The sequence below is a fragment of the Macaca fascicularis genome, chromosome 1 (assembly GCF_037993035.2).
Source record: "Macaca fascicularis isolate 582-1 chromosome 1, T2T-MFA8v1.1".
NCBI lineage: Eukaryota > Metazoa > Chordata > Mammalia > Primates > Cercopithecidae > Macaca > Macaca fascicularis.
The window spans coordinates 124,251,679-124,394,248 of record NC_088375.1 but is presented as its reverse complement, the minus strand read 5'-3'; the positions used below and the strand labels follow the sequence as shown (position 1 = coordinate 124,394,248).

Below are 142,570 nucleotides of genomic sequence, written 5' to 3'. Positions count from 1 at the left end.
TGCTGATGTCTAATGCCAGTGCTGTGCTCTGCCTACAGCCCCCTGACTCAGGATGAGGACAGACAGGTGGAACTGCCAGTGTAGAGGGAATTCTAAGGTAAGATTCTGATTTTGATCTCCACTCCTAAAACTTAGCTATACCCTTTTCCAGTCACCCTCACCTGTTGGTGACACCAATTCCCCTGAGACCCCCACACTGACTCCCTTGCCTCTCTCCAGTTCCCTTTCTATACATTGCCAGCCAGGTCCAGCCACCATCTCCTTTCCAGGTCCTCAGCTATCCCCCTGCCCCTCCATTCCATCCACCGCCGCTGAGGCCAGGGACTATTACCTCTGCACTGGGCTTCTAGTGTTGCTGCCATCTTTGACCTCAGAGCAGCTAAACCCCCCTTCTTCGTATGTGGCCTTTATAAGGTCTTTACCCACCTGAAGAATCTTCAGTAGCTCTGTGTGGCAGCCACTGCAAGCCCTATATTCTTGGCTTGGCTGCCAAGACCCTCCAACAGCAGCTGCTTGCCAGATCGCCCCCACACCACCAGTTGACCCTCCTCCCCAGCCGAGGACTGTTCTGCTTCCTTGCTTTTAGGATCATGTTGACATAGAACCTGAGTCTTGGAAGGGCTCTCAGGGGTCATTTGGCCCTGGGTCACACCCCAAAGGGACTGCCCCTCTCCATGTCCCCAACAGGCAGCCAGCCAGCTGACTGTCACACACTCCCAGTTCCAAGCCAGCTCCCTGCCTAGCCACAGCCCGTGCCATCTTCCAGTCAGACTGGGAGAAATGTCTTCCTCATGCGAGGCAAAACTGGCTTCCCTGCCCCCTCCATACTGCTCCTCCCTCCTGTTCTCATGAAAGCCCTCAGATATTTCAAGTCAGGTATCCATGTCCCCTTTGAGAATTCTCTAAGCTAAGAATGGCCAAGTCCCTCAAACGTTCCTTATATGATATGGTTTTCAGACCCCTCACCATCCTGGACACACTCGTTTGTCAATGCCCCTCTGAAAATGTGGCGCCCAGCCCCGGACACAGTACTCCAGATGTCTGACCAGCTCAGAGAGAGTACAGTGGGACTGTTACCTTCCTTGATATGGACAGTATTCTTCTATTTGTGCAGATTAAGATTGCATTAGTTTTTTTCTTAACAACTGCATCATACTGTTGTCATATGTTGAGCTTGTGGTCTATTAAAACCCCTAGTTCCGTTTCCCATAAACCTCTGTCAAGCCAGACCATCTCTACCCTGTACTTGGACAACTTAACTTTTTTAACCAAAGTGCAGTTTATATTCACCTTTGCTAAAGCCACCTTGTTGGTTTCTGCCAATCACCTGAACCTATTGAAGTTGTTTGAAATCCTAATTCTGTCGTCTCTGTAGCCCTCCCTTTTGTGGCTCCTGCACATTGATGAGTGCCTGTTGTTGTCCTTGCCCATGTTGTTGATGTAGCTGTGACCCTATTGTTCCTCACCTCTGCCCCCCCAACCCCAGCTGGCGCACGTCTTCCCCCTCCCACCCAAGCCCACAGCCAGCCCATCAGGAAGCCTTCCTGGCTTCTCTACAACCTTCTGACTGCTTCTTTCAGTCATGCCCCTCCTGCTCTTTTGTATTTGGCTAATAGTATATCAATTTGCACTTATTTGGATGTTGTTTTCATATTTTTTTAAATCTTATTTTATATGTATGTGTACATTCCACATCCCTAAGATTGTAAGCCCCTTGAGGGCAGGAACTGTCTTCCACTTTTTTTGTGTTTCTTTTTCCATCCTGGGTCCTACTACAGAGAGGGCCTCTCCACATTTGCCAAACATGAAATAAATATTGACTGACTGGCTTCAGGGCTGACTCACGGACTGACCCTGGCCAGCTGTCTCTAACTGACCAGCCTCTAGCTGACCAGTTAACCAGCTAACTGACTGACTCTGACTGACTGGCTGACCAGCTGGCTGGGTGAATGACTAACCAACCAACTATCTTGGTAACTGGCCAGCTGTTGCTTGGGGAGCCCATTGAGCAACTGACTAGCTGATTTCCTGACTAATTGGCTGGTTGGCTGACTAGCTGGGGTGGCCGAGTCAAGTTTCCAGTCACACTCTTTACCAAGTGCAAGCCAGCGCTGCAGGGCTCTCCCATGTGTGGAGTGACAGGTCTGGGCCCTTTCTAGAGAGATAAGGAATTTGGCAAATGCTCAAAACCAGGGGAACCTATTTAGACAAGAGCCAGCAGTAACAACATATCTAGAATCCTGGGGTCTACCTTGTCAGTGGGGTGGGCTAAGATGGGCGAGTGGGTCAGCTGGGGCACTGGCAAGACTGTGAAATGACCCAGGCCTCCTCAGAACTGGTGGTGGCTGGTGGCTCAGTGCCACGACACCCTTCCCACTGGTCGCCTGTCCCCCAAACCCCTTGCCATGGTCTTGGCCCTCTGTCCCATCCCTCTACGTGCCCACTCTCCTTTCCCCACTTGCTTATTCTCAGGCCCGTCCCAAGCTTTCATTTTCCTCCCTTCAAGATTTCACTTGGAGAGGGAACCTGGGGCAAGGGGCTACATCCAGATCCCACTTGGCCCAGCAGGTCCAGCCCTAAGGTGGTCTCCAGGCCAGGCACCAGTGGCCTTGGAGAGATTGAGTGCCAGCCCCTAGACTGACTGCTGCTCTGATGGAAGAAGTGAGAGAGGGAAACAGAGGCAGAGACTGAGATAGGGACTCAGAGCCACAGAAAATGCAGAGACCAGCACCTCAGCCCTAAGCAGCTAGGAGATGGGGCAGCAGGCTAGAACTTGCCCACTGGGTCCTTCTCCCCTCCTGGGCCTTAGCTGGGCCTGTGGCCTGGCTGTACCCATCATGGCTCATGTCCAGTTTATGGTTCCCCTTCTTTCCCTCTAGAGCATGGGAACGGGCAAGGAGCCAGAGGCTGTGGTTCCATCTTCCCTCCTTACCCAGTAGGGCCTATGGATGTTAGGGAGGGAGGCTCCACACAAGGTCCAAAGTCAAACTGTTGGATGGGGTCCAGGGGATTTCTGCTCTGGGAACAAAGCGTCCTGAGGATGCTGGGCAAGGGACAAGGATGGGGGTGGAGCAGGAGAGGGCAAGGCCCTGACTCCCATGGATGATGCAGGAGGCAAGGCCCTCGGCCCATCCAGGAGGGGCTGGGTTGCTTAGGGGTCAGCATGCCAAATGGCAGTGTGGGAATTTCCTTGTCCCGGCACTACCTCTAGACTTTTCCTCTCTGGCCCAAGTTCTTCCTCTTCAGCTAGCTCTGCCCGACTGTCTTGAACGTCATATGTGATGCCCCTCTGATGAATGCTGTGGAGGTGGAAATGAAAGATTCTTCTTTGCTAGTGTTAGCAGCAATCACCTTTTGTTCACTGGGCCAAGACCAATGAGATGACCTTGCCTGAGGAGGGGTCCAAAGACATTCAAGTGCCCACTTCGCTCCTCATCAGAGCCCTCTGCTTGAGGAGTAACCCCTCTTCCCAGCCTTGCCCAGACCTCTCCTGGGCCCTGTTATCTTCCACTGAGGCCCTGATTCCCCAGGAGGAGATAGGAGGTGAGGCCAGTTTGGCCAGAGGCCTGGGCTGGTGCCAGAGAAAGCCGCCTGCTCTCTCTGTGGTGTCTGGAAAGGCTAGGGAAGGGAGGAAAGGAAGTCCCGCCTGCAACACCGCCAACAGCCCACAGGAATGCCACACCTCCCAACCCATGTCCTCAGCGACCCTCCCCGCACTCCCACTCTGCTGACTAGCCTTTCCTTCTCTCCCACAGCTGGACGCACAGGACAGTCTCTCCGTGGGAGGAGACATTATGGGGCGTCCACCACCACCCCTCCCCGGCCATCCTCCTGGAATGTGGTCTGCCCTCCACCAGAGGACCGGACCAGAGCAGCCAGGCTAGGGCCCCTCTGTCTCAACCTGCAGACTGTTGACTGAGAGAGGCCAGAGGATGCTCCCCATGCTGCCACTATTTATTGTGAGCCCTGGAGGCTCCCATGTGCTTGAGGAAGGCCGGCGAGCCCGGCTCAGGACCCTCTTTCCTCAGGGGCTGCACCCTCCTCTCCCTCCCCTCCATGCCAGCACCCAGGCCAGGGACCCATCAGCCTGTGGTTTGTGGGAAAGTAGGGTGGACGTTGAGGAGTGAAAGAACCCTGCACCCAGAGGGCCCGCCTGGTGCCAAGGGATCCCAGCCTGGACAGGCATGGACCTGTCTCCAGAGAGAGGAGCCTGAAGTTCACAGGGCGGGACGGCGTCGGCTTGATTTCCCGTAAAGGTGTCAGCCTGAGAGACGGGAAGAGGAGGCCTCTGGACCTGCTGGTCTGCACTGACAGCCTGAAGGGTCTACACCCTCGGCTCACCCAAGTGCCCTGTGCTGGTTGCCAGGCACAGAGGGGAGGCCAGCCCTGCCCTCAGGACCGGCCCGACCTGCCAGTGATGCCAAGAGGGGGATCAAGCACTGGCCTCTGCCTCTCCTCCTTCCAGCACCTGCCAGAGTTTTTCCGGGAGGCCAAGCAGAGGCTCCCCTCATGAAGGAAGCCATTGCACTGTGAACACTGTACCAGCCTGCTGAACAGCCTGCCCCCGTCCATCCATGAGCCAGCATCCATCCGTCCTCCACTCTCCAGCCTCTCCCCAGCCTCCTGCACTGAGCTGGCCTCACCAGTCGACTGAGGGAGCCCCTCAGCCCTGACCTTCTCCTGACCTGGCCTTTGACTCCCCGGGGTGGAGCGGGGTGGGAGAACCTCCTGGGCTGCCAGCCAGAGCCGGTCTTTAGGCTGTGTTGTTCGCCCAGGTTTCTGCATCTTGCACTTTGACATTCCCAAGAGGGAAGGAACTAGTGGGAGAAAGCCAGGGAGGGGAGGGCACAGACAGAGAGGCTGCAGGGCGAGCTCTGACTGAAGATGGGCCTTTGAAATATAGGTATGCCCCTGAGGTTGGGGGAGGGTCTGCACTCCCAAACCCCAGCCCAGTGTCCTTTCCCTGCTGCTGACAGGAACCTGGAGCTGAGCAGGTTATCCCTGTCAGGAGCCATGGGCTGGGCTGCATCTCAGCCCCACCTGCATGGCACCCAGCTCCCATCCACTTCTCACCCTTCTTTCCTCCTGACCTTGGTTGGCAGTGATAACCTCCATCTCTCACCCACCCGTCTACCATCACCTCTAACCAGGCAAGCCAGGGTGGAAGAGCAATCAGGAGAGCCAGGCCTCAGCTTCCAATGCTTGGAGGGCCTCCACTTCGTGGCCAGTCCGTGGTGGTGGCTCTGAGGCCTAGGTAACAGGCGACAGGGTTGCCAGTTGCCCCTGGGTTCCTTTGTGCTGCTGTGTGCCTCCTCTCCTGCTGCCCTGGGTCCTCCACTGAGAGACCCTACCCTGCCTGGCCACTGGGCCCGTGACTTTCTCTTCCTGCCCAGGAAAGTGAGGGTCTGCTGGCCCCACCTCCCCTGTCCTGATGCTGACAGCTAAGGGAAGGGCAGTGAACTTGCATATGGGGCTTAGCCTTCTAGTCACAGCCTCTATATTTGATGCTAGAAAACACATATTTTAAAATGGAAGAAAAAAAAAAAAAAAAAAAAGGCATTCCCCCTTCATCCCCCTACCTTAAACATATAATATTTTAAAGGTCAAAAAAGCAATCCAACCCACTGCAGAAGCTCTTTGTGAGCACTTGGTGGCATCAGAGCAGGAGGAGCCCCAGAGCCGCCTCTGGTGTCCCCCCAGGCTACCTGCTCAGGAACCCCTTCTGTTCTCTGAGAAGTCGAGAGAGGACATTGGCTCACGCACTGTGAGATTTTGTTTTTATACTTGGAAGTGGTGAATTATTTTATATAAAGTCATTTAAATATCTATTTAAAAGATAGGAAGCTGCTTATATATTTAATAATAAAAGAAGTGCACAAGCTGCCATGTGAGTCGTGGGAAAGTTGCTTTTGGGGTGTGGGTGGCAAACATCAGGGTGGGTGGGCAGCAGTTGCTGGATGAACCCCAGCTCAGAGAACCTTTTTCCACAAAACACAGGGGAGGAAGGTTCTCTCCAAGTTTCAGTCTTGTTACCAAAACCTCCTGTATTTTTTTTTTTTTTTTTTTTTTTGAGACGGAGTCTCGCTCTGTCGCCCAGGCTGGAGTGCAGTGGCCAGATCTCAGCTCACTGCAACTTCCGCCTCCCAGGTTTATGCTATTCTCCTGCCTCAGCCTCCCGAGTAGCTGGGACTACAGGCGCCGGCCACCTCGCCGGGCTAGTTTTTTGTATTTTTTAGTAGAGACGGGGTTTCACCGTGTTAGCCAGGATGGTCTCGATCTCCTGACCTCGTGATCCGCCCGTCTTGGCCTCCCAAAGTGCTGGGATTACAGGCTTGAGCCAATGCGCCTGGCCGACCTCCTGTATTATTGCTGTCCCAAACACATTCATCTGCATATCTGGTCGTATTGGACAGAAAGTGGCCAAACCCCAGGCCTGGTCACCGGCCCCTGCTCCTGCCCAGCCTAGGAAAATGGCTGGTTGGGCTCTGTCCAAGGACCCCGGGGGCCTGTGAGGATAAGGCTCCTTGACCGTTGAGCCCTGCTGACCAGGGCAGAGGGAGCTGGCTAGGTCCTTGCAGGCTCTGAGATGAATGAGTCCTGTTTCCAGGCTGCGAAGTGAGTGTGTTTAGCGGGGGAGAGCCAGGAGTCTGTGTGAGGGCCCTCGTTCGGGCTTGACCTTCCTACTGGAGCTGGAGAGGAGACTGAGGGTGTGGCTTTCCATGGGGAGAGGGGTATTAGGCAGGGCCAGAGGAGTTGAAGGCCCAAACATACACCCTGGGCAAAGCTATGACAAGAGGGGCCTCTCAATCCCTGAGGGTGTGGTAGACAGCTTTGGATTAGTGGTTCCCAACGCTGGCTTCCAGGAGAATCACCTGGGTTGTTTAAAAAAAAAAAAAAAAAAATCTGATCCCCTGAGCCCCACCCTAGATCAATGAAATCGAATCTTAGGGGCGAGGCTCAGGCACTAGGTGTCAAAACTTTTTAAAAGACATCTCAGGTGATTCCACGGTGATCCAGGATAAGAAGTATCTAGAGCTGCACTGTCAGGTAAGATGGCTATTTAAGTTTAAATTAATTAGAATGAAATAAAAGTAAACATTCAGTTCCTTAGCTATACTATCCACATTTCAAGGGCTCTGTAACTACATGTGGCTACCATGTTGGACAGCACAGAAATACAACATTTGCATCATTCCAGGAATTCTACTGGACAGTGCTACCCCAGAGATTAGGTCCTTGGACTTAGGGACCAAGGATACAGGGCCAAGATTGGCATCAAGCAAATTTGACCAGGGGCTAAGTGTTCAGGCATCTCAGTCACCCCTTTCTGTGCCCTCACCCCTACCACCCTGTCCCTTATCATTTCCCTTAAGATGGCTCTTCCCTTTCTATCAAAAGAGCTACAGAAAAGATTTTTGAAGAAACTTAACATTTTATTGTTCAAGGCCCCTCTGAGAAGCCTTCCCAGCCTGACTCGAGCTCCTGAGGCCTACCCAGGTTCAATTCTTTCCCCACCTGTGCTTCTCCAGATTTGGAATTTGGAGCCTGTTTGTCTGTCTGTCCCACCAGGCCATGGTCAGTGGCAGACACTGCTACATCCCTCCTTTTATTAAAGGGGGACGTGCACCTAGTGCCTTAGTGCCTAAGAGTATCTGGCACTCGGTAGGTGCTCGGTAATTGTGTGCCAAAGGTTAATACTGAAAGCATGAACAGAGGCATCATAATGCAAATTCTGACCAGATGTAATGGGTGGCCTTTTCTAGAGGCCTTATTGGTATTAGCAAATGAGAGTAGTATCTAATAACTACTGTTCAATGGCCACGCAGAAGGATCTTCAGCAGAGGAGTCTTCCTGGCTTCTGACAGAGATGGGGCTAGATTAGAGCCCTTCCTGATCACTGGGCGGTGGTGGATGGAATGTACACTTCAAAGCCTCTAAGCAAGGATTGGTGATGAGGGGAGCAAAAGATCCCTTCCCCTTAGCTGCCTTTCTGGAACCCCCAGAAAGAGCTGAGAATCTCAGCAGGCCTTTCCTGGGCTTCATGTGCTGCAGGGGCTGCTTGGGAAGCATCATACCTATACAGCAATATTCACTTTGAATTGAGAACCAGAGAACTGGCTGAGGGTGGTGGCTTACACCTGTAACCCCAGCGCTTTAGGGGGACTGAGGTGAGAGGATCACTTGAGCCCAGGAGTTTGAAATCAGCCTGAACAACATAATGAGACCCCATTTCTACAAACAAAAAACTAGCCAGATGCGGTGGCACACACCAGTAGTCCCAGCTACATGGGAGACTGAGGTTGGAGGATAGCCTGAGCCGGAAGGTTGAGTCTGCAGTCAACCCTGATCGTATCACTGCACTCCAGCCTGGAAAATGAAGCAAGACTCTGTCTCAAAAACATCAAAACCCAAAAACCAACAGAACTTAGGTTCTTGACTTGAATCTCTCATTGGCTCTTACTGTTTGACCTTGAGTAAGTATTTAAACTCTCTGAGCCTCAGGTTTCTCCTCATCTGTAGAACTAGTTTAAGAGTACAAACCAGGTGGCTGGCTACGGTGGCTCACACCTGTAATCCCAGCACTTTGGGAGGCCAAGGCAGGCAGATCACCTGAGGTCAGGAGTTCAAGACCAACCTGACCAACATGGTAGAACCCCCGTCTCTACTAAAAATACAAAAATTTGCCGGGCGTGGTGGTGCACGCCTGTAATCCCAGCTACTCGGAAGGCTGAGGCAGGAGAATCAGTTGAACCCGGGAGGCAGAAGCTGCAGTGAGCCGAGATCGCGCCATTGCACTCCAGCCTGGGCAACAGAGCGAGGCTCCGTCTCAAAAACAAACAAACAAACAAAAAAAAACAACAAAAAAAGAGTACAAACCAGGTATACCTGGACTGCAGTTCAAACGAAATGACAAACCCAAAAGCACTTTGTGGGCTCCAAAGGGCTGCCCCTGAATAAAATGTGTACTGGTAATGTGCCTGCCAGCTGGTCCAACAGTGCCCAAGCCAAACAGAGCTCCCCTCTGGGCAAGCCCTGGGGGACCAGCATGCTACCAGGCCCTGGCTGTTCTCAGAGGAAGGTGGCAGAGCTGGGTGCTTCCCACAGGGATGAGCAGTTAGAGAGCTTGTACCTCAGGGATTTCTGGCTGACAAGAAGAGCCAGGTAGGAGACTGGAGGGGAAAGTGGCCTTGGGTTGCTACGGGTGCCGGTGAGCAGGCAGGGTCAGGAACTCTGGCTTGGACTATATAAGCAGAGACCACGGCCAAACCCCAAACCGCTATCCGGCCAGAGGCAGGAAAGTGAATCAGAGGAGACGAGGAAGAAGCCTGAGGTTAACCTCGTGCAGACTGTGGGCCGTGGCAAGAAGGGTTGGTGACAGGACTAGATGCAGGGCCTGGGTGGGTGTCCAAAGACCCCTTGAATAAGGCACTAAAGTCATTTGGTGAGGGCAGTGACCAGGCAGCCCTGAAGAGAAAAGGCCACATGTCCCAGTGAGCACATGTCCCCTGCCCCAGTGAAGGCCTCCTCTGCCACAGCAGCACTTTTGTTTGCTGGTTTCCCTCTTCAGGCTCTAGGAGGGGTAGGGGAGTCACCAGGCTCTGCTCCTGAATGCTGGGACTGCTGAGGGAGCAAGTGGACCACACTAGCTTGGAAAGCCCCATGGTGAAGTGGCTGGACCACAGGAAAGCCCACAGGTTGACCTCTATGGCACCATCTAGAGTCCATACTGACTCAGCTCCACTACTGGGTGGCTGAGTCAGAAGAGGTTATGCATTGGGGCAGTGGAGAAGGCTGGGTCAGGGAGTTTTCGAGTGAATTCCTTGAGGAGGGCTAGGGGAGAATCCCAAGTTAGACTTTAGCCTCTCTAGTCCACAGGCCCCACCCCTGCTCTGAGGTCTTAGACATCTTCCCCCAGTCACTCTGCTATTTTGTCCTCCTCATGTGTGTGCATCTAGTGAGGTCTGTGAAGGCAAGAGCCTCATCCTTATTTATTCATTCATTTCCCCATTGATTGCCACACACTAAGGAAAAAATGGTAAATAAAAGAGTCAGTGAAGGAGACAGGTATTAGTAAAACAATCACAAATAAATATCTAGTCATAAAGTATGAATAGAATTAGAAAGATGTCTAATAGGAACCTGACCAGCGATGCTGCACTCTGCAGGACTTCAGGAAGATTAAGACAAAGGAAGCCATATAAGGGTAACAGGAAGTCAGGCACGGTCTGTTCCTCTTCCTTGTCCAAGACTGTCAACAAGATCAAATGGAAGGCTATTTACTATTTACTGGTATGTATGAGGCAGTCTATAAAAATGCAATTGCATTCTATCCTATAGTAGCCCTGTAAGCGAGGTTCTAACATCCTCATCTATAGATGTAGAAACTAAGGCTTAGAGAAACTTAACTCAGCCAAGATCACAGCAGCTGGCAAGTAGCAATGCCTGGATTTGAAGCCAGATCTGCCTGTTTTCAAATACAGCATCGTAACATCACACTCTAGCAGACATTTAGCAAATGCTTTGTGCACAAACGGACAGCTCATGCCAGCTTGGTGGGCTTTGAGGGTCCCCAGGGCCTTAGAATTCTCCTTCTTTGTCCCCTCAAAAGGATTGTGTAGTCTGAAACTGGGCAAAAGGTGCCTATGACAGACTCTTGTTTTCTCAGTCTTGCTGCTATCCCTAAATCCACCAGGAAAGGAAAAAGGACCTCTCCTGGGTGGTGTGTCCACTGCCTGGGCCTCTGAAAAAGGCCTCTCTTGACTGGCAGTCCCTCCTGGCTTCTCTTGGCTTGAGTCCTTTGTGACCCATGTGTTTTCTTCCTGCCCACCCTTTGGACATATCCCAACCCGCTGGTTAATTATTGAGCCAGGTGACACCTGGCCATTGATCACTCCAGCTGGCAGCAGGCTTTGTCATCATTCTTATTTTGCCTGATTACAACTTTCCCAGAAAAAAGGGCTAGAAATTTGTTCTCCCACACCCAGCAAGATCTCCAGGGGAGGTTGTCCAGGCCTGGGCTGGGCTTTCATGGGCAAGGCTGGATCAGGACCACCAAGTGTGACGTCTGCAGGCTTAATATGCTCTAGTGACTCTGAGAAGACAGACCAAAGACTAGAGGCTGAAGAATCTCAGAGGTGGGAGCAGGGCCATCACCTGGCCTGTGATATTTAGGGGATCTTCCAAAAGGTGTCACTATCAGAGGGCACTATTGGTATGCTTTCCATGTTGGCTTTCCTGAAAAGAGCTCCATGCCCACATGCAGGAAACAGTCTCTGTCTACTCTCCTGAAGAAGAGTTTCAAGTTTGAAACTCTTTGGGTATTTGGGCCCAAGTCCTCTGCTATGTTCAGAGTATTTCTCTATATTAACAACAACAACAAATCCTGGGGGAGGGGGTAAAAATGTGACTTCCAGAGTTGACGCATTATATTATTTTAAATGTCTAGCTTCCAACAACAACAACAAATGCAAGGCATGTAAAGATATAGAGAGTATTCTCTATACACAGGGGGGAAAAGCGATCAATAGAAACTGCTTCTGAGGAAGCCCCAACATTAGATTTACTAGACAAAGATTTTAAATCAGGTATTCCAAAGTGTTCAAAGACTAAAGGAAAACATGTATGAAGAACTAAAAGAAGATAAGAGAATAATGTCTCATCAAATAGAAAATATCAATAAAGATGAGAACATATAGACAAGGAACGCCTATAATCCCAGCACTTTGGGAGGCTGAGGCAGGCGGATCACGAGGTCGACAGATCGAGACCATCCTGGCCAACATGGTGAAACCACGTCTCTACTAAAAATACAAAAATTAGCTGGGCATGGCGGCGCATGCCTGTAGTCCCAGTTACTCAGGAGGCTGAGGCAGAAGAATTGCTTGAACCCGGGAGACAGAGATTGCAGTGAGCCAAGATTGTGCCACTGTACTCCAGCTTGGGCAACAGAGCAAGATTCCATCTAAAAAAAAAGGGAGGGGGAACCAAATAGAAATTCTGGAATTGAAATGTACAATAACTGAAATGAGCATTTTACCAGAGGGGCTTAATAGTAGATTTGAACAGCCAAAAGAAAGAATCCATGAACTTGAAGTTAATCTCAATTGAGATTACCCAGTTTGAGGAAGAGAAATAACAAAGAAACAATGAAGAACAGAAAAAATAAACAGAGCCACAGAGGCCTGTGGGACATCTTCAAGCATATCAACATGTACATAATGGGAGTCCCAGAAAGAGAGGAGAGACAGAAAGGAATAAAAAGAATATTTCAGCCAGGTGTGGTGGCTCACACCTGTAATCTTAGCACTATGAGAGGCTGAGGTGGGTGGATCACCTGAGGTCAGGAGTTTGAGACCAGTCTGGCCAACGTGGTGAAACCCTGCCTCTGCTAAAAATACAAAAATTAGCCAGGCGTGGTGGCAGGCACCTATAATCCCAGCTACTCAGGAGGCTGAGGCAGGAGAATCGCTTGAACCCAGGAGGTGGAGGTTGCAGTGAGCTGAGATTGCACAACTGCACTCCAGCCTGGGCGAAAGAGCAAAGCTCCATCTTAAAACAAAACAAAACAAAACAACAACAACAAAAAAGAATATTTGAAGAAATAATGTTTGAAAATTTTCCAAATTTAATGAAAGACATTAATCTACACATCCAAGAAGCTCCATGTACTCTAAGTAGGATCAACTCAAAGAGGAACACAGACACATCACAATCAAATGTTCGAAAGACATAGAGGGACTATTCTTTTAATTTTAAGTTTTTGTGGGTACATAGTAGGTGTGTATATTTATGGGGTACATGAGATATTTTGATACAGGCACACAATGCATAATGATCACATCAGGGTAAATAGGATATCCACCACCTCAAGTGTTTATCATTTCTTTTTGTTACAAACATTCCAATTATACTCTTTTGTTATTTTTTAATGTACTATAAATTATTATTGACTATAGTCATCCTGTTGTGCTGTCAAATACTAGATCTTACTGATTCTATCTAACTACATTTTTGTACCCATTACGCATCCCTGTTTACCCCCACCCTGACTACTGTTCACAGCCTCTGGTGACCATTATTAGAGGGATTCTTGAAAACAACAAGATAAAAGTAACTCATCCATACAAAGAATGCTCAATAAGGCTCACAGCTGATTTTTCATCAGAAACCAGAGAGGCTAGAAAACAGTGAGATGGCATAGTCAAAGCGCTGAAGGGAAAACAGTGTCAACCAAGAATTCTATATCCAGCAAAACTATTCTTCAAAAATGTTGGAGGAATTAAGACATTTCTAGATAAACAAAAACGGAAAGAGTTTGCCATTAAGCAGATCCAACCGGAAAGAAATACTAAGGTGGTCCTTCAGGCTAAATTGAAAATACACTAGATAATAACTTGAATCCACACAAAGAAATAAAACCACCAGTAAAGGTGACTATGTAGGTAAACATAAAAGACAGTATAAATGTATTTTTTTCCTATTTAATGTTATTTTAAAAATTCCTAAAGCATTAATGATAAATCTATGTCAATGGGAAAAATGTATAATGATATAATTTGTGTTAATAGCAGCATAAAGGAGAGGGAGGTACAGAGCCAAATAGGAGCAAAGTTTTGTGTACTATCAGAATTAAATTGGTATGAATTTGAACTAGATTGTTATAGACTAAGTTGCTAATGGTAATCTTCAGGGCAACCACTAGGAAAACAACTCAAAAATATATAATAAAAGAAATGACAAGAAAATTAAAATGGTGCACCAAAGTATTTTTCTATGAAAACCTCACTCTTAAGCAGCCAGCAAAAAATGGGGAGTCTGAATTCCCTGAGAAGGGGAAATATGCATATCCCCTTTGTTTCCCAGCCCTACGCTTTACTCATACCTTAACATAAAATATCCAGCATTCCTTAGTTTTGCATGCCCTTTCCCAGAAAATATCATGTTTTCTCCTCACAACAACCTTGTGAGGCAGACTTTATAATATTGGTTTTAGAAGTGAGCGCTCTGAGGCTCAGAGAGGTTAGGTAAACAGCTCAAAGACACACAGCCAGTAATTGTGAGAGTTGGGATAAGAGTGAGGTCTATCTTACTCACGACTCTTTCTTCCACAGCTCAGCTTAGCACATGGCTGTCAGAAATGCTGCCTTGCTTTTCCTTTGTTTCTTTTCTAAGTTTTAATTATGGCAAATATAAAACATGTACCGACTGGGCACAGTGGCTCACACCTGTAATCCCAGCGTTTTGGGAGGCTTAGGCAGGTGGATTGCTTGAGTCCAGGAGTTCGACACCAGCCCTGGGTGACATGATGAAACCTCCCTCTACAAAATATACAAAAATTAGCCAGGTGTGGTGATGCATGCCTGTAGTCCCAGCTACTCAGGAGGCTGAGGCAGGAGGATCGTTTGAGCCCAGGAGGCTCTTGCAGTGAGCTGCAAGATCATGTGATCTTGCAGTGAGCTGAGATCATGCCACTGCACTTCAGCTTGGGCAACAGAGCAAGATCCTATCTCAAAAAAAAATTTAAAAAAGGACCAAACTAAACAGATAGTAAAATGAAATCCCACGTGCTCATCACTCAGCCTGAACTGAATTACAGCCAATATTCATCCATCTATATTACCACACACTATTCCCTGCACCACCTCATTATTTTGAAACAAATCCCACGTATACCCTATCAAACATAACAATCTCAGTACGAATCTTTAAAAGATAAAGATTTGTTTTTAAAAACATAACTGCAATACTCATCACTTCTAAAAATTAATAATCTCTTAATGTAATCCAATAATTTGTCTCAAATTTTTTAAAGTTTGTTTGAATATGGATCCAATATTCATACATTGCAATTAGTCAATATGTTTCTTAACACTTTTCATCTCTAGGTCTCCTTCTCCTCATCTCTTTCCCTCAGCAGGTTATCTGATGAAAAACTTGTTTATTTGTCCTATAGAGTTTCCCAATATCTGAATTTTTCTGGTTGCAGCCTCAATATGTCACTAACGTGTTCCTCTGTCACTTATATTTTCTACAAATTTGGAAATTCAATGTAGAGATTTAAGCAGGTTCTGGATCAGTTGGTTTTATAAGAATACAAATACTGTTGTATACTTTGATCAGAAGGGTACACAGAACCAGTTGTCTCCTTTTGCCCTCATGATACCTTTATCTTTAAACTTGGAAACACCTTAAATATCTGATACTAGGAGAATAGTTATATAATAATAGTTCATCATTTACAGTGGAATTTTATGCAATCATTACTGGTCATAGTTTTTAAAGAATACTGAGTGATATAGGAAATGCTAATCATATAATATTAAGGAATAAATGAGAATAGAAAATACCCATGGGGCTGGGCGCAGTGGCTCATGCCTGTAATTCCAGCACTTTGGGAGGCCAAGGTGGACAGATTACTTGAGACCACGAGTTCGAGACCAGCTTGGCAAACATGATGAAACTCTATCTCTACTGAAACTACAAAAATTAGCCAGGCATGGTGGTGCACATCTGTAATCCCAGCTACTCAGGAGGCTGAGGCACAAGAATCACTTGAACCTGGAGGTGAAGGTTGCAGTGAACCAAGATCACACCACTGCACTCCAGCCTTGGTGACAGAGCAAGACTCTGTTTCAATAAATAAATAAATAAATAAATAAATAAATAAATAAATAAGGTAAGCCATATACCTGTACATAGAAAAAAAGATGAAAAGGAGCCATTAATTGCAAGGAAAAATGACTATGTTAATGGAGGCTATTACTAAGGGTTAGAATTATGGGTGATTTAATTTCTTTCTTTATTCCTTCTACATTTTCCAATTTTTAATAATACATTTACATTACTTTTATAATCTGAAAAAATATTTTATAAAACTCGTATTTTTGTAATGAAGTTGTGATTTTTCTGAAGTCATCCACAGCAGGGCCAGGAACTGGTACCAGTCCATAGGCTGTTAGGAACCAGGCCACACAGCAGGACGTGAGTGGTGGGCCAGTGAGCAAAGCTTCATCTGTATTTACAGCTGTTCCCCATTGCTGGCATTATCACTTGAGCTCTGCCTCCTGTCAGATCAGCAACAGCATTAAATTCTCAGAGGAGCACGAACCCTATTGTGAACTGCACATGTGAGGGATCTAGGTTGCACACTCCTTATGAGAATCTAATGACTGATGATCAGTCATTGTCTCCCATACCCCCAGATGGAACTATCTAGTTTCAGGAAAAGAAGCTCAGGGCTCCCACTCCCTCTACATTACAGTGAGTTGTATAATTATTTTATTATATATTACAATTTAATCATAATAGAAATAAAATGCACAATAAATGTAATGCACTTGAACCATCCCGAAACCATCCCCCACTCCCTGGTTCATGGAAATATTGTCTTCCACAAAACCGGTCCCTGGTGCCAAAAAGGCTGGGGACTGCTGATCCACAGAATGGCAAAATGCTACCTTGAGGCAAGATCTAAACATACTAAACAGTGTGGTCATAGAACAAATTGCTAGTCCATTGCTGGTTGGTCACTGGTTGTTTGATGACTCTGAGTGGTTATTTTGGTCACAAAAATCAGTCTGCTGCTCACGGGAGCCTGGCAAGAGTGGAGAAGAGTTCATTAGGAAGGCCAAGGGAGAAGATCCTTTGGTTCAGCTGGTCTGGCCAGTAGGCTTGAGTCTTCAGAAAGCCCAGTCTCACTGCTCTGTGCTCTCTGTTAAATCGTTCACTATGAGACCAAATCACTCACACAGCCACAGAGGCGCGATCCCTCTAGCAGCAAAGATCTCCAGCAGGGCTAGACTAGCGTAGCAGCTATGGGAGGCATGCCCAAGGGTCCTTCCACCAGGACAGCAAAGGCCAGACTTGAAATTTGACCAGGACAGAGGAAGATGTGAGATTTCCATTTCTGATTTCAAACTTCTTCTCCTTCCTGGTAGATGTTAACCCTGAACAAAGGAGGCATCAGATACTGATCTGTAAGAAAAGAAGATTCGATTTTAGGATCTCTGAAGCCCCTTTCTAGCTCTGACACTCTAACCTTTTCTGGACTGGTTTCCTCCAAATTCCATAAACCATTTAAACTCTAAGAAGAGGCATTTTTTGTTTCTTCATTCATAAGTAATAATTTAAATCTGTATCCCCACATATAGACCATCTAATTGCAGCAGTGTGTCACATACACAAATCTACTCATTATGCAGCTCCACCCTTCAGACACCACAGATCACTAGGATGACCATTCAATCAACCAGTCTCTTCTATGGTGTTCATGTCTTCCTTTAAGTGGATGATTTATTTTAAAACATTTTCTCTTTTTATAAAGTTAGCACGAGCTGATAATAGGTAAATAGGAAAATGCAGAAAACTGTAACTAGGAATATAAAAATCACTCTTGGTTGGGCGCGGTAGCTCATGCCTGTAATCCCAGCACTTTGGGAGGCCAAGGTGGGTGGATCACCTGAGGTCAGGAGTTGGAGACCACCCTGGCCAACATGGTGAAATCCAGTCTCTACTAAAAATACAAAAATCAGCCGGATATGGTGGTACATGCCTATAATTCCAGCTACTTAGGAGGCTGAGGCACGAGAATCACTTGAACCTGGGAGGCAGAGGTTGCAATGAGCCAACATTGTGCCACTGAACTCCAGCCTGGGCGACAGAGTGAGACTCCGTCTCAAAAAAATCACTCTTAACCGCACCATTCAGGAATAACTACTGTCAACATTCTGTTGTATTTCCTTCCAGTATTTTAATAGTATGTTTATATTTTTACGTAGTTGATATCATAATGAATGTACAGTATTGAGTTTTTACATAATGTCATAATCATGAATATTTTTCCATGTCATTACAATTTTTGTAGATAGCTTTTTACTCTTTTACCTTCTATGTTTTGTGCATTCAAAGCTTTCAGACAAGGCCAGGGAGGAAAGAAAGTTCATGTGTCTCAGAAATGGGAGACAGATGATAGGCAGTTCTGTGGACCAAATTTTCTGAGCCGAAAATTGAGCCACAAGATCTGACCGAAGTGCTCTTGGGTAAATAATTTAATCTCTCTGTGACTCAGTTTTCTCATCTGTAAATTGAGGATGATAATAGCACAGTTAGTTCTTACTTCTAAACTGTCCTGGAAAATAGCACCATCCAAGTTGTAGTTTTTATCATTTGGGAGACACAGGTATTTCAGAAGCTCTTGCTTGGTTGTCAAAATATTTGCATTTCACTGTAATGTAGAGATTGTGGGGGTAAAATATTTGAAATCTTAACTGTCCTGGGAGATGTAGAATAAAAGATTACTCCTACCTAGAGGAAAGGGTATGGAGAAGGGAGAGAGGCCAAGGGACAGAAAAAGAGAGAGAGAGAGTCCTTCCAGCAAATTATCAGGGAAGAATACATAGAGGAGGAGAAATTTTAAGTGGTCTTTAGAATCTTCCTTAAAAGTCATAACTCTTTGAGTTAAAAGCTCAAATACTGAGGGAGACGAACGTCGTCTGACATTCCCTCATCATTGGATGGGAACTCCATTCACAGGGCCTGCCCACCACCCACCACAGACCGGCAGAGAGAAGGCGCTCATTTAACGTCCGTGGAACTGATAAGAGCAAAACGGAAAGAGAAGACGAATACAACTTTCAGACCAATTATTCCCCTTTTAATTTTTTATTTTTATTTTATTTATTTATGTATTTATTGAGATGGAGTCTTGCTCTGTCGCCCAGGCTGGAGTGCAGTGGTGCGATCTCGGCTCACTGCAAGCTCCGCCTCCCGGGTTCCCACCATTCTCCTGCCTCAGCCTCCCCAGTAGCTGGGACTACAGGCGCCCGCCACCGCGCCCAGCTAATTTTTTGTATTTTTTAGTAGAGACGGGGTTTCAGCGTGTTAACCAGGATGGTCCCAATCTCCTGACCTCGTGATGCACCTGCCTCGGCCTCCCATAGTTTATTTTTTAACCAAGAACCAAACCCTGAACCAGAATTTTTGTTCTAGTGCAACCATTCTCCACCAATTTTTCAGCACAATGTTATTTGATATGAGAATATCAGCAGAGGTCCAAGTAGAATGTATTTTAAACAGCATTTGGCTTTTTGGCTCACAGAGAATGCTCATCTCTCGCAGAAACTACTGTCTTCATCCTTTGCATGATTTAACAATGAGCAATTTTCTTTTCCTTTTTTTTTTTTTCGAGATGGAGTTTCGCTCTTGTTGCCCATGCTGGAGTGCAATGGCGCAGTCTCAGCTCACTGCAACCTTCACCTCCCTGGTTCAAGCGATTCTCCTGCCTCAGCCTCCCAAGTAGCTGGGATTACAGGCGCTTACCACCACACCCGGCTAATTTTTGTGTTTTTAGTAAAGACAGGGTTTCACCATGTTGGCCAGGCTGGTCTCAAACTCCTGAACTCAGGTGACCCATTTGCCTCGGCCTCCCAAAGTGCTGGGATTGCAGGCATGAGCCACTGCACCTGACCAACAATGAGTAATTTTCTAAAACAAAAACCAAAAACAAGACAAAAAAACGTTAACAGTATTTTTTAAAGGGAAAAAAAAAACACAAACAAATTTCAGCCCCTAACTCTGCCTTGTGTTGAAATAGAATTGATGGAGAAAGGAGCACTGATTGGAACCACGCAACCTGGGTTCTGCTCTGGGCACCTTAATGAGGAGCTGGGATGAGGTGGTGGAAGTAGGATTAAGAAGGGCTTATGGAAAAGTTAAGATTTAGCCCTATGAAGGTGCCAACTTCCCCACCACTGAAATTCCTCATCATCCAGAGGTTCAAGTCACCTACAAAGGATGCAGGTTATCCCTTCACAATCAGGGCCCAATCTATCATTTAGCCATTTAACCTCATCTTCAGCCACTCACATTCACATCTAGTAAATGTTCTTCCTCCTTGCCCTTCCTTGGGCTCTCGCTCCCCTTCCCCTTCTCACATCTACTTCCTGTCCAACCACAACCTGCTAAAATGTCCTTCCTCTAGAAAGCTGTCCTGATCCTGCTGGCTGAGTTAATCTCTTCTGTCATTCCATCTGAATCTCCAGTATGTCATTTATGTCTTTCTCATATGCCTCAAGCTACTTAAGTGAGTGTCTTGTTTTTTATGTCTTTCTCATATGCATCAAGCTACTTAAGTGAGTGTCTTGTTTTTTATGTCTTTCTCATATGCCTTCAAGCTACTTAAGTGAGTGTCTTGTTTTTCTTATACCTAATTACAATAACACCTCTTATTTCTATAATGCTTTACAGATTACAAAGCAAGTTGGCATATATTTTATCACTTGGTCCTCACATCTGGTGAAGCAGCTCTTTCTATGGTTTACACAGAAGGACCTAAACCCAAAGAGGTTAAATAACTGGTCCAAAGTCATGACAACCCAGAGCTTTTATGCCAAGACTCTCCTGCTGGACTGTAAGTTCCTTGAGGGCAAGAACCCCGCCTTAATTATTTTCATATCCCATCAAAACCAACACAGGAGCTGGTTCAGAGCGGGTGCTCAATAAATGGATATGTATGACCCTGGACAATCCCTTCACCTCTCCACACCTAACAGTGCTAGGTAAAGATGCTCTTAACATACTTCCCAACTTCCTTTATGGCAAGAGTCAATAGCACCACTTCTCTGTATTCCCTTCTGACACCTGGATGAGCTGCATGTCAACAGAGCAATTGTCAGGATGTCCATTCCATTCTGTGCCTCTTCTTTCACTAAACACTGATATATTAATTTCCTACTGCCGATATAACTAATTGCTGCAAACTTAGTCACTTAAAACAACACAAATTGGGCCGGGTGTGATGGCTCAAGCCTGTAGTCCCAGTCCTTTGGGAGGTCAAGGTGGGTGGATCTCTTGAGGTCAGCACTTCTAGGCCAGCCTGGCCAACATGGTAAAATCAGGTCTCTACTAAAAATACAAAAATTAGCCGGGCATGGCGACTCATACCTGTAATCCCAGCTGCTCAGGAGGCTGAGGCAGAAGAATTGCTTGAACCAGGGAGGCAGAGGTTGCCGTGAGCCAAGATGGCACCATTGCACTCCAGCCTAGGCAACAGAGTGAGACCCTGTCTCAGAAACAAACAAAAAAACCCCCACAAATTTATTCAATTTATTCTCTTAAAGATCTGGAGCTCAGAAGTCTGAAATTGGTCTCAGTGGGCCAGAGTCGAGGTGTGGGTTGGGCTGGTTCCTTCCAGACACTCCGAGGGGGAAATCTGTTTCCTTGACTTTTTCAGCTTCTAGAGGCCTCCTGCATTCCTTGGTGTGTGCCCCCTTCCTCCGTCTTCAACGCCCATCACACCAGTTGCAGCTTCCACCATCACATTGTCTTCTCTTCTGTGGGGAGATCTCCCTCTGCCTTCCTCTTATAAGGACTCTTCTGATCACATTTAGGGCCCACCTGAGTAAGATGGCATTCACAGGTTCCAGACACAAGGACCTGGATCTGTTTGGGAGACATTATTCAGCCTACCACAACTATTATTACACCCACAATTTACCTATTATTTGTATATGTATCTGTATCTCCAATACCCTGTGAGCAACTTGAGGACAAAGACTGTACGTTATCTACCTCTCTATTCTCATCTCCTAACATGGCTCCTCAGATACAGTAGGTGCTTAATAAATAATGATTGTGTGAATAAACAATCCATACTTACAGACTTCTATTGCTTCTGCCTTAGGGAGCATCACAGCACAACATTCCAAAGAAATCTAAAGCTGACTTTTCTTTTAAAGCCTTAAAATAAATGTCAGTCTTTAGCAAAATTATCTTGGGACATAGAGGAGAAGGTTATACAACACATTGCACAGCAACGCTTCCTAAAAATGCCCTGAAGACATTTCTTCCCTCCTCCAGACCCCTTCACTTGGTCCCTGCACTTGCCTGCCCATCCACTGCCTCAGCCAGCCAAATCTGTAACTTTTCCCAGGGAAAATGCACAAGCATCAGGATTTAATTTTGACACTACCCACTCTCAACCAATGGGCAGGCAATCAGCAGGAAGGAAAAAAAAAGCACTATCTACTTTCTAAATTCTTGGATGTGTTTCTGAATCTGTCTCCCACACAGTGGGGTCTTCAAGGCACCCGTGGTCTAGTGCCCAATGATCCCATGGCTCCATTTGGGACCAGTCCTGCCTCACTAGAAGCAATTCAAGAAGAACTCCTCTAGCCAGGGCCCCAAGGCTGACTGTGAGAGGGCCTCTGGTGAGGGGAGAAACCTGCCTCATAGCCCAACTGAGAACTGAAGGCTTAGGGCATCCAACCTCCCCATGCCAACCCAGCATCTCCAGTGTAAATAACTTGAAGGCTTTCTTTCTTCCTCCTCCCAGATACTCACTGGGTTGGGTAGCTCTTGGTTATAAATTCCTGATGCTTCTGTCTGATCCAACCTTTCTTATTCTCTGAGCAGTGCTCCCAGGCACTTTGCTGCATGGCAAGATAACCGTAGTACAAAATAATGACAGGAGCTTGCAGTTAATGAGAATCCTAATGTGGGAACTTTTCCTGTTTTGTTGCACCTAAACCTCACTGCACCCCTAAGAGGAAGGTGCTGTTGTTAAACTGAGCCACAGGCGTGTAAGTGACTTGCCCAAGGTCACACAGCTAATAAATGGTAGAGTCAGAATTCAAAGCCAGGGCTGGGTGTGGTGGCTCACACCTGTAATCCCAGCACTTTGGGAGGCCAAGGCTGGTGGATCACCTGAGGTCAGGAGTTCGAGACCAGTCTGGCCAACATAGTGAAACCCCTTCTCTACTAAAAATCCAAAAATTAGCCGGGCATGGTGGTGCACACCCGTAATCCCAGCTACTCAGGAGGCTGAAGCAGGAGAATTGCTGGAACCCAGGAGATGGAGGTTGCAGTGAGCCAAGATCAAGCCACTGTACTTGAGCCTGAGTCACAGAGTGAGACTACATCTCAAAAAAAAAAAAAAAGAATTCAAAGTCAGGCAGTCTGGCATGCCATGCAGGTAGGCAAAACATCTCATCTTCCTGTTTACCTGTATTATGAGTTGGACAAATAAATTGTAACTCCTCTCCGTCTTGCCATGTGTCCTGTTTAGAACTTTCATGCATCCTGTGGCATTTACAGAAGGCTCTGGGTTCACACAGGCAGAATTCCCTCACAATGGACCTTTACTCTGGAATTTTCCCATCCCAAGGCCTGCCATTCCTGCAGCCTTAGAAGGCACTTCCTCCCTGGTGCAATGCTCCCTGCAAAGTTCTCTAGTTTCCCCGAGTGTGGCTTACAGCTTCCTCCTTTGTGGGCACCCAGTTCCTAATGAAGCTGAATCTTTCAGTCCTGCCTGCCTGGGCACCCTCCTCTCTTCCTCTTACTGCAGGACAAGTGTGTCCTTGAGGCCGAGTTAATAGTGTCCATGAAGTGAAATGAAATCATTACTTCAAGCCTCAAGCCTCACCAGGGAGTTTCTTAGACTTTTCAGTCTGGCAGGTTGGCATAACCCTGTGTAAGAGGATTCTTCACCTAGGACAATAAGTTCTGGGCAGCGCACTGTTCTAAAGATTAGAATTCTGTTCTCAGGGGTGACCTCTCTTGGCTTTATTACAGAAAAATCATACTTCAGCATCTCAGGTGGTAGCACTGCTGTGTTAACATTCGCATTCTTTCATGTTAAAAAAAAAGTCCCCAGATTTTCATTCTTAATTGTCCATTGTGTTATTACAAGAAAGTCTGCTTAGAATTTCCTCTATTATTTGGCACTTGAGTCATTTCAAAGTTTCACTTTTTCACACAGGATGAAACAGATTGATTTTTTTTTTCTGTTTGCTTAATTTTGGGTTTATTTACTTCCTTGTAGATAAGCTTCCAAAAGCAGAGTCAATAGTCCAAAAGATATGAGCATTTTTGCTGCCTTTGATGCATGTCCTTTTATTGTTTAAGAGATTGCACAAGTTCATATTATCACCAGCAACATATAAGTACTTGTTTCCCCACAGTTCTGTTAACATGGGATTTATCACTTTTATTAGCTTTTTGCTAGTCTAATAGTTCTAGAATGATATGTTAAAGTTGTTTAAATGGTCTTCTCTTTATTGCTTTCAAGGCTGTATGTTTTTCTATGTGATAATTGTTCTTCCTTTTTGGGGGGAAGAAACTATTCCTCTTCTTTGACAATTTACAGAGTAGAATCCAGACACAGCCAAGAATTTTCTCCATCTGTTGTTTTCTATTTGGGGATAAGCTTTTAATAATTAATTTTTTCACATATCTTTTATTTCTATAGCGTAGTCTTGTATGTAGTAGCTACTGTAAAGTTCAGAGTAATCTTTATGTATTTGGCCAGGTATAGTGGCTCACACCTATAATCCCAGCAGTTTGGGAGGCTGAGGCGGGCAGATCATTTGAGGTCAGGAGTTCAAGACTAGGCTGACCAACATGGTGAAACCCCATCTCTACAAAAAAAATACAAAAGTTCGCTGGGCATGGTGGAGTGTGCCTTTAGTCCCAGCTACTTCTGTGGCTGAGACAGGAGGATCGCTTGAACCCAGGAGGTCAAGGCTGCAGTGAGCCAAGATTGTGCCACTACACTCCAGCCTGAGGGATAAAGTGAAACCCTGTCTAAAAAATAATAAAATAATATATGTTTATATTTCTCTACCTTGTCCATAATACATTTTTTTCATTTCTTCAATAGTCAGACATTTATGACCCCTTCAAACATGAGATAACCATGTTATTTTTCCCATTTAAAAAAATACTAAGCTGGGTGCGGTAGCTCACGTCTGTCATCCTAGCACTTTGGGAGGCCGAGGTGGGCAGATCGCTTGAGGTAGGGAGTTCGACACCAGCCTGGCCAACATGATAAAACCCCCTCTTTATTAAAAATACAAAAATTAGCAGGGCGTCGTTGCACACGTCTGTAATCCCAGCTACTCGGAAGGCTGAGGCAGGAGAATTTCTTGAACCCGGGAGGCAGAGGTTGCAGTGAGCCGAGATCACGTCACTGCACTCCAGCCTGGGTGACAGAGCGAGACTCCGTCCCCCCACCAAAAAAAAAAAAACAAAACAAACAAAACAAAAAACAAAAAAAACCAGTGTAGGTTTTACTCTAATCCATCTGAAATGTATTATTATTATTATTATTATTTTATTTTTTTGAGACAGGGTCTCACTCTGTCTCCCACGCTGAAGTGAAGTGGCATGATCTCAGCCTCACTGCAGCCTTGACCTCATGGGCTCAAGTGATCCCTCCACCTCAGTCTCCTGAGTAGCTGTGGTTACAGGTGTGTGCCACCATGCCTGGCTAATTCTTTTATTTTTTTGTAGAGATGGGGTTTTACTATGTTGCCCAGGCTGGTCTTGGACTCCTGAACTCAAGCAATCTGCCTGCCTAGGCCTCCCAAATAGCTGGGATTACAGGCCTGAGCCACTGTGCCTGGCTGTATTATTATACATAATGCCATGTATTACTCTAAGATATTAAATTCCCTTTTTATTATTTCATTGCTCAAACAATTAGCAAGCAGTGAAATCTTTCTGCATTGTTGTGTTGCTTCTGCTTTGTTGTAAATTAAGTTTATAAAATAGCATAGCAGTGCCACAGGAATTTCTGTTCTATCTCATTCATTCATTCATTTGACAAATATGTGTTAAGCACCTACTATGTGCCAGGTACCATTCTGGGTGCCAAGGATACAGCTGTTAACAAAACAAACATCCCTGCCCTCATGGAGTTATATCATTCTGGTGGTGATGGAGACAATTTAAAAATAGATAATAGATGGATAAATAAATAATAAATAAGATAGGAACGAGTGATAGGGAGCCTGGCATGGGAATGAAAAGTTGAACTTTTCTCTGGGAATCTTAAGGAAGATCTCATTGAGAAGAGGCTGTTTTAGCAAAGTCTGAAGGAGGGAGGGGAGGGAAGAAGTATGCAAATATGTGGGAGAAAAACGATTCCAGACAGAAGCACGAGTATAAAGGAACATCAAATTTTGTGAGCTGGAAAGTGCCTAATGCATTCAGGCCTAGCAAGAGGCCAAGGTGACTGCAGTGGAATAAGTGAGGGACAGAACAGGAGAGGTGACCTGACATGGAAGGGCGAGAGCAGATCTTGCAGGGCCAGGTCGTGCATTGTAAGGACTGTGGTGTTTACTCAGAGGCAGATGAGAAGTCTAGGATGGTTTTGCACAAAGGAAAGGCAGGGTCTGACTTAGCTTATCAGGGCCACCCTGGCTGTGGTGCTGAGAAAGTTTTGATCAATGTACTTTTTGTAATACATTTTAAATCCTGTGAAAGCCCTACTTTTTTTGTGTCTTTTCTTATTTTCTAAGATTGTTATCTATTATTCTGCTTCTGTAATTATTTTATAAGGCCTTAAACTAGTACTGCATGAAATCTATTAACTTTGAAACACTGTCACATTTATTAATATGTATTTTTCCAATAATAATCTGGTATATCTCGCCACTTGTTCATATCCTCCTTTACTTTTCCTGCTATCGTTTAGTAATTTTCTTGGAATAAATCTTGTGGCTTAAAGAACATCCTCAAGCAAATTTATTTTTGGTTTATGGTTATGAATGGAATCTTTCTTTTTATTTTATGTTTTTATTAATATGCAGCTATATTTCACTGACAGAAATGCAATTGTTCTATGTGGGTTTCTTTTGGCTCACATCTTTGCTAAATTCATTTATTATTTATAGTAATTTAGGGGATGCTATTCTTGGAACATTCAGATTAATAATCGCGTCAACTGGAGTAGTATTTTTTACCCTAATTGTTTTTTTTTTTTTTCCGAGAAGGAGTCTCACTCTGTCACCCAGGCTGGAGTGCAGTGGCTCACTGTAACCTCCGCCACCTGGGTTCAAGCCATTCTCTGCCTCAGCCTCCCGAATAGCTGGGATTACAGGCGCCCACCACCACACCTGGCTAATTTTTTGTATTTTTAGTAGAGACAGGGTTTCACCTTGGCCAAGCTGGTCTTGAACTCCTGACCTTGTGATACACCCACCTCAGCCTCCCAAAGTGCTGGGATTACAGGCGTGAGCCACTGCGCCTGGCCTACCCTAATTAGTTATGCCTTTCCCAAACAGCTATTGTCAGCATTTCTAGTACCATATTGAGAAAAATACACATGGGTGCACCTTCTGTTCTGTTTTCCAGAGAAACAAGCTTCATGCATCTCCAATAAGTATGACATTGGTTCTTCAGATTAAGTACATTTTGTTCTTACTTGAGAATAAAAATCTCTGCATCTAATTACAGAGATTTAATAAGGAATACATATTAAACTTTACTGACTGACTTTTCAACAAATATTAAAAATATTTTCCCTATTTTCTCTCTTTTGAAAATTAGCTAGTTAATAAAGTGCCAAGGAATCCAAATGCAATTATATTTTCATTTTTCTCTTTTTGCATGTCTTTATTATTGCGTTATTTAGATCCTAAAACTTGAGGATTACTAAACATTCATTGCTCAACATAGGTTATCATTCTTCATATTTGTTATCATAAAATCTCCTTTGCTGCCATTTTTTTATATAATCAGGCGAGAAGTTAGGATACTCCCATCATCTTAGTCTTTTTTTAAAAAAAGTCTTGTGGTTTTAGGCCAGGCGCGGTGGCTAATGCCTGTAATCCCAGCACTTTGGGAGGATGAGGTGGGCGGATCACCTAAAGTCAGGAGTTCGAGACCAGCCTGGCCAATGTGGTGGAACCCTGTCTCTACTAAAAATATAAAAATCAGCCAGGTGTGGTGGCAGGCGCCTGTAATCCCAGTTACTTCGGAGGCTGAGGCAAGAGAATCACTTGAACCTGGGAGGCAGAGGTTGCAGTGAGCCAAGATCACACCATTGTACTCCAGCCTGGGTGACAGAGTGAGACTCGTCTCAAAAAAAAAAAAAAAAAAAAAAAAAAAAAAAAAAAAGTCTTGTGATTTGTGATTTTTCTTTTCCTTTTTTTTCTTTCTTTTTTTTTGTTTTTGTTTGTTTGTTTGTTTGTTTCGTTTTTTGAGAAGGAGTCTTGCTTTTTCTCCCAGGCTGGAGTACAGGGGCGCAATCTTGGCTCACTGCAACCTCCTCCGCCTCTCGACTTGAAGCTATTCTCCTGCTCCTGCCTCAGCCTCCTGAGTAGCTGGGACTACAGGCGTGCGCCACCATGCCCAGCTAATTTTTTTTTTTATTTTTAGTAGAGACAGGGTTTCACTATGTTGGCCAGGCTGGTCTCAAACTCCTGACCTTGTGATCTGCCCGCCTCAGCCTCCAAAAGTGCTGGGATTACAGGCGTGAGCCACCCTGCCTGGCCTAATTATTTTTCTTATAGATAATTAATAGTTACATTTCTTTTTTAACTCAGTCTTTAAACTTATTTTCTCCTTATAGGGAGTTATCTTCTGGATGTATAAGTGATATACTTGTAAGATCTTTAGTTGGTCCTGGTATTTATCTTTATTTCATCATTCTTGACTTTCTTGATTTCTTCAACTCGTCTTGAAGAGGAACAGAAGTACCAATCCCAATCTTTGTGGTTATATTTTGACAGTCTGGAATCCTTTTTGAGGTTCCGGTTTTTCAGATGGGATTTGACAGATATTTGAATGTCAGGCCTATTTTCTGCCTACATTGTCCCATTTATATGGGGTAACAAACGTGGGAAGTAGCTATTATCTTCATTTTGTAGACTTCGAAGCTCAGGGATGTTGGTTACTTGTCCGTGTTTTATATCTCGTAAGTGGTAGAACCGTAATTTAAACTTTATTAAATGTCATATTACCAGTTGTTTTTACTTTGATTCATTAACCTTGCCTTTTGATAATGTCCTAGTAGATTATTTTTACCGAAAGTTTTTTCAGGTGACTTCTTTGTCTCTGGCTGTGCTCTTTGCCTCTATAGGAATCTGCTGATAAATAGAACGCAGTCCTCTTCTTTGATCTTCAAGAAAAAAGATAGAATCGGTCAATCTCATTAGATTATAGGAAAAGGAGAGGTTCAGATACAAGTGTGCCCTTCTCTGAGTTCCTGAAGTAGCTTCCATGGTGGTGTTTGTGTAGCTATGGCCTGGGGACCACCTACCTCAGATGCATCTGAGAAATTAACTGCTGTCTAACTAAACAGATCTATGGGCCCCACCTCAGACTCACTGAGTCAGAAATTCTGGAGATAGGTCCCAGGAATCTATCTACTAACAGGCCCCCAGGCAATTCTTAGGTATACACAAAACAGAACCACTGCCCAAGTTTGACACGTTATGCTGCCTATGTAGGACAGATTCTAGGATGACCCCCTAGTGAGTCATTGGGTGGAAACTGTGACCCTCCTCTGAGCAATAGAAAAATGACAAAGACAGTGAGATAGACTCTCATGTTACATTATACAAGAAAAATGGCATTATGCAAGAAAAATTTATACATTATACAAGAATGTATATAAGAATGTAAAAAATGTATACATTATACAAGAAAAATGGCAAAGACTGGGATAGACTCTCATGTTACAGTATACATTACACTTTACATTATGCGAGACTTACATTATGTCGCTACATTATATGAAATTCTGTCTTAGAGGACTAGAGAGAGGTTCTTGTGCTGGCCTTGAAGAAGTAAGAGGCCATGTTGTGACAGCCTGTGAAAAAGTCATATGCCAGGAAGTGTGGGTGACCTCTAGAAGTTGAGAGCAGGCCCAAGATGACAGTCAAAAGAAAACAGGGGCCCAGTCCTACAACCACAGGAACTGAATTCCGCTAACAGCCATGTGAGCTGGAAGAGGACCCGAGCTCCATAAAAGAATGCAGCCTGGCAGAAATCTTGATTGCCACCTTGTGAGACACTGAGCAGAACACTCAGCAGAGCCATGCCTGGACTCCTGACCCGCAGAGACTGTGAGATAATAAATGTATGCTGTGTTAAGCTACTAACTTTGGGGTCAGTTGCTACATAGCAATAGAAAAAAACTTAGACACCTTCCTTCTCAAAATTTCAACATTCAGCTTTTTCATAGCATTATTTAAGACTTGGAGGGAGAGGCTATAAGTAATGACCTATTTATTTATGTTTTATTTTAAATATTTCTTTTAAAATAGTGAATACACCACTACACACTCAATATAAAAATTAAAAAGACCCAACAACACCAAGTACTGGCAAGGATGAGTACAACTTGAATTCTTATGGTAGAAATGGAAAATGATAAAATCACTTTGAAAACCTGGCATTTCTTTAACAGTTAACATATACCTACCATACTATCTAGCTGTTCCACTCAGTATTTACCCAAAATAAATAAAAACATATTTCCACTCAAATGGAACATTATACACAAATGTTCATAACAATGGCTGGGCAGGGCGTGGTGGCTCATGCCTGTAATCCCAGCACTTTGGGAGGCAGAGGCAGGAGGATCACTTGAGGTCAGGAGTTTGAGACCAGCCTGACCAACATGGTGAAACCCCATCTCTACCAAAAATACAAAAATTAGCCAGGCATCTGTAATCCCAGCTACGCGGGAGGCTGAGGCAGAAGAATTGCTTGAACCCAGGAGGTGGAGGTTGCAGTGAGCTGAGATTGTGCCACTGCACTCCAGCCTGGGTGGCAAAGCAAGACTCTGTCTCAGGAACAAACAAACCAAAATGATCGTTAACAGGTTTATTCATGTAGTCCAAATCTGTAAACAATCCAAATGTTCATCAACAGTAGACTGGATAAACAAAATGGGGTATATCCATTCAATAGAATGCTATTCAGGAATGAACTATTGATACACATAACAACACTAATAAATCTCGAAATCATTATGCAGAATGCAGAAGTCAGATACAAAAGAGTATATACTGTGTGATTCCTTTGATATAAAATGCAAACTAATCTCTAATGACAGAAAGCAGATCAGTGGTTACCTGGGGCCAGGGAGGAGAGATGACGGATGGCAAAGGGCATGAGGCATCTTTTGGGGAAACGTTAATGTTCTGTGTCTTGATTGTGGAGCTGGTTTCACAAGTGTATAATTTTCTTTCTCTCTTTCTTTCTTTCTTTCTTTCTTTCTTTCTTTCTTTCTTTCTTTCTTTCTTTCTTTCTTTCTTTCTTTCTTTCTTTTCTTTCTTTCTTTCCTTTCTTTCTTTGATTCTTTCTTTTTTTTTGAGACGGAGTCTTGCTCTGGCACCAGGCTAGACTGCTGTGGTGCAATCTCGGCTCACTGCAACCTCCAGTTCCCTGGTTCAAGCGATTCTCCTGCCTCAGCCTCCTGAGTAGTTGGGATTACAGGCACGCACCACCGTGCCTAGCTAATTTTTGTTTTTTTAGTAGAGACAGAGTTTCACCATGTTGGCCAGGACGGTCTCAATTTCCTGACCTCGAGATCTGCCTGCCTCAGCCTCCTAAAGTGCTGGGATTACAGGTGTGAGCCACTGTGCCCAGCCTCACAAGTGTATAATTTTCAAAAGTCATTGCATTGTAAATTTTAAATGGATGTGGTTTAACTATACATAAATTATTGCTCTATAAAGCTGATTAGGAAAAAATAGATAATACACATGGTACAAAATTCCAAAGGTACAAAAGATTTTAAGTAAGTGCCCAACCTTAGAGGCAACCACTGTTACCAGTTTACTATGTATGTTTCTAGACATATTTTTACTTAATATAAATTGCAGGTCTTTACATATCGGTCCAATTTTTTTTTTTTTGAGACGGAGTCTCGCTCTGTCACCCAGGCTGGAGTGCAGTGGCACGATCTCGGCTCACTGCAAGCTCTGCCTCCTGGGTTCACGCCATTCTCCTGCCTCAGCCTCCGAGTAGCTGGAACTACAGGCGCCCGCCACCATGCTTGGCTAATTTTTTGTATTTTTGGTAGAGACAAGGTCATATCAGTCCATTTTTAAAAGCCCTCTTTCTTTTTAAAAAGTGTCCATTTATGGCTGTATCATAATTTGCAGACCCAGTCTCTAGTCGGTGGTTGCTAGATTATCTCCAATCTTTTTACAAACAAAAATGAGCATAAAATTGCTGGACTAAAAAGTATGTGTATTTTTTTCTATTTTTAAATTATCTTCCATAGAAGTTACAGCAATGTATATTTCCACCAGCAATGAGAGAGTCTATTTTTCCATCCCTTGCTGACACAGCACGTTACAAAATATTCCATTTGATAGCTAAAAAAGTAAATATCACTACAATTTTGTTTTGTATTTTATGTTATGAGTGAGATTGAACATCTCTTCACATTTTTTAAGAGTAATTTACATGATTATTTGCTTTTAGAGTTGCTTTTTGGTAAACTATTTAGACCTGCCTGCTTTTCTATTGGATTGTTGGTCTTTTTCACATTGTTTTATAATAGTTCTTTATATATGGTCTTGGCTCAGAATCCCCTATGAAACAGAGCCTGAAGCAAAGCTCACATGGTAATGCTTTACTGAGGGAGTGCAAGCCCAGAGCAGAATGCATGAAGGGAAAAACGGAAGGGAGGACAAAAAGGAGAGAAAGCAAACACAACATGATACATTATCAGGCTGACCATAGCTTCATGAGGATACAGACAGTTGCTCAGTTAAGTTGCTCAGTTGTCAGGAGTGAAGCATGGTGGGAATGGGAATGAGAGGATTTTATCTGTCCTCCTATCTGCAGCCTCTCATAGATCCTCTTTTGACACAGAGCGTTAACTATCCTGCACTTCTGGGTTGCCTTACCTAGCACAGATGATGGGAAAGCCAGGTCCTATGTCCCGCCTGAGACCAAAGGAGGAGAGCATCATATCTTCCAGATTTGGGTACCTGTGCAACTGTGGCCCTTGCCCAGCCTTCATCCTGAGGGGAGATGAGACAGGCAGTGTTGCTGGGGAGAAGGTAGAGAGGGAAGTGTTCAGGGCACCCTATGGAGCAAGCCACTGAGGCCCTGGAGAGGCAGGTAGATGTGAGCAATTCTGGAGGGAATAATAGTTATAGACATAGATACAAATATAATAAAATATACTTATAATAATATGTATAATTATTGTTTTGCTGTATTATAATTTTTAGATATCCTCACCCGCCCCCAAGTTTGTTATTTGACTTTAATCATTTATGTGATTTTTTTTGACCATGCAGAAATGTTTGATTTTTATCTGACTGAATTTATCAATTCTTTATATTATGGCTTCAGCCTTTTCCACCACTGAGATTATGAAAAAACTAACAAGCAAACAAAACCAAAAAAACTTCTATATTCTTGTGCTTCTGGAATTTCATTTGTCAAAATTTAAATATCTCTGATCCATCTGGACTTTATTTTGGTATAAAAGCCTATATTATAGATATAATTTTATCTTTTCCAAATGGCCACACATTGTCCCTGATGTAAAAGGCCACCTTTATCATATATTAAACATACTTATTTCTGAAGACTTCTTATTGAGCATGCTTTCACCTAATCTGAATCAGACCTAGTCTGAAGTTTACTAGGTCTAAGAAATGATTTATGGGGGGAAAGTCACAAAATTGTAGAGCTGCACTCTGTCCTGCACTATTGTCCACTCTATAGAGGACAATAGTGGTCAAATAACAGAGTTAAAACATAATTAATAATTCATTTTGTAATACTATGGCCAAAGTTTCATCTCCTTCATTTCACCAAGATGTTGATAGTTGTGGAGACATCGCCCAGTCATGACGTATTGTGGTTTGAATTAAAGCTTCTTTCACTGGAGAATGTTGTAAAATATAAATGTAGTTTTAGATGTGCTATTTTTACTTGGCATGGTCTGTGGGATATCCTCAAAGGTATTTAAAATAAAATTAAAAAAAAAAACAAAAAACAAAAAACAAAAAAAAAACCAGTAAGACAGGAATGAATAGGAAAAAGAAAAAACATGTTTAAAAGAAATTGGACCTTCGAAACAACCCTTGCCCTAGAGAATTAACCATTTATTTGTGCACCCAGCCCCCACTCCATTGACCTATTTAACTTGTACATCCTTCTGGCATAACCCCAAGACAATTTTAATGTCATTTAATTATTTACAGTCCATCCCTCCTGGCCAGACGGAAGGAAGCCATGCCTACATTTAATCCCAGGGCTTAGCCTAGAGCCTGAAACAGAACAGTTGCTTAAAACACATTTCTGAAATGAATGAAATAAAGAGCAGGACAATGAATCAACCCAAGTCCTTTGAAAGCTTCTTCTGATGCCATCATTTCTTCGTCCAACCCCACCTGGACTCTGGGGTCCCACTGTGCCCTTTCATCTAATCACTGGCTTTCTCACTTACCCATTTACGTGTCTGTCTTCCCCATCAAAGTGTGAACTCTGAAGATGACTGTCTTAATCATTTTTATATCCCTACCACCTGATATACACTGTAAACATTTGTGGGGTGAATAAATGAATTAATTACAGTTACAGAGGCAAACAATTAGAAAAGGTCTGAAAGTTGTTAAGGGGAAGCCAGAGTATCTGGTCTTTGCCTCCAGAAAAATGGACTTCTCTTTGCAAAGGAGAAAATGTGGCCAAGTAGAAAGAGCATGTGCTTTGGAGAGAGAAGGCCTGGGTTCTAATTCCAGCTCTGCCACTTACTTTGGGCAAGTCACTTACCTTCTCTGAGCTTCCGTTTCCTGCACTGTAAACTGGAAATAGGATTGGAGATAACGCTTGGAAGCGTCCACCACAGGCATGGGCATGTAGTAGGTTATAGCTGTGCTTGGCTAATATTAATATTTACACTTATTGTTATTAAGAGGTGTAGGAGGAATACAGACCAAAGAGAGCTGTTAAATTTAGAATTTAGGGCCGGGTGCGGTGGCTCATGCCTATAATCCCAGCACTTTGGGAGGCCGAGGCAGGTGGATCACTTGAGGTCAGGAGTTGGAGACCAGCCTGGCCAACATGGCGAGACTCCGTCTCTACTAAAAATACAAAAAAAAAAAAATTAGCAGGGAGTGGTAGTAGTCCCAGCTACTCAGGAGACTGAGGCAAGAGAATCGCTTGTACCTGGGAGGTGAAGGTTGCAGTGAACCGAGATGGTGCCATTGCACACCAGCCTAGGCAACAGGAGACTCTGTCTTAAAAAATAAAATAAAATAAAATAAAACAGAATTTGGGTAGCTTTGGAGGAGATAGTTTGGGTGTGGAATGGAGTGTGGGGGACCTCCAGTCATTGTTATGGTGATGCTAACCATCAAATACTGAGCCTACACTCCAAACACATCATTTCATTAATCCTCACAATAAATCCTAACATCAGTGGTATCACCCCAATTGTCAAAACAAGGAAACCAAACCTCAGAGAACATCTTTGAGTTTCAAGGTCACAGAGCTAGTAAGTGGTTGAGCTGGGTTCAAACCCAAATTCATTTGATTTCAAAGCACATGCTCCAATTTTAACTTTTATTATCTTATTCTGAATAATCTGGGAGCTGAGAATATTCTGGGAATCCAGGTTAGAGACCTGCCAAAAGCCTAGATAGTGAGTTAAGCTGGGCTAAGACACTGAGTAAACTCAGAAATACGTCTGTTTGTCATCTCCCTGTGCTTACTGCTCCTGTTGTTAAAGATGTCTTAGCATCTTGAACAACTGAGCTTGTGCTGAACCAATGGACTACATTGGGTGTGGGAGCTGGTCCTTGGGGGAAAAAACTCTCTCCCTGCACCCATATGTTTAGAAGCAGAAAGTTACCAGTGATTTTAAGAAAGCTGCCTTTTGGGAGACTGCCCTGGGCCTGGCTTATCACATGAATACAGACTATTGGTTTGCATTTCACCAGCCTACATCAGATGTTTGTCTTAGCATACCATACATTCTTAAAGCATGTGGGACAAGGAGATGCACCCCAGGAAGGGCCCTTTCAAAGTTTCTACTGGCCATAACCTCTTTTGACCTTTGCTCTAGTGCACAGGCTCATCCTGGTCAGACTTGTCTTCAGCATTACAAAATTTAGAACCCAACTCTGAATTCACATGCATTGTTTGCCAATGTTTTTCAAGTCTTCTCACTTCCAGCCAGATGGTCTTAAATGTGCTCTGACCCGCACAGTTTCAGACAAGTTGCAGAGCACTTTGTAGGTATTTGATAAATATGCCCTGAATTGAGAGGCTAATTAAACAAGAGGAATTTAGCAATATCACGTCTTGGCATCAGTATTATGTAGCATCAGTATTCAGGAGGGGTGGAGGGGTTGTAGAGCAGGGGTGACTTCTTTAAAACCTCTCAGTTGCATATATGCGTCCCCTACTGAGAGTCCTGCTGGTAATAAACATAATCTGCCCTGTGTGTTCCCACCACAGGAGGGACATATAGCATGAATAAGAGCTGGCTTCCCTTGGACAGCTTTTGCTATTTACTCAGCAAATATTTACTGAGCAAAATGGGACAAGAAGGGCATTCCGGGGAGAGAGATGAGTTTGAACAAAGCTAAAGCGGAGGGAAAACCAGGAGGATGTATGGGATACACTGAATAGTCAAATTCAGGTGATAAAATCTGAAAGGTAGGAGGGAACTGATAAGTAGAGCTTTGAATGCGTGGCATGGAGTTTGGACTTCCTGAAATAGGCAAGAGGGAGCCAAAGAAGATTTTGAGCAAGTGATAAACATAATAAAAAATGCTTATTAGGCAAATTAATTTGCCAGCAGTTCCTAAATTGGACTGGGTTGAAGAATAACTATATAAAGTAGCCAGCAATGATTGAGTAGCTACTATGCACCCAGCACCATGCCAAACTCTTTGCATACATTTTCTCATTTAATGAAAGTAATAGTTAATGCATTTAAGACTCGGTGTCTGGCCCATAATGTATTCCAACCCTCACAATCATCCTGTAAATTGAGTATTATTATTACCTCAGTTTTATAGATGATGTCTGTATTGGTCTGTTTGCTATTGCTTATAACAGAATACCTGAAACTGACTAACTTCTAAAGTTTATTTCTTACAGTGATGGAAGCTAAGAAATCCCAGGCTGAGGGGCTGCATCTGGCGAGTCTTCTTGCTGGTGGGGAGTCCCCAGGTAGTGCAGGGCACCCCATGGTGAGAGGCTGAGCATGCTAATTAATTAATTAACTATTTAATCCATTAATCCATGAATGAATTAATCCACAAATGAGGGCATTGCTCACATCAAATGTTTGATTTTTTTTTTTCCTGTGTCTAAAGGGTTTTTATTTAAGAGCCTGTAGTGCCAAGTTACACCAAGGATTTGGAAGGTCACTCTCAGCAGCAGCCACTTCTGCCAGGACCAGTGGTGAGCACCTGGCAGAGGAGCCTTGCTGTTTCCACATAAGGCAAAGGAATCCAGCTTTTCTGTACGATTTTTGCTGCAGCTGTTCAAAACCCTGTGTGAGCCAGCAGTTCCAGTTCAAAGGTTAAGAAGGTGCATAGTACCTAGGTGGCCAGGTTCCTGTGAGTCACCACTCAGGCCATAAGTACACCATGGAGGGGAGAGACAAAGCAGCCACAGCTGTTCTGTTTCCAGTCCCACCCCTCTGGCAAACAGATCAGGGGAAATGGAGAAGAAAAGTTCACAAAGTTGGTGAAATGGCCAGGCACAGTGGCTCACACCTGTAATCCCGGCACTTTGGGAGGCCAAGACGGGTGGATCACTGGAGGTCAGGAGTTCGAGACCAGCCTGGCCAACATGACAAAACCCCATCTCTACTAAAGATACAAAAATCAGCCGGGCATAGTGGCAGGCTCCTGTAATCCCAGCTACTTGGTAGGCTGAGGCAGGAGAATCGCTTGAACCCAGAAGGTGGAGGTTGCAGTGAGCCAAAATCGCACCACTGCACTCCAGCCTGGGCGACAGAGTAAGACTCTACCAAAAAAAAAAAAAAAAAAGTAGGTGAAATGAAGGGGGCAGAGGAGTTGTAGGCAACTATGTGCAGGCCCCATGCACCTGACAGTTCTGCCCTCAAGATCCAATCACCTCTTAAAGGCCCTACCTCTCAATACTGCCACAGTGGGGGTTAAATTTCAACATGAGTTTTGGAGGGGACCAATATTGAACCTATAGCACTGCCCAAGGTTCAAAGAGGTTAAGTATTTTATACCAAAGATCAAAGAACTACATGTGGCAGAGCTAGGATTTAATCTCAGGTTGATCTGACACCAAAGTTGACTCTTAAGGCAGGGAAGTATTAGGAAGCAGTTTCAAAAGTTCTGACAAGTGGTGATGGACTAGGGGAACGCGGGGGGAAAAAGACAAGAAAATGGATGTACAACTAAGTTACAAATGCATAGCACACATGACATGGCAATTGGTAAAACTTTAGATAGAGAGAATGGTCAAAAATGACCCAAGGTTTCAAGCATGAGTGACCAACAGAAAGGTGGCACCAGACTGAAAATCCAGAACATAAGAGGGAAAGTCAATTAAAGGGATTGTGAATACGTTGAGTTTGATATGTTGATGATAACCATGTGGAGATATCTTGCAAACATTTGGAAAAATTTTCTTATTCCTTATACTCCGTTCGTTATTCTTTTATTTAAAAACATTTTAAGAACAACTGAAAAATCAACAGCTCTTCTTAGATCCTTCAGAGAAGTGAGGTCACGGGACAAATCACTGCCTCTAAAATTAGAGACAGATACAGATAATTACAACTTAACCAAGGCAGAAACCCATGAGCAGAAACTTCTGCGGGAACCAGTATTAGGGTACAACAACTTAAACTGTAATTGATAAATTGCTAGAGGCTCCATGTGGACAAGTCTGAGAAATAAAAATTCCAGGGGGTCCCAGTCAGAGGGAGGCCCCACAAGTTTTTTGTGAGGTTTAGCTCCAGGAGCGCTACCAGGTTCTCACAGAGAGTACTACAGAAAAATCCCTTTATACTTCTGGGGAAAAGTAACCATTTTGAAATATGCCAGAGCGTTCTGTTCTTCTGAACAAGGTCTGCCTTCAAGGGAAACTATTTTACCAGAGCCTAACCGAATGGGGTTTTATCAGAGCCTAAAACCAACTGGGCGGAAGGGAAATACCCAACTCCAGCCCACTGCAGCCATCCTGTCCCACACTGGGGGTTGAGGTGGATATTGAGAAGCACTGTGAAGTTTACAGCCCAGGGGCACAGGCTTACTAAAAAACTGAGACCTCATTATATAAAATGCTCATCCTCCCACTACGTCTTAACTCCACACCACTAAGGACTGTTTATCAGAGTTTCTTTTACCCAGTACATTGTATCTGGGGTTCAACAAAAAAAGTGCAAGACATACAAATGGCAAAAAACATAGTTTAAAAAGACAGAGCAAGCATTATAAGCAAGCTCAGGTATAGCATGGATGTTGGAATTATCAGACCAGGATTTTAAAACAACTGTGATTAGTATATTAAGGCCTCTAATGGAAATAGTAGACGACATACAAGAACAAACGGGTAAACAGAGGGATGGAGATGCTAAGAAAGAATTTTAATAATGCTAAAGATAAAAAACACTGTAACAAAAATGAAGAATGCCTTTGATGGGCTCATTAGCAGACTAGACATAGCTGAGGAATCTCTCAGATTGAGGATATGGCAATAGAAAATTCCAAAGAGAAAAGAGACTGAAAAAAAAAAAAAAAGGAAGAGAATTTCAAGAACTGTGGGACAACTACAAAAGGTGTAACATAAGCATAATGGGAATATCGAAAGGAGGAGAAAAAGAGAAAGGAACAGAAGAAATACTTGAAGCAATAATGACTGAGAATTTCCCCAAATCAATATCAGTTAACCAAACCTCAGATCCAGGAAGCTCAGAGAACACCAAGCAGAATAAATGCCAAAAACAAAAACAAAGCCCCACACCTAGTCATATTATATTCAAACCGCAGAAAATCAAAGATAGAGAAGCCAGCTAGTGGAGGAAATCCCATTACCTGTAGAGGAGCAAAGGAAAAAATTACATTAGAATTTTCGGAAACCGGCCGGGCGCGGTGGCTCAAGCCTGTAATCCCAGCACTTTGGGAGGCCGAGACGGGCGGATCACGAGGTCAGGAGATCGAGACCATCCTGGCTAACACGGTGAAACCCCGTCTCTACTAAAAAATACAAAAAACTAGCCGGGCGAGGTGGCGGGCGCCTGTAGTCCCAGCTACTCGGGAGGCTGAGGCAGGAGAATGGCGTAAACCCGGGAGGCGGAGCTTGCAGTGAGCCGAGATCGCGCCACTGCACTCCAGCCTGGGTGACAGAGCCAGACTCCGTCTCAAAAAAAAAAAAAAAAAAAAAAAAAGAATTTTCGGAAACCATGCAAGCAAGAGAGAGGAGAGTGAAATATTTGAAACATTAAGAGAGAAAAAAAAAGCACCAACCTAGAATTCTGTGAAATTATCCTTCAAAAGCGAAAGAGAAATAATTACTCAGACAAACAAAAACTGAGGGAATTTGTTGCCTGCCTTGAAAGAAATGCTAAGACAGTTTTTTCAGAGACAAGGAAAATGATATAGGTCAGAAACTGTTCTATATAAAGAAGAGTATCAGACAAGAAATAAGTGAAGGTAAAACAAAACTTATTTTTCTTATACTTAATTGATCTAACAATAGTTTGCTCAAAGTAATTATATTATGGATACTTGTGTGTGTGTCTATATATGCTTATGTATGTTTATGTATTAAGTAAAACGAATGAATGATTAAAAGGATGGGAGGGAGGAATTAAGAATATTTTGTTATTGTAAGGTACTTTCCATATCCCTGAAGTGGTATAGTGTTATTTGAAAGTAGACTTGGATTAATTGTAAACACATATTGCAAATTCTAGGGCAACCATTAAAAAAACATTTTTTAAAAAGTATATATTAATTAATATGCTAAGAAAGGAGAGAAAATGGAATAATACAAAATGCTAAATTAAAGCCACAAAAGGCAGAAAAAGAATAGAAGACAAAAATAGGAACAAAGAATAAGGATAATGAATAGAAAACAGAATAACTATGGTAGATATTAATCCAAATGTATCAATAATAATTTTAAACATCAATGGTCTAATATGCCAATGAAAAGACAGATTGTCAGAGTAGATTTTTAAAAACCCAACTATATGTTGTATACAAGAAACCCACTTTTAATATAAACATACAGATTAAAAGTAAATTATGGAGAAAGGCACACTATGTTAGTTCTAATCAAAAGGGAGTGTGAGAAACTATATTAATTTTAGGTGCAGATTTCAGAGCAGGAAAGTTATCAAGGGTAAAGAGAGGCATTAGATAATGATAAAGGGGTTAATTCTCTAAGAAGACAGGACAATTTTTTTTTTTTTTGAGACGGAGTCTCGCTCTGTCGCCCAGGCTTGAGTGCAGTGGCCAGATCTCAGCTCACTGCAAGCTCCACCTCCCGGGTTCACGCCATTCTCCTGCTTCAGCCTCCCGAGTAGCTGGGACTACAGGCGCCCGCCACCGCGCCCAGCTAATTTTTTGTATTTTTTAGTAGAGACGGGGTTTCACCGTGTTAGCCAGGATGGTCTCAATCTCCTGACCTCGTGATCCGCCCGTCTTGGCCTCCCAAAGTGCTGGGATTACAGGCTTGAGCCACCGCGCCCGGCCTACAGGACAATTCTTAATGTGTGTGCACCTAAAAACAGAGCTTCGAAATATGTGAGCCAAAAATAGATAGAATAGCAAGGATAAATAGAAGAAACCACTATTATAGTTGGAGACTTCAACGCTCCTCCATCAGAAATGGACAAATCCAACAGGCAGAAAATCAGTAAGGACATAATTGAACTCAATAGCACCATTAATCAAGTGGATATAATTAACATCTATAGACGACTTCATCCAACAACAGCAGAAAACACATTCTTCTGAAGCTCACGCGGAACATCCACCAAGATGATCACATTCTGGGCCATAAAATACACCTTAACAAATTTAAATGAATAGAAATCACACCATGTCTGCCCTCAGATGACAATGGAACTAAACTAGAAATCTATCACAGAAAGATAGCTGAAAAGCCCCCAAATACTTGGGACATAAAACACTTCTACACAACACATGGATGGAAAACACAAATCTCAAGAGACTTTTTAAAATATTTTGAAGTAAATGAAAATGAAAATACAACTTATCACAATTTGTGGGATGCAGTGAAAGCAGCACTTAGAGGGAAAGTTGTAGCATTGAATGCATACATTAGAAAAGAACAAAGATTTAAAATTAATAATTGTTGTGTACTGAATGTTTGTGTCTCCCTGAAATTCATATGTTAAAGCTCTAACCTTGAATGTGATGGTATTAGGAGGTGGGACCTTTGGAAAATAATTAGATTTAGATAAGGTCATGAAGGTGGAGCCCCCATGATGAGATCTGTGCCCTTATAAAGAAGAGGAAGAAGCACCAGAACTTCCTTTCTCCACCATGTGAAGACACAGCAAGAAGGCAGCCCTCTGCAAGACATGAAAAGAACCCTCACCAGAACACAATTATGCTGACACCCTGATCTCAAACTTCCCAGCCTCCAAAACTGTGAGAAACAAATGTCTGTTGTTTAAGCCACGGTCTCTGGTATTTTGTTATAGCATCCCAAACGGACTAAAACAATAAATAATCGAAGCTTCTACCTAGGGAAACCAGAAAAAGAAGACCAAATTATATACAAAGTAAGCAAAAGAAAAGAAATAATAAAAATTAGAGACAAAATCAATAAAATTCAAAACAAGAAATCAATAGATAAAGTCAATGAAACAAAAAAAACTGGTTGTTTGAGGAGACCTATAAAATTGACAAGCCTCTAGCCAGGCTAACTTAGAAAAAAAAGAGAGAAGACACAAATTAGTAATATTAGAAATGAAAGAGGGGGCATCACTACAAATTTCATGGACACTAAAAGGATAATAAATACACTTTGGGAGGCCAAGACGGGCGGATCACAAGGTCAGGAGATCGAGAACACCCTGGCTAACACGGTGAAACCCCGTCTCTACTAAAAAATACAAAAAATTAGCCGGGCGCAGTGGTGGGCGCCTGTAGTCCCAGCTACACAGGAGGCTGAGGCAGGAGAATGGCATGAACCCGGGAGGCGGAGCTTGCAGTGAGTGGAGATCACACCACTGCACTCCAGCCTGGGCGACAGAGCAAGACTCCATCTCAAAAAAAAAAAAAAAAGAAAAAAAGGATAATAACTAAATATGTGAGTGACTGTATGCCCACAAATTTGATAACCTATATTAAATGAACCAATTACTTGAAAGACACAATCTGCCAAAACTCACACACACACAAATAGACAATCTAAATAGGCTTATATCTATGAAAGAAATTGAATCAATAATTAATGACCTTCCAGAGCAAAAAGTACCATGCTCAGATGGATTCACTGGTGAATTCTACCAAACATTTAAGGAAGAAATTATGCCATTTCTTTATAATCTCTCCCAAAAGATAGAAGCAGAGAGAATATTTTCTAACTCATTCTATGAAGCCAGAATTACTCTAATACCAAAATCAGACAAAGACATTATAGAAAAGAAAACTACAGACCAATATCTCTCATGAACATAGATGCAAAAATCCTCAACAGAATACTAGCAAATGAAATCCAATAATGTACAAAAAGAATTATACAGGCCAGGCATGGTAGCTCATGGGATTACATAGTAGTGTAATCCCAGTGCTTTGGGAGGCCAGTAGGAGAACTGCTTGAGCCCAGGAGTTTGAGACCAGCCTGGGCAACATGGTGAGATACTGTCCTTACAAAAAATAAAAAATTAGCTAGATGTGGTGACAAATGCCTGTAGTCCCAGCTACTTGGGAGGCTGAGGCAGAAGGATTGCTTGATCCCAGGAGTTCAAGGGTGTAGTGAGCTATGAGCAAGCCACTACACTTCAGCCTGGGTGACAGAGCAAGATCGTGTCTCTTAAAAAAAAACAAAAAGTATACACCATGACCAAATAGGTCATATCCCAGGTATGCAAGGCTGATTTAACATTCAAAAATCAATTAATGTGATACATCTCATCAACAGGCTAAAGAAAAAAATCATACAATCATATCAATAGATACAGAAAAAGCATTTGACAAAATCCAATACCTATTCACGATGAAAACTGTCAGCAAACTAGCAATAGAAGGGAAATCCTCAACTTGATAAAGAACATTTGCAAAAGCCCTACAGCTAACACCATACTTAAGGGTAAAAAACTGAAAGTCTTCCAATAAAATCAGAACAAGGCAAGAATGTCCCCGCTAACCATTCCTTTTGAACATTGTACTGGAAGTCCTAGCTAATGAAATAAGACTAGAAAAGGAAAGAAAATATATTTGGATTGGGAAGGAAGAAATAAAACTGTCTTTGTTTGCAGATGACGTAATTGTCTATGTAGAAAATCTGAAAGAATCAACAAAAATCTCCTGGAACAATAAGTAATTATAGCAAGGTTGCAGGATACAATGTTAATATATAAAAGTCAACCACTTTCCTATATACCAGCAATAAACAAACAGAATTTGAAATTAAAAACACAATACTATTTACATTTGCATCTCTAAAAATGAAATACTTAGATATAAATATAACAAAATATGTACAGGATAAATATGAGGCAAACTACAAAACTTCAACGAAAGAAATCAAAGAACTAAATAAGTGGAGAGATATTCCAAGTTCATAGATTGAAAGAGACAATATTGTCAAGATATGTTATTCCTAACTCAATCTGTAGATTCAACATAATCCCAATCAAAATTTCAACAAATTATTTTGTGAATATTGATAAACAGATTCTAAAGTTGATATAGAAAGGCAAAAGACCGAGTATAGCCAATACAATGTTGAAGGAGAAAAACAAAGTTGGAGGACCAACATTACCTGATATCAAGATTTACTACATAGCTAGTCAAGACAATGTGCTACTGGTGAAGGGATAAACAAATCAATTAATGGAACAGAATAGAGTGTCCAGAAATAGGCTTGCACAAATATAGTCAACTGATTTTTGACAAAGGAGCAAAGGCAATCAATAAAGACAGTCTTTTCAACAAATAGTGCCAGAACAACTGGATTTCCACATGTGAAAGTATGAATCTAGACACAGAGTTTATACCTCTTACAAAAATTAACTCAAAATGATGGCCAGGCACGGTGGCTCATGCCTGTAATCACAGCACTTTGGTAGACTGAGGTGGGCAGATCACAAGGTCAGGAGTTCGAGACCAGCCTGGCCAATATGGTGAAACCCAGTCTCTACTAAAAATACAAAAATTTGCCGGCCATGGTGGTGCACGCCTGTAGTCCCAGCTACTTGAGAGGCACAGGCAGGAAAATATCTGGAACCTGGAAGGTGGAGGTTGTGGTGAGCCGAGATTGTGCCACTGTACTCCAGCCTGGTGACAGGGCAAGACTCCATCTCAACAATAAAATAAAATAAAATAAAATAAAATAAAATAAAATAAAATGAAATAAAACTCAAAATGGATTACAGCCCTAAATGTAAAACTACACAAAACTACACAAACACAAAACTACAAAACTCCTAGATGATAACATAGGAGAAAATACAGACAACTTTGGGTATAGCAATGACTTTATAGATACAACATTGAAAGCACAACCTGAAAAAGAAATATTAATAAGCTACACTTCATTAAAATTAGAAACTTCTGCTCTGTGAAAAAACTCAAGAAAACGAGAAGACAGGAATGTAAAATGATACAGTCACTGTAGAAAACAGTATGGGAGTTCCTCAAAAAAATTGAAAATAGAATTACCACATGATCCAGTAATTACACTTCTGGATATATTCCCAAAACAATTAAAAGTAGGGTCTTGAAGAGGTATTTGTACACCCATGTTCATAGCAGCATTATTCACGACAGCTAAAACATGGAAGCAACTATTGTTTTTGCTTACGCTATTGCTTGCATATTTGGCCCTCCAAACCTCAGGCTGAAATTTAATCTCATGTTGGAGGTGGGGCCTAATGAGGAGTGTTAGTCATGGCAGTAGATCTCTCATGAACGACTTTGTTGTACTAGAGCAAAGATTGTTTAAAAGTCTGGCACCTTCCCCCACACCCATGCTTCTGTTCTCTCATCATGTGATCTCTGCACACGCAAGCTCCACTTCCCCTTCTGCCATGAATGGAAGCAGCTTGAGGCCCCCACCAGATGCAGATGCCAATGGCATACTTCTTGCACAGTCTGCAGAACCACGAGCCAAATGAACTGCTTTTCTTTATAAATTACCTAGCTCAGGTAGTCCTTTATAGTAGCACTAAATGGGCTAAAACACAACTCAAGTGTCCATCAACAGACAAATGGATAAGCAACATGTAGAATGGAATATTACCCAGTTTTTAAAAGGAGGGAAATTCTGATATATGCTACAACATAAATGGAACTTGAAGACGTTATGCTAAGTGAAATAAGCCAGTCTTAAAGTGATAAATACTGTGCGATTACACTTATGTGAGATACTTAGAGTGGTCGAACTCACAGAGACAGAAAGTAGACTAGTGGTTGCAAAGGGCTGGGGAAGGGGGAAATAGGAGTTATTGTTTAATAGGCATGGAGTTTCAGATTTTGCAAGAAGAAAAGAGTTATGGAGATGGATGGTGATGATGGTAGCACAACATTATGAACGTATTTAATACAACTGAGCTGTGTACTTACAATGAGTAAGATGACAAATTTTATGTTATATGTATTTTACTGCAATGAAATTTTTTAAAAGAATGGGAAGATAAGCCACATACTGGAGAAAATATTTGCAAAAGACATATTCAAAATATACAAAGAACTCTTAAAACTGAACAATAAGAAAACAGCCTTATTTAAAAAATAGGCAAAAGACCTGTACAGTCACTTTACCAAAGAAGATATACAGATGGCAAGTAAGCATGTAAAAAGATGTTCAACATTACATGTCATGAGGGAAATTGAAACCAAGACAACAAAGAGATACCGCTATACATCTATTAGAATGGCCAAAATCCAGAAAATAGACAACACCAGGTGTGACTGAGGATGTAGAGCAAGAGGAACGCTCATTCATTGCTGATGGGAATGTACATTTGTACAGACACTTTGGAAGACAGATTGGTGGTTGTTAAAAAGAACCTGGCACTTTCCACAACACCCTTGCTTCTGTTCCCTCATCATGTGATCTCTGCACATGCCAGCTCCACTTCCCTTCCTGCTGTGAATGGAAGCAGCTCGAGGCCCCCACCAGAAGCAGATGCAAAGGTAAACATACTCTTACTATATAATTCTGCAGTCCGGCTCCTTGATATTTACCCAAAGGAGTTGAAAAGTTACTTCCACACAAAAGCCTACACATGGATGTTTATAGCACCTTTATTAACAGTTGCCAAAACGTGGATGCCAAGATGTCCTTCAGTAGGTGAATGGATAAATTGTGGTACATCCAGAAAATGGAATATTATTCAGTGCTAAAAAGAAATGAGATATCAAGCCATGAAAAGATATGAAGGAAACTTAAATACATATTACTAAATAAAAGAAGTCAATCTGAAAAAGTCATCTGCTATCTGATTCCAGCTATATAATATAGTGGAAAAGGCAAAACTATGGAAACAGTAAAAAGATCAGTGGTTGCCAGGAGTCAGGGGGCTGGGAGTAATGAACTGGCAAAGCACAGATTTTAAGGGCAGTGAAAATATGCTGTACAATACTGTCATGGTGGATCTGTGTCATTATACATTTGTGAAAACCTGTAGAATGTTCACACCAAGAGTGAACCCTGATGCAAACTATGGACTTTGGGTGATAATGATGTGCTAATGTAGGTTTGTTGATTGGAACAAATATACTACCCTGGTGAGGGATGTTCATGGTGGGGGAGGCTGTGCATGTGTGAGAACAGTGGATATATGAAAAATCCCCGTACCTCCTGTTCAATTTTGCTATGAACCTAAAACTGCTCTAAAAAATCATCTAATTTTAAAAATTTTAACATAATATTAAATTGGCATGGATGTGTGTAGACTTGAAAATTTTAACATATGTATAGGTTGGTGCAACCACCACCATAATCAGGACACAGAACAGTTCCATCACCCCAAAACTTCCTCATTCTGTCTTTTTGTAATTACACTCTTTCCCTATGTCTAACCACTGCCAACCACTGATCTGTTCTCCATTACTGAAGAATGTCATATAAATGGAACCATGCAGTATGTAACCCTTGAAAGACTGGTCTCTTTCACTCAGCATGCCTTAGATTCATCAAAGTTGTTTCATGTATCAACAGTTTACTCCTTTTTAATCTATTGTGCGGATGAACTGCAGTTTGTTTATCCATGTACTTGTTTAAAAATATTTAGATTATCCATTTTGGGCAATCATGTGTACAGCTGCTATAAATATTCTTGTATGGGTGTTTGTGTGGACACAAATTTTTATTTTTCTAGGGCAACTGTTTAGTTGCCCTAGAACTAGATATAGACACACGCAAAGATGGCCAATTGATGTTTTACAAAGGTGCAAAGGCAATTCACTGGAGAAAGGATAATCTTTTCAACAAATTGTGTTGAACAAAATGCAAAATGGCTGTACCATTTTGCATTTCCACCAGCAGTGTATGAGAGTTCCATTGTAGGAGAGTCTTCTCATCAGCACTTTGTATTGTCAATACTTTTATTGTCACTATTCTGATGTGTGTCATGCATCTTATTAAGGGTTTCATTTGCATGTTCCTAATGACTAAGGATGTTGAACATCCTTATTTGCTTTATGTATCATCTTTGGTAAAGTGTCTTTTACTCATTTTTTTGTGGGTTGTTTGATTTCTTGTGCAAAGTTTTGAGAATTCTTTATATATTCTGTATTCAAGTCCTTTTAAAAACCTGATTTGCAAATATTTTCTCACAGTCTGTAGCTTGTTTTTCATACCCCTTTATCGTGTATTTTACAGAAGTTTTTTCTTAACTTTGATGAAGTCCAATATACCCATATTTTTATTTTATAGATCATGCTTTTCTTGTCATGTCTTAGGTCTTTATGCGTACTTCCAGGTCATTAACATTTTCTCCTGAAAGTTTTATAGTTTTATGTTTTAAATCTGTGATCCATTCTGAATTGATTTTTGTATAGTGTGAGGTTTAGGTTGAGGTTTTTCTGCATACAGATATCCACCTGTTCCAACACAATTTGTTGAAAAGATTATCCTTTCTCCAGGGAACTGCCTTTGCACCTTTGTAAAACATCAATTGACCATCTTTGTGTGTGTCTATTTCTAGATTCTTTATTCTGTTTCGTTAATGTATGTATCTCTTCTGCTTCCAATACCACAATGTTTTGATTACTGTAGCTTTGTGGTAAGTCTTAAAATCAGGTAGTGTGATTCATCCACTTTGTTATTCTTTTTCAAAATTTTTCTAGCTATTCTATTTCCTTTTCCTTTCTGTATAAACTTTGGAATCAGCTTGTCTATGCCTACCAAAAATCTGCCAGGGTTTTGATTAGAATTGAGTTAAATTTATTTATCAATTTGCAGAGAATTGAATGTATACTCGATTGAGTTTTCTGATCCCTGAACATGGTTTATCTCTCCATTTATTTAGATCATCTTTGATTTCTTTCATCAATATTTTATAGTTTTCAGCACAAAAGTCCTGTACATGTTTTAGGATATTTACATCTGAATATTTCATTTTTTAATTATTGGAAATGGCATTGGTTTTGTTGAATTTGGTTTTCAATTTTTGTTTTTAGTATATAGACATATAATTGATTTGTATATGTTGACCTTATGTCCTGCAACCTTGTCAAACTCACTTATTAATTATACAATATGTGTGTGTGTGTTTGCATGAATTATTCAAGCTTTTCTACATATACAATTATGTGATATGTGAATAGAGATGGTTTTATTTCTTCTTGTCCAAACTGTATGCCTCTTATTTTTATCATAAATAGATGTCATTTTGTCAAATGGTTTTTATGCATCAGTTGCAATGGCTTTTTTCTTTAAACGGCAAATATGGGGATTACATTGATTTTTTTTTTCATTTTCAAATATGGAACAAGGCTTGCATTCCCTAGATAAACCCCACATGAGCATGGTGTAGAAATCCTTTTGTGTCTATGTTCATGAGAGATATTGGTCTGTAGTTTTCTGATTTGTTTCTGGTCTTGGTACAATGATATCCTGTTCATGTACCAATGCTTTATTTTTAAAGGATGGAACTTGAGAAATGACAAGGATTCTGCAAACACCCCATAAAAGACACTTCCTGGTAGCATTTGTTGGTCTATGAATTGAATATGACTATGTTTTGCTCCTGAATTTCAAATACAGATGATAGTCATGTTATTCTCGGTGATAACTGACTTGTATAATCTCGCTGTCTTATCATAATTGTTAAAATGGGTTTTTCCTGCTGACACATTTTCAGTGACTGATGCAACAAATGTTTACAGTTTCCTACAGCTGCATGGCCAACCTGATGGCTTTTTCTTCTTCTATTTCATAGCCACAGCCAAAGTGGAACAAAATCTACCAACTGGGTAAACTAAGACAAGACCTCTGTGCATTTCACAACTATGTAGATTCCAAGGAGCTGAGGGTATTTCTGTTTCCTTTTCCTCCAGAAAAGTACATATAGGTCAGGTAACCCAGGCCTCTAACAACGCACAGCATTTGGCTGAGGAGACTGCCCACCTGAGGCCCATGGTTGTTCAGATAAAGGCCATCTCAGGTCATCGACTAGGACATGTGAAAGCAGACAAAGCGGGAAATTTCCACCAGGCAGTCCCTCTCCTGGTGCTGGGAAGAATAGACAAGAAGTTAGTTATTCATTTATCTTGTTCCATCTTTTTAAAAAACTATTTTTAATTTGTCCTACATATTAAATGTATATAGTCCTAATGTGGAGGGATGCTAATGAAGTAGAGTGGGAAATAAATGATTAATAAGTAAGTTAAAATAGTTAAAACTCATGTGGTGCTTTTTATATGCCAGATACTGCTCTAAGAGCTTTACATGTATTAACTAATTTAATTCTGATGAATATCCTAATAGGGTGGGTATCATTGTTATCTTGATTTCACTAGGAAACTATCACAGGAGGGTTTGCCAAGTAATACGAATAGTACCATATGTACAATCTTAAAAGCCACATATGAAAATATGATGTGGAGGTGAGGTCAGCCCACTCTACACCTGGAGTGTGGGAGTCCGTAGAGAGAGGGGGGTTTTCACTTTTGTTGTACGTACACCTGTTTGTTTAGATTTTTTGCAATGAGTATGTTTTACTTTTGTAGGTTAAAAAAATTATTTTAGGCCAGGCATGGTGGCTCATGCCTGTAATCCCAACACTTTGGGAGGCTGAGGCAGGAGAACTGTTTGAGCCCAGGAGTTTAAGACTAGCCTGGACAACATAGTGAGACCATGTCTTTACTAAAAAAAAAAAAAAAAAATTAGCTGGGTGTGGTGGCACACACCTGTAGTCCCAGCTCCGTGGGAGGCTGAGGTGGGAGGACCAATTGAGCCTGGGAGCTTGAGGCTGCAGGGAGCTATGATTGTGCCTCTGCACTCCAGCCTGGGCCACAGAGCAAAACTGTCTCAGGAAAAAAAAATATTACATTTAAATTTAATTTGAATTATTCAGTAACATAAGATAATACACACTCATTGCAGAATTTTTTTTTTTTTTTTTTTTTTTTTTTTTTTTTTGAGACGGAGTCTCGCTTTGTCGCCCAGGCTGGAGTGCAGTGGCCGGATCTCAGCTCACTGCAAGCTCCGCCTCCCGGGTTTACGACGCCATTCTCCTGCCTCAGCCTCCCGAGTAGCTGGGACTACAGGCGCCCACCACCTCGCCCGGCTAGTTTTTTGTATTTTTAGTAGAGACGGGGTTTCACCATATTAGCCAGGATGGTCTCGATCTCCTGACCTCGTGATCCGCCCATCTCGGCCTCCCAAAGTGCTGGGATTACAGGCTTGAGCCACCGCGCCCGGCCTAGATAATACACACTCATTGCAGAATTTTTGAAAAAGGAAGACAAGCAAAAATGAGAAAATAAAAATGATCTATAATCTTACCACATAGAGGAAATACGCATTTTGGTGTTTACCTTTCAGTTATTTTTTCTTTATATAAATATTTAATTTCGTGTTTACCAAAAAATTGGGTCACACCATGATGCTGTTTTCAAAATTGCTTTCTTTCAGCTACCAATATTATCATGAACAACTTTCCATGTCATTAAATATCCTTCTGCCAGGCTACACAGTACAGCCTTCTATGACTGTACAGTATTATTAGTCACTTACTGCTGAACTTTTCTTTTGCTGTTGTAAGTGTAACATGGCGATTAATTGAACATTTAGTGTGGCAGAATAACGTGATTGAGAAATCAGCCATATCTGGCTTTCTTGGCTGCAGACTCTTCAGAAAAGAATGTGAAGTATTTTCTCCACATCCTCCCAAGGGGGCAGCCAGGGCTTCAAGTCCAGGATGTAGAAGAGGTTGGAAGGTGGTTTTTCCATTGAAAAGCAGAGTAGCCTTACCTGTGGACACTGACTTCCAGCACCAGGAAAGACGGTAGGAGATCACGAGTGTCCACAAGTGGCAGCAGTTGAGATCCAACTGGAACTCCTCCCTCCACCCTGGGGATGGCACAACCTGAGGTAGAGCTGGGGGTGAGGAGGCTGGAATAAAGTCCACTAAGTAGCTTGCTGCTAGGAGAGACCACTGTGAGTGGGCAGCTCCCCAGCCTGCCTGGAGAAGCAGTGCCCACAGACAGGGAGGACCCGCATACAGCCTGAGGGGCAGCCATTAGCAGTGGCGAGCCCCACGGAATCCCAACCAGCTGCCCCAGTCCTGCAAAGAACAAAGTCTTTGTTTATTTGGGGGTTTTCATTTTGTTTTATTTTTTGTAAAATCCAATGAGCCAAGAGAGGAAGCCCTAAGAATGATATCAGACTTCTCACACACTGTGGATGGGATTTGGGACCAGATTTAAATAAATGTGGGAAAATAAAGAACACTGGCATGTCTTTCTCATCCAGTGTCATGAAACTATTCCTTCCTCATTAATACGCAAATATGCAACACCATGAGGAGCATTCATGTGTTCATCCATGATCACTGGTTGTTCATTTCATACATCACCTTGGACCCCTAAGGAATGGCAGGGTCTGTTGCGTCAGCCAACTCCATAGATAAAACCCCCTGGATTAAGGGATGTGAACTGAGCCAAAACAGATAGGGGTGGGAGAACCTGGGTCCGGTCCTTGCTCTGTCACTAATGTGCTTTACAGCTCTGAGCAAGTTTCTCACCTTTTTGCTCCTAAACAGAGGATTAACAAATAGGCCGCTCTGTAAAGCTCTGGGAATCTATGGGTCATTGGCACTTGGGAGTCCTCAGCCTGTAGGGAATCTAGACAGACTCATGCATCCACGGAAACTGTAAGCGGCTCCACATTCTCCCATGTGCTCCAGTCAAACCACATTGCTGGCCATGTTCCAGAGCATACCCTGCATTTCACACCTCCATATTCCTGCTCTTGCTGTTCCCTCCATCTAAAGTCAGCGTCCCTCATGTTCACCTCTTGAAATCCTAGTCATCCTCTAAGATTCAACAAAACCAACTCTCCTTCACAAGCCTGCCCCATTCCCTCCACGGGGAGCGTCTTTCTTTCTTTTTCCATGGGCGTCTTCCGCCTCTGACTGCAGTCATCTGAACACATTTTGCAAGCTCCCTGAAGGCAGGGGCTGGGCCTCATTCATCTCTGCATCCCCCACAGGACCCAGCTCAGGATCCTGCAAGCTGTGGAGCAGCCAAATGTTTGTGGAACTAAAATTGGGACCTGGGCCTAGGCTTGGATGAAGTTTCGGGCTATTTCAGGCCCTGGAATGGGTGGGGCGATGAAGGGAATGTTGGGGTTGGGAGATAAAAGACCTGAGCGGGAATGTGGCCTGGGCTTCACTGACTAGAACGGCTTCTCCACCCCCACCCCTTGATGTCTCATCTAGCCCGAAAGAAACAGGGAAACACTGTGTACTTGCAACTCTCTTCCATCAGTCCCTTGAGCCCTTCCAGGCCCTCACGTCACCCACTCCTTCCCTGAGCCCCTATAAAGAGGTCAAAGGGCCAAGCAGGTCTGCAGGAAATGGCTGAAGGGCCTTTGTGGAGAAGCCAAGGTCCAAGCTCCTGGTCTCTGGCATGAGATCCATTCTTGCCGTTGGTCTAAACATTGTGTTGACCCTCCGTTGGAATTCTGTGGAAGTGTGGAAGTGGCATGAGCTCATGCTGGAGGCTGAAGAGCTCTGTCCTCACTGCTGCAGAATGGGACAAATGCTGAGGGTGTGGAGGACGAAGCTTAACTCTTTCCCCGGGGAAGAGGCCAGGCTTGTGTTGTGCATGTGGAGCCTTCAACCCTTAAAAGGCTGCCCAGGCAGAGCTCCTGGAATCGTGCAGCAGAAGGGAGGTTTGACAGGCATGAGGAGCAGCCTTGGGAATCCAGGTCGGCTGCAGGGAGGGTTTGAGAGGGTGAAATGGTTAATGGTTTGTTGAAAAACAGGGAGAGTCCCTCCTCCAGGGGCCCAGTTGGCTGCAAAACCAGGAGCAGACACTCCAAGGGTGATGCAATGGGGCCCGCCCTGCACACCAGAGAGGGTGAGGAAGGCAGGCTCCCACCCCGCAGCAGCCTCCACACCACCAGCAGCCGACCACTCTCCTCTGGCTCCACCAAACCAGCCACAGGCCAGGCCCTTCAGGGCAAAGGGGCAAGACCCTGAGCACGTGAGCTTTGGGAGATGGCAGCTTCTGTCTGTTCCACGCCATCAGCCCCAGCACCTTTCCAGTCAAGACAAATCCTCTGCTAGCCCCCAGCAGGCATCCTGAAGGAATACCCACCAGGATATTGAACCATCCTGGCCACCTGTGTCTCTGCGATTCCAGGACCGTTTCCAGTACTAGAGGCAGGTTGCAGGTTGTGGGCAGAGAGGCAGGCCTGGGAGAGGCAAAGACAGGCAGTCGCCCCCTTGTCCCAGAAGCTGACACTTACATCTCACTAGTCCACTCACCATTGTCCTGGGGGAGCCCATCTGCCAGGGAAGCAGTGTCCCAGAAGCTTCCAAAAGACTCGGGGCTACTTCAAGGGTGGGTCAGCCTCTCTGAATTCAGGAGAGAGACTGCTCTTCCTTCTCTAGCATGGGGCTAGACACAGCCTCAGAGGCAGGGAGAGGAAGCACGCCACACACCTGGAAGACTGCTTGGGGTGGAGCACATGGAGACAGCAAAGAGGGGGTGTGCCCTCTCAGTACTGGGAACCTCGATTTTCTGACAAAGTTTTGCTATGGACTCTAAACCCCATGAGGACAGGAACTGTGTCTGTCTTGTTTACTGTGGGATCCTTAATGCTCAGCACAGCTCCAGGGACAGAGCTGATGCTCAATAAATAACTGACTAGGCAGAGGCTGAAGTCCAAGGCCAGTTTCACAATTTCTGCTTTTTTGGTAAACTCCTCACCATCCCCACCTCCATCCTCCCCCCTCCCATATAGGCACTTAAGAGCAGGAAAAAAACATACAAAGTAGCACAGAGAGTCATCAGAACAGACTTCTTGAACATTGTTTACAATTGGTGGATGCCTTCTCAGTCTGAACTGTAACGTGTGGCAGCTTTGGGAACTGAAGAAAGATACATCAGGATCTCTGGTCCAACCTAGATAAAAAGCATGTGAGGAAGTTCCAAGGGGCTGCTGGTCACACAGCCAGACCCCGGGGCCAGGTTGGGCCAGGAAAGCAGCAATTGCTCATGGCTGGGGCAGTGTCAGCCCTCCCTTTTGAGGAAACACAATCCACATGTCAACAAGTACTCAGAACCAGCAATGACAATCCTTTCCTGCAGCAGACGCGTTTCTGCTTATTCCTGTCGTTCTGGGAAGCGGAGAAAAGAGAGAATTCCAAATTCTCAACAATAGCTCCTTTGCCCTCCATGGTTAGCCCGGACCCACATCTTAGTACCTTACATTTGCACAATATTTGCAACTTGTTCAAAGCTCTTGCATATTTATGATCACACTGGATTAGGTCATCACAAGTCCCAGATGGAGAGCTATCAACCTGTCTTGCATGAGGAAGAAGAGGTCAAAAAAGGTCCAGGATGCCAGGGGCCGAGTTAGTAGCAGAGTAAAGATCTGAGCCCACATCTCTGCCCAGTTTTCCTGCTTCCTCACACCATGCAGCCTTGCCATGAGTCAGCTATCACGAGTTCCAGACACAGGACCTCAGATCCTCTAGGGTCAAAAGGTGCCTCCTTATCCTGGTCCTTGTTTACAGTCAGTACAACTGGCCCCACTACTTACATTTTTGCTTCCTTTCTCTGGCAGGACCTGGTGCTGTGACCCATCTTCTCCTGTTTTGCTTGAAAGCCATCCCCACACCCACTCCGAAACCACCTCCCTCCATTCCATTATATTGCACTAGTTGGAAGCAACTCAAATACCCAACAATAGGAAAACAGTTAAACAAACTCATAAAGCAGTAAGACAGAATGCTTGGGAAACATGGGCAATAATAACAAGTATGTCGATGTTCTCTGTATGGGTCATGTGTTTTTGAAATATTGTAATTTGATCAAAGCAGTATACAAAAGGACATGAACCTACCAATCACAGGTATGTAAAAATGAGTTTCTGCAAATTGCTAAAAACTAGGAGTGAACTTAACAAGATGAAAAGAGATTTTTAAAAAATCTTCGCGGGTTTTTCTTTCCTATAATGTTCAAAATGATAATAAAGAGTAAATGATCCCAATAGATATGATAATAATAAGCAGAGGGGGAGACAGAGAAGGAGGAATGTTTCCCCACTGGAACTGGAGAAGGGGAAGGAGAAGAGGCTGAGGGTAGGGAGGGAGGGAACTCGGTGGGAAGTAGGAGCCAGGAAGCCTGAGTACCAGCATCCACAGCCACAGAGACACAACCAGGAGCCCAGCCTCTGGGAGTCCCTCAGGGCCAGCAAGGTAGGTGACCAACCTGAAGTGGTGTTCCAGGGCACCTTTCACAACAATTACAATGTCAGTGGTGCCTCCTAGAGCTGTGCAAGGTAGCAATTCTGGGACAGAAAGAAGGCTGGAGTTGGAGGGTTTGCCCATGCTGGAGAGCTAGAGGCAGAGCCACTGCCCTCTTCACCTTCTTCCGGACTTCCATTGTCACCCAAGATCTCTGCAGTTTTTCTGCATTTTCATTCCAGAGAGCTAACATTTGGCCTGGCCGACAGGAAGTGAAAGGCCTTCAGGAGGAGCACAGCCTCCCCCTGGTGGGGAGCCTGACTGGTAGGGAGCAGGCAGTTCCAAAAGGTGCCAACCTGGGCTCCCCTGAGACTCAGGGACAGTGCCCTCCATAGACATATCAAACTCAACATGTCCCAAGCTGACTCCTCTCAGCAGCACCCCCTCCACCCCTCTAGCCACATCTGCTTCTCCTCCTGTGCTCCCCAGCATGGCAGACATCACCACCACCCGCCCAGGGCTTAACAGGCCCTGCAGGATCTGGCCCTGGCTTCAGTGCTCACTTCACCCTGCTTTGCACCCTGTACCCCACCCACATGGCGATATTTACAGTTCCCGTAATATGCCAAACTGTTTCCATCACCATGCCTATTCTGAGGCTGTTTCTTCAGCATGGAGAATCTTCCCTCCCTTGCCCAGCTGCTTATCTGTCAAGACTCAGCTCCGGCAGCATCTCCCTGTGTGTCATTGCTTTGCCCTCCACTGCACCCCACCCCCATCACCTGTCCCCACGTAGAGATCAGCACCTCAGCTTATTTGTCTCTGTAGTCCCGACCAACATCTAGCCCTGCTGCTGGCACTTCTTCGGCATTCAGTATATATTTTGTAAATAAGAGAACAAATGACTGAATGTGGAACATAAATTTGGGAGTGGACAAAGAGTGAATCTGATTAACCAGACCAAGCCCATGTGTGGTAGTCCAATGCCACTACATTTCTGGTGACAGCAGCTCCCAATTCACCACTGCCCTTAGGCCACTCCTTTCTAGCAAGGGTCCTCGCTGGTCTCCAGGCCCTTGGAGACTTCCCACCACCACACACAGCAGGTGCATCTGTCTTTGGGTCCCTGCTCTTCTCCAACTGCCCCGTAGAGGGGTCTCTCACCTGTGTGTGGACTGTGCTGTTCAGGGCAGTGAGCTTGCCAGTAGAGGTGCTGAGTCAGGTGGGTGGGTAGGCTGAAGACAAGTCATCTCTTGGCATTCATGAGAAGCAACCGCCTTAGCTGTGCCATGTGAGGCTATCTGAGGATTGGCTTTGGGGGTGGGGGACAGGGTGCAATGATTCTCATGGATGTTATGTTGTCACACTCCCCGGCTAGGTGAGCTCTTTGATCTCCAGCACACACGTGATGGAAGGGATGGCAGCCACCCATGCCCCCTGCAGTGGCTGGTTTCCAAGAATGTCCCGGGCCCCTGGCCTCACTTGAACCACATAGGCCTAATGCTTTCCACCAGGGTAGGGGGCGCTGCCCTTCCCCTTTCCAGTTTGAGCCCCCGGACTCTCCTACATCAGCTCATCAATCTCCCCTCAGGCCAGCCACTCAGGTGAGTGAAGTCTGACCTGCTGATCTCCTTCTTACCCCAGACTGCTAAGGTACTGCATGCTCTAGGCCTGGCCCTGTCTGTCATCCTCGGTGGCAGCAGCAATAGCAGACAACACTGTGAGCCTGGTGCTAGGGCAGACCTGGTCCAGGAGGAGCAAAGGAAAGACTGAACTTCAATCTCCAGGAAGCTCACAGTATGGATGCTTAAATGCACAGCAGAACTGGGGGACTGAGAGACATGTTTAGACAAAGTGAGTTCTTTTTTTTTTTTTTTTTTTTTTTTTGAGATGGAGTCTTGCTCTGTCGCCTAGGCTGGAATGCAGTGGCCGGATCTCAGCTCACTGCAAGCTCCGCCTCCCGGGTTCACGCCATTCTCCTGCCTCAGCCTCCCGAGTAGCTGGGACTACAGGTGCCTGCCACCTTGCTTGGCTAGTTTTTTGTATTTTTTTAGTAGAGATGGGGTTTCATCAGATTAGCCAGGATGGTCTCGATCTCCTGACCTCGTGATCCGCCCGTCTCGTCCTCCCGAAGTGCTGGGATTACAGGCTTGAGCCACCGCACCCGGCCCAAAGTGAGTTCTAAAAATCAAATCCAAAAGGCAGATGCCCTGATACTTCTCTTTAAAAAAAAAAAAAAAAAAAAAAGTTCATCTTAAGTCACACATTTTTCTGTTACAGGGACTTGAGATTTCATCCCTAGTTCCAACGGGCTCTGCCTCGGGTCTTTGGGCAGGCATCTCTGATCCCTGGGCTCTGCCAACAGTTCGGGCAAACCCATAAGGATGAAAGACACTGTGAGCCTTATGTCCAAAGAGTCCTCAGTGCACCAGGTGTGGTTCCCGACCCCTAGCTGAAAGATGCCAGTCTGGCACCCTCATGGATGAACCTGGTATTCTGGTCTCCATTTCTGTTCCCGTTCTGCTACAGCGATACCCCTGACAGGGAAGTCTGAGTGCTCAAAAAAGTGAGCAGATGAAAGAATTCAAATAGTTCAAGAGCAAGATCTGCAAAGAGTGTATTCTTCCAGGCACTTCTACAGCCCTTTTCAAACAGACAGTCTCATGAGGCTAGGTGGCTGGAACACAGGATTCCCTGACTAAGACTTTTAGGGCCCTAGAGGTGAATATTTCACACTCTCCCCAGCCCTGAAAATTAATCAGTGGGGAAAATGTCATTTCAAACCCAAACTTCCTTCTTGAATGGGTATGCCCTGTTAAAAACCGGGGAGTTTTCTGGATGTTAAAAGGTGGTCCTGGCCAGGTGCAGTGGCTCACGCCTGTAATCCCAGCACTTTGGGAGGCCGAGGCGGGTGGATCACGAGGTCAGGATTCGAGACCAGCCTGGCCGAGATGGTCTGTCTCTACTAAACCCTGTCTCTACTAAAAATACAAAAATTAGCTGGGCATGGTGGTGCACGTCTGTAGTCCCAGCTCAGGAGGCCGAGGCAGGAGAATTGCTTGAACCCGGCAGGCGGAGGTTGCAGTGAGCCGAGAGCACTCTAGCTTGGGCAACAGAGAGAGCAAAAAAAAAAAAAAAAAAAAAAGTGGTCCTGGGGAGGAATTTAGGGAAAGGACACTGGAAAGACTAGAATTGCTCAGCACAGCAGAGGAGAATCTGGCTTCCCAGAGTCCATCAAGGAAGGAAGGATGAGGTGCAGGGATGGGAAGGGAGGAACAGGAGGAAGCTAGATTAGATGGCAATGGGCTAGGGAACGTAGTGGGATCTTGTGGCCATTGAGAAATCCCTGGGTGGTGAGACAGCCAAAATAACTTTTCAGAACATTTCAGAAATGTGATCTTAAATTGTTTGCTCTGTGATGTAATCTCTCCCCTGTGACCCACAAACCTTTATGAAAAGTTTTACTACATGTTACAGCCTTATTTTGTATTTGTTTAGCATGGGGTGGGGGTTGAAAGAAGAAGCAGCAGAATTGACCCCAGGAGCTACAGAAACAGTCACAAGATCAGAATAGTGAATAAAATGCCAAACAAGGCAAAACAACAACAACAGCAACAACAAAAAAGTAGAACCAGAGGTGACCATGAAAATCCAAGTCCTCCCAGTAATTCACAGAAATCCCGGGGAGGGCACTGGACTTTCCACAGGACATGGTAGTTAGAGCCAATGTCATTTGAATCTCAAAGGACAAGCTACCTCAGCTGACATTAGGTTACAGGCAGGCTTTGCCTCTCCAGCTGAACTAAGCCTTGCAAAACATAAAATGCGTCACATGCCCTTTTGCCAGCAGGGCCTTAGCACAGGCACTGCACATAGTAGGCCCCGTAAAAGGGTGTGAACGGTCCATGAATGTCCTGGATGCCCACTGAGAGCTGTAAGAGTCTAATGCTTTGGTGGAGCAAGGACCGGAAAGCCATTCTGGCTGGGGACTTCTCCATCAGCTCTCCTGGTCTCCACCCTCATGGCCATCAGCCCTATTCCAATGAGGGTTTTGTAAACAGGCAAGGCCCAGTCGGAGATGATGGTGGAGGAAGTCACAAAGGGTTGTGCAGAAACCAGACTACTCTGAGTCAGTTCTGCCCCCTATGAAGTCCAAGAGGCAGGCACTGCCCCTTGGGAAGGAGCTTTAATACAAACGGCCTGGGGCTGGGGCAGTGAGTGAGTGAGTTGTCTCAAGCCCCGGACTTTTCCTAGGAATGGTTGTAGGATGTGTCGTGTTGGGCTCTGGTCTTTGCTCCCAAATACCCTTTTTATGCGCCACTGAGGCCTCGCCAGGAACCCCGCAGCCCAAAGACCCTCCGTTCCGCAGCGTCGTTGCATGAACCACGCGCTCCTCCCAGGGCTGATGGTGCCACCTGGTGGCACAAAGAGTCCTGCTCACTCTGGGAACTTCGCTCTGGAGCGGGAGAGAAGGAGCGGCTTCTGTGGCCCAGCCCAGCGTGGTGACGTCACGACAGAGTGCCGTTTCTCCCCGCCTCTTCCCCCTCCCGGGAGCTGCCAGTACTTGACGTGGCGTCACCGCCCTCTACCCTCGCTTTGCGTGCGTGTTTGCGTACAGCGGAGGTGGCGGCGCGGGCAGGTCGGAGCTCGGAGCTGCTGCTTCTGGTTCTCTTGTGGCCGCCGTCGCTGTCCGGCTGCCTTGAGCTGCTGAACAGACGAGGCGTGGGCCACAGCACCTCAGAAGCCAACGCAGCTCGACGCAGGGCCCGGCGGGAGGGTGGGCGATCGCGTGTCGGAGGGCGCCGCGCGGGCAGGCGGGCGGGCGCCTGAGGGGGAAAGAGGCGGGGGCGGCGGGTCAGCCGCGGGCCGGGCCGGCCGGGGGATGTCGATGCCTGACGCGATGCCGCTGCCCGGGGTCGGGGAGGAGCTGAAGCAGGCCAAGGAGATCGAGGACGCCGAGAAGTACTCCTTCATGGCCACCGTCACCAAGGCGCCCAAGAAGGTGCGGGGGCTCTGGGTGGCGGCGGGGGCTCGGGCTCCGGCCTCGCGGAAGGGACGCGAGCAAGCCCGGGCTCTGGCTAGTTTGGGACTTCTGGGGCTGGGGTTGGGGTGACTGGGGACGGCGGAGGTGATGTAGGGGGTGACGGCTATGCGGCCCCAGGCCTATCCCGGGTTGAAAAGGCCGCCTCTGACCTCGCTTTCCTTTGTCCCTCGGCCCAAGTCCTCCGGGATCGTTTTGAAACCCGACAGGGCCAGGCCTTAAATTTGCGACTGACTTTTCCTAGATGAAGGTCCTCGAAGACGAGAGTGGGAGGGGGTGAACCAACTCAGTTGACCCTGTGACCGGTCCGGGGGCATGGGGTGTACAGAAAATCTCCTTTCATTTGAGTGGGTAAATCTGGCAGAACTTCCGTCAGATCTTTGGGAGCAGTGGTCGGTTTATCCAACAACTGCGTGATAGCTGGGAGGCAAGAGAAAAGAATGCGTGAAGCTAGCTCTGATATACAGGTGAAAGCAATGAGAGTAACATGAAATTGAAAATCTGTGATTTTAACTTTCTACAGCCTTCCAGTTACTCCGAAATATGTAAGAAATTGACATTTGGAGGGTGGTGACAGCAGACACTGTCATGGATACAGGTGGATCCTAGAGTCATGTGAATAGATTACTTAGGCATCCCTGGAGAAAGGAGCTTGGGTGGGTTGGAGTGGTGGGTGGTAAGGAAAGATTGCTCACTCTTGACTGTACTTTTGAGGCAGAACAAGTTTGATCTATTGTGCTGTGGGTTGAGCTCAAAGGACACCCTTAGAATTCTCTCATAAATGGCAACCTTTGAAGATGTTAGTCTCACTAGCTCTCTGAGTGGTGGAATTGGGATCCTTAATGCTTTCTGATCATTTACTGCCAGCCACATCTTGATTATCCATACACCTGGCACCCAGTTAGCAGTAGATCAGAGAACCTTTACGAAGAGGTGACCTTCCTGAAGCCAGTGAGAGCCCAGATAAATGTCTCCCTTCTCTATAAAGACGGAGTGTTACAAAGCTGTGTCTGCCTGTATGCAGTGTTGAATAGGATGCAGGGCTGAACAAAGCAAGGGCTGCAGGAATAGTTAAGTCCTTGAGGCTTCAACTAGTTAAGCTGTCTTAAGTGGGAGAGATGGCTTTTTTTTTTTTTTTAAGTGAATTAACCTGCCACTCCAGAAATCAAATGCAGGATTAAAAAGACAAGTCGCCATTGTGTGCTTTCATTCTGTTTTTTCACAAAATTAAGAATTTAATTCTTTAAAAGGTTGTGGAAGATCCCTTGACTCTGAGGCATCTGATTAACTTTAGTGCTGTCAGTTCAGTTGACTGCTTTGTTGGGACAATGACCCTTTGCAATCTGCACTATTCTTTGGAGAAACAGTCAGTCCTTATAAGCAGAATGATTGAGAGTGGGACCTTAGGTGAGTTAGAGGAAAGAATGGAAAAGCCCTAATACCTGAATTTCCTAGACTCTGACATCTTTGCTCTTACTTCCCTTTATGTTAGTAAATCTCTATTCTTGAAAGTACCTCTGTTGATAAGACAAAGTCTATATTGTAGATTGTAAAAACTCATTAAGGCAGGAATTCTTGTTCACCTTTGTATCCAGTGTGCCTAGCGTTGTACCCAGCATATAGTAGGTACTCAAATATTAATTGCCCACCTGGCTAACTAGTAACTGAGATGTCCATATAGCTACCTACCAGGAATAACTATCCCTTTTCCCCTCTTCTTCCCAGGAGGAATATTACTAATGTGTATTATTGTCAGGCCAAGTGCTGATGATTTTAGACTTACATTGCATTAGCTAAAAGAAGCAGGCTTTGCCAGGAATGTGGGAAGACCCCGTTTTAAGTTTCCATTTGCCAGTAAATGTGCCCCACCGTGTTTCTTATTAATCTTTCTGGGTTTTATTGTTCAGCATTTACGTAGTACTTTGTAATAAAGTGTTTTATGATGACTAATTACCCTTTCCCTAGTGATGATAAAAGACATTTATTTAGTTAATGGATCAGTTGAGGACTAGTCAAGGTCACATAGCAAGTCCTAGTCTGTTTTTCAGAAGTGCTGAACATTATGACTTAAGTCACTTTTGTACCTCTGCCATGTGTTGATAATGTGAGAAAGCATGGGAAAAGTAAGAGGGAAAAAAGTAACTTGGCATGGTACTTGATGGTGTAGAAAAAGACCTCTTCAAATGGTGCAGTCCTTCACCTATGAGAATTCTACCCTGGCTCTAGACCAGTAATCCTTGGATTATTCTGAAGCCCTGAGGCCGGCCTCAGGAATTGAGGATGTTCTTGATACCAGAGGATATAGGTTACTTCAGGGTGACCTTGATGATCCTCAATTAGATCAGATCCCAGTGTCACTTTCTGGTCAGCTTTTATGCATTTTGTTTGCTTTGTTTGAGATAGAGTCAGTTTTTATTCATTTTGTTTGCTTTGTTTGAGATAGAGTGGATGTCCATCAATTAAAAGTATAAATATCTAGATTCTTCAACTATAATCATGACTTACTCAGTTTTGTATGCCAAGGTCTGTCACACTGCTGTGAACAAAATAGGACTTGTTGGTTTGATTGAAGATTTCAGATATCTGGGTGTCGAGAAGTCAACTAAAGGGGTATGACCTTGAGCAAATTAATTAGCTTTTGTACCTCCATCTCATCTGCCAAATACATGCCTATTTTTTGGAACAGGTGGAGATAGGGGCATGTTGGGGAGTTAAGATAGCAAGTGTAATTTTTTAAAAGTCTTATTTATATATTTATATTCTTCAATGGGTATTTGAAGTGGCTTATAACACAGAACCTATATGTGATATAAGAGGAAGTAAAAACTATAGAAAGAATGAAAAAAATATTGTTAACCTCGAGGGCTAAGATAGTTGATGAGGTCGATCACATGCAACTTTAAACTTTTAGCAACCAGAGGATAAAAAGAATCATAGTTACAGTCTCCTTAGCAGGCATGGGAAATAATACATGTCAGTTCCTCAAGAGGACAACTTTTCCTGACACAGAGTTCTAAAAGAATTTTTCACGGGACTATCTTAATAGCTGTAGTATAATTCACATTGCAAGGCTTGTTCACGACTGTCACTGGTGATTTCAGATGGTATGGCTAGGAAAATTTGAGGTAAGAAAAGGAATCCTTCAGTTGTAAGAGTTAAGTGTACCACAACTGAAGAAGATCCTTGTTTAATGTTGGCAGTTATCAGTCAAACCAAGTAAGTAATGTAGTTCCCCATAACCCCTGGTTATTTATGCCTCTTTTTCTGCTACTTTGTGTAACAGGAGTGATAACTGTCCTTGGACCTTTAGAAATTGACACTGTGTCAAGTTTATTCTTTTTTCATAATATAAACCCAAATCTCCAACTTGTTGGAGAGCTCTTACAATAAGCATGTTTCTCTGGAAGGCCTATCAGAACGTTTGCTGTTCTCTGAACTTCTGAACATTAAGGGCACGCTCCAGAGTGATCCATTAAACATTTTGACCTAGGATCTGTGCAGTCAGACCCACCAGCAAAATGTGGGGAAGGAGAAGAGCACAAAAGAAACTACTTTTGTTTATAGGATATTCTTTATTTGAATGAAGCTATGTGGCACTAATTCATCAAAAGGGTCAGCTGAGACTTAGGAAGCACATCAAGTAGAGCCCCAATGGGTACAGCTTGGCTGTTAACCTGATAGATAAAATCCGGGTTTCTCGTTTTCTCATAAGAGTTATCTTATGGTTAATTTTTGGTGCAATTGTATAGAATTTACACCAGGACTTGTCAGAATCACTGAAAGAAGATTTCATAGGTTGGCATTTCCTATCTTCACATCATTAGTATCTCTTGATTCTCTTTAGAGTGGCTGCTGTTTTAGTAGCAGTCTTTGAAACAGGAGTTGGGGTGTAAGAAGATCCTCTTTTTAAGATTTCTCCACAGATATTGATTACCTCTCTTTTTCTTGTTTGGTTTAGTTAGTTACACTCTAGTTTCCAGATTACTTTGTTCTAAGTTCCTTTAGACATTTAGCTTGTAACAGAAAGAAATCTGTTAGAAGATTTCTAGATCAGTAGTTGTCTAGATCTTTTGCTGCCAAGGTTACAAAGATACACCTTTTCTTTTATCAGGAGTGTGTCATTTGGATCCAGAGTGTTTTACCCAATATAATATTCTTTTTTAAAATGTATTTTTATTTTTTATAGAGATGGGGAAATCCCTGTGTTGCCCAGGCTTGTCTCGAACTCCTGGGCTCAAGCGATTTCCCACCTCGGCCTCCCGAAGTGCTGGGATTACAGGCATGAGCCACCATGCCCACCCTCAATATAGTATTCTTGGAAAGTTGTCTATAAAAGCTATTTGATACATGGAAACATGCAGGTCTTTAGTTGCCTGTGACTCCTAGCAAGTGTACTCTGCCACTCCAAGTAGTTAATGATCTGTAAATAAGCACTTTAATGCCCTCTTGGGGTTGTTTTAAAGGAACTGGCGAGTAAAGGAGAATCATTTATACCTACCTGTTTCTCAAGTTTGGGAATGTGAGTATTGCATTTTTAGAAAGAATGTCAACCCTGATTATACTGGACACATTTTATTATAATTCAGAACTGAGTAGTAACTCAGAACACATGCTAATAAGGTGCATCAGATGCATTCCTATCATGCGTGAAGGACAACCTGTGTGCATAGACCAGAGTTTTTTCATCTGAGAATCCCAAATTGAAGACAAATTCTTACCACAAATTTTCCTTTTGATTATTGTCAATACTATCAGTGCCTGTTGTGTAGTAAGCAGTTAATAAAAATTCACACAGAATTGCAGTTGCCTTTCCTCTTCTGATTCCATATTTTCCTTTGACTCACTCAAGTAGTTCTTTTGTCTCACTATTGCTTGGCTGTTACATGAGACCCCTTTAACTTCCCGTTTCTGTTCCTAAAACTGTGAGTAGTAGTACAACGTAAGTTAGGCACTTGATTTTTGGAGTCAGTTTTACCTTTAGTCTCTACCATCTACTAGTTGTGGGACATTCAACAAGTGAGCGTCCTTTTCTCATCTATAAAATGGGGAACAATGATAGTGCTACCTCTATAGATGGTTGAGAGGATTAGCATTTAGTAAATATTAATTAGTGGCTTATTTTGTACCTAGAGTGACCATATATTCTGGTTTGCCTGGTGCAATTCTGGTTTATACGTGTTATCCTAGCATGCAGTCCAATGAGTGCCTCCGCAACTCTGAAAGTTACCCTGGTTTATGTGGCCACCCTATTTATAACTCTCTGGATGATGCAACACGATAGTGCAAATGAGAGCCTAATTTTGAAATGTTAAAAAACCAAAACAAAGAAGTTTTTATTGGAATGTCTTTTCAATAGGAAAATTTTTTTTCTGACAAAAATGTTATTTTATATAGAGCTTACAGCTACTGAACCCCAAAACATTTTGTTGATTACGGGGGGCGGGGTATATAGACAGAAATCTTAGAGCTTTTGGTGGAGTTGAGATGTCCTCTACCTTACCATTCCCCCATTCGTCCCCCATAATACATAATGCACTCATAGAATGTGGGTATTTGTCAGACAGTGGGCCAGTCTCAGTCCAGGAGTTTATTTCCTTAAACTGCAGGTGTTTAGGGGTTTTCCCAAACTAGAATCCTTGAATTACATTAAATAATTCCAAAGACTGCTGAACTGTGACTTTATCATTTTAGATATGTACTCCAGCACCCCGCCCCACATCCCTGCAGGTACTATTTTTTTTTGCTCTTAACAGCTTGCTCCTAATTGTGTATAACTGATTTTCTCCTGTAGAAATGTGTGGCCTTTGCTGCATGCCACTTATAGAACTAGAGTAGAGCATCCATGCCTTTATTGAGAGACTCAGGCTGGTTTCATTTTTGTTTCTATCTCTGTTTAATTTTTCTAAAGGATTTAGCCTGGTGCCTTACTCTCAGAATGTAGATAATGATTGATACTGCTTAGCAGTATACACTGGGCGACTTAATCATTTACTACCCAAATGGGACACAAAGTAAAAAGTTTAATAAACTACTGGTGAAAGGTAGTATTTGGAATCCTGGGGTAGAGATTGGGAAAGTGCGTTTGAGAACCACAGGTACAAGACTCTCCAAGCATGCTCCTGCTTTCTTACCATAAAAGCCCCAATGCCTCCGCTAATGTGCCTGTGTACTTAACCTGTGGGGCTTAATGGGCTTAACATGTTCTCCCCTACCAGCCCTAGCCAGTTCACTTGTTTTAAAGTGGACAGCCTGTACTCAGTTGTGTGATGGAAATGAGGCGTATTAAACAGGAGGGGTCTGAGACTGCTCTCTGTTCCATGCTGTTCATCTTGGACCTGCCTCAGGCTTACTTCTTCACAGTTTGAGGAACTGCCCAGCAAGAGCACACCCTGTTGTTGACATGTTTTTCTCTTTTCTCCGGAACCTGTGAGTGTACGATGGCATTAGTGGAATCCCTCTGAGCCTGTGTGCCAAGGAAAATACTACTGTGCTGATCCACAATAATGCGTGGCTCAGTGTGAGCTAGATGGTAAATCTGTGAGTGACAGAGTAAAGGGGCAGGAGGCTGGAGGAGATAAGTGTAACCATCTTTCATTCACTTAGACCTCCTGAATGAGTTTTGAGCAATGAGAGGATTGTGGAAGTTCTGTTTTTAATAAATGGCTCCAACTCTTCTAGTACTTACTACTTGTATTAAGGTGAACCTTTGGGACATAGGTTTCCATGTGCATAATGGGAAGTACTTCGTCCCTTTTCCCCCAGGACTGGCTTGACCTCACGTCAGAGTTTTTGGGCCATGACCTGTTTCCTTTGTGGTTCCAAAAATCAGGGGGAAAAAGAGAGAGAGAGAGAGAGAGAGAGAGAGAGAGAGAGAGACCTATCATAAAAGTTAATAGGACAGGCCGGGCACGATGGCTCATGCCTGTAATCCCAGCACTTTGGGAGGCCGAGGCGGGTGGATCATGAGGTCAGGAAATCAAGACCATCCTGGCCAGCCTGGTGAAACCCCATCTCTACTAAAAATACAAAACAAATTACCTAGGTGTGGTGGCACACACCTGTAGTCCCAGCTACCCAGGAGGCTGAGGCAGGAGAATCGCTTGAACCTGGGAGGCGGAGGTTGCAGTGAGCCAAGATCGCACCACTGCACTCCAGCCTGGCGATAGAGTGAGACTCCGTCTCAAAAAAAAGTTAATAGGACAGAGATTCTGATCTGCCCTCTTTGACCAGACCCACCCCTTCTCCTTCCTCAAAGACTTTAAGGAAAAGACTTCAGGTTCTCATGACTGTTAGCTTTATTTTGGAGATGTAGAAAAGAGATTCACCTTGAATTTTCAAAATGCACATCCCCGTCTTTGTTTCTAATTTTAGAAGAGAGGTCAATAAGTAGACAGATTTGTGTAGAAGATAGAGAATTAGAATATGCTTCTTTTTTGCCTATTTGAGGGAATGCTCTTGAGAATCACTGGATTAGAGACCGTAGAACAATGGTTCTTACTCTTTGAGTCAGAGGTCCTTTTAAGAATTTAATGAAAATCCTGGTTCTTTCCTCAGGAAAATTCAGGAGCACAGGAATTTGCATACTCTGTTAGAGGATTTATGGGACTTCTGAAACTCATGGATCCTGGGTTTTAAAGCCCTGATATAGAAGGCCAGGCCTCCAAGCCACACTATCTCTTTTCATTACAAGTCCACAAACTACTAAGAGATTAAGTTTCCAGCCTGCAGTTTGTCCTTATGGCTTGGAACAAAGCTGAGGTTGTTGGCGTTGTCAGCTGCCTCTTTGGGATGCTCCTCAGCTTCCCAGAAGACTCATTAAAAGTGCCTTGAGAGTTCAGCTCAGGAACTTACACACATTGGAACCAGCATTTCGACCACTTCGGGGATTTTTTTGGTATTACCTTAACTCTACCGCTCTTCATATGAAATGCGGATGCCCCTGAAGCTTCAGAGCTGATTCCATAGGAGTGTTTGAAATAGGAGCTCACATAGTAGATTATCAAAACTAAGCAAAATAATTTTCTTCTCTGTGTCTCTCAAAAATAAGTTTGATTTCAATGTAGTACTTCTCAAACTTATATCTTAAGGACTGACCTGATGATATTTGAATCTTACTCGTCATTTGACTTTTCTAGATGGAACATGTTGAGGGCAAAGACCATATCTCACATATATGTATATAGTACCTGACAGATAATACTGTCAATAAATGTTTATTGAATAAAATAATGTGAGATAATCATTCCTAGGAGAAAGTAAGTTGGACTTGTGTGGTGGCTTTGACTCACTTTCCCTTTCAGTTGGCTGGGGTGATTTTTCTAACTCTTAGAGCCCTCTCACATAGGTGTAAGGAAGTACCGAGAACTGCAGGTGAGAAATTGATGAGAATTTCCAACTTAATATATCCCTTTATAATGCCAGAAATAGGAGGTCAGGGAGAAGACATCTGAATATATGCCTCCAGCTTCTTAGCCCAGTGGCAGTGGGCATAGGGATATCCTTAGACAATAACGGGGAAGGTGACTTGAATTTCTCACCATTGAAACAACTTTTAAGCCCTTAGCATTAGGGACACTGCCCAAAGTTGAAACTGGTATCCTGGTTTATACATGCTCTTGATTTAAAGAACAGGGAGGTTTTCACATAGGGTGTTTGAGGTTTGGGGATTTGTGATGAGTTGAATAGTTTGATTTTGAAAAGTACATTGGAACTCTGAAAGTAATAAACAATAGCTCTGCCCGGCAGTGATGAGCAAACTTCTGGTTCTTACTCTGCAACCCTGGCTTCCCCTTCTGAGCCAAAGGCTGCGTTTGATGCTCAAAAGCTATACATGCCCTTCTCTCTTTGAAACACACCTTCTTTAGAATTACAGTCTTCTGGGAACCAGGCCAATGCTTGTCCTAGCCAGAAGCTCAGGCTGTAGTTGGCACTAAATTTTGTCTGTTCTGTTTCACTTCAAGTGTGTAACTTAGGCAAGATTCAGGGGAAAGGGAGACCTTCAGAATTTTGCTATTTTGTGTTGTTTGTTTGTTTGAGATGGATTTTCGCTCTTGTCGCCCAGGCTGGAGTGTGATGGCACGATCTCGGCTCACTGCAATCTCTGCCTCCCGTGTTCAACAGATTCTCCTGCCTCAGCCTCCCAGGTAGCTGGGATTACAGGCATGTGCCACCACACCTAATTGTGTGTATGTGTGTGTGTGTGTGTGTGTGTGTGTGTGTGTGTGCGCGTGTGTGTGTTTTGTAGAGATGGGATTTCACCATGTTGGTCAGGGTGGTCTTGAACTCCTGACCTCAGGTGATCCACCACCCTCAGCCTCCCAAAGTGTTGGGATTACAGACGTGAGCCACTGCGCCCGGCGAATTTTGCTATTTTGGAAGTTGAAATAGGTGCTTCGGTAACTAATTCAGTTTCCTGTGGGTGGCCAGGTGGTATCCCACTTCTAATTCAATACTTGAGGGTTCGGTGCCCAGCTTCTGAGCACCAGATTTCTTAGCAAGCAAGACATGAAGATTCCCAGTGTTCATTTGTGAGAAGTAGCCCAGCTGGCTTGTCATGCTGGACTAGATGAATTGTGAATGTTAATTATATTGATAATACAGTGGCCTTGGTAACAGACTTGTAGCTGCTGTAGAATCTGTTTACTTCAGGTTTGTAACAGAAAAGAGACCAAGCTGGTTGGGAACATGGTGTTCTCAGTGTAATAAGATGTATTGTAAGTCCAAGGAAAATGCATCTTGGAGGGGCTGACCTTATTGCACCCCTTCCCCAAGATTTTACAGAGAGAAACACTATTCTGGGGATAGTTTCTGTTCTTGTTCACCAATCAAGAATGAACTGAGGTTGGGAAAGGCTGGGTTTTCAGTGGAAGTGGGATAAAGTGAGTTTACAGATCATAAAGTTTAGAAGGAGAACACCTTTGTTAAGCACCTTATTTCTCTACGTAGTTTATAATTAGGAGGGGATGGCTGATGAGATTAGTTTTGGCCCTTGTGTTCAGAAGGTGGAGCCCCTCCTATTTGGGGAGTAGGGGGTTCATAATTCTGTACATTCTTATTCCACAGTGAGGGGATTAGCTGAGCGCTGGGCATGTTTGGAATGAGAGCACTTTGCCAATTTTTACTGAATTTGGACCAAACCGTAATAAAAATACAGTCTCTGTCTTCCTCAGACAGTCTCTTTGTCGTATTCTCCTAACCCCTGTGGATCCCTCTGATGGATTGTCTGTTCCTAACAGATGGAGTTGGTATTAAAGGGAGATTCTCTACTTCCTTCGCCTTATTTGTTTTATTTCTGAACAAGGCATATCTAATGCATTTGTTCCCTGTGTTGGAAGTTGCTTTGTCAAGAGCCTGGTAAACTCAGTGTGCTTGTGTTTCCTTTTCTGATCCTGCTTAGATTATTTCTTAGATCAGCACTTCTCATTCTGTAGAAGGAGAAGAAGGTATCAGTCACATGGGGAGCTTTTTGCAGTAACTCATTACCTGGTTCTAAACTAGAGCTGTGGGCCAGGCGCGGTGGCTCAAGCCTGTAATCCCAGCACTTTGGGAGGCCGAGACGGGCGGATCACGAGGTCAGGAGATCGAGACCATCCTGGCTAACACGGTGAAACCCCGTCTCTACTAAAAAATACAAAAAACTAGCCGGGCGAGGTGGCGGGCGCCTGTAGTCCCAGCTACTCGGGAGGCTGAGGCAGGAGAATGGCGTAAACCCGGGAGGTGGGGCTTGCGGTGAGCTGAGATCCGGCCACTGTACTCCAGCCTGGGCGACACAGCGAGACTCCGTCTCAAAAAAATAAAAAAATAAATAAACTAGAGCTGTGTAATCAGAATGGGGGAGGAGCTGAGAGTAAGAGAGCAGATGGAGAATCGATTGACATTTTGAAACAGCTTCACCAGATAAACTTGAAAGCTCCCAGATTTAGAACTATTCTTTTAGATTATCTAGCAAGACTGGCCAACACTGTTAGGAAATGTAATATTCAGATGCTAATGGGCCAGGCACGGTGGCTCATGCCTGCAATCCCAACACTTTGGGAGGCCAAGGCAGGCAGATCACTTCAGATCAGGGTTCGAGACCAGCCTGGCCAACATGGCAAAACCCCATCTCTACTAAAAATACAAAAATTAGCCGGGTGTTGTGGCGGGTGCCTGTAGGCCCATCTACTCAGGAGGCTGAGGCAGGAGAATCACTTGAATCCATAGGGCGGAGGAGGTTGCAGTGAGCCGAGATGGCGTGACTACGCTCCAGCCTGGGCAACAGAGCAAGACTATGTCTCAAAAAAGAAAAAAAAGATGGTAATGCAGCTACCACCTTTCCTGGATGATTCTGATCACAAGGAGAAATATTGGTCCTCCCTTGTGTGAAAGGTCCTGAAAATAGTCTACTGTTGCTCTTTTTCTGCAAGTATTCGGAGTAAACCATGACCAGAAATCATGTAGCCCTGTCTGCTCAGGATGCAGTGTCCCAGGACCTGTGCTAGGCACTTAGGGCACATCAGTGAACAAAACAGAGATTCATACTCTGTAGAGCTGACATTCTTGTGAGGTTATTATTTGGATCATTTAAGTCCAGTGTAGTGGTTCTTAACCATTTGGGGTTTGGAACCCTCTGAGAGATGTGTACATATTCCAGCAAAATGCACATAGTCATGTGTCACTTAACAAGGGGGATACATTCTGTAAGCTGTGTCCTTAGGTGATTTTGTTGTTGTGCAAACATCATAGAGACTTTAAATGACTGACAGCACAGTAGGTTTGTTACACCAGCATTACCACAAACATGTGAGTAATGCGCTGCACTACAGTGTCACCAGGCAATAGGAATTTTTCAGCTCTATCATATTCTGTGGAACCACCACTGTATATGTGGTCCATCATTGACCAACCTTTATTGCACAGCACAGGACCATATAAGAGGAAATTGGCAGCCTGAAGCCCATCCATGGACCCAGTGCTAAGAACCTAGAAGACTTGTCTAGAATTGAGGATGTGGTGATTGGGATAAAACCAGGCCCTGAATTGGGTGTTTGGAACCATTATCTCCTAGCCAGACTGGGTTGTAGTTTCTTGATCTGTACAGCCAGAGCAGTGTGTAAACAACTCAAGGATATCACTAGAAAAACAGGGAATGGCTAAGCCTTCTCTAAGCTAAAGAGTCTGTGTTTTATGTGAAATGCTAAGAATGATTCTGACTCTGTTCTCACTGTTAACCCTAGTTTCTGGTTGGCTGGGCTTCTGGCGTTCAATAGATTAAAAGTCAGGTCAGAATAAGAATTTCCCTAATGTGCTAATTTATATTATGAATTCCTAGACTGACAGTGATAGTAAAGTTATAAAGATCACAAGAAGAGGACATTTTAGTGAAATTCTGGCTTCAAAAACACAGAAAGTGACAGGAGTTGGTTGAGGGGCTGATGAAATAGCCAAAGAGTAAAGATTAGAGAAAGATGACAGGAAGAAAAGGAGGGCAGAACTCAGGCAGTCGACTAAGCTGGTGAGCCAGTAGCCAGGAGAGTAGCTTTCTCCTTAAGCCATAGTGAGCCGATCTGAGACTTACATACAGAAAAATACTCCTTTTTGGTCTTAGAGGGGTCTGTCACTGTTGCTTTGTTACCAAATAGGACCCGGGATAAAAAGGAGGAGGGCAGATAAGGGTTTGCCTGATTTATACCAATGTTAATCTATCTTTGTTGCTGGAAAAGTTGGTATTAAACTTGAAAGAATGGCCAAACCATGCCTGAGGGTTGGTGCAGTGTGTAACACGTACTGCAGAAACATGAATGAAATGGGACACTGGGAGAGAGAATTATGTAGGAAGATAGCCAGATTTAGAGGTTGGAGCACAGAGTCCTGTGCCAGTTCCACCTTTACCTCCCTGAAATCTGATCTTTAATATAACCATAGGCCAAGACCTCTTTACTTTAGGTTGATCTTTACAGGGATACCTAAGGGAGACTTTCCATATACACACTGAAAGGTAGCTGAATAAGGGCTGTGTTCAGGCTAAACTTGTATAAACTCATCTCATTAGAGAACAGAGCCCACAGTCCTCCCCAGAGGAGTGAGGAGGCTCTAGATGGTTCCAGTTATAACTGCTCTCCAGCATATGGAAAAACGGTTCTGCTATGAAACCTTCCAGCCAGCTATTCACATAAAGACATCTCATTGTTTGCTCAGTGGTGCATTAAAGCTGAGGCTGCCTAAGCTAGATAATATAATCACATACCAATTATCTTTTTTTTTTTTTTTTTTAAAGAACCCCTTTAAAATAACCAAAAGAATTTCACACCTCACTTCCTGGGACTGGGTCTGTTTTGCAGTTGTATTCAGCTTGTGAAGTTATATAGTTAAAACTTGCTACTCGGTTTTCAGAAAAATTATTCTTAAAAATTATAATTAAAAATTCTTATTCTTGGGCCAGGTGTGGTGGCTCATGCCTGTAATGCTAGCACTTGGGGAGGCCAAAGCAGGAGGATCCTCTGAGCCCAGGAGTTTGAGGCCAGCCTGGGTAACACAGGGAGACCCTGTCTCTAAAAAATAAAAATAAATAAAAATTATTGTTTTTTTGAAACCGAGTTTCACTCTTTTCCCCAGGCTAGAATGCAGTGGCGTGATCTCAGCTCACTACCATCTCCGTCCCCTGGGTTCAAGCGATTCTCTTGCCTCAGCCTCCTGAGTAGCTGGGATTACAGGTGCCCACCACCACTCCTGGCTGATTTTTGTATTTTTAGTACAGACGAGGTTTTGCCATGTTGGCCAGGCTGGTCTCAAACTTCTGACCTCAGGTGATCCACCCACCTTGGCCTCCCAAAGTGCTAGGATTACAGGTGTGGGCCACCGAGCCTGGCCATAAAAATTCTTAAGTGAAAATTTTTCTCTATTCATTGAGTATTGGATATTTTTTTCAACCTTATTAAAGTATAATTGACAAGTGAAAACTGTATGTATTTGGGCCAGGAGCAGTGGCTCACGTCTTTGGGAGGTTGAAGTGGGAAGATTGTTCAAGGCCAAGAGTTCAAGACCAGCCGGGGCAACATAATGAAATCCCCATCTTTTACAAAAAAGGAAAAAAAAAAATCAACTGGGCATGGTGGCACATGACTGTTATCCTAGCCACTCAGGAGGCTGAGGCCGGAGGATTGCTTGAGCCCAGAAGTTGGTTGCAGTGAGCTATGATCCTGCCACTTTACTCTAGTCGGGGTGACAGCAAGACTCTGTCTCTTAAAAAAAAAAGAAGTATTCAAGGTGTACAGTGTGATATTTTGATGTATACATTGTGAAATTATTACCACAGTCAAGCTAGCTAATATATCCATCACCTCATAGTTACTTTGTGTGTATGTGTGTGTTGTATGTGATGAGAATACTTAGGATCTACTCTTAGCAAATTTCTGGTATACAATATGTTATTGTTAACTGTAGTCACTGTGCTGTTCATTAACTCTCCAGAACTTATTTATCTTATAACTCCATACTGTACCCTTTAACCAACATTTCCTCATTTCTTCCACCTTCCTGACTCCTGGTAAGAACCTTCTGCTTTTTGCTTCTATGAGTTTGGCTTTTTTAGATTGCACATAAAAGTGAGATTATTTAATTGATTACTTTAAATAAATACCTACCATAACTTTGAAACCAAGATTCAGTAATCACATATCATGTTACTTAAATCCAGAATACTTCAATAAAAATAATAGCCTTACAAGAACTTTTGTTAGTCATAGTAGTCACAAAGGTGGTACCAGAAAGTGGAAACACATCAATGGTAATTTTTTTTTTTTTTTAACCCGAGGTCTTCAAATTTAATATAACTTTTTTTTTTTTTTTTTTTGAGACAGGGTCTTGCTCTGTACACTGGCACAGTCACAGCTCACTGCAGCCTCGACCTCCCAGGCTCAAGTGATTCTTCCACCTCAGCCTCCCGAGTAGCTGGGACTACAAGTGCGCACCACCATTCCCCGCTAATTTTTTTTATTTGTTGTAGAGCCAAGGGCTCACAATGTTGCCAGGGCTGGTCTCAAATTCCTGGGCTCAAGGGGTCCTCCCTCCTCAGCCTCCCAAAGTGCTTGGTTTATAAGTGTGAGCCACTGCACCTGGCCAAATATAACTCTTTTTCTGTTGGTAGAATTCAACTTTGCTAGATCTTTTAGACATAAGATGTGAAGTGACTTGGAAAGGGTGCTTTTTGAGTGGCACACTACAGATGAGAAAGGAACCTAATGGAATGTTTTTAGTTTAAAAGAAATTCTCTGATTGTGCTAAGTGTAGATGTGTGAAAGAAGTAGTCCTCCAGCACCATTCAGCACAGGATAAACCCCTTCAAAAAGCACATTTAAAGTATATTCTCTGTTGCATGTTTTAGAATATGGTAACTTCTCATGAAATAACCAGCGAATTTCCCCAGTGACCAAAAGAGGAAAAAGAAAAAATCAGTGGTCAATTTAACTATACTAAACTAAAATTTTTGCTTAAACACTGGTGGAAATGATACAAATAGGGACTTCTGAATTAATTTCTTTTGTCCTAGAAAAGTAGTCAAGATTAGATTGCCCATACGTTCTCCTCCTTACTCCATTCCCAAAAGACAATGGAAGTATATTCTAGAATGAAACATTTTGTTACCACAGTGTTTGGGCTCTGCTTTTACTGGACTCTCCCCACCCTTTCTAGGTCTATGGAGCAGTACTTCTCAATGGCAATTCGTTGGCAACTTAAAAACATTACATTTCTTTGCATCATTTTACTTTTCTGAAAATTAGTAAAGATTTTTGGAACTGAAAGAATTATTTTCCTTTACCAATGCTTACAAATGTTTATCTGGTATTATAAGCTCAGAAAGCTTATAGTGCAAAAGTAGACCATTCCAAGGTAACCTGACCCCTTGGAAATAAAGGGGAAAGCTGCCATTTCCCCAGTCTATTCCAAAAGAAGGAAAATAGAACTGGGCTTGTGGGTGGGTTTTTTTGTTTTGTTTTGTTTTGTTTTGTTTTTTTGCTTTTTGCTTTTTAAATCTCAGTGTTGGTAGCAAATTGCCTTAAGCAAATCACTTAACCCCAACTCCTGTTGTTTTCTCATTTGTGAAGCATAGATGCAACATTCAAAGGATTCTGGAATGTTTTAAAAATGCAAATCCTCTATAAATTGTAAGCCACAGGTATTGAGGCAAAGCACTTAAAGTCATATAAATCTAGGCATTCAAGATCTTGGTGTCCACCCTACTAGTAAGTGTGGATTTCAAACTTCCTGTCCAATCAACTTTAAGTAAAAATCTTCATCTAGTGCTGTCAGGTGGTGGTACCAGTGATGCTTGTTATTTGTATGCCAAAAGTTCAACAAAAATGGTTTGTAAACTATTTAGATCAGTGATATTCTAGCAGTGATACATATTGACAAAATTTGTCGATATTTTCCTATACAAAATTTAATTTTTTTTTTTTTTTTGAGACAGTCTCGCTGTGTCGCCTAGGCTGGAATGCAGTGGTGTGATCTTGGCTCACTGCAACCTCCACCTCCCAGGTTCAAGTGATTCTCCTGCCTCAGCCTCCCGAGTAACTGAGACTACAGGCACGTGCCACCATGCCCGGCTGATTTTTGTAATTTTAGTAGAGACGTGGTTTCACCATATTGGTCAGGCTGGTCTCAAACTCCTGACGTTAGGTGATCCACCCCCCGTCGACCTCCCAAAGTACTGGGATTACAGGCATGAGCCACCGCACCCCGCCTTGACAGCTTTTTCTTTCCCTGAGCCTATACTAGTTGGTTCTTATACCCTATGAACAAATACAAAATGATTCCCAAGTGAAAAAAACAAGGTGCAGACTATATTATCATGCTACCTTTTGACTAAGGGAGGGAAAATAATATGTATTTGCTTCCCACACTCCTAAAAAGAAACATAAAAAAGATAAACCAGAAACCAGTGAAAATGGGGAGGGACACGCAGAGTATCGGGGCTAGGAATAGCCGTGAAACTTCTCTGAGTATACCTTTTAAAGTTTTGAGACATGTAAATGTTTTATATGTCAAAATCAAAGAGAAAAAAGGAAACCTTTAAGTTGCTTACAAACAAAAAGGAATGAACCCAAGTAAAATATAAAATCCAAAGCTAATATATCAAATTGATTACTCAGTCACCCAGAAAATAGTACTTTGACTATACATCTTTATGAAATATATTCTGAGGACGAAAAGAACTTCGATGAAACCTTGACACTTCACTCAGTAAATTTTGGTGCATAATATAATTAGTCTTGTCATTTTGAAACTATTTTATATGCATTATAGAATAAATCAAATAAGTAAACATTTATTAGAGATGACATACAAATAGTAAAACTTGTTTTAAAAAGTAATATTGAATCTGAAGTAGAAATATCAATATGAACTCATAAGTAAAATGATTGATTTTTCTCTCTACCAAAAGAACCTAGGCGTAGAGGCATCTCTAATAGCAATTATCACACCTCTTACTCCAGATACTAGCTTCTAAATACTACCCCCTCCTAAAAGAAAGGCTCCTGAGAGAAATGGTTGAATCCGAGTTTGGAGAAGAGGAAGAATAAGGTGAGCCTGGTATATCTTCTTTTGTCAAAACGAGTGGAAGGACTGTAATGGAATCATGTCAAAAGGACAGAAGAGCCAGCTTGAAGGAGGCTCCCACTGGCCCAATTTGAGACAATATGAGTATTCAGTGCAATTAATGTGTAATTAAGTGTAATCTGTTAAATACATAAAAATCTGAATGACAAATGGAGAAGAGTTTTCTTTGCAAAAGAATGCAAGCTAATGTGAAAGGATTGATAGAAAAATACAAGTTGTGATTCTATAACCTTCCCAATATAATTGGTTCAGGCAAGGATTATTAACAGATGGTAAAGTCATTAGGGAATAGGATATTAACATGTTGAAAAAAAGTATCGCCCTACAAATTAACTTTTACTTGCAAAAGAGAAAATGTACCTTTCAAAGGAGAGATCTGATGGTCTCACTTTAACGAGGACTCAATCTTAGCATTGCTAATAGTGGAACAACCTGACATGTGCCTCCTAATAATGATGCTAGGTGAAATATACTACATAATCCAGGAAATTTTAACCTTTTTCTAATAAAACCTCAGAACTGAACTTCCAGTTTGTAGGAAGGAAACCCTCTGAAAAATTCAAAACATGAGTGATTTTATGAGACAATTAATCTGGGTTCCTCAAAGAAAAGCCAGTATCACAAGGGGCTGGGGGACATTGGAGAGACTGTTCTAGATTAGCAGAGGCTAACAGAACCTAACAACCAACTGCATTTAATGAACCTTGAATCCATGCTGGGTTGGCAGGGTTGAGGAGACTGTTGGGATATAAAAAATATTCTTGAGAAAATTAGGGAAATTTGAATATAATCTGGACAGTCTGGATATATGATGATATAGAATAATTGTTAATATTAAGTGTGATATGTCATCAAGGTTCTGTAGGAGGATATTCTTATTCTTAGAAGATACATTCAGAACAATTTATTGGTAATGTTCATGTTTGCAACCTTTATTTTTACAGGACCATGTGAAAGTATGCATGTGTATGTGTGTATATATACAGAGAAAAAAACCTATTATGGAAAATGGAAAGATTCATTCTAGGTGGAGAGTACAGGTGTTTATTATACTATGCTTTTACATTTTTTGTATGCTGAAAATGATTGTAATAAAGTTGGAAAAGTAACCAGAAAGTACAACAGTGGTGCTAGCAAGTGAGGATGGAGGGTAGCAGGTGGGAGAGGAGACTTTAGTGTTATCACTAAAGTAGTGGATATGTTCCAGGAACCAGGATTTCTTCAGTCACCTGTACTGAGTTTTTTTAAAACCTAGAATTGATTATAATTCAATGTCGGGAGAAACAGAGATGACTGGCATGTATTTATATACTATTGGTGGTGGGACTGAGGAAAAGAGAAATATGGACAGGTCAGGCAACTGGGTAAGTAGTAGATAGCTAAATAGGTATTGAAACAGTCTAGATGTGTGTTACATTCTTTTGCAAATTGTGGTCAAAAAATTGGGAAGCCCTTTTCAGTCCTACTTATTGCCTTTTTTTTTAACCTCTTACTTTTACTTCTAGTTGACAGTCGCAGGCCTCGATCCTGCATATTGACTGGAGCAATTTGGGAGATAATAGTGAAGTGTTTTGTCTTATAGGAAGAGAGGGGAGTAGCTCACAAGGGTCAAACTACTCTTTGGCAGAGCTTTTCAAGCTGTATATTCCTTACCTTTTAAGTGACTCAGCAGTTTGGAGCCTGGTATTGCCTCACCTCTTCTTGCCGCCAGCATTGACAGAAGATCTAGTTGAGTCCTACTTTGAAAGGAGTATTGCTTCTGACTGTGGAATTCGATTCTAGCTGTGTGTGTATTATATCCTGTTACTGTTGAGACACAGAGGCGGGAGTTGGGGGGGAAGATATGTGCTGAGATTAGTCAGCCTGCCCTCCCTCTCCCCCCAGAAACTCAGGCCCCATCTGGGGAGACTGAGAACTTAAGAAACTTGAGACAGGGAAGGAGAGCAGGGAGCAGCCAAAACCTGCTGAGTCTCAGAAGACTGGTTTCTGCACGAGGGAATGGAAGAAGTGACTGGAGGTGGCTGTGGATTCAACTCTGGCCTGAGACTGATGCCCTTGAGATAAGTTGTTTTTCGGTGGGTGTGTCTGGGGGCATTGTGTTGGGAAGGGAATTCCTTTCTTGGGGAAACTTTTTTTTACTTGAGGTGAAAGGTATTCAGACGTGTGTATTTCTTGTACCAAGGAGTGGGTTTTTATTGATAACTGTTTATTTGGGTTCATCTGAAATGGGAATCAGACTGGTAAATATCAAGAAAAACTGGGCAGGATGGTATGGGCCTATAGTCCCAGCTGCTCAGGAGGTGAGAAGATTGTTTGAGCCCAGCAGTTTGCAGCCAGCCTGGCAAACATAGTGAGACCCTGTCTCTTTAAAAAGAGAGAGAGAGTAAGGAAGTAAAGGTGTTACACCTGTTTTGGCTGTCTGCCATATCCTCTTCCTTTCCTCTGAAAAAGAAGTGGGTGAGGGTAGAATCTGTAGAAGAAAGAATAATTTAACCAGAAAATATGTGTGAAAGAGGGATTAGAAAAGATGTAGGAATCTTGAAAAGTGTTCTAACACACTATGCTTAGTAATGATGAACTTGTTAAAATTTCTAGTTTTTTATTGTTACTTTTTTTTTTTGCTCAGTTGCTAAGAAATATGCTGACCATAATTTCTAAACAGAAAAATCTCTACACACAATATGCTAGGAGAGACAATGGGACAGAATATATAAATTTAGGAATGTCCCAGAGAATCAGTAGTGTACCAAAAGAGGGATACTAGCCCTTCAAATAATTCTCTGCAGTAAGAAAGACTGCTTTGCTTACTTCTACGTTGCACTTTCTTAATGATTTGTTTTCCTAGTAATTGCTGTTTATCTTTGAATCTAGTTCTTTACCCTTAGGAAGAAACCTTTCTGAGGAAATTAAAAGCTATTAGATTGGCATTTAAAATAACAAATTTGACAAGATGTCTAAGTTAAACCTAGGTTAAACAATATCCAGATAAGGCTATGAAGACTATAATATCTGGCATGTTCCTCATGGAGCAGTGAAATTCCATGCCAAAGCCACTTATGTTACTATACTGTGGGTCAAAACATGTCTACAGATTTTAAGGGACCATGTTTCCTTACATAGAACTTTCCTGGAGTAGCACTGGATACTTAGTTGGTGCCTAGCAAATGTGATGATTAAAGAATATAATGCACCACAGATATTATCCTGCCTGATCACCATTTCTTGGCTAAAATGTTGTGGTGGAATTCTGGTAGCTATTAATTCTTTCTCATTCAGGAGATAGCAGGCAAAACTGGGTGGGCCCTGGGAGGGAGTGTAGCTGGGCTCTTTAACTTCTAAGAATATAGGATGTGTGTTTGTGAAAGTAAACTCAGCTTCTAATGGTAAAAAATATATATCAATTAGGATCAACTAAATGAATAGCATACAATTTTTCTTCTCTTGAGGTGTGTAACTTTTTTGGATTGTGTCTGCTACCCTTTTCTTGGTAAGGTCTGCACAATTCTTTCAGCTCACTTTGTCAGCAGACTTCCCACTAGGTAGTGGATATACCCCAAATTATTCGTTTGGTAGAGCTTTTCTTTACCATTCTCAGTATCAAATGGAAGAAAGTCAACCATTGTACCTGCTAAGCTATTTGAAGAGGTGCTTTAAATAGCATGTTAAACTGGCCTGATATTTAATTGGGTTTTTAAGACGCAGCAAGTAGACTTCTGTATTTGGGTGTGCTATTTGAAGAATGGGTCAATCTGACCTTCTAGCCTTTCATAAATATGCTCTTAGTGTAAGAATGGAACACTGGTGTGCTTGTTCAGTTGTGGGTAAGGCTGTTTATGAGGTGGTGAGTACTCAAGCATAACATCATTCTTTAACATAAGACTTTTTACTTAAAGATACTTTCTGCGTTTCAACCACTGTATTTCCTTTCCATTCCTTCTCTTCCCAATCCTACTTTTTTTTTAGGTGTAGTATTCCTTGTAGATGGTAGATTTGAAGAAAGATGAAAGCACAGCAATTAAGATTTAATGTTTGGGGCTGGGCGCGGTGGCTCAAGCCTGTAATCCCAGCACTTTGGGAGGCCGAGACGGGCGGATCACGAGGTCAGGAGATCGAGACCATCCTGGCTAACACAGTGAAACCCCGTCTCTACTAAAAAATACAAAAAACTAGCCGGGCGAGGTGGCGGGCGCCTGTAGTCCCAGCTACTCAGGAGGCTGAGGCAGGAGAATGGCGTAAACCCGGGAGGCGGAGCTTGCAGTGAGCCGAGATCCGGCCACTGCGCTCCAGCCTGGGCGACAGAGCAAGACTCTGTCTCAAAAAAAAAAAAAAAAAAAAGATTTAATGTTTGGAAGAAATTATGATGATAGGAATTAATAGAAACAGAACAACTTTGTAGTCTTTTCGTCTTACCCAGATTATCATATTTGCCTTAAATGCAGTGAGTCCAACCCAGTCAGAAGGCTGTTGTTGAGAGCTGGAGAGAAAACTTGTGATATCCAAAAGTTGCTTTTGGCAGCAGTGTTTATATTTACAGTGTGAGGGTGAACAATGCTCCAGGAGGTAGTTCACCAAGAGAAGACAGAGCTACTAGCTGTGAAGATAACCAGTGGAGCTAACAGGTCTGGAGGAAACTGGCAGAGCAAATGTATTCCACAGCATCAATTTTAACACAGATTCTCTTCAGCATGTAATTTGGGGTGGAAGAGAAGACCTTGCTGGGACACCTTATAAGTGGTGAGAATGTCAAACAGCTGCAAGAATACGCAACCCATTCATCCTTGCCATGGCTTGAGTTAACATTCTACCCACTTCAAATATGGACCATATTCATTATTTGAGAGATGGGGAGGTAGGGGCACTGCACTGGTTAGTAAGCTGCTAAGCTGCTTGCAATACAGTCGAATATTTTTAGATGGGAAAGATTTTGCTTAGCTTTAGGCTACTGATGAGCTGTATTAATATAAGGGGAAATTATGATTATTCAGTTTTTAAGTTGCTGAAGAAAAACATTTCTCTCTTGCCACAGCCACCTCTCTATCTAAAAAACTGCAAGCGTTATTGCAGTTCCCTCCCCCACCGTCACCCTTCATGTACCTGGCATCTGGGAACATGCCCAGAACCCTTTGAAAAAAGGCAAACAGAGGAAGGAATCAGCAGAGGGGAGAGCAGCTTCCGAATAGAATAGTCTGCATTATGCCGGCAGCAGGGAGGCTGGTGGAGGAAGGGCTGCCTCTGGAGAGTGTTAAGAGGGTTTGATGGTCTCGTGACTGTATTTTTTGCCATCACCAAAATAACAGCATATTGAATTGGAAGTCATTACCTTGGTCCTGGATTAATTTCTTCAGTGAAACTAGCTTTGCTGACAGCAGAAATCATGTGAACATGCAGTGAGGAATCCTATCTAGAAGGGCAAATGCTGACCTGTGGCCACCTCAATGAGTATTTTTTTTTTTTTTGAAAGATAGTTGTGCTTTTGATGTTTAAGCTATTTATCGTTAAAATTTTAGCACCTAAACTAAAAAAGCAGCTTTGGATGTATAAAGATATTTGTTTAGCTCCGGTGCAGTATATGTGGTTTGACTTGAGTCTTTATTTACTTTTTTATTTATCTTTGAAACTTGATTGATTTATTTTACACAAGAAAGTATTTTTTTCTTCCTTTCCTTTTTTGAATCCTAATTGTGTGGAAACATAAGAAAGGATTTTGAAAGGATCACTCCTTCTACAGATATTCATTGAATGCCTTCCCATATGTTTAAGACCCTGGGCTAAGTGCCAGCATAGGTAGCTCATTCCCTTCCATGCCTTTAGGATCTGTCCTTAGATTTAATTAAACAGGATCTGTCCTCTGTCACCTCCTTATTTCACAGAGTAGGCTAAAGAAAAAAATTTGCCCAGCTGGATACTGAACTAGGATAAGTTTTAAATAGAAGTACCCTCAGGGTTTTATCTTAGGCCTACTACTGATAGTATCCATGGCTGTTACTACATGGCTGGTCTCTGCTTTCATTCTCGCTGTGAACCATGCTAGATAGAAAGTTGCAAACACAAACCTGTGTTCCCTTAATTACTGCCTTATTACCTGTGGAGTCCTGCTAATTCCGTTTCCAATTTGTTTATATTAGCTGCTTATGCCTAGGCTGCCCACTTAAACCTGATTCCTACACTGCAATCTGGTGCTCCCCTAGCTGAAGGGTACTTGTGAAAGAGGAGGTGAAGCTTTTGTAGCTGTAACTAACGAGTAGTTTACTGTTCCTGGCTTTAATTTAAAGTGGCTATACCCATGTTGCCAGTATTATACAGAGAAGATTTTAATCTGTAGTCATTTACACTTCCAGAGTATTTGCCAAAGACTTAGCTTAATGGATTCTCTATGGGAACCTTTTCAGATTTAGTTGGATTGTGGACAGAATCTCAGTTCACATTCTCAAACCATCCTGCTTATTTCAGGATGGTGAAGTTTATTTTATTTTGAAGAAAGGGTTTATCAGAGTTTAAACAGGAGTTCAGGAAGGTTTAAACCATGTAATAAAAGTGTTACACACTTTATAAATCTATAAATAATATCAATTGCAAGCTATTTGCTATTGATTAGATCCAGTTTTCCAAGTATTCTTCAAAGAATTATCTAGTTCTGACTTCATTTAAGGAAGTTTGTTTGTTTGTTTTTGTTGTTGTTGTCGTTGTTGTTTGAGATGGAGTCTTGCTCTGTCACCCAGGCTGGAGTGCAGTGGCACGATCTCAGCTTACTGCAACCACCGCCTCCCGGGTTCAAGCAGTTCCCTGCCTCAGCCTCCCAAGTAGCTGGGATTACAGGTGCCTGCCACCAATCCCAGCTAATTTTTGTATTTTTAGTAGAGAAGGGGATTCACCATCTTGGCCAGGCTGGTCTCCATCTCCTGACCTCGTGATCTACCCGCCTTGACCTCCCAAAGTGCTGGGATTACAGGCGTGAGCCACGGCGCCTGGCCCATTTAAGGAAGTTTTTAATGCAAAGTTTACCAAGTCATTATTTTCTCCTTCCTTCAAATTAGTCCTAATGAGTTAGATTTTACTATAGTGTGTGTGGGTTTTTCAATTTATCTTTATAATTATATTCTGGTATTTTAAATTTTTACTAGGATAGAAGGTTCTGGAGATACTACATTGGCTTTGTGAAGTATAGACATATGGTTGGGCTCTGAGTATTGGCACCCTAATGCCCATCACCATTTCTAGTCATCTCTTTATAATTCTTTCAGAAAGCAAGACCATCGCCAACTTTAGGAATGTGCTACAAGAGAATATTATGAAAACAAAAACCAAAAACCCCAGTAGCACTATGAGATTCTGTTTTCTGAAAGATTTGGGAAGAAGGGTAAAGAGTTTAATCTGTCAGGGTTATAAGAGGGAAAAAAAACTTGATGGAATGTGAGAAAGATTTGTAAAATTGGACAAATACTAAAAGAAGTTAGGTCTTAACCTTAGCCCCTCCTCCCAAATCCTGCAGAAACAATTGGGAGGAGACAGTGATTGACGTTTTGGGAGCCTCAGCCTTCCCCCATTTCTGGTGGGAAAGTTGCTGGCTTAGTAGGAGCCATGTGACAACACTGGCTTTTAGGAAAGGCAATGTATAACCTTACAAAAAGAAAACATTTCACTGATTTTCCGTACAAGTTTTCAACTGTTTGTTTTCCTTTTATATAGCAAATCCAGTTTGCTGATGACATGCAGGAGTTCACCAAATTCCCCACCAAAACTGGCCGAAGATCTTTGTCTCGCTCGATTTCACAGTCCTCCACTGACAGCTACAGTTCAGGTAGGTGTGAATGAACTCTATGTCCTCTCTAATCTCTCTTCCCTGTTTGCTACCAGTGTTGTTCACTTAGCAATCTGAAAATACCTCATGTTATGACTGCCCACCTTTGTGCTGAAAACTGTTAGTTAGTGGCTGGGCACTGGGAATGTTCTGCAGTCAGGCTAGTAGCTGGGGAAGCTTCTGTTGACTCGAGACTTTCTTCCCCCTGGCTGTCTATGTGTGTGGTCTGTGGCCAGTGGCCAGTTGGTAGGACTGGGCTAGTTCCCATTCCCACATTGATCCACCCGCATTTCAAAGGGAAGAAATCAATGCTATTTTGGCTGACAGAATTGGCCTTAAAAAAGAAGTGCATTTTGAAGCGCGATTTCTTTGTATGAAATATATCCTGCCACCTATCTCTTTCTTTCTTGTCCCCAAGACTGCTTAGATTGTAACAAGAAAATTAATATCTAGGCTTCTTTTATTTATTGGGTTATTCCTTCTGTTGAAATATCCTCCCTGTTAGCCTCTGGAGTAGGAAAGATTCAGACTACTATAATGTGACTCCAGCTCTGTTTCTTTGTAGTTCTCTCCTCCTGTCTTAACTCTCTATAAATAAAGTCTTTTTCTGTTTCGTATTGTGTCCTTCCCAACTACAGAGTATGTATTAGAAAATTAGCATGGAAAAGAATATAGAATCTTGGCAGCTGAATGTAGGAGAAAACATTAGGGACATCTAACGGGGCATCCAATACAACTTTGTTGTTGTTTAAGTGAAGACTCATTGTTAAACGATTAAGAGGTTACAGATTGCTATTAATGTCAGCAGAGATATTTGTACCAAAAACCATTCATTGTCCTTTGCCAGAATACCTTTTACATTGTATTACTTACATTAAGGATTAACATAAATGAAAAGCCATTATATGTCATCTTGGAGTGACAGATAAAAAGTGGTGTGTGACAAGCAGGCTAATTGTAGCCAAGAAAGAAGAAAAATTAATTGTGAAAAATTGAGTTATGAGAGGAAGAGAGGAAGAACGATAAAACGACTGAAGAAGGCTTTTAAAAAGTCTTCAAAGATCTTGATGGCCATGTTACAGAAATGTATTAGAGCCTTTTAAAAAGCTTAGTGATATGGTTAAATTGTCATCGTGGGGAAGATAAGCTTTAGTAGTATTTGTGTTAGCTGGACCGGAGGAGGACCTGTACATAGAAGTCAGTCCATGAGAGAGTCCAGATATACTAGAAACTGTGATGAGGAAGATACTCAATTCAGAGAGGAAAAAAGTGATTTGAGAGGTAAGGAATGATTGTTGTATATCCTCATGCATATCTGTCGGATAAGTGGTATTTTTGGCTTTTATGTGAAACCGCTTTTTAAGTTGGTCATTTTGACAGACTTTCCCAGGGCTATCAATAGAACCAGAGCTGCTTGCCTTTTGTGCCATTTATTTCTTTCTCTATTCCTTGAGCACAACTTAGTGTAAAATCCCTTGTAAGACTATCTAATCACTTTTGTCTATATCCATGGTTCTCAAAGCATGGTCCTCTGACTAGCAGCATCAGCAACACCTGGTAACTTGTTAGAAATACTACTTCTTAGGTGCCACCCCATACCTGCCAAATGGGAAACTGGCCATGGGGTCTAGCAATATATGTTTTAACAAACCTTCCATGTGATCCTGACAGATGCTTGAATTTGAGAACCAGTAATCTACAGAAATACCGTTCCTTATCTGCCCTAAATTGTTCTTCTGTTTTTGCCAGGTCTAGTTCCAATCCAGATGGGACCAGGTACCTCTATTATCTGGGATTACTATAGCTGGTACAGGTTTAGAATCAGTAGTCCCTTATCACAGGCACTAATGGCATAATATTGTTAGGGTGGGTGAAAGAGCTGCAACACGGAAGCATCCACAACATTTTCATTCATACCACCAATTAGAGCCTAGAGGAGCAGAAGTGAGAGGGTTATAAAAGGTAACTCCAATTAAGAGTGTTCCCTTGACTTAAATGAAAGTCCCTTGGGGACTGCACTCTGTAGAGTTGGGGCCACTGAGGTTTTTCTATCCTTGTTTTTTTCTTTCCTGGCTCTAGCTGCATCCTACACAGATAGCTCTGATGATGAGGTTTCTCCCCGAGAGAAGCAGCAAACCAACTCCAAGGGCAGCAGCAATTTCTGTGTGAAGAACATCAAGCAGGCCGAATTTGGACGCCGGGAGATTGAGATTGCAGAGCAAGGTAAAGAAAGGGAGTGGTTTAGGGGACGAGAAACGACCCTCTTGTTGGCCATCAGAATCCACAAACAACTTAAGACTTGAAAGCTGACTTGAAAGTATACTGGGAAGAAAGTATTATGGACTTCCGGATACACACTTCTCTCTCTATGGAACTTGAGTCTCAGGATTCTTGTTCTCTCTTCCTTCTGTTCTCAGCATGTGGTGATGACACACAGAGTAGTTTCTGTTTTCCTCCCCGCCCCACCCCACCACCGTATTCAAAGATCTACATGGCAGAATTGGCAAGTCCTAGATCACTACTTGGTAGTTGGTTATATGGGATCTTACTATAGCTGCCAATGCCAGAGACCCAGATTGCCCAGAAACAGCTGATGAGGAAGGGTTTTAAGCTAAGGATGTGGTGACCTAGCGTCTTGTTTGGTCCTGAGCACCCTCTGCTGGAGCAGAGTAAAAGTGACTGACAAACAGTTGAATCTTGGTTTCCCTACCCCAACCACTCCCAGTAAGGTCCTCTTTACTCTTGTGTTGTTTACACATTGAAGGCATGTTCTTTACTGAAAGAGAATAGAGAAACCAAACAGACTGACAGGATACGGTAAGACAGCATAGAAAAACAGAAGTTAGTGATTTCAGCTGAGGGTACAGTCTTTCTGGTCTGATGATTTTATATATAGGGATCTGTTAGCCAGTGCCTTAACTACTTTCCTCTCTTCCCAAATGAATGATGAGATTTACCCTTCATTTTGATCAGTTTTAAGGATTTACTTCATTCTCTGTTCAGTCCTCTGTGTATAAAGCTGAAGCAGTAGAGGAAGAGAGAAACTCCAAGTGGTTGCATGACCGCTCTCCACTATTACTGTGCTGTTGAAGCTGCCAGTCATCATGAAAATAGGCTTAAAGTTTTTCTGTCTCATCTCACCGTATCTCAACAGATCCAGACCAGCCCTGGGGCAGGAACTGATGATACTGCTAGTGCAGACCTAGCTCAAATCCTCTGTTCTTTCACAGACATGTCTGCTCTGATTTCACTCAGGAAACGTGCTCAGGGGGAGAAGCCCTTGGCTGGTGCTAAAATAGTGGGCTGTACACACATCACAGCCCAGACAGCGGTGAGTTTGTTGGAAGAAAAGAGGGACTTCTGATAAGGGGAAGAAAGAAATCAATGTTTTTTTTTGTTTCACTTTTCCTTCCTAACTCACCAACCTCCAAATGCTAACTATTAGTAGGATCTCCCTGCTACACAATAGTGGGGTTTTCTGGGGGTTTTTTGTATGTGTAAACCCACTTTCAGCAAACTTAACCTAGGAAAGTCTAGATTTGCAAACATATGATTGTTATAAAATGTTATGAAGACTTTTAGAAACCTACGTTTTATGTAAAGTTAAACACCAGTGCACCACCTCGCTGGAGTACACCCCTTTCTAACTTCCCAGTGTAGCGCCTGTTGGTGCAGAGTTGATAGGTATTGTTATCTTGCTGAGGCTTGCTCTCCATTCCTGGGTGGCCCTTCTCTTCCTCACCCTGTCTTCCTATACCTCTACACAGGTGTTGATTGAGACACTCTGTGCTCTGGGGGCTCAGTGCCGCTGGTCTGCTTGTAACATCTACTCAACTCAGAATGAAGTAGCTGCAGCACTGGCTGAAGCTGGTAAGTTCAGTATTTTTTTTTTTTTTTTACCAAATTTGCCCCAAAATAGTTATCCAAACATATAACTTTTATGTATCAAAATTGTCATTACAATGTCATATATGTCTAGAGGCTGTAAAATTGGGGATGGTGAAAACCTCAACAGGAAGAATGTGGATAATAAAATTAAGATGTATATCCATGATGGAATATTATGTAGTCATTAAAAATGACCTTTGAAAATAATCTAATGGCATGGGGACATGCACAGTTCTGGTGTTAGTTGAACGAGGAAGAATGTTAAACTATATACGTGCTATCAGTTTTGTGAGAGAGCACAAGTAGGAAGTGCCTTTTATATTGATAGTGCATTAAATAATTTGGTATTCAGTATGGCATTGAAAATATATGAGCTATTCATGAGTTTAATTAAACAAAATAATTTTTTATTATTCAGGCCAGGCCTGGTGGCCCATGCCTGTAATCCCAGCACTTTGGGAGGCCGAGGCGGGCAGATCACTTGAGGCCAGGAGTTCAAGACCAGCCTGGCCAACATGGTAAAACCCCACCTCTACTAAAAATACAAAAGTTAGCCGGGAGTGGTGGTGTGCGCCTGTAATTTCAGCTACTCCGGAGGCTGAGGTAGGAGAATCACTTGAACCCGGGAGGCAGAGACTGCAGTGATCCGAGATCATGCCACTGCACTGCAGCCTGGGTGACAGAGTGAAACTCCATCTCAAAAATTAATAACAATAATAATAATTTTTATTATTCAAATGTTCAGAAGAAAATCACCATGAAGTTTCTTTGAGGACCTCTCATCTTTCTCTCTTCCCTTCTCTTTCTTCTCTTTCTCTTTCTCTTTCTCTTTCTCTTTCTCTTTCTCTTTATCAAGATGGAGCCTTACTCTGTTGCCCAGGCTGGAGTGCAATGGTGCAGTCTCGGCTAACTGCAACCCCTGCCTCCTGGATTCAAGTGATTATCGTGCCTCAGCCTCCTGAGTAGCTGGGATTGCAGATGCACGCCACCACACCCAGCTAATTTTTGTATTTGTAGTAGAGATGGGGTTTCACCATGTTGGCCAGGCTAGTCTCGAACTCCTGACCAGCCTGGATGTTTGATCTGCCTGCCTTGGCCTCCCAAAGTGCTGGGATTACAGGCGTGAGACACTGCACCCAGCCAGACCTCTCATCTTTCTAAGAACCTCAGAAAGTAACTTTATAATACTTCTGGGGTTTTTTGTTTATTCTTTTCTGATAAGTGTTTACTGCAAAAAATTTAGGAAGTTCCCAAAAAACCTACAATCCCACTACATAGAGTATTTGATGAATTTTTTCCCTTTTCCTTTTTTCTACTTTACATGGATGAAATAAATTCTAATATGTATACAGTTTTATAACCTAAATATAATATTTTCAGATGTAGTTTTCCATGTCACTGAAAAGTTTGACAGCATCATTTGTAATACTCATTCATATGGCTATGTGATTTTACTTCACTATTTTCCTAATGGTGAACATTTAGATTGTTTCAAGATGTTTACTAATATCAATAATGCTCCAGTTAACAGCTTTATATTAATTCCCACTTCATTTTATCTCCTTCTCAGTATAAAATTAGCCCAAAGAAAGGAACACTTTAAGGTTCCAAAATACTTTTAAAACAAAAATTCCTTAATTTCTTAACATAATTAATTTCTGAAGCAAAAGTGATTCTTTGACTTTTGGCTCTAAATATTTTCCTTTCTGAAATTGTTTCTTTTGCCTTTTTCTCTTCACATGGATCTCAGAAAGTGATTTGGTACAGGACATTCCTCAAAGGAGGCGGGCAGCTGATTCATTTCTGTCTCTACAGGAGTTGCAGTGTTCGCTTGGAAGGGCGAGTCAGAAGATGACTTCTGGTGGTGTATTGACCGCTGTGTGAACATGGATGGGTGGCAGGCCAACATGGTAATAATGCATATACATCCTACACTTTGACAATAGATTTATTTCCTTTTTTTCCCTCAAAGCATGGTTCCCTAAATATGTTTTGGATGTTTGGTCTTATGCACTGACTTTGTTGCTAAAGTGTTTAGCTTGATACCTATTCAGAATGGGTCTGAGTACTGAATGGAAAGGTGGGGGAAGGGTAAGACTAGCACCAGACACACCAGAACGAAATAGTGGTGCTTCTTTGGAGTAGGATTCTGCTTTCTTTCCTTCTGCCCCAGTTCTCGTTTTATATTCAAAGGGCCTATATATTTCAAGACTCTAGACTAAAAATGAGTCTGTGATTAGCTTAATACTCATCACTGTAGCCTAAAACAAACCTAGGAATCCTTTTAACCATTTTACACCAACAAATTTGACTGTATTTCCACTATCTAAGCCTGCTCTAAGGAGCTCTGAGGAGTGCTCTTCCAAAACATACAGGGCTCTCTTACTAGTACAGAAAGTGGGTTCAAAGTTCCCCCCAGCCCTAGCAGCCTGAATGCCCATAGAAGTCTTCTGGCTGTTCTATAGATCCTGGATGATGGGGGAGACTTAACCCACTGGGTTTATAAGAAGTATCCAAACGTGTTTAAGAAGATCCGAGGCATTGTGGAAGAGAGCGTGACTGGTGTTCACAGGTAACAGATTCTGGAGTAGCTGCCCCTTGTGTCCTTGCCTCAGCAAACTCTTCTGGTCTCTCTTAGGCTTTAGGACTGTGTTTCAGACTTATAACTAAATGGGAATATCTTCATTAGATAAAACTTCTGAGTTTTTACTTTTGAAAAATCAAGTTGATCCTAGAAGGAAGTTATTTCAGGTTCTAGTTCATACATTTTTCTCTCCCATTTACTCCACTGAGTGATTCTCAACTAGTGTTGAGGGGCGGGTAGGGAATAAGTGTATCTTGAAAAACTGTATTCAATATTGTATTATCATTTTATATTTGAAATATGAAAAACAATCCTATTGTAAAACTACATGTTAACACTACAAAAAGTAAAACTGGGCAAAATATTCTTGGCTTGTCGGAATACTGAAAAGATATCTGAAAGAGTGTTTCTTGGGGGCACATTGCACATGCTTACTCTCTCTCACACACACACACACGGAACCATATCAGAATCATTGATAGTCTTTGTTTATCAGAAGTAGGCATGGATTTCTATTGAAAACTGCTGATCAAAGGAAATAACACGCCCTATAAAGGGAAGAGAAGTACATTTCTTCAATTGAAAGGCTTTTTTTTCTTCCAAAAAAGGGGTAAAGGGAGAAGAAAATGAAAAGAAGTGTGGAGGGATGACAAGGAAATAATCATGTTTTCTAATATCCTTGGGCAATAAATGAGACTGGGAAGGGCAGCATGGAACTTGAAGAGAATTAGGCAGATTTTGCCACATATTATGTTGTGCCAGCTAACTTGGTTTTTGTTTGTTTTTGTGACCTCTTCTCCCTTTAGGCTATATCAGCTCTCCAAAGCTGGGAAGCTCTGTGTTCCAGCCATGAACGTCAATGATTCTGTTACCAAACAGAAGTTTGATAACTTGTACTGCTGCCGAGAATCCATTTTGGATGGGTAGGTTGAATGTATATATATTCAAATTTCTAGGGGCTCTGGTCTTGTCCCCTGGTCTTCCTTTGGCTTTAAAAGTTTATTAGAGGGACCATTTCATACTGAGCTCTGCCAGCTTCCAATTGATATTCTCAAGGGCATTGGCCCACACTTTTAACTGTGAAGAGGAACTGAGTTTGAGCTGTTAACATTTGAGTTGAGTCCTTGTCTGTTTCCACAGCCTGAAGAGGACCACAGATGTGATGTTTGGTGGGAAACAAGTGGTGGTGTGTGGCTATGGTGAGGTAAATAGCTGGGTCTCAGTGTCTCTTTCTTTTTGTGTACTTATTAGAAATAGTTGGTGAAGGAGGCTTATGCTGTCAATCTAGAGTCACTGATACAAGGTTTAAATTTTTTTAGATAATGTATCTCAAACAATAGCAAAAGTCTTTTATTCAGATTTATGAACAGAAACATACAAAATGAATTGAGTTTTCAGATTTTACCATTTTGTTTTGTGGTATAGATACCAGTATCATTTTCCCCAATTATAACAATAACCTTTAATGAGACTTAATTCAAATGAATGTGTAGCATTTTAGCTCCCACAAGTGACTTGCAGTAGAATTAAGGGTGGAATCTGAAATGGCATACAGTTGAATATCTCCAAACTGGAATAGGTCACAGATTTTGTTGTCTTCAGCAATGACCCACAGAAGTTCCTGAGCTACGAAGCTATCCTTGAGTAGATTCTTGTCAAGTAAGAGAATAAGAAATTAGAGGTTGCTTAGAGTAAGTTGCTTTTGCTTAGTCTTGTTTCCCTAATGAAAACTGCTGTGCAAAGCCCAGTCCTTCCTATGACATGTCTGCTAAATTACCTCTCTAACTGAGGTTCACCACGTAATCTGGATCTGTTTCTGTTCTGCTTGGGATTGGAGCATCTGTGCAGTTGCTCATCAGATGACGGGCTGTTTCATGAAGGTTAATTCCTGTCTCACAAATAACCTACCTATCCGAAATATCCATGATGTAATGAACCTAATGACTTGACCGTTCTTTTCTTCTGCAGGTAGGCAAGGGCTGCTGTGCTGCTCTCAAAGCTCTTGGAGCAATTGTCTACATTACCGAAATCGACCCCATCTGTGCTCTGCAGGCTTGGTAAGAACAGACTGATAATACTATTAGATTCACCCTAGGTACTTTATGTTACCGAGAGTTCATAATTGAGTATATTAATCATTTTTGCAGAAATCACCTAGGGGAAGAAAAGGCTAGGACTGCTCTGTTCTTCTCATTCTAACCCTAGGGCTCTCTTAGAGCCTCTTGGCAGTTTTCCTTCCTGGATGGAGTCTTAGGGACTCTGAAGAGGCCAGTGTATATAGTTTAGCACAGCTTATCACTCACCATTCCTGTGAGGTGGCACTGGATCCAACTTTAGAAGGGGATCTTGTCTCATTTCATGACCATCTTCCCTCCCACTGCCTTCTTGCTTTACTCATAATGTTCCTTTCTTTTCTTCTAGCATGGATGGGTTCAGGGTGGTAAAGCTAAATGAAGTCATCCGGCAAGTTGATGTCGTAATAACTTGCACAGGTAAATAACTTGCATAGAGGGGTGTTTATTCAGAGGGTAAATCTTGAAAGTAGTCTTAGTGACTTTCATACAAAGGAGGTGAGACCTCTGTTCAGTATAAAGATCTCAGAACTAGAATAAGCTGTCAGAACCTTAACATGTTTTCCAGAGTAAAAAACTTCTTTCCCTGGTGACTTTTTATACTGCTTGATCTGAAGACCAGGTAGCCTAAGGAGTGGTTATGCATGTCTTCTCTCAGAATGTGTACATGTCCTTTAATGCCAGCAAGCCTCCTGTCTCCTATGTTCTACCAGAAAGCCAACCAGTACCTTTGTTGTCCAGCATCTCTTTCCTTAGCCACTCATCTTTACTTTTAGGAAATAAGAATGTAGTGACACGGGAGCACTTGGATCGCATGAAAAACAGTTGTATCGTATGCAATATGGGCCATTCTAATACGGAAATCGATGTGGTAAGGCTCCTCTCATTTGTTGCTAGGCATTTCTCTACTACCTTTCATTAATAACGATAGTCAACTGTGCTTTCTTCCTTTCAGACCAGCCTCCGCACTCCAGAGCTGACGTGGGAGCGAGTACGTTCTCAGGTGGACCATGTCATCTGGCCAGATGGCAAACGAGTTGTCCTCCTGGCAGAGGTACACACAGAAAAGGACTCTGGCAGAGCAGCACAAGCAGAGTAGTTAGATCCATGGTGGGGGTGGCGGGGGGGAACAAATATTGGGCCTGTGTTTCCCTGAATTTTATCTTTGGAGAGAGATATATTTCACAAATTATCTGGTCCCCAAAATAAAACCACTTAAAAAAAATCTCATTACTAAGTAACACTATTTCCTAACCACAGCTGATTCTTTAACCTTTCAGACTCAGATGGATTTGCAGAAAATAGGAAAAAGCCTAGAGTCCTGATCTGGAACTGTAATTCTTCCTCTTCCAGCTGAGTCTAGAGGGGTGTAAAGTCTTCTTCCGCTTTGGCTTGACTTGTATGCCATTGGAATCTGAGACAGAGCTCATCCCAGGGCTCTCTCTTACCTTTCCAGGGTCGTCTACTCAATTTGAGCTGCTCCACAGTTCCCACCTTTGTTCTGTCCATCACAGCCACAACACAGGTATGTGGCAAAATGCCTGCTTACATTGCACCGCAATTTGTGGAACTGGGCGTAGATCAGTTCCAGTGAGGGTGTACTGTACTATGTTCTCATCATCCTATTCTTTTTTTATGTAATAAATTGTTGAGACTTAGGTATTCTCAAGTACAGAAAAGAGTCACTAGTCAGTATTTGTTGAATTGGCTGTTTAGTTGAGAATATAATGTTCCAGCTTAGTTTTATTTGAGTTGTTCTTTTGTCAGGAACTAAACAAAAACAACAAATCCTCTTAGGATGTGTGCTGCCCTTTAGTATAGGCAAAGTCTTAGGTGCTGTCACTATGGTAGATCACTGTAGTACTTACCCAAATGCTATTAAACCTGGTTTTATTTTTATGTACCTGTCTAACAATTATTTTTATGTTTTCTGGTCTTCTTTTCCCACCTTAGGCTTTGGCACTGATAGAACTCTATAATGCACCTGAGGGACGATACAAGCAGGATGTATACTTGCTTCCTAAGAAAATGGGTGAGTGAAAAACAGTGGAATCCTATGCAGACAGCTGCATAGTTTGGTAAAATGACTGCCATGAAAGGCATTGGATTTAGAGTCAGAGTTCCAATTCCTGTTCTTGTGCTTACTGGTTGTTTGACCTCAGGACAAGTTCTAATCTCCATGATCCTCAGTTTCTTGATTGGTAAAATGAGAATAATACTACATACATTGTAGAATTGTGTGAGAATCCCAGCTAATGAGTAACAGTGCTTAACACAATGGTTTAGGGTAGATGTTCTTACTCTAAGTAGCCTTATTAAGTTCAGTAAACTTCCTAGTGCAGCTGAGTACATACAGCCTTGGACCAAAATGAAAGAAACACAGGTTTTATTGTCCATTATCTGTGAGGATATGCAAACTATCCAATCTCTTGTAAGCAACCCATGCTGTGTTAAAGTGACATAATACATCATCTGTAGTCCTTTACCTTTCTGCACGGTGGTACCCATCTCCCATATCTCCTTGGCTAGGCCAAATCCCTTACTTCTTAACGCTAAAATACTTCTTGCTGTCCTCTCCTCCAATAGCTTACTTCAGACTTTTTTTTTTTTTTAAAGTGTATAATTATAAAAGGGAAGCTTATCTATGGAAAAGTAATAATTTTGTGCCAACTACCTTGGAAATTCATGATCCTAAGATTTGATCCTAAGATCCATGGATCTTATCCTAAATAAGTGTTATTGACACAGGCTCTTCCTAGCTTACTGGTGTCCACTTTGATTGCTAATTTGACTATAATTTAATCTAGTTAAGGAGGTTGCTGCAGGAAGGTAGGAGTAGCATGTGACATGTTGGCCACTGCAGGGAAGGCCCCTGCTTTGTCACAGAAGGATAGAGAGGTAAAAGCCCACTCCCTTTTGTTACCCTGGTAAGTGGCTTTTCTGAACTCACTTGAGATGTGCTGAGAGAAGCACCCTGCCCAGAAAGGCAGCCTTGAGGTTTTTTTTTGTTAAGCAAATATTTCAAGTTGTGGATTCTTTTAGAGTTATTCCATCCCTTGTCTGCTTTCTTAAAAAAGCTTCAAATGAAAATGGGAAGTTATAACCTGAGAGACATTTTGAAAAGGAGTGTGCTCTCCTGCCACTTTGCTCTTCCTAGATGAATACGTTGCCAGCTTGCACCTGCCATCATTTGATGCCCACCTTACAGAGCTGACAGATGACCAAGCAAAATATCTGGGACTCAACAAAAATGGGCCATTCAAACCTAATTATTACAGGTAAACCTGGGGAGAAGCAAGTGAAAAGCTCTTTTTCCCAGTATTAAACCAAGCAGGCTAGCCTGTTTCTGACATAAAGATCAAATGTTGTACCAGAGTACAAGAAATCTGTTCCAGGCCAGGTACGGTGGCTCACACCTGTAATCCCAGCACTTTGAGAGGTCTAGGCGGGTGGATCACGAGGTCAGGAGTTCAAGACCACCCTGGCCAACATGGTGAAGCCCTATCTCTTAGCCAGGCATGGTGGCAGGCACCTGTAATCCCAGTTACTCAGGTAGCTGAGGCACAAGAATCACTTGAACCCGGGAGGCAGAGGTTGCAGTGAGCCAGGATCACACCACTGCACTCCAGCCTGGGTGATGGAGTGAGACTCTGTCTTAAAAAAACAACAACAAAAAAAAAACCAGTTAACAAGGTAGATAGAGAAATTGTCGTAGATGTAAGGGAGTTTGGGGTTTTTTTTGAAATTTTGGAGCCTGGGCCTCACCCCAAGAGATTCTGATATATTTGGTCTGCGATGGGACCAAATTTACAAAACATTATTTTGTAAAACCTCCCCAGATTATTGTAATGTTTAGTCAGGGTTGAAAAACACTGACTCGGCCGGGCGCGGTGGCTCAAGCCTGTAATCCCAGCACTTTGGGAGGCCGAGACGGGCGGATCACGAGGTCAGGAGATCAAGACCATCCTGGCTAACACGGTGAAACCCCGTCTCTACTAAAAAATACAAAAAACTAGCCGGGCGAGGTGGCGGGCGCCTGTAGTCCCAGCTACAGAGGAGGCTGAGGCAGGAGAATGGTGTAAACCCGGGAGGCGGAACTTGCAGTGAGCTGAGATCCGGCCACTGCACTCCAGCCTGGGCGACAAAGCGAGACTCCGTCTCAAAAAAAAAAAAAAAAAAAAAGAAAAAGAAAAACACTGACTCATTCCTGGGAACAGGTGGTAACACCAGAAATGGCATTGCTAGAGACCCTGTGGAAGAACAAGGGAGAATGGTGCCCTGGAGAATGACTGCAGGGATCCCACCCAGGCTGGGGAGGGGCCCTGGAGAAGGTGCTCTGTTTCTGATTGTTCTCTTGGAACTCTCATATGGAAGACATAAGTGTTAACCAATCTCTCTCTCTTTACAGATACTAATGGACCATATTACCAAGGACCAGTCCACATGACCCACACACTCTAAAAGAAATATTTTTTAAGATAACTTTTATTTTCTTCTTATTCCTTTCCTCTTGATTTCTTTCCTATAATTTCATTCTTGTTTTTTCATCTCATTATCCAAGTTCTGCAGACCACACAGGAACTTGCTTCATGGCTCTTTAGATGAAATAGAAGTTCAGGGTTCCTCACCCTAGTCACTAAAGAAGGATTTTACTCTCCCATCCCAGAAAGGTGATTCTTTCTTTACCATTTCTGGGGACTTTAGTCTTAATTAGGTACCTTATTAACAGGAAATGCTAAGGTACCTTCTCTGTGGAACAATCTGCAATGTCTAAATCGCCTTAAAAGAGCCCATTTCTTAGCTGCTGAAATCAGTGCTCTTTCACTTCTTCAGAGAAGCAGGGATGGTACCTACCCGGCAGGTAGGTTAGGTGTAGGTGGTGCATGTTAATTTCCCTTAGAAGTTCCAAGCCCTGTTTCCTGTGTGAAGGTGGTATGTCTGGTTCAGAGATGTGTATAATGAGCGTTGCTTGTTAAGACCAGGAGGCCCACTTGGATTTATAGTACAGCCCTTCCTCTACTCCCACCAGACTTTCTCATTTTTCTAGTTTTTAACTAGACTCTATTGAGTTTAATTTTGTCCTCTAGGATTTATTTCTGTTGTCCAAAAAAAAAAAAAACACACAGAAAAATTAAGGAGAATTTTTAGTGTTAATGCTGAGGAACTACTTGAGTGGTTAGTTGTTACCAATTTCTCTTTCGAACCTTTGGAGCTAAGGGTGCTGAGTCTAGAGAAGTGCTAGTCTCAAGCCCTTTTAAGTCCCTCTGTTTCTAGCCTATAGTTTATAGCATCAGTGAACTGGAGCCATAACAGCAAATTCTATCAGCTCTGTCCCATACAGCTTGTGCTGAAGGCAAATTTCTTGAGCCATTGCTCAGTATAAAGCACTGAGTTCTATCTTTAGGATTTATCTTTAAGAGCAAATTTCTGGTCAGCTGTGCTTCTGCAACCTAAAATATTTAAAGGGAGGTAGGTGTGGGCAGGAGGAGAAATGATAAATTGGGCCAGGGCAAGAAATATCTAGCTTCATATAATTTGTCTGGGATTATACACCCTATATAATGTTAGTTTTACAGAAGTAATGCGACTTTTGATTGCTACATACCACAAAAAGTTTATGAACTGAAATCTTAAAGGGCAGTTGATGTGGGAAGAAAGTAGTCAGTACATCCTGGCTCATGCTCTGAAAGAATCTCCAGAGAGGCTCTCTCAAAGATCAGGGAGATACATTCCCATGCCATGCACCCTGCTTCCCAGCATTTCTGCATGGTCAAATGAGCTTTATGCTCATGAGCTTTAAGTTTATAATTATCCAGGATTTTAAATCCTCAACTTGTTCTAGCTTGTGATCCTTCAAAGTTGGGTCATACATTAGTGCTAGATACTAGAAATATTCACTTTTCCACTGATCAGAGAGACAGACATTAAAAACAAAAATAGAAGAAAGGAAAGCTTTCACCCTGCAGCTTCTTAGCAGGGGACAATTGTCTTGCCAAAACTTTTTTCCCTTTTCTCTCCCATTTTCTCCCACCCAGTCCCTTCTCACTCCTTGCCAGTGTGACCATGCTTTCTTCTCTGTAGATGTTAACAGTTAAGGCCCATTTTCCTCAGGCACTTAACCAGCCAATCAGAACACCACATCTGTTAGGGGAGGTAACCTGGCCAACAGTGTGTCCATCACATCAGCCCTGCTGGAGGGAAGGGACCCACATTCACCTGCCCTCTGGCCTGCCCCCGATCCCATATCTATTACCGTGTCCATAGGAATAATAGGTAAGGGCTGTGTCTCTGTCAAGCCATGTAACAAAGGACACTGTAAAAAAAAAAAAAAAGTCTGGCATCAGAGGGAGCATGTGGAGAGCAACTTGGGAGGAACAAGTTCATTTTGTATTGAATGATTTTTAATGAATGCAATATTAATCCTTGCAGATGAGCAATAATCATTAAAATCGATTAAAATGATAAGACCTTATTGGCAGTCTGTGTCATTCTTTGTTGAACAGCAAAACTTCATCAGAACCTGTTTTCTAGGGTGTGACAAGTTATAGGTCAGCAGCATTTAATAGAGATGTGTTGAGGGCCTAATATGTAGAGGCTGGATACAGGATTCCTCAGTAATATCTGAAGTTTTCTATGCCTGCTCTGTGCCAAGCACCGGGCCTGGGTACTTTCACTCCTAACTTCCTTCAGGAAGCAGACTTGCTGCTTCAGCCTCAGGGCTCCTCATTTGCATAGTTCCTTCTAAGACCTAATTTCTAAAGAATGCCCCCAAAGTTACGTAAGCTTCAGCCTCCTCCTACACCTGTATCCATTTCTGAAGTGGTCTCAGTGTCTGGGTTTTTGGTTTTTTTTTTTTTTTTTTTTTGAGACAAGGTCTCACTCTGTCACCCAGCTTGGAGTACAGTGGCTTGATCTCAGCTCACTGCAACTTCTGCCTCCCAGGCTCAAGTGATCCTCCCACCTCAACCTCCCAAGTAGCTGGGACCACAGTCTCAGCTAATTTTTTGTATTTTTGGTAAGGATGGAGTTTCATCATGAAGTCCAGGCTGATCTCAAACTCCTGGGCTCAAGTGATCCTCCTGCCTCTGCCTCCCAAAGTACTGGGATTACTGGCTAGTGTCTTCTGATGTAACAAAGTATTTGTCTTAGTCAGTTTCTGCTGCTCCAGCCAAATCCTGAGACTAAGTAATTTATAAAGAACAGAAATTGATATTCTCACAGTTCTGGAGGCTGGGAAGTCCAAGGTCAAGTCGTTGGCAGATTTGGTGTCTGAAGAGGGCTGCTCCCTGCTTCCAAGATGGTGCCTCTTATGCATCCTAATATAGCAGAAAGTAGAAGGGCAAAAAGGACCTACCTATTTCCCTCCAGTCCTTTTTTAAGGTCATTCAACCCATTCATGAGGACAGAGCTCCTAAAGGCCCTACGTCTTGATACTATCACATTGGCAATTAAGCTTCAACAGATGAATTTTGAGGGACACATTCAGATCACAGCATTCCATCCCTGGCCTCCCAAATTCATGTCCTCCTTATATGCAAAATACATTCAATCCATCTCAATACCCTTTAAAGTCTTAACACATTCCAGCACCAACTCAGAAGTCTAGAGTCTCATTTAAATCAGATACAGGTGAGACTCAAGATATAATTCATCCAAGGCCAGACATGGTGGCTCACAACTGTAATCCCAGCACTTGGGGAGGCTGAAGCGGGTGGATCACCTGAGGTCAGGAGTTCAAGACCAGCCTGGCCAACATGGCCAAACCCTGTCTCTACTAAAAATACAAAAATTAGCCGGGCCTGGTGGTGGGTGCCCATACTCCTAGCTACTCAGGGGCTGAGACAGGAGCATCACTTGAAACTGGGAGTCAGAGTTTGCAGTGAGTGAGCTGAGATAGTACCACTGCACTCCAGCCTGGGCAACAGAGCAAAACTCCATCTTAAAAAAAAAAGATACAGTTCATCCTCTGTGAACCTGTAAAATCAAATGAGTTAGGTACTTCCAAAATACAATGGTGGGGTAGGCATAGGGAACATTCTTATTCCAAAAGGGAGAAATAGGAAAGAAAAAAGGAGTAACAGATTCCAGTCGAATCTAAAATCCAACAGGTCACATGTTAAATCTTACAGCTTCAGAATAATCTGACTCCATGCCCTACCTCTGGACACACTGGGGTGGGGTTTGGGCTCCAAAAGCTTTGCTTGGTGCAGCCCATGTGACAACTCTCAGGTTGGAGTCTCATGTCTGCAGCTCTCCCAGGCTGGAGTTTGTTCTGGGTTCTTGAGGTCACCTTGCTTCCATAGCTCCACTAGGCATTGCCCTAGTGGGAACTCCGCAGTAGCCCTGCCCCTGTGGCAGTTCTGTGCCTGGAACTCAAAACTCTCCAAGGCATCCTTTGAAATCTGTCTAGGCACTACATTCTCCACTGAAAGGAGCCAGGACTCACTGGAGAAATGACTGATTTCATGGCAGAGCAAAAAAAGTACAAGATAAGCCAGAAAGCAAGGAAGGGCTTAAAAATACATAAGCCAGCTTTAAGGGATTTACATGGGGTAAATCTGAGACAATCTGAGCATCAGAATAGTAATGACTTGTAACGCATTGTAACAAAATAGAAAACTATGACTCTCTGCTAATAGAAATGAATGACTGAATAAGTAAATAGAAATTTAATGAGGAATGGTATATGTACATATTTTCTTTTATTCTATTTATTTTTGAGATGGAGGCTCACTCTGTCGCCCAGGGTGGAATGCAATGGCGTGATCTTGGCTCACTGCAATCTCTGCCTTCCGGATTCAAGTGATTCTTGTGCCTCAGCCTCCCGAGTAGCTGGGATTACAGACTCCCACCACCACACCCGGCTAATTTTTGTATTTTTAGTAGAGATGGGGTTTCACCATGTTGGCCAGGCTGGTCTTCAACTCCTGACCTCATGTGATCCACCCGCCTCGGCCTCCCAAAGTGCTGGGATTACAGGTGTGAGCCACCGTGCCCAGCCTATATATACTTTCAAAGCAGCCTTCCGTAAAGTATTTCTTAAATACAATAATGGGGAAAAGAGTAGCTTCACAGTAGTGAAGTCTGGCAGACCACCTTAATCAATGGAAAGAAATGAACCTCAGTAATGGGACAAATCTAGATCTTTGCCACTTGATAGGTTGCATTGAGAAGAATACAGCATCCCTTATATGAAAAATCCATATTGAAGGACATTTTACAAAAGGACTGGCTCTTCTAAGGTATCAAAGTCAACGAATGACTAAAGAACTTCAGGAGACTAATACAACCACCAAATGCTATCCTGAACTTGTTCATTTTGCTATATAAAGATATAAAGGACTTTATAGGAAAAACTGGTAAAACTTGAAAGAGCTTGGAGGATGAGGCAATAGTAATATCTGTTAATTTCCAAATGTTAATGGCTGATCTGTGGTTATACAGAATGCTTGTTTGTAGGAAATCAACACTAAAGTATTAGAAGTGATGGGTTATCAAGTCAACAATTCACTTTCGGATGGGTCTGGAAAAAATTATTTGTAATATACTTGCTACTTTTTTGTTTGTTTATTTCAAAGTTAAAATTTTGTTCAATGAGAATTTGAAGATCACAAAATCCGACCAGCTTCATCGAGAAAACTTTAAAAATCAATTGTGCTCTATTTAGGGACATCTTAGACCAAAAATAAAGGTGAAGGCTTTTGGATTAGTAAAGGAAAATAAAATCAACAGAAAAACAGCATTTTACATGCCTATACAAAAAAAGTATTTCACTGACAATACGTCACCACTAAAGTAATACACAGACCAGAGTGTTCGACAAGAAACCGGAGTGGCTTTCTCCTGTAATCCCAGCACGTTGCGAGGCCAGGGTGGGAGGATTGCTTGAGCTCAGGAGTCGGAGACCAGCCTACGCAACATTAGTGAGACTCATTTAAAAAATTACCTGGATGTGGTGGTGCACACTTGTAGTCCCAACAACTTTGAGGGCTGAGGTGGGAAGATTGCTTGAGCCCAGGAAGTCAAGGCTGCAGTGTAACCCTGATCACGCCACTGCACTCCAGCCTGGGTAGAAGAGTGAGACCCTGTCTCAAAAAAAAAAAAAAAAAAAAAAGTGACGAGTGACGAGTGGGGTTGCAAGAAACTACTCCAGAGTGTTCCTTGGTTATGGATACTGAACAAAGTCTTCCCCACCAAATAACTTCTGAATTCAGGACATTTCTAGAGAAATTTGTAAATTTTGAAAGAATGTAAAAGAAGAATTAACAGCTGTACTTCTCTGCTAATGGGTATGAAACACTGGGTTAGGGCAATGGTTGGCAAAACTATAGCTCTCCCAGCAGCCAAACTGGCCTACTGCTTGTGTTTGTGTAGTTCACAAGCTAAGAATGGTTTTTACATTTTTACACAGTTGAAAAAAATCACTAATATTTTGTGACATTTGAAAATTATATAAGATTCAAATTTTAGTGTCCATAAATGGAACTTTAATACATAGCCACACTCATTCATTTATGAAATGTCTATGGCTACTTTCGTGCCACAGTGGTAAAGCTGAATAGGTGCAAACAAATGTCTTACAAAACCCAAAATGCTTACTATCTGGCCCTTTACAGAAAGTTTTCTGATCCCAGGTATAAAAGTTGTGTTAGGTATAAAGGTAAAGATGTAACAGAAAGCATTTGATTTGCAATCTGTTAGGTAAGAAGAAGGATCTCTGTGTGAGAGCAGAAACAGAGAATAAACATGAAAGAAAAGGATATCGAACAAAGAGTTTTCCAGTCTAGGTTGCAGATGCTAAATTCACCTGCATCCTGGCCAGGATTCACTTTAGGATTAGGAAATGTTGCAAACTGATAAAGCAACTCAGATAGTGCTTGGGAAGGTAATTGTTATTGCAATTTAGAAATATGTACTTGAGTAATCAATTTAAACTTGCAATTTTAAGTTGCAACCAATTTTACATACAGTATTGGAAATTTATACTATGTATTGGAAACATACAAGTACACAGTATCAGAACTTTTAAGAATAGTATTTTGGCCAGGCGTGTGGCTCACGCCTGTAACCCCAGCACTTTGGGAGGCCAAGGTGGGCGGATCACCTGAGGTCAGGAGTTCGAGATCAGCCTGGCTAACATGGTGAAACCCCGATTCTACTAAAAACACAAAAAATTAGTCGAGTGTGGTGGCATGCGCCTGTAATCCCAGCTACTTGGGAGGCTGAGTCAGGAAAATCGCTTGAACCCGGGAGGCGGAGGTCGCAGTGAGCCAAGATTGTGCCACTGCACTCCAGCCTGGGCGACAAGAGCGAAAACTGTCTCAAATTGAAAAAAAAAAAAAAAAAAGGAAGGAAAGAAAGAAGGAAAAGAAAGAATAGTATTTTGTTTGCTTTTATTTTGTTTGTATTTTGTGCCCATTGACAAAAGGCAACTTAATATATTAAATGTATAAACATATTTGAAAAGGTTTAAAGGAATTTAAGTTTTTAAGTGGGATATTCAAAATCCCTTAGAAGTCATTAATATTTGCTAGGTTTTTACAATAAGATTTATAAGCTGAACTTTTTTTTACTTTTTTTTCTTTTGAGACGGAGTCTCACTCTGTTGTCCAGGCTGGAGTGCAGTGGCATGATCTCGGCTCACTGCAACCTCTGCTTCTTAGGTTCAAGCGATGCTCCCATCTCAGCCTCCTGAGTAGCTGGAACTACAGGCGTGTACCACCACTCCCGCGTAAGATTTTGTATTTTACGTAAAGATGGGGTTTCACCATCTCGGCCAGGATGATCTTGAACTCCTGACCTCAAGTGATCTACCCACCTTGACTTCCCAAAGTGCTGGGATTACAGGTGCGAGCCACCGCGCCTGGCCTATAAGCTGAACTTCAAAAAGCTTAAGTCATGTTTTTGTTACGTTAATACATTGAATAGTAACTTATTAAGCTGAAGTAACATCTCATCTGTCCACACAGGCAGCCCTTGAAGACATTTTATTTCATTTATTTGTTTATTTATTTTTTGAGAAGTCTCACTCTGTTGCCCAAGCTGGAGTGCAGTGGTGCAATCTCGGCTCACTGCAACCTCCGCCTCCCAGGTTCAAGCGATTCACCTGCCTCAGCCCCCGGAGTAGCTGGGACCACAGGCACGCACCACTACCCCTGGCAATTTTTTTTTTTTTTTTTTTTGTATTTTTAGTAGAGACAGGGTTTCACTGTGTTAGCCAGGATGGTCTCGATCTCCTGACCTCGTGATCGCCCGCCTCGGTCTCCCAAAGTGCTGAGATTTCAGGCGTAAGCCACCCCGCCCGGACTTTGAAGACATTTTATAATGTCCTCCAGAAGGAATTGTTCTGGGTTGTGGCCCTGAGGGTACTTGTCTTGGATCCAGGCCTTTCTTCGCTGCTGTCTTGTGGCGTGGTTCTCCACTGCAACCACCAGATGGCGCGTTGCTCATGTGATCTGGTTGTCAGGGTCTCCTGCCAAGAAAGGATAATAAAATACAGGTCTGAAATTCTTTCTCTGAAACCCCTATATTTTGAAATTGAGAATTTCCCAGGTGTTTAGGAAATAGATAAAGACACAGTATATTACATAATACTTTGACTTAATCTTTTTTTTAGTTTTCAGTTTAGAGACAGGGTCTTGCTCTTTCTCCCAGGCTGGAGTGCAATGGCAGGATCATACCTCATTGCAGCCCAGAACTCCTGGTCTCAAGCGATTCTCTCACTTCAGACTCCTGAGCAGCTGGGATGACAGGCACACCACAATGCCTCTAATTTTATAATTTTTTTGTAGAGATCAGGTCTCGCTATGTTGCCCAGGCTGGTCTTAAACTCATGATCTCAAGTGATCTTTCCACTTTGGCCTACCAAAGTGCTATGATTACAGGCATAAGCTACCATGACCAGCCTTGACGTAGTCTTTTGACTAATTCATGTTGTATGTAAGAAAGCTGAGATGTTATAAATTAATCTGACCTGAGACAGAGTGAAGCTGGCTGGTCCCTTTGGAAGACAGAATTAACTATTAGTTATTTGCCTTATTAATTAACCAAAACATTATTAATATTATCCTCTTCTGATAGCCATTAATGGAGAGAACTCCATGTGACACAGTAACTAGAGGGTAAGACCAGACCCATAAATGTTTTATATGCTATATAGATTACTTTAATATTGAGCATTTCAGTGACTAGCAATGTATTGTCCAGGGCTAGGATGGAAATTGCTAGAAACAGGCTCACTCTGCCTCCCAGCATATACTTAGGTATCAATGAATGTGAAACATGTTACCGAGTACCTGACACGCTGTAGGCACAGAATACATGCCAATTTCCTTCTACAGAGCCCACCTGGAGCAGCCACTATATTCCTGCAGCTCCTGCAATACTAGAATGGCTCAAATATGAAATTTCTTCCTCCAGTCTCTTGAACAATGACTGCTCGTGGTGAAGGAAGGGCTTCTCACCTTGGTTATCACCTCTTGGTAATAATTCTCCTTTATTAAAACAAACAAACAAAAACAAATAATGCTTTATAGTTTTCTTTTTTCTTTTCTTTTTTTTTTTTTTGGAGGCACAGTCTTCCTCTGTCACCCAGGTTGGAGTGCAGTGGTGCAGTCTCGGCTCACTGCAGCCTCTGCCTCCCAGGTTCAAGCTATTTTCCTGCCTCAGCCTCCTGAGTAGCTGGGATTTCAGGCGCCTGCCACCATGGCTCAAAATGTTACAGGAAAGAGTCTCAATCCAGACCCCAAGAGAGGGCTCTTAGATCTCTCACAAGAAAGAATTCAGGGCGAGTCCATAGCGTAATGTGAAAGCAAGTTTATTATGAAAGTCAAAGTATAAAAGAATGGCTGCTCCATAGGCAGAGCAGCCCCGAGGGCTGCTGGTTGCCCATTTTTATGCTTATTTCTTGATTATATGCTAAACAAGGGATGGGTTATTCATGCCTCCCCTTTGTAGACCATCTGGGATAACTTCCTGGTGTTGCCATGGCATTTGTAAACTGTCATGGTGCTGGTGGGAGTATAAAAGCGAGGAGGACTAGCTGTCACTCTCATCGCCATGTTGATTTTGGTGGGTTTGGGCCGGCTTCTTTACTGCAAACTGTTTTATCAGCAGGATCTTTATGACGTATATCTTGTGCTGACCTCTATCTCATCCTGTGACTAAGAATGCCCTAATCTCCTGGGAATGCAGCCCAGTAGGTCTCAGCCTCGTTTTACCCAGCCCCTATTCAAGATGGAGTTGCCCTGGTTCACACACCTCCGACAAAAAGGCAAGTGGGATTATTCTCATTTTACAGATGGGGAAGGAAAAAAGAGAAATGCATGAAGACACTTTACAACTTCTACTCTCTACTGGGTTGTGCTTCTCTCAAAGTTTCCTAGCAAGTTGGAGTAGTGAGCTCTCCAGCTGTGCTTCTGCTCCTTCACATTTGGGATTCTTTTTCCTTCCAGATCTGTATACTCTGTCTTATGCATGCCCCATTCCATTAGTTAGCCATTTCTTTTTCAAAAATTTTTTAATTTGATTTTTTTTTTTTGGCGGGGGGTGGGGTACAGATAGGGTCTCGCTCTGTTGCCCAGGCTGGTCTCAAATTCCTGGGCTCAAACGATCCTCCCACTTCAACTTCTCAAAGTGCTGAGCTTACAGGCGTGAGCCATGTGCCTGGCCTCTCAAAGTTAACCATTTTCTTATTGGCTATTTCTCAAATTAGGTTAATCGCAGCTTTACACTATTGAAAACACCATTGCCTGGAATATTATTGTACACCTATCTTTATTTAAATCTGATTATTTCCTTAGAATCTATTACTAGAAGTGGACTTATTGAACCAAAACCTTCCCTGTTCTAAATTTAGCTGAAACATGTTTTTCCCCAGGTGACACAGCTTATGATAGGCACAGGAAGATAGATAGGAGGAAATAGCAGTGTGGTAGTTTTGGATTATTTATTAATTTACAACAAAGACTTTTTAAGCACCTACTAGGTTGGACCTCAGGGGAAATCCCTGGAGAGTTGTATCACAGGGACTTTCTGGACTTGAGCCTGGGGTGTAGAGCAGGCAATATGTAAAGCTGGAGAGACAAAGATAGATAAAATGCCTTTAAGGATTTCACAGTATAACAACAGATAATGGTAAGAGCTATTATCACACAACACTTCTAAGATGTCTGATGAGTATCTCGAACTTGATGTGTCCAAAACTGAAGTCTTGATCTTTCCTCTAAACCTGTTTTTCTTACTCTTGGGCTTACTTATTTATTAAAGTGATACAGCCATCCACTCAGTTGCCCAAACCTAGATCTAGGGGGTCATTGTTTATTCCCCCCACCCAGCTGATCAGATTCCAGCAAATCCAGTCCCCCTACCTACACAAAATAGAAATATCAACCCAACGCTCCACTCTGGTGCAAGTACCATCATCTCCATCTACATGGTCCCCTAACTTGTCTTGCCTTATCCACTCTTGCAACTCTCCAATCCCTTCTCCAAAAGCAGCCAGATTGAACTTGTAAACATCACACCATAACATCTCCGTGGTTAACACCCTCGAATGGTTTTCCATTTCACTTAGAATAAAATTCAAACTCCTTCCCACTACCTTCAAGGCCCTGCATTCTTCTGGTCCCTGCATTATCATTATATGGCTCTCATCAACTACTATCCCTCCCTTGGCTCACTCAATTCCAGACACTCTAACATCAGGGCTTTTGCATTTAGCCGTTTCCTCTGTCTGTGTGCCCTTCCTGGAACTTTGCAGGGCTTCTCCTCACTTCTTTCAGAACTCTTCTAAAATCACACCCTCAGGCCTTCCCTGGGCAGCATGCTTGTATTATAGCCACATTCTCCGCTTCCACCAACCCGTCCCCCGCCCCACTGCCACCTTTTAACCTCTTAATTTTTGTTTCTTCTAACAAAGATTCTCTTCTTTGGCCAAAACTCTAGTCAGGCTCCTGTTAGTCCTCTGCCTGACTAGGCCTAACCCTTTGGGCTTCCCTTTCTGTCCTTGTTGAATCCAGTTTGTGCAAGAACTCTCCACTCTTGGCGTCCTAGTCCATTTTTTGTTGCTATAACAATACCAAAGAGGGTAATTTATAAAGGAAGGAAAGTTATTTTTTGCAGTTCTGGAGTCTGGGGAGCCTAAAGTCGAGGGGTTGCATCTGGTGAGGGCTTTCTTAAACTGCATGGTAGACAGCCTCTCACGATGAGAGAGCAAGAGCATGTGTGCCAGCTCAGATCACTCGTCTTCTTCTTACAAAGCCACCAGTCCCATCACAGGGGCCCTACCCTGATGATTTTATCTAATCCTAGTTACCCCGTCAAGGCTCCACCTCCAAATACTATCAATATATGAACTTTAGGATTGAGTTTCCAACGTATGGAATTTGGGGGACACAGTCAAACCATAGCACTCGGTATCTGACCACCCTCAACATCTTAGCACCCTGTCCTGCTTTCAGCAATAATCCTGTTAGGTCAGTTTAGCAAGAAACTTCTTATCCTTGATGTTTCTCTTAGTAGTTTTTGTCAGGCCTCTGAGCCCAAGCCAAGCCATCGCATCCCCTGTGACTTGCACATATACGCCCAGATGGCCTGAAGTAACTGAAGAATCACAAAAAAACGTGAAAAAGGCCCTGCCCCGCCTTAACTGATGACATTCCACCCCAAAAGAAGTGAAAATGGTCGGTCCTTGCCTTGAGCGATGACATTATCTTGTGCCTGGCTCATCCTGGCTCAAAAAGCTCCCCCACTGAGCACCTTTTGACTCCCACTCCTGCCCGCCAGAGAACCCCCCTTTGACTGCAATTTTCCTTTACCTACCCAAATCCTGTAAAACGGCCCCACCCTTATCTCCCTTCGATGACTCTCTTTTCAGACTCAGCCCGCCTGCACCCAGGTGAAATAAACAGCCATGTTGCTCAGACAAAGCCTGTTTGGTGGTCTCTTCACACGGTCGGGCATGACAGTTTTCCATCCACTGACCCTCATCCTGCTCTTTGGTTATAAATCTCCACTGTTTCTTGTTGGAGTCAGAGTTGAGTCTAATTCCTCTTCTTCACTGCAAGGTCTGGTTGTAGTGGTCCCTGTAACTATCACCATTGGCTCTCTTACACAAAGTCTGCCTTACCATCTTTAATTAGTGCCGTGAACAAATTTTCCTTTAACACTTTTCAGCATTTATTTCTCTATATTTGTCTATTGTTTGTCTGACTCACCAAGCACTGTTATGTACCATGACTGCAGACACTTGTTCCTCATTTTATCCCACTGCTTGGTGCACAGGAGACATTTATCAAATGTTTGTTGAATGATTAGCACTTGTCACAACTGCAACTCTGTGAACTAGGATCCTATCCATTTTGTTCATTACAAAATTCCGCCTAAGCCTTGAACAAGGCTATCAGTGATAAGTGCAAAGCAATTTAGAGGAAGGAGGGGTAACTAAACTGAAGAAGCTCAGGGAAGCCTCACAGATAAAATTACTTCTAAACTGAAACTGAAAGTTAGGAGGAAAACTAAAAAGATCAACAACGGAAGGGCTGCAGACAGAATATCGCGAGGTGTTGGTCAGCCAAGATGGCTTCTGACACTGGCCGCCACACTTAATATGGCGGCCAGGGAAATTTCCTCGAGAAAATCACGCGAGACTTGCATCACGGCGGTTGTCCCCGAGTCAACCTGGGGGTGTGGAGCAGCCAAGATGGAGCCGGCAGCCGGCGGTCCGGGCCCACTGATCGTGAACAACAAGCAGCCCCAGCCTCCGCCACCTCCGCCGCCGGCAACCGCACAGCCACCACCCGGGGCACCGCGGGCCGGCGCGGGCCTCCTTCCTGGGGGCAAAGCCCGGGAGTTCAACCGCAACCAGCGCAAAGACTCGGAGGTCAGGAGCTTCGGGGGGCGAGGCTCGCACCCGGGCGGGCGGCGTCGGGGGTCCCGGGCCCGAAGCCACTGTCGGGACCAGGTTGGGCTTCCCAGAGGGCTCGGTAGAGCCCGGCCGAGAACTGTCAGTATACAGCGAAAGGAGCAGGAAGCGAGGCTCGCAGCTCCTGGGGTCGAGGGCATGAAGCTGGGGTCCTTGCTAGAGCTCCGCCGCCCGGGAGACTTTCCGGGAGCCGGCAACTGCTGGTTTGCTCCCTTGGGCCCCGGCTGTGGGCGTGGCCTCGAGGCCCCAGCCCCTGGGGAAGCCGCCTTCGCGCCAGCTCGGGGCCGAGGAGTCGGGGGTCTGGGTGCACTCCAGGGCGCTGGGCGGCCGCGTCCCCAACCTAATCATCTCGGGCCTCTGCCCCTGGCACGCGGGCGCCAGCTCCTGGGTCCTGCCGCGTACAGAGGAAGGCGCTTGTGGGCAGGAAAGGTACCGGCGAGGATCTAGAAGGCAGTTAGAGCCGGACCGAGCTAATTATCACTGAGAGTATTGCGCTGCCGTAGGTTCCGAGAGTAGGAGGAGGAAACATGCCCTGTTCTGACCTGAGCCAGATCAGGCCGTGGGGTTGACAGTGCCTGTGGTGGGTGTTGTGCCCAGTGCGCCTGCTACTGAACTGTTAAAGATGAGAAATAGACATTTTAAGCATCCGTTAGGACCCAGCATTCATTCATCTCGCCAGTGAGCCGTTCCTGCCGTTCTGGAGATGGCATAGTCTGGAGCTGACTAGTAACCTCACCCCAAGTTAAAGAATTCCTCCCACTACCTCCCTTTGCAGAATTCATGAATGAAGATACTCATGACACGGCGTTTTAGGGCTTCTTAATCAGCAGGTTCCCAGAGCACTTACTATGCCATCTCCTAGATTGATCAGCAGCCAACCTGATCAGCCAAGTTAATGAGAGGGAATTCCTCATTGTCCAAGCATAATGTACCAATTCATACCGAAGAGCGATGATACTATCTTTAGACCTGTGAAATCAGTTCCTCAGAAGCTTTTATTTTTTGTTAGCAAGCCTAAACCCCTGAGAAAGCATGTCAACAATTGGCAAGCCCGAAGTAGACGTAATTTGAGCTTGGAGTGAATTCTTTGAAAAAACAATGACACTGACCTTTTAGGAGCCCTTGCATGGTGGGATGATGGACATCAGTGGTAACTACTCAGTTTTTCAAGTGTGGAAGTTTACAAAAGTGGAGGGGGGTGAACCTACCTTCATCATGAGAGGAGTTATTTTGAAAAATGGTTTAAAATTTGTCTGAGTAGCTATGAATGGTCAAATAAATACCCTTTGACGAATTTTTAATTTCTCTTTTTACCCTTTAATTTCCACATAGCGGACGGGTCCAGTGGCTCAGGCCTGTAATTCCAGCACTTGGGGAGGCCGAGGCGGGCGGATCACCTGAGGTCAGGAGTTCCAGACCAGCCTGGCCAATGTGGTGAAACCCCATCTCTACTAAAAGTACAAAAATTAGCCAGGCGTGGTGGCAGGAGCCTGAGACAGGAGAATTGCTTGAACCTGGGAGGCGGAGGTTTGCAGTGAGCCGAGATTGCACCATTGCACTCCAGCCTAGGTGACAAGACTGAAACTCTCCCCGTCTCAAAAAAAAAAAAATTTCCACATAGACTGATTACATGAAAGACCAGTCAAATAGACACATTTAAGCAGAGACCTGTCTAAGTCCATTTCTTTAGAGAGGCTGCCGGGCGCGGTGGCTCAAGCCTGTAATCCCAGCACTTTGGGGGGCCGAGACGGGCGGATCACGAGGTCAGGAGATCGAGACCATCCTGGCTAACACAGTGAAACCCCGTCTCTACTAAAAAAATACAAAAAACTAGCCGGGCGTGGTGGCGGGCGCCTGTAGTCCCAGCTACTCAGGAGGCTAAGACAGGAGAATGGCCTAAACCCGGGAGGCGCAGCTTGCAGTGAGCTGAGATCCGGCCACTGCACTCCAGCCTGGGCGACAGAGCGAGACTCCGTCTCAAAAAAAAAAAAAAAAAAGAGAGGCTGATGCCGTGATCTTTCTTTAGTCATAGCTGAAATCGGTAGTTTGGGAGCCTGATCAGTGAATGCCTGGAGGAGAGGGAGGCTGACATTTGATGAGAGCTCACTGTGTACTACATAATTTTGATTAGTCCTTAAAAATCTTCAGAGTAGATTTTCATCATTGCCATTCAATGAGTGAAGAAACTGAAGCTCAATAACTTGTCAAAGTGTACACTGTGTTGTCTCTGAACACAATGTGGAGTTCTTGTTTGTGGGTATGTTTTTTGTTTTGCTTTGTTTTGTTTTGAGACAGAATCTCCCTCTGTCTCCCAAGCTGGAGTGTAGTGGCGTGATCTTGGCTCACTGCAACCTCTACCTATGGGGCTCAAGCGATTCTCCTGCCTTAGCCTCCCCAGTAGCTGGGACTACAGGCACGACCCACCATGCCTGGCTAATTTTTATGTTTTTATTAGAGATGGGGTTTTACCATGTTGGCCAGGCTGGTTTCAAACTCCTGACCTCAAATGACCCGCCCACCTCAGCCTCCCAAAGTGCTAGAATTACAGGCGTGAGCCACCTCGTCTGGCCATTTGTGGGTATGTCATTTTGTGGCTGGTCTTTGTCTTCCCAGGTAGATTGTAATTAAACCTAAGGACTTTACCTATTTGTTTCTCACTTCTCTCTTCCCAGTACAAGCCTTCCAAGATGGTGTGTTCTCAGTAATCACCTATTTCCAACAGGAAAAAGACTGTGTTTGTCACATTCTCTCTTATATGTGGGAGGGAAGTTGATCTGTTTGGCAGTGGCCTTCTTTGTCAGTTCTCACTGAAATTTGAGACAAAGACGGGGAAAGCTGAGGGTTTCAATACTCATTTTTGTCCTGAGCTGTTGACAGCTCACTAGCCAGAAAGAAGTTAAGACTTCTGGAATCTTAGCATCACATGGAATGGTCATTTACTGCACAAAATACATAGAAACCTTGTATTTGTTCATTTAACAAATATGTGAGTATAAACCATTCATTCATTCACTTATTCATGCCAAATACTATGCTGGACCTTGTGAAATCATTGGTAAGCTAAATGGATGATGTTCTTGTTCTCAGGGAACTTGCAGTCTTGTGGAAAGGCAGACACTAAACACATCCTATAATGATAAGTTATGATAAGTGCTCTGAAGGAAAGGTATAGGATACTCTGAGAGGTTTTAGGAAACAAAATGTGAAAAAACATCAGAAAAGTGGAGGCACTGGTGTCCTGTAACAACAGCATCTCGAAGCATGTGTTTCTTTGACAAACAGCATGATCCTTTTTCCTAAAGCTCTCTCCTCTTGTCAGCAGGGCTATTCGGAGTCACCAGACCTGGAGTTTGAGTATGCTGACACAGACAAGTGGGCTGCAGAGCTCTCGGGTAAGGCAGGGACCTTTGTGTTATTTGGGGGTAGTTTTTTCCTTATTGGTCTTTAAGAAAATTAAGAATGAATATCATTTAGGGCTTCATTGCTTTCCCTAGTTAGTTCTATCAGATAGATATATGTGTGTGTATATATATGTGTATATGTGTATATATGTAAATATAGTGCATATATGTATACGTATATATGTGTGTATATATGCATATATGTGTGTATATGTGTATATGTGTGTATATATGTATGTGTGTATATGTATATGTGTATGTATATATGTATATATATGACATGTTAGTTATTTGATTCAAGCCTTGTGCATCTTATAACTTTGTGTTGTCCTTTACTTTTATGAAGCTGACTAGAGCCCAGTCCCATTGTGAGACAGTGATGTTCCTTGGCTATCCACTGTGACCCTGATAGTGGTCTCTCCTCCAGCAATGGGTCATGAGGGATGCCTGCATCTGTGCCCATCTGCTGCTGCCACTGCCACTCTCATGTAATGCGAGGTCGGTGTAAGCTGCTTCTCCAGCCTCTGTAATACATGTCCTGCTCAAGAGGTAGCAGCCACTTGAGAGGCGCATCCCAGGTGGCCGTCAGCCCTGGCATGGCATGGTGGGATGGATGCACATCGGACAGGAAGTGTCCAGATGGCATTCTGGCACTCTGGTTCTCTCTATTGTGCACATTAGAGAACTAAGATCCCCTTCATAATTAGAGAGCTTATTCCAGGAGTCACTATGACTCAGGGCCAGAGTTGAGAGTGGAAGCAAATGCCTTGCCTTCTCTGCACATGTGAGACTTGGTGTGCAATGCAGACATGGAACCAATGGTGATGAGACTTTGTTCCAACAGAGCTTTACAGCTACACGGAAGGGCCAGAATTCCTGATGAATCGAAAATGCTTTGAGGAGGACTTCCGGATCCATGGTGAGATGATTTCCCCCACTTCTTGCTTCCTTTGCCCTGCATGATGAGAGCTGCAGGTTTCTTTTAGGCATCTGAATGACCTGAGTCATCCTTGAACGGCCTGAGAAGCCTGCTGAACCCTGATGGTTCAAAGCCAGATACATGTAGAGTGGGCTTGTGGCACATCCGTGGGGGCTTTTCAGAATGTGCAGATTGGGGGAGAAAAAAAAATTCATGTGATTAAAATTGCGCCCAAAATACCAGCGTTTCAGTTTGGAAATCAAATTCATAGGGCAGCAGTATGATCTTACCACTTACATAGGGGGTAACTTGTCTTTCTGGTCCTATGGCAGTCCTGAAATTGGTGAGTTAACATGGGTCCATGCCATTGTGAATATTTTTCTAGGCTCAGGTGTAACTGGTTTCTTGCCCTGCAGTGACAGACAAGAAGTGGACTGAGCTGGACACCAACCAGCACCGGACCCATGCCATGAGGCTCCTGGATGGCTTGGAAGTCACTGCCAGGGAGAAGAGACTTAAGGTGGCTCGAGCAATTCTCTATGTTGCTCAAGGTATTGAGTGGACCTCCCCAGGATTCCCTAGCACCTCTGCCCACTCAGATGCAGGGAGGGGCTCAGTGAACTGAACCCTGTGTTGCAGGCACGTTTGGGGAGTGCAGCTCGGAGGCAGAAGTGCAGTCCTGGATGCGCTACAACATCTTTCTCCTCCTGGAGGTGGGCACGTTCAATGCTCTGGTGGAGCTTCTGAACATGGAAATAGAGTGAGCATTTTTGAGAGGCTGAGTAGGGAAGGGGAGGCTGGGGTGGGAAGGGGGACACAGCTTGCAGAACTAACTGGCTTTGAGAGGGTTAAATGGGCCACATGGGGCAGAAAGTCTGGTCCCAGGCTGTGTTCTGACCACCTGGGTTGAATAATGGAGTTGGTCACTTACACCTTGAAGATTAATGGAGACTAATGACAGGTCCCTGCAGCTCCCTGATGCCAGAATTTTTACACCAGACAGGGTAGGCCCTACCCCGGCTTTGCGGGGCTGCTCCTCAGAAGGAGACTCCTCACTTTGAGCTCTCTTTTGAACCTGTAGACTCTGCTGTGTTCGCCCTGCAGTTCCCCGCTTGGCAGGAGGCCAGGCACAAGACTGACACATGGGCTCAACCAGTGCCTGGCCTTGCCTGTGTCACCTTTGTCCAGTGGACAGGTCAGCTGCTGCTCATCTAAGGATAACGCCATCAATGATAATAGCTAAGACCACTCACTGAGTGCCTATGTGTCCCGGGCATTGTTCTCAGGATATTACAGGTGCTAATTCATGTTAAGGATATAGGTACTGCTATCATCCCCATTTTACAGATGAGGAAACTAAGGCACAGTTAGAGCCAGGATTCAAACTGTGGCAGTCCAGTGCACGACTGGGTTTTTTTTTGCTTGTTTGTCTTTTGTTTTTTGTTTTTTGGGGTTTTTTTTGAGAGTCTTGTTCTGTTGCCCAGGCTGGAGTGCAATGGCGCGAACTTGGCTCACTGCAACCTCCACCTCCTGGCTTCAAGCAATTCAAGCAATTCTCCGGCCTTGGCCTCCTGAGTAGCTGGGATTACAGGTGCCCGCCACCACACCCGGCTAATTTTTGTATTTTTAGTAGAGATGGGGTTTTACCATGTTGGCCAGGCTGGTCTCAAACTCTTGACCTCAGGTGATCCACCCGCCTCGGCTTCCCAAATGGTGTTGGGATTACAGGCGTGAGCCACCGTGCCCAGCCATGGCCTGGGTTCTTAGCCATCGTATCCTGTGGCTTCTTGTGCAGTCCAAGCATGTATCACAGGATTTTGTGTCCCCATTGGTCAGTACTTGTCAGGGACATCACTTATCTTCCTTCTTGGAGGAAGATGCTGACTCTCAAAATCTCCTGCAGCAACAGTGCCGCCTGCAGCAGTGCTGTGAGGAAGCCCGCCATCTCCCTGGCTGACAGCACAGACCTCAGGTGAGGCGAGCAGCAAGCCTGGGCTTCCGAGCGTTAGTCAGAGATGAGATCAGAGCAGGGTGTGGGAGGCTGGCTGTGGGTGTCCTTGCTGTGTGTGCTTCTGTACACGTCATCTGCACGTTTGATGGGCCCACTGTGAATGCTTAGTAGGAACTGCTGAGGGCTCATCCTAGGTGGGGCTCTGGGTTGAGACTCCCAAAGGCAATCCAGGGTCAGGTGACTTAGAGCCACAGCTAAGTGTGGGCCTCCTACTCACACTGTTACTCAGGACCCAGTTGTGGGTGTTTTGTATTTGGGTGAAACACTTGATAATGTTCCCAGGGCTCCCGCCGCCTTGTGTACACAGCTTGATCCTCATCTTCACTGGGTTAGACCCGACAGCTTCCTAATGTTTCATAGCTGCCCAGGAGCTCACAGCAACTGCTGAACACCAAGATCACCCTTCAGTTTTTGAAGGTTGAAATCTGGCTCTTTTTATGAATTTGGAAGTTTTTAGACTAGGTGGTTGTAGTGTTCCCTCCTAGGTGTTAGGATCCCTGGGTGTCACCTCTCAGCTCCTGCTTTCCACTTCCTCATCAAAAACCCTGTTTTTGTTCTCGCTGTGACCCCGTTCTGCTTTGACCCTATAGCTCACTACCATCTCTGGTGCTTTTCTTTTCAGGAAGCTTAGGGCGGTAAATGCTTTTGGCCATTCTTGTTCATATTCATTTATTCAGCTACCATTTATTAATTTTTTTTTTTTTTTTTTGAGACGGAGTCTCGCTCTGTAGCCCAGGCTGGAGTGCAGTGGCCGGATCTCAGCTCACTGCAAGCTCCGCCTCCCGGGTTCACGCCATTCTCCGGCCTCAGCCTCCCGAGTAGCTGGGACTACAGGCGCCTGCCACCTCACCCGGCTAGTTTTTTGTATTTCTTAGTAGAGACGGGGTTTCACCGTGTTAGCCAGGGTGGTCTCGATCTCCTGACCTCGTGATCCGCCCGTCTCGGCCTCCCAAAGTGCTGGGACTACAGGCTTGAGCCACCGCGCCCGGCCACCATTTATTAATATTAAGCCCCTGCTTTATGTAAGCACTTTGTTAGACACTAGGGTGCTCCTTCGACCCCCCCACCGCCCTACTTCATTGTGAGCTGGCTCTTGTCCTCAGGGTCCTGCTCAACATCATGTACCTGATAGTGGAGACCGTTCACCAGGAGTGTGAGGGTGACAAGGCTGAGTGGAGGACCATGCGGCAGACCTTCAGAGCCGAACTGGGTAGGACCCTGGGGATCCTCTCTAGAGGCCCTGCCTGGAAGCTGAGGCGGAAGGCTTTGGGAGGGTCCTGATACCTTTGTGTCACCTCCAGGCTCCCCGCTGTACAACAGTGAGCCGTTTGCCATCATGCTGTTTGGGATGGTGACCAAATTTTGCAGTGGTCACGCCCCTCACTTCCCCATGAAGAAAGTTCTCTTGCTGCTCTGGAAGACAGTATTGGTGAGCACCTACTTGGAGGAGAACTCAGGTGCTAGGGGATGGGCAGTAAGGAGACTGTTCCTTGAATATCCTTTTGAATATTGAATTATGTGACTATAAAACTGCTTTGGTAAAAAAAAAAAAATTATTTAAAAAGCGCTAAAAGGAGATGACAAAGTAAGTGCCACTATTGTCCCTTTGTAGCCAATGAGGACATAGGCCTTGAGTCAGAACAGACTGTTGGCTCCCTGACTCCTGGAAGATGTTTTCTGTCATAGAACAGCTCTCCCCCAGACAAGCTGCCTCTCAGCAAGCAGCTCTGGACCTGGAGTTTGTAAAGGGATTTAAGGCAAAGTTAAAGCTGGTGTAATTGGGGCCCTGGTAGGATGTCACTTGAAGGGGCAAGCGTGAGCCCTGAGCCAGCCTCCATTTTCTTCAGGGTATGGTGTCAACCCGACTCTGTGTCTAGGTAGGGAGGGACTGGGTGCCAGCGTGGGCCGTCCAGCACACTGGGCTTTGGAGCATTGTTAGCAGCCAGGCCATGCCAGGAGGCCTTCCCAGGAGGAGTGGCGTGGGGGAGGCAGTGGAGGTGGGTTGGGCCTCTGTTACACTGGGGCTCATCCTTCCTTTCAGAATGGGTCAGCTCTGGAGCCAGGGCTCAGTAAGTGTAGGATTTCTTGAGTCATTGACGCATTTTTATCTTGGCCACACATCCTGTTCTTCACAAAGCCTTGCTAAGGCCAGAGAGGAAAGCTGAACTGCTCAGAAACAGCAAAACTAAGCAATCTAAAATTGCTGCATGGTGCTGGGGTTTCTGTTTCTTGGGAGATGTTTAGATGAAGCTTTTTTTTTCTTTTAAATTTGAGCAACCAACTGTATTTCCAGTTTGACTTGGAAAGACTCGCATGTACAACTCGTGAAACATGAGTCTCACCAACTTTTCTAGGGACTTGCAGGGTTAGGCTCTTTGCTTTTTAAATGAAGAGTATGTCATAGGTGCAGAGTTAGTGTATCTGCACTAGGGTCAGTCAGCCTGCATCTCTACTCTTTCCTTGTTCCTTTTTCTCCTTTCCCTTGCGGATGTCGCAGAATTCTCCTCGGGAGTGGCTTCAGTCCGTTGTTCAGGGGTTGCCTGGGTCTCTATAAAGACGTGGGTCATGATGTGATGGGTGCTTCTGAGCCCAACACAATGGTCAGGGACCAGCCCTGTGGACACGTTGACTCTGGCTCTGCTTCCCTGTCTGTAATGCAGTGCACGCTGGGCGGCTTTGAGGAGCTGCAGAGCATGAAGGCTGAGAAGCGCAGCATCCTGGGCCTCCCCCCACTTCCTGAGGACAGCATCAAAGTGATTCGCAACATGAGGGCAGCCTCTCCACCAGCATCTGCTTCAGACTTGATTGAGCAGCAGCAGAAACGGGGCCGCCGAGAGCACAAGGTGAGGGTGACAGAGGTCCCTGTGACTCCTGAGGGCCCTCAAGGTGTATGCTTGCAGCAGCACAGTCCTTGGAGGAGCAGGGCTGCTGGAAATGATCTCTGATCAACCAGTCAGAATCATGCCTCCACGGCAAGGACACTTTGTCCCCAGCTCTGGTCCAGTTTATGGTGGGTGCTCAGCACGTGGTGCTTTTGAGGGACTGGAGCAAGAAGTACTTGATGGTTTGGCCCCCGTCTTGACTCCCCCTCTGGTTTTTCCACTGTTCCTGCCTCTACCTGACACCCCTGTGCGCTGTGTCTCCTCCAGCCGCACTTCCCTAGTCTGCATCCTCAATTGGCTCTTGTCTCATCTCACTTCCCTGGTTTCAGGCTCTGATAAAGCAGGACAACCTAGATGCCTTCAACGAGCGGGATCCCTACAAGGCTGATGACTCTCGAGAAGAGGAAGAGGAGAATGATGATGACAACAGTCTGGAGGGGGAGACGTTCCCCCTGGAACGAGATGAAGTGATGCCTCCCCCACTACAGCACCCACAGACTGACAGGCTGACCTGCCCCAAAGGGCTCCCCTGGGCTCCCAAGGTCAGGTGAGTCTCAGACCTCCAGAGCACTCATAGCTCCTGAGGCCAGAGCCCTCACACCCTCAGGCCTGCCGCCTGGCCTGCGTCACCGTGTGTGGTCCTCTGCAGGGCAGGCTGACCGTGGCTCTGGGATGAAGCTCTCTTAAAGCGCCTGGTGCTGTCCTGAGGGTCTCAGGGAGGCTAGCCTTGCTGGTCTCACACAACATGGCCCCCATGTGGCTACTGAGTCAGTAATTGGAGTTAGCTCTTGGTTAGACGTGCTAGTGAAGGGGGATAGGAAACAAATAAAAACAAAAGCATTTAAGCAAACATGTCCCCACCCCTCCCGGGGTTGTATATGATTTTTAAGGGAAAAATGATAGATTAAGGAAGAGTTTCTTTAGAGCCATAATGAAAATGTTTGAGATATGTGGGTACATCGATGGATGGGAAGGTACCTGGAGATATATAAATGGTGTCTGTTTGATAGGCAGCAACTTAAGAAATAGATGAACATGTGAGAGGATATAGAAGTCACTTTCTTGATCCAGGTAAAGCCTCAGTTTTCAGTGATCTGTGAAGGGAATGCAAAACAGATCATCAGAAAATGCAAGGTATGCTGATTGTTTGGGATAGGAAAATGTGACCTACATGAAAAATCAGTAGCCTGTAGCTTTAATTGTTTAACAAAGTTTTAGTATTTAAGAAAGTCTGTTGACAAACTTGTTCATACTATGTGAATAAAGTATGTTTTTAAGTTTAATGTATCTCTTTAATTTTATGAATAAACTAGTTAACATGTAATATATTTCCAGGTTATTGATCCAGCAAAATTATAAGAAACATTAAAATACTCTGAAAATTTCTATTTTTTCCCTTTTTTGAAAGAGAAAAACAGTTGTGGGAGACTTTTTCTTCTCCTGGCTTCACAGTTTCTGGATGCTCTATGTTTTTGTTAACTGTAACACTTTGAAATAGCATTTGCTAAAAACCTTTTTCTCTTTCTTTGTTTGGGGGATGTGGCAGAGAGAAAGATATTGAGATGTTCCTCGAGTCCAGCCGCAGCAAATTTATAGGTTACACACTAGGCAGGTGAGTAGAAGCCAAGTTCATTTTGCTGTTAGCTCTCCCAGCCTTTGGTGTTTGGGATCCCAGGTGAATTAATGTCGAGGCTCAACACAGGGCCTTCTTTATTCTCCAGTGACACGAACACAGTGGTGGGGCTGCCCAGGCCAATCCACGAAAGCATCAAGACTCTGAAACAGGTGAGTGGCTTTGGGTGAGCATTTGGCTTGTTTGGTCCAAAGTGAGTAAAGTGAAACCAGCCTGTAGGGAGAAGCCTTTTAAGACTGTTGTCTGCCTGCAAGAACCTGGGGTAGAGGCCAGGGTGGACTTTGGAATAACCTTGCAAACAGTCTTTCATAAGTTTTGCTTGTTTTATTATAAGTTTTACTTGTTTTAGCTGAGCTTTTGTTTGGGACTGACTGGAAAGTCTTTAAAGATTGTATTACCTGACCACTGGGCACCAAGGCATATGCCTGTAGTCCCAGCTACTGAAGAGGCTGATGCAGGAGGACTGTTTGAGCACAGGAGATCAAGGCTACAGTGAGCTATGATCATGCTCCTGCACTCTAGCCTGGGCCACAGAGTGAGACCTGGATTCTTTAAAAAAAAAAAAAAGGATTATATTACTTGACAGTTGTTGGAATTCTACAGAGCTCAATAAATAACCCTCCTTTTCCTTGCCCACGTTCTCAGGCAGTTGAAATAGAGGAGTAGGCAGATGGAGATTGTAATGCCAACTTTATAGCTCATAGAGCCGTGGAGAATGAGGCTTAAGAACGCAGCAGTAGTGTCCTAATACATTGTTTCAGAATTAGGCAGAGATACCTACCAGTCCCAGGCAGTGCAGGCAGGAGAAGAGAGCACAGACTCTCAGCAGGCAGACAGGTTCTAAAGGGAAAAGAGAAGGGTGGAGCCAAGGCTGCCCTGTGTCCCCTCCCATACTCTCTGATCAGAGAAGGGAGCAGTGAGTGTCTGGATGGGGCAGAGAGAGATGAGGGGTGTTTGGCAAACCTCTGTCCCTCCACATAGGAGAGAACATTAAGAGTGGGGAAGAAGGTCGAGCGTGGTGCCTCAAGCCTGTAATCCCAGCACTTTGGGAGGCCGAGACGGCAGATCACGAGGTCAGGAGATCGAGACCATCCTGGCTAACACGGTGAAACCCCGTCTCTCCTAAAAAATACAAAAAAACTAGCCGGGCAAGGTGGAAGGCACCTGTAGTCCCAGCTACATGGGAGGCTGAGGCAGGAGAATGGCATAAACCCGGGAGGCAGAGCTTGCAGTGAGCCGAGATCCAGCCACTGCACTTCAGCCTGGGCAACAGAGCAAGACTCCGTCTCAAAAAAAAAAAAAAAAAGAGTGGGGAAGAGGCATCTCCCCTAACAGCTGTCTGGAGTGAAACTGTTGATATGTTTTGAAATATATTTTTGGAATTGGTAGTACTAAGTGGTCTCTCTGCAGCTAGGCATTTTGAGTATTTGATTTTGCTTTCAGTTTTTCCTCCTGTCACTGTAGCTATCTGAAAGCCTGTTTCCCTCCTTTAATTTACTTTTTTTTTTATCTACTGTGGGCTTCCTACTCTAGTTGCAAGAGGAAGGGGCCCATTTAGAAAAATATTTTGGGGCCAGGCATGGTGGCTTATGCCTACAATCCCAGCACTTTGAGAGGCCAAGGTGGGTGGATCACCTAAGGTCAGGAGTTCAAGACCAGCCTCACCAACATGGCAAAACCCCATCTCTACTAAAAATACAAAAATTAGCCGGGCATGGTGGTGCACGCCTGTAGTCCCAGCTATTTGGGAGGCTGGGGCAGGAGAATTGCTTGAACCTGGGAGGCGGAGGTTACAGTGAGCCAAGATCATGCCACTGCAGTCCAGTCTGGGCAATAGAGGAAGACTCTATCTCAAAAAAAAAAAAAAAAGAAAAGAAAAAGAAAAATGTTTGGGTTTGGGATTTTAGTTAGGGATTTTTGTGGTGACTTATCCTCTTTCAGAAGACTGTTTGAAGACAAATGTGTGGGGCTTTTGCTAGAGTGCAGGGAGTTTGGCCAGAGAATGTTCTCCCCAGCCCTTCTTTTCCCATCTCTCCCTCCAGCACAAGTACACGTCGATTGCAGAGGTCCAGGCGCAGATGGAGGAGGAGTACCTCCGCTCCCCTCTCTCAGGGGTAAGTTGGAGGTCCTCTTCAGCCACCAGGATCCCCAGCTCTTCCCAGGCATTGTGCTGGGATTAGACCACAAGGTTGCCCCAGGCCCTGCCCTCAAAGAACTCCCAGTCCACCTCCCAGTGCAGAGGGTGACACAGGTCTAGTGCAGGGTTAAGAATACAGACTGAGTCAGGAACCTGCCTCTTATGCCTGGATCTACCACTTTGTGGATGACAACTTAAGCCAGTTACTGGGTGTCTCTACGCTTTATTTCCTTGTGTGTGAAATAGGAATAATAATACCTTTATAGGGTTATTATAATAAGAATGAACTGAGTTATTACAAGTAAAATGCTTGGCACATTGTGTTCAGGGTTTGCTGTTATCATTAACATCATTATGTACATCACTGTCTACAGGTTTTCCTCCAGCCAGCTAGCAAGCTGGCTCAGGAGATTGTATTCTGGGCTGGGGTTTTATGCTTGTACCCATTATGTTAAAAGGGAGAAGAAGAAGTTGAGCAAGTCCCTGCAGAAACCCTCTACCAAGGCTTGCTCCCCAGCCTGCCTCAGTATATGGTGAGTGGCGCTTGCAGTGGGACCCTCCCACTGCAGTGGCCTTAGAGTGGGCCCTGCCCTCCTCCTGCCACCTGTGGACCAACAGAAGGACTGCTCAGAGCTTAATTTTGGCCCTGGGCTCTCACACCTGTGTCTGAATGGTCTACTCTTCCCAGATTGCCCTCCTGAAGATCCTGTTGGCTGCAGCACCCACCTCAAAAGCTAAAACAGACTCAATCAACATCCTAGCGGATGTCTTGCCTGAAGAGATGCCGTGAGTATCGTTCTGTGAATGGAGCAGGTGGGGCAGAAGATAGATGGAGAAGGGCAAACGTTTTCCTCTTGTCAGGTTGGTTGTTATTGGCCCAGCTTCTCTACAGGTTAAATGTAGGTATTTTTGACTCAAAAAAAAAGGAAACTACTAGATTAAAGAGTTTCACTGGTTAGGGAGATGGCTTGGTCCTGTTGGCCTGGATTCTAGTGTAGACTCTGCCACTGAGCGAACTCCTGAGTGAATTGGGGAAAGTAATTTCCTCCTCTGTAAAATGAATGGGGCCACCCTGGACATTGCCCCAAAGCCGCCCTCTCCAAAGCCGCCCTCTCCAGCTGTGATCGGGACACCGGGATAAGGAGGGTTAGCTTGTAGACAGCTTGCCAGCAATAGCTGAACCTGTGCCAGGTATAGAGACGTCCCTTTTCGCCAGTAAGCGGACGCGCAGAATGCTGGCAAATGGCTCAGGGTGATAGAGTGAGATTCTTCAGAGCTCTTCTGCGCTGGGCCCTGTACTCGTTTTTCATGTGAGAGTACAGATTGAGATCATGTTCTACTTTGAGAAGGACCTGGACCTTGACCTGATCTGCCTGCCTGGGCCGCCAGCCCTGAGTCCAGCTCCTGGGTGGCTGTGGCCCTGAAGTATGGCAGTGATGGCCAGGTGAAGGAGGAGGCAGGAATTGGCTAATACCAGAGGGAGAATCACAGAACACTAGGCCATCATGTGATGATCCTTGAAAAAAAGGTTCTAGAGTCATACTATATATTTGATTCATGGATTTCTCTTATAAGGAGGAATTCCTTTTATAAAGATGTACAGTGAGAAGTCCTGAATTAAGAAACTGATGTAACTCAGTGCTTCCTAAATTTATCTGACTCCAAAACCCTTTTTTCCATGACATGAAATTTGCCAATATCCTGGTATTCCACAGAACACATTTTGGAGAACTCAGGTTAATACGGCAGCAGAAGCTTAGGGGAGATCTTGGAAAGGAGAAGAAGTTCATTTTTAGAGGAAAGGCAGAGAAGCAGACTAAGAATGTATTTGAGGGCATCATGGGGAAGGAATAAATTGTGCCAGGCTACATTGCTTGGGAGGTGGATGGGGGAGCCCTGGGCTGACTTCTGAGATGTCCATGGGGTGAGTGGGGAGGTGGGAGTCTTTGCCCAGGGAGGCTCAGGAGTCCATCTTTTCTGTGGGCACCTAGAAAGGAGGTACTGCACATGCTGGTGGCTTACCCAGGCAATTAATTATGTTTCCAGCACCACAGTGTTGCAGAGCATGAAGCTGGGGGTGGACGTAAACCGCCACAAAGAGGTCATTGTTAAGGCCATTTCTGCTGTCCTGCTGCTGCTGCTCAAGCACTTTAAGTTGAACCATGTCTACCAGGTACCCGCAGGGCTTTCCCTCCTGTCCTGTGGTCTGGGGCCTCGGGCACTACTGCTCCTCCAGCCCACAAGAACGGGGGCCTTGGCCTTTGACCCGCTTGAACTCTGCATGAATGTTCTAAGACATGGCCCTCCAGCCAAGGCCTTTCATCCCTGGAGGAAAGAAGGCAAGGTCCCAAGGGCCACGCCTTTTTTTTTTCTTCCCCTGTTGGCTTCAGTTTGAATACATGGCCCAGCACCTGGTGTTTGCCAACTGCATTCCTTTGATCCTAAAGTTCTTCAATCAAAACATCATGTCCTACATCACCGCCAAGAACAGGTGACGAGGGCCAGGGACCGTGAAGGGGCGGGTATGGTCAGACAGCAGAGTTCCCAGCTGGTATTTCCCACTGCCTCCATTTTTCCAGCATCTACGAGCCAGCGCTCTGCAAGGCATCAGGACACAAAGATAAATGAGACATGGCCCCTGCCTGTGGAGAGCCCAGTGTGTCAAATCTGAGTCGAGCTAGTCGTGCCCCAGGTGCCTCGGCCTGTACCTGGGCAGGAGGGTTTTCATCCCGGGATCTAGTACTTTCTTCCCTGTCCCTTTTGTACTTTTTTTTTTGAGGAGACCTTGGGCTGCTTGCTCTCTCTAAGGGGCTCGGCCATGTGCCCTGTAACGCCCTGTCTGCTGACTCTTAGCCCCTGCTGTTGGCCTGGTGCCAGCTATAGTTGACATTACTTGCTCGTCAGTGTGATATACCACAGGGCGCTGGCCAGACCCTGTCTCCAGAAAGGCTTGGCATCAATTAGTTGCCCTGAGCAGTCTCCTCCCCAGCCCCGCACTGATGGCTATGGGGGAAGCTGTGAGGGTCTCTGCCCCTTACAAGATCAACCAGCTGGCCTCTGGCTACAGGAGTGCCTTACAAGTTCCCTTGTAGCAGATATTTCCTCGTCTTATAGCTGGGGAAACGGGTGGGACAGACCAGGTAGATTCCTACTTCTGCTCCAACAAGTGAGGGAGGAAGGCTGGGAACTGGCTCAGGCACGGCTGCTCCACTAGGCCCTGGGCCTTTGCTCATGGTGGGCACCTGGATCCTCTCCCCTCTGCAGCATTTCTGTCCTGGATTACCCTCACTGCGTGGTGCATGAGCTGCCAGAGCTGACTGCAGAGAGTCTGGTGAGTGGCTGGGCTCTCCTCGGCTGTCCCTTTGGCACCCGGGTTAGTGAGTAGAGAGCCTGCCTACCCCAACACCACAGGAATAGAGGTGTCTCCCACAGGCGAAGTCACTGTGGAGTGCCCGGCTTTTAGAGCACTGTAAGTGTACAAAAGGGCCAGGAGGAGGGCTCTTGCAGAGCAGAGAGATTTGGATTTAGGGATTTGTCAGGGAGTGTGATCTTCAGGGGCTGCTGATCCAGAGCTCACCTCGTAGAGGGCTTCTCTCCCTCAACACTGGACTCAGCAGTAGGAGCCCTAGGGCAGCCCAAGGCTGCAGCTCCCAGTATCACGGTTCATGTTTCCTTCAGGAAAAGTCTGGGGAGCCTCCCTCTTCCCCTAGTCCCTGCCAGCTTCTGGGACGGAGTCCTGGGGCTGCTCTGAGAGCAGGGGGTTCCTGGTAGAGGCCTGAAGACCCGGCTCTTCTAAGATCATGTGTGAGGGACTTTTGGAAACTGCTGCACACACTGTAGCCGTGAGGGCTGATTGTTCCTGGGTTTACCCTGCAGGAAGCAGGTGACAGTAACCAGTTTTGCTGGAGGAACCTCTTTTCTTGTATCAATCTGCTTCGGATCTTGAACAAGCTGACAAAGTGGAAGCATTCAAGGACAATGGTAAGTGAGTCAGTGCATTCAGCAGGCTTGGAACTTGGAGCTCAAAGAAGAGTGCTGGGAGCAGGGAGTCCCTAGGGTGGGGCTCACTGTGCCTTCTCACTTAACTTTGCTGTAGCCATATCCTTGCATTTTATGGGCCAGTTCCCAGTTCCTTGATGAGTTTGATGAGTTGAACTGGAAGCTGGAAGAGGCCCAGTCATGTACTAAAACAAATCTACACTTACAGAAGAGCTTTTTCCATGTCATCTTAATCTTGATTGGTTACATAACCAGGGTTCTGAGAATCTTCCTTAACTCTGGGTCTGTGGATGCCTTTGGGGTGGGGAGGTCCTTGAATCCTCTGGTAACTTATGTGTACGTGTACACAGGAATGTTTCTGGAAAGAATCCATAGCTTTCTTCAGATTCCAAAGTGACCCTTAGTTAGGGTGACCAACCATCCTGGTTTGCCTGGAACTCTACTGGTTTTAGCATTTGAAGTCCAATGTATTAGGAAACGCTTCAGTCCAAGGGAAACTGGGAAGGTTTGTCACCTTAACTTCCAAAGGGTTAAGCAGCAGCGTGACCAGGGCTGTATGCATTTATTTCTGTCTTCAGCTTGGGCTGCTTGCTTGTTTGCCTTCCCAGATGCTGGTGGTGTTCAAGTCAGCCCCCATCTTGAAGCGGGCCCTAAAGGTGAAACAAGCCATGATGCAGCTCTACGTGCTGAAGCTGCTCAAGGTACAGACCAAATACTTGGGGCGGCAGTGGCGAAAGAGCAACATGAAGACCATGTCTGCCATCTACCAGAAGGTGCGGCATCGGCTCAATGACGACTGGGCATACGGCAACGGTGAGGCTCTGCACTCAGTCACATTTGGGTGGGAGTGTGTCGGGCAAGGTGACATCTTCCACTCCCTGCCCGTGGTGCTCAGGTGCTTCTCTGCCCTGAGCTTCCCACCAAGGAACAGAAAGGAGCCCAGCTTCTGCTTTTGTAGCATCAGGATGGGCACTCTAGGAAGGACTTTGAGAAGCTACCCAGGCTTGGCATCTGCGATCATCCCCATCTCTCCCTGTACCTCCAAGTCATTCCTTTTCTAGAAATTGTCATAACACTATGTCCCCTCTTTTCATCCCCATTTTGGCCACCCAAACTTTTACAGCTCTTGACTGGCTTCCCTGCCTCTAGTTCCTTCCCCTCCATCAGTGTCTTAGATTTCCCTAGTGATCCTTTTTTACTTTAATTTTTTTCAAAGATGGGGCCTGTTTCAAAGATGGGGCTGTGTTGGCCCAGGCTGGAGTGTGGTCTCGGCTCACCATAACATCTGCCTCCTTAGTCTCCCGAGTAGCTGGACCACAGGCACATTCCACTGTGCCCACCTAATTGTATCTTTTTTGTAGAGACAGGGTTTCACCATGTTTCCTAGGGTGTTTTTTTGTTTCTTTTTTTTTTTTGAGACAGAGATTCTGTCACCCAGGCTGGTTTGCACTGGCACGGTCTCAGCTCACTGCAACCTCCGCCCCCCGAGTTTAAGCAATTCTCCCCCCTCAGCCTCCCAACTAGCTGGGACTACAGCTGGACTCCACCATGTCCAGCTAATTTTTGTATTTTTTGTAGAGATGGGGTTTCACCATGTTAGCCAGGCTGGTCTCGAGTTCCTGGCCTCAAGTGATCCACCCGCCTCAGCCTCCCAAAGTGCTGGGATCACAGGCGTGAGCCACTGTGCCTATCCTTCTCAGGTGGTTCTTGAACTCCTGGGTTCAAGGGATCCACCTGCCTTGGCCTCCCAAAGTGTTGGGATTACAGGCATGAGCCACTGCGCCCGGCACCCTAGTGAATCTTTTCAACATGCAGCTTCTGTGCTGTTACCTCCCTGAGTAAAATCCTTCATTAGCTTCCTGTTTCCCTTAGAATTAGATTCAGACTCAAGCATGAGGCTCCCTCGTCCTTTTTCATTATCCTCCTCTGTAATCTGACCCAGCTTCCTTTTCAACCTCGTTACCTGCTGTCAGTCCAGCCTCCATCATACCCAGAGCTCCAGGCACAAGGAGTGCTTAGTGCCCTAACATAGCTGTGTGGTTCCCACTGCTAGGCCTCTGCAGACGCTCTTCCTCCACCCGCAGGGTCTCCCCTGCCCGCCTGGGCTGCTCTGTGTGGGTGTGTTGCCACATTGTTGCGTTTCTGGAGTATACCACCATGGCTAAATGACTGTGTCTGTACTCTCAGTGCCTTGTGAATGTGTGCAGGCCCACGGTGGCACACGGTACCTGGTCAGGGAGTTGAGAGAGAATGAGCAAATGAGAGGATTTCCAGGTTCCTCCCTCTGACCCCAGAGAGCTAGGGAGGTTGCCACTTTGAGAGAAATGTGTTGTACACATGGCTCTCCCTCTCTGGGTCTACATAATCTCTACAGTATAAGCCTCTTTGTCGGTACTTCTGTCTTTTCTGCTTGTACTTGACTCTCCTTTGGATCTAGGAAGGAATTCCTAGAGCTCGGAGGTATCCTGCTCCTAGTTGACACTCAATATTCCTGGCCAGGCCCCTGAGCTGCAGTGAGTCCATGGGGAGCTGCTACAGGGCGTGGCTCCTAACTGTGTTCTTCCTGCTTTGTCTCAGATCTTGATGCCCGGCCTTGGGACTTCCAGGCAGAGGAGTGTGCCCTCCGTGCCAACATTGAACGCTTCAACGCCCGGCGCTATGACCGGGCCCACAGCAACCCCGACTTCCTGCCAGTGGACAACTGCCTGCAGAGTGTCCTGGGCCAACGGGTGGACCTCCCTGAGGACTTTCAGATGAACTATGACCTCTGGTTAGAAAGGGAGGTCTTCTCCAAGCCCATTTCCTGGGAAGAGCTGCTGCAGTAAGGCTGTTGGTTAGGGGACTGAAACAGAGAAAGGAGGATCTCAAGGTACCTGCAGGACTGTCCTAGTTCATGGCTGCAGTGCTCCCATTCCCCACCAGGTGGCAGCACAGCCCCACTGTGTCTTCTGCAGTCTGTCCTGGGCTTGGATGAGCCCAGCTTTACCTCCTATTGGTTCCCAGGGTCCAGCTCAGAAGCAGTCATCTCTGCCTGGGATCCATTCTTCCTTTATTTCTCCCACCCTCCTCTCTTGGACATGGTTGGTTTTGGCTCATTTCACAATCAGCCCAAGGCTGGGAAAGCTGGAATGGGATGGGAACCCCTCCACAGCACATCTAAATTTCAGGGGTCATGCTGATGCCTCCTGAGACACACAAATCCTTGCTTTGTCAGCTTGCAAAGGAGGAGAGTTTAGGATTAGGGCCAGGGCCAAAAAAAAATACAACGGTGTCTTGGTTGTGCTCTGGGGTGGGGGTGGGGGGTTTCTGTTGTTATTCCAGCCTCCTGCTATGTTACATGCAGAAGTAATTGCAGAGGCTCCTGCAGCTGCCTCCACACTTTGATTTTGGACAGGGACAAGGTAGGAAGAGAAGCTTCCCTTAACCAGAGGGGCCATTTTTCCTTTTGGCTTTGGAGGGCCTGTAAATACCTATATATAATTCTGTGTGTATTCTCCTGTGTCATGTTGGGGTTTTTAATGTGTTTGTGTATTCTGTTTACATTAAAAATAAGCAAAAATCATTCCCGTTGGCTTGTCTACGGGAAATATGGCCTCTACATGTCTCCTCCAGGTCTAGAAAGTGTTTTTTTCTGCTAGCATTGCTGGTCACTGCTTGTCTTGCCAAGCTGCCTGCCTTTCCCATCCTGGGGGAAGAGAAGAGGGAGTTGGCATTTATCCAGTGTAAATTAACCCCACAGTAATCTGGGATTACTCTCACCCAACTCCAGGGCACTATCAAGGTTACTTTACTGAGACATTGTCCTGCACCCCTGGGTTTGCTGTAATTTCAGTAGGAGCCCCAGGTTTCTCTGGATCACATCACTGAGCTGGCCTCAGCCAAACCAGTGTCAGTGCTAGAGAGGGAGGGGCTAGGTCAAAGCAAGGGGGTCAGCTGCTCTAGGTCCTCCCTGGGGCAGGTGGTTGGGACTGAGCGGAAACTTCAGTACTCAGAGCGTAGGAAGCAGACTATCAGGAGTCAGGTTCATGGTGGGAAACAATGTTGCCAGGAGCCAGGAGCCCCCTGTGGCTGAGAAAAAAGCAAGGAAAATCTTTGCAGTGGGTGTCAGTGGACACCTGGCGCCTACACTCTGGCCTCCAGACCCCTGGTTGCGTCTGCCTGAGAAGATATTACCGTTTTGATGCTGGTAAAAGGAGTGTTCCCTTTTTAGAATTCCTGGAAGCTCTTATTTTACCTGTACGCAGTTGTTTTATAGGTTCTTAAGTCTTGAAGGGTCTTGACTTGTAAAGGAAACATGTTTTGGGGAGAATCTCCCCTTCCTTGGGTCTTGTGTTCAGTGCCTGCCTGACCTGGGACCTGCTGAGCCTCAGACAGGCCTTTTGATGTGCCAGCATGGTTAGGGACAGCAGGGGTGGAAGGCAGCAGTGTACTCCTGGTGGTCACACAGTCTGTGAGATGGGAAGTCCCATCTGTGACTGATGGGCCCTTTGCCCCAAAGTAACTTGTACAGGACAAGGGAATTGACACAGTTTATGTGTGGATGATGGATTTTCTGCTATTTCTTGCCAGGACTGGTAGGAAATATGTATCTTGAGATTTCAATTAGGGAGAGATGGATTTTTCACACTGGTACTGTCCCATGAAGCCTGAGTCACTGAACCTGCATGGTCAAGGCCTGTCTCTCCTCTGACCTGCAAAACAGAATGCAGGACTATCAAAACTGCAAGGGCCGTGAAGCCTGGGCAGGTGAATCCCTTCAGCTGTAGGCCCAGGAGCCAGCCCAGAGAGAGGAAGGGGCTTCTCACAGTCACAGAGCATGTTAGTGGCAGGTTGGCCATTTGAACTCAGGACTTTGTACAGAAATGTCTTTTGGAGCCACCCAGTTTTTGTGGCTTTTTAAATCTCATCTGGGTCATGAAGTGGGCAGAGTACATGAAGACCCTTTGTAAATGATTGAATTACATAAAATATTGTTTATTGCTAAGCAGACTCAGGGTCCACTCTTCAATCCACTGAGAGACAGACTACCCTGAGGCAGTATCACTGTAAGGATAGGAACTGTCCGTTATTAATCATAAGAGTTACCACTTATGGGTTGCCAAGTAGGTACCAGGCACAATATTAGATGCTTCTCAAAGCCTTATTTTCTACAAAGCCAGTAAATACTGAGTACTTACTGTGTGCCAGCCAGCATTCTAACCACTTGATGTATAATATCTTATATATTCCTTGTAATATCTTGAAAGATACATGCCATTTTAATCCCTATTTTGCACAGGAGAAAACTGTGGCACAGAAAGGATAAAGAACTTGCCCAAAGTCATATAAAGGCAAGAGCCAGGATTCAAATCCAGGCCTCTGTCAGCACATGCATTTTTTTCACTTCCTCACACCCTTTGCTATTAGTCATTGTCATACCCCAGCACTTACCACCAGTACTTACCACCAGTGCATTCATTTGCTCATTTATTCACCACAGCCAATACTTCTATTTGCTCTAGCATCATCCCTGGCATGAAAGATTCATGGTAAATGTCCATTGCTTTAGGTCCTAACTGGACCACCCAAGCTTAGCCTTGGGCTAGCCTCTGGTGTTCCCTGGATGTGCCCTCCTCAGGGTAACTTGGCTGTTGCTGCTGTCTTTTTTCTTTTCAGCCTGAGCCTAAATTTCTTTCTCTTCTGGGTCCCAGAGGACTCTTGTGTTGGCTGCCCTATCCAGACCTGTTAGGCTCATTTCCCAGAAAGCTGGCTTCTTGTCTGTCCTGGATGAGCTGACTTCTCAGAGGAGAATAGCTGTTACATTCATTCGGCACTTAGCACAGTCAGCCTCAGGAGCACCCTTTGGAAGTGAGACAGCCCTGACTTTCAGTTCGGGCTCTGACATTTATTCACTGAGGGACCTTGAGCTAGTCAAGTTCCAAGTCTCAGTTGGCTCATCTGTAAAAATTGGTTTAATAATAGCCCTATTGCGTGGACTGAGTAAGATCATGGAAATGAACCTACAGGTCTGGCTGACAAGGGATGACAATAAATGGTAGCAGTTCTTAGTCTTGGCAATGGCCCCTCCAACTCTAATGTTCTATGAATTTGCACCCATTTCCTGTGTCCCTAGAAGACAGAAATCCCCTTCAAGGACCAGAACCATGTCTTAGGCCTCCTTAAAGCCCCTGGACCTAGCTTGCTGCTCTGAATCCAGAGGTGTCTCAGAAGAGTCAGCTTCTCGTCCAGCAACCTGCCATCACACCTTGAAGGCCTGTTGGGGCCAGGCCCTGTGGTTGATGCCCTGGATATCCAGGTGACTAGGATACCACACTCTCTCACTTCTCTCGAGCTCACAGTTGATGGAGACACAGTCATAAGAGCAAGTAAAAGCAATAGCATGATAGGTAACAGACGTCTGAAGGGCTTACCTCAGGTCCCACTGGTCCCAGCCTCTTACTATTGGAGGAGAGATTGCTGGGGGAGCTGGCAGTCGCTGAGTGGGAAGGAAGGGGGCTCCAGCATCAGTATCGAGGGCTCTGACAGCTAACGCTTGATGCTTACCCCTTCCAGGTGAAAATGGCTGGGATGAGCCTGAGGAGGAGACTGGGGCAGGGGCAAGGTATGTCTTTCCTCTGCTGGATAAAGGAAATGTTAGGGTCTTCCCAGTTCCTGGCCATGCTAGACTCTTCCTGTCTGGAGCTGCAGAGGGTCTGCACTTTGGGATTGTAATTCAGGTTGAAGTGTAAATGGGAGAGGTGCGGAAGGAGGATTGAATGCCTCGTAGGAGAAGCATTTCCAGCTGCTGACTGAGGTGGGCAGACTGGACTGATGGGCCCCCTGGCTGTGGCCCTCTAGTCCTGACCTGGTGTCCATGTTCCTGCCAGGACCAAGATTTAGGGCTCTGGCATCTTCTCTGGGGGAGACAAGAGCCTCAGCAAAAGGAGCTGGGATTTCAGGAGGGGCCATTTCCCCTTTCCCTTCCCAGAAGGAGTGGCCAGAGCACAGGCTTGGCCTTGAGGAACCACTGGCCTGGGCGGAGGTCTGAGGTTACCTCTGGAGTGAGGCTGGGGACAGGGGTATCTGGAGATGGGGGCTGTGTCTTAGGGGTGTGTGGGAGGAGGAGGGACACAGCTAATGAGAAGCAGGTGGAAGGGCTGCATGCCCCAGCCAGGGGACAGGCTGGCTGGGATGGCCCAGTCAGTAGGAGGACCTGTCACCTCACAGACAATCCCACGGAACAGGCTCCGGGATGCCCATTCATATTCATTATGTGTGAAGTGGGCGGTTGTAAAGTTAGCTTTCTCTTCATTTAGCTGTCACTGGACAGAAAAATATGAGCTGTGGGCAGATGCCCCTGGATGAGAGCCAGTAGCCAGTCTCTGGCCTCCCTGTACCCTCCCCTAGGAGCCCCCCATCCCACCATGGGTCCCCTCCTGGCCTCTGCCAGCCTCTGCCAGCTTCTCCCACTCTTGCTTCATTGACCTCTGGCTCACCTTTATTTTTTCTCCTGTCTCCCACTTTTGGTTTCTTTGTCTGGGTTTATCACAGATCCTTTCCTCTTCCCTCCTTTCATCTTTCTAAGCCCTCTTGAGGGAAAAAATGATATTTTTCCACAACCATCGCTCTATCTGGCACCCAGCACATTGCCAGGCTGAGTTGGTACTCAAAATGTTTGTAGAACAAACTACTCTTTCTACATCTGACTTTGTGGGGAAGAAGGTCCAAAACTTTGCTGATCACTCCTTGGATGAAGAAACTTCTCATACAGCGGTGTGAGCCCTGAAGTCAGAATGGTGGGCTTGAGCCCCAATTTCATTACTGCCTGGCCAGGTGAAAGAGATTCTGTCCATCAGTGGCAGCCAGGGACATCTCTCCTTCCTACCCTGACTCTCCTCTTTCTGCTGGATCCCTCCCGGATACAGGGCTCACACCTGTGGACCTCAGAGCCCGCGTCAGGACCGAGAGGAAAGAAATCACCAAAAGTCAGACCCTTGTATAGAGGGAAGGGGAAGGAAGGGAGGGAAGACAGACTCCTCTGGGGATACATGCGACTGTCTTGGCTGGGAAATCTGATCTGGTGGGGGACTCACCCCCTCCTCTGGAATCAGCTCAGCCCTGATGTGTCTTTGTGGGCTTGGGTTTCTCTGTGCCTGAAAGATGAGGCGTGGGGTGGGGGTGGCTGGGCTGCTGGCAGAGGCTGAATTCTGAGCAATGTGGTTGTGTTTACTGGGAGGGTGGGAGGGCCAGACCTTTTTCCTGCCTTCCAGGCTTCAGAGATAAGGCAGAAAGTGGGGATGAAGGATAGAATGGGTAATACTCTGAAACTACAAGAAAGAGTTCTGGCTTTTGTCTCTGCGCCACAGCTCAGACATGTTCCTGGGGCATCTGGAAGGAAGCCACCCCACTCCCACCACCCTGGGGTCCCAGCCCATGGGGAGCACAGAACCTCAGTGGGCACCCCTTTCTTCCATTCTACCTCCCGTCTGTTGTCAGTTTAGCCACAAAGTTATTTCAGCTTTTTTGCTACCCTTCCCACCCTCAGTTTTCCCTGCCACATGCACCCAGTCCTAGAACTGAGCTTTTCTCCCTGCCTCCCAGCACAGCCAAAGCCACAAAGACCCTAGGCAGGTGACAGGGCCCGGCCTGGCATGCATCGGCCTTGAGGCCTCTGCTGCAGGACCACCTTCCCCTTCCTTGCTGGCCCCTCAGAGGTCCTGGCCCAGCCTGCATCCTGGACACAGACCAGCCCCAAAGCAACCAGTGTCCAGCCCTGGGGATAGACAGTCACCTGGTATAAAAAACACCACCACCTTTATTAGAATGCTGGGCAGCATTTTTTTTTTCTCTCTCTCTTTCCCTTTTCTTTCTTTTTTTAAAACGTGTCTTTACAAAAATGGGGATCAGGATCTCAGTCTGTGGAAATCTATTTTATTCTGACCAACATCCAGTATCATTTCCATGGCATAGCTCTGGGCTGGTCCCATGGAAGAGATTCCAAATATGTGATGATTTCTGGTGGAATTTCTGCCCCCTTGGAGGGGAAGATGACTGCATGGCATGCTGGGAGTGCAGGCACAGGGCAGGAGTGAAGGTGGCTGGAGCTGAGGAGCCAGTGTGCCTTAGTCTATGCTGACTTTGGCGTTCACGCCCTCCTTAGTGCCAGATGCCAGCGCGCCCCCTGCTGGTGGGGAGGGGAAGCAGGGCTGACTCTACCCAATCATGGGAGACTCCATTTTGGTTTCCATCTCATCATGAAGAGCTCCCCTAGTCCACTCTGCGTTCTCCTCCCATTTTCCTGGGTTCCCTGAACGATAAGCCAAGTAAGCTGTCTTAGCTGGAGAGATGACAACAGACTTGGACAAAGTCTGGAGTCAGCAGGGCAGTGTCTCCCTGCCTCCAGCCCAGAGTTCAGGTGAGGGGACTCAGTTTGTGGTAGGAAGAGTCCTGGCTGCTTTGAAGCCCCTTCTCCAAGGCAGCCCCACCTTATTCTAAGAGAAAAGACCCTGTAACGTGTTCCCTGCTCGGGGCTGACAGTGCCAGCTGTTCCCACAGGCCTCCAGAACCATCTGGGGCTTGGAGGCAGAGGTCCTTCCTCCCTGGTGTCCAGGCAGGGGTGGGCTGGGAGCGGCTGGGAATGGAAAAGGAGGTGGGCAGCTCATTCTGCAGGTCCATGCTACCGATCACGTGGTCCAGTTCAGAAGGCCAGGTGGCTCCTTGGGCTTTACCCTGAGTGAGACGAGGCTTGGAGACTTATAGTCACCCTCTGAGGAGGGCTCAAAGCTGTGGCCCCCCAGGGTGGGGGGAAAGCCGTGGATGGAGTAGATGCCAGGGTGAGCCACAGAGGAGGCTGGCACCCCCACGAAGCCAGTCACACTCCCATGGGGGTGGGAATATGGAGACATGCATGGGGAGGGGATGCCCTCTGGAGACACAAGGCAGGGGCCCCCAGGGCTCCCGGATCCTGGACTGGCCCACAGGGAGTTCTGCAGCTGAAAAGAGAGGGAAAGAAGGCCCATGAGCCGGCAGCCTCAGGAGCTCACTTCCTTACCCGGGGGCTTTCTCTTTGTCCTTGGGGCCCCAGAAACTTTCCAGGAAACCTCCACTTGGCTCAGATCTACCCCCTCCCACCCCCAATACTGGCAGTGGCATCTCAGGAGGCTCCTGCCACTGTTCTCAAAATGAAATTTTCTTCTGTGATTCCTTTGTGTTCCGCATGCGTCATTCAGGAGACAGGCAAGAGCCCCGGTTTGCAGAGGAAGAGTGAAGTGGTATACCCACCGTCATACAGAACCCTGACGCTCTCCAGGTCTCTTCAGGCCAGAGCTCATATTCTTTTTGGTGACCCTGCCAGGCCCTGGCTCAGGTAGGGCTGGGGTCTTACCTGAGAGTGGCTGTCAGTGCGGGGCAGCACAGAGATGTCATAGGCAGCGGTGAAGGGGTTCCGCCCCTCCTGCATCTTCCCATAACGCTCGCGCTTCCGCCACTTGGCTCTGCGGTTCTGGAACCAGACCTGGGGGCAGGTTGGTGGGGGTGATAGGGCAGCCTTGAGGAGAGGAGCCTGCTAGGGATAGTTGATGGTTGTGTCCTCTTGTGGGATGGGGAGCAGGCTCCAGGATGGAGGATCTCAACTGTTAATCCACACTGTTATCCAGGCCAGGGAAGCCTGGGAGGAAGCCTGGGAGAGGCCCAAACCCAAAGCGGGTTAATTGGCCCCATGGGCCTCCAGCTACCACTCTCTAGGTCGAGTCACTCTGGTCCTCCAGCCTGGTGTCTAGTAAGGGTGTTGTGGGGGCGTCTGTGGGCCTCAGGGGCCCTAGGTACTTCCTGGGTATACTGTGCACATGTTTTGGGTTTCTAGTCTCCCTGCCTCATCTCCTTTTCCAAGCTACCCACCTCATAGCATCCAAGGAATCTTAGACATTTCTGTTCAGGTCATGGTTCTGTTTAAACCCTCAGTGATTCCCCGGAGACCTTGGTCCAGAGCATAGCTTCTTAATAAGGCCCCTGCCTCTCTGCACAGCCTCATGTCCTCCCAGGCAAACACATTAGATTCTTTCCCGTTGCCTCCCAAGCTCCCACCCAGCTCTTCCAAAACACACTGCTATCTTGCTCCTTCCATCTTTTGCTGAGGTTTTCTCTTCCTGGACTACTCATCCCCTCAACATATACATCCATGCTGGGCATCCTCCACAGGACTTCCAAAATACCCTGGACCTTTCTTTGTACTCACCCCATTCCATTACCATGATCTGTTTTGGAATCTGTTTCTCCCATTTATTTGTGAGCCCTTGGCAGATAGGGGTGGCACATCTGTGTGTTGTGCACATCTGTGTACATATCTGTGATGAATTTGTTGTTTGGTATATGTGCTGTGACTGTTACATTTAAGTGTATTGGTATATATGTTTTGTATTTCTATCATTTAATCAACATTCATGTGTCAGCCTCTAAGCTAAATTTAACAATGTCAAAATAAAACCAGCCAAACAAAAACAACCCCTGCTTTCCAGGGATATCTAGCTGGGAGTCACAACAGAAGCTCTGTGTGTGTGTGTCAGTAATCCATCTACCCCAGCTGGGATGAGAAATCCCACCCCAGCCTCTCAGGCTCCCTGCCCCTGTGGTCATTCCTACTCATGCAGGCAGGTAAGGCACCAACAGTGAAGGGGCTGTGCATACCCCATCCTCCTAGCTCCCAGGTTGCCAGGATAACAGAGCAGGCCTGCAGCAAGGGCAGCAAAAGGCCACCCCCACCTGCCCAGCTGCCTGGATTTCCTTTCTCTGCTCTCCCTTCCCTGTGGGAGGATGAGGGAGCCTGGAGCCAGTGAATCTGCCTATTGGGACTCACTTTTCTGTCACCACCCAT

At 44.4% G+C, this 142,570-nt stretch overlaps 4 protein-coding genes across 14 annotated transcripts in view; 3 read left to right on the top strand and 1 right to left on the bottom strand.

Moving 5' to 3' along the window:
• The window catches only part of CSF1 (colony stimulating factor 1), a 20,024-nt gene extending 14,140 nt beyond the window's left edge, over positions 1-5,884 (top strand). For 2 of the 4 annotated variants that reach the window (XM_045365706.2, XM_045365697.2), the window contains exons 8-9: positions 39-97; positions 3,756-5,884. In XM_045365706.2, the coding sequence (XP_045221641.2) occupies positions 39-84 (46 nt within the window). In that variant the 3' untranslated portion in view covers positions 85-97; positions 3,756-5,884. Of the gene's footprint in view, positions 1-38; positions 98-957; positions 1,635-3,755 lie in introns of those variants that run through there. The other 2 variants (XM_073999570.1, XM_045365699.3) reach the window with 1 other exon arrangement.
• Positions 5,885-61,429: 55,545 nt separating this feature from the next.
• AHCYL1 (adenosylhomocysteinase like 1) lies at positions 61,430-102,289 on the top strand. Of its 3 annotated transcripts, none has more exons than XR_012416671.1 (17): positions 61,430-61,838; positions 87,162-87,273; positions 89,353-89,496; positions 90,504-90,604; positions 91,041-91,143; positions 92,977-93,071; positions 93,627-93,733; positions 94,552-94,668; positions 94,886-94,949; positions 95,714-95,802; positions 96,167-96,237; positions 96,594-96,688; positions 96,773-96,871; positions 97,098-97,342; positions 97,771-97,849; positions 98,975-99,095; positions 100,226-102,289. XR_012416671.1 is itself a non-coding variant. In XM_005542429.4 (17 exons), the coding sequence occupies exons 1-17, from the start codon at positions 61,719-61,721 to the stop codon at positions 100,230-100,232; spliced, it is 1,593 nt and encodes a 530-aa protein (XP_005542486.1). In that variant the 5' UTR covers positions 61,430-61,718; the 3' UTR covers positions 100,233-102,289. The 3 variants fall into 3 exon arrangements, 2 of the variants coding, with proteins under 2 accessions (XP_005542486.1, XP_073855639.1); XM_005542429.4 differs by having other exon boundaries at positions 97,274-97,342; XM_073999538.1 differs by lacking the exon at positions 61,430-61,838 and adding an exon at positions 81,403-81,550 and having other exon boundaries at positions 97,274-97,342.
• An 11,215-nt stretch (positions 102,290-113,504) lies between these two features.
• Positions 113,505-134,284, top strand: STRIP1 (striatin interacting protein 1). Of its 6 annotated transcripts, XM_045365675.2 has the most exons (21): positions 113,505-113,698; positions 117,063-117,132; positions 117,986-118,060; positions 118,477-118,611; positions 118,700-118,820; positions 119,964-120,032; positions 121,175-121,281; positions 121,373-121,500; positions 122,732-122,914; positions 123,283-123,500; positions 124,500-124,565; positions 124,675-124,738; positions 126,629-126,700; positions 127,182-127,256; positions 127,412-127,509; positions 128,770-128,896; positions 129,114-129,214; positions 129,988-130,054; positions 130,600-130,704; positions 131,331-131,535; positions 133,300-134,284. In XM_045365675.2, the coding sequence occupies exons 1-21, from the start codon at positions 113,519-113,521 to the stop codon at positions 133,545-133,547; spliced, it is 2,514 nt and encodes an 837-aa protein (XP_045221610.1). In that variant the 5' UTR covers positions 113,505-113,518; the 3' UTR covers positions 133,548-134,284. The 6 variants fall into 6 exon arrangements, 5 of the variants coding, with proteins under 5 accessions (XP_045221610.1, XP_015286986.1, XP_073855615.1 ...); XM_015431500.3 differs by lacking the exon at positions 119,964-120,032; XM_073999506.1 differs by lacking the exons at positions 113,505-113,698; positions 117,063-117,132; positions 117,986-118,060; positions 118,477-118,611 and adding an exon at positions 119,142-119,255 and having other exon boundaries at positions 118,702-118,820.
• Positions 134,285-139,618: 5,334 nt separating this feature from the next.
• The window catches only part of ALX3 (ALX homeobox 3), a 10,582-nt gene continuing 7,630 nt past the window's right edge, over positions 139,619-142,570 (bottom strand). The window contains exons 3-4 of the mRNA XM_005542426.5: positions 141,086-141,214; positions 139,619-140,693 (exon numbers count right to left, since the gene is read on the bottom strand). Coding sequence (XP_005542483.2) covers positions 140,385-140,693; positions 141,086-141,214 — 438 coding nt within the window. The 3' untranslated portion in view covers positions 139,619-140,384. The remainder of the gene's footprint in view (positions 140,694-141,085; positions 141,215-142,570) is intronic.

Excerpts from the sequence above, each read along its gene's own strand:
- STRIP1 (XM_045365675.2), top strand. The coding sequence starts at position 113,519 with ATGGAGCCGGCAGCCGGCGGTCCGGGCCCACTGATCGTGAACAACAAG. Across the intron at positions 118,821-119,963 it reads CTTCTGAACATGGAAATAGA|CAACAGTGCCGCCTGCAGCA; the intron begins GTGAGCATTTTT and ends AATCTCCTGCAG. Across the intron at positions 130,705-131,330 it reads GGAAGCATTCAAGGACAATG|ATGCTGGTGGTGTTCAAGTC; the intron begins GTAAGTGAGTCA and ends TTGCCTTCCCAG.
- AHCYL1 (XM_005542429.4), top strand. The coding sequence starts at position 61,719 with ATGTCGATGCCTGACGCGATGCCGCTGCCCGGGGTCGGGGAGGAGCTG. Across the intron at positions 87,274-89,352 it reads CACTGACAGCTACAGTTCAG|CTGCATCCTACACAGATAGC; the intron begins GTAGGTGTGAAT and ends TCCTGGCTCTAG. Across the intron at positions 96,872-97,273 it reads GAGTTGTCCTCCTGGCAGAG|GGTCGTCTACTCAATTTGAG; the intron begins GTACACACAGAA and ends TTACCTTTCCAG.